The sequence below is a fragment of the Taudactylus pleione genome, unplaced genomic scaffold (genome assembly GCF_031769625.1).
Source record: "Taudactylus pleione unplaced genomic scaffold, aTauple2 ptg000537l, whole genome shotgun sequence".
Classification (NCBI taxonomy): Eukaryota; Metazoa; Chordata; class Amphibia; order Anura; family Myobatrachidae; genus Taudactylus; species Taudactylus pleione.
This window is the reverse complement of record NW_028284939.1, coordinates 4624163-4768341: the sequence shown is the minus strand read 5'-3', so window position 1 is coordinate 4768341 and position 144179 is coordinate 4624163.

Genomic DNA, 144179 nt, shown 5'->3' with positions numbered 1-144179 from the left:
ACTTCTTTTCGGATAACCTCATAATAGGCCAGGCTCCACCTGCCAAACTTTTCTGTCTATTCTGGTTACTCATCCACCCCAGATGTAGATGCGCATACAACAGAGCCTGCTTCCCACCTTAGAAAGTTATGGAGGACACATCAGGCCAATACCACCCAGTCGAGGTTGCCTTTCATGAACCTATCTTGGAAGTCCATCTGCTCCAAAGCCCCACCATATATACATATTGAGGCTTTACACCAGGGGTGTCAAACATGCGGCCCTCGAGCTGCTGTGGGACTACATATCCCAGCATGCCCTGACACAGTTTTAGCATGCCCTCATAGCAAAACTGTGATACTTTTTTTCCTTCAAAAATGGACTGGTCACTAACATCATTTGGCCAATCTGTCAGGTGTGTACCTAGCTATAGACCCGAAGATTATATTTAGATAGTAAATTTAGGACTACTTTCTTCCTGTTTCAGTAATATAACAAATGTCTGGTACTTAATTCCCACTGCATAATATGTTAGTCCTTTATTTATGGGATAATATACTCCATACTGTATACAGGGCCGTTGAGACTTCAGGCAGCCCTAGGTCATGGGGAGTCACAGCCACCGGAGAGGTGTAGCCACTTCCACTCAGTATCTAGGTATTATGGTTGATTACAGCATAGTAGGCAGTGAGGTTGCGGCATTACTGGGGGAGGGACGGGAGATACCTCACCTACACTCCCAGGCCACTACGGAGGCCCAGGCCCAGCAAATCCGTACCCATTTCCCTCTCTTGGTGCCCCTGAGTGTATATTATATGGATATTTCAAGTCTACAAGGAGTGCTGTAAACATAGAAATTTACGGTGACTTCTGATATTTATGCTCATTTATAGTAATTGATACTGTACATTATTCCTTATAATGTTTCTAACAGAATATAATGTGATGACATCAGAACTAATTTTGTTTGCAGACATAATTTACAAAGAAATTAATTTTTACAATGAATAGTAGTAATAATAATAATAATAATAATAATAATAATTAATAATAATAATAAAAATAATAATAATAATTATAATAATAATAATAATAATAATTAATAATAATAATAATAATAAAAATAATAATAATAATTATAATAATAATAATTTAAGTAGAATAAAAAGACCATTACCTCCTGAGCAGATCTGCACCAACCTGATACTGATGCCATAATATATCATAATATAATAATTTATTTAGACAGAAGAATCCACTTATGAATGGATGGGAAATACATTTAGTTTTTTTAAATAGAGCAAAACTATTTCTCAAACTGCCGTGTTAAATTTTAATTTACCTGCATTTTTATATTTTGACTAAAATATAAACATGTGTAAGAGTGATGCCTAGGCTTGCTTTTGATAAAATTATTTTGGGTAGAGCACTGATCCCAGCGAGAATAATAAGAGGCGACTTTGCCTCTAGAAAGTGGATGTCTCCATTTTCACAGGGGCGTTCTAAGAATAGTTCCGGTGCTCTGAAAGGGTTAGGCATGGGCACGAGAGCTGCCACCAGCTGGCAAATGTCAGCACAGAAGATAGAACGCTGCTTTGATATAGGAGAAAGCTAACACACATTAAAGATATAGGATTGTGGATAAAACCCTTCTCAGGCTTACATTCTACCACAAATGGGTTATATGACATTCATCTGACATTAAACACAGAGTTTTCATGAACTTGATGACAATGGTCAACCTCTCAACAGCCGTAAGAGCTGGGGAGAAAGAGGCTGATTGCTGAGATGTAAGGTTAGATGGTGCTAATGCACTAGACGGTATATCTCTCTGTATTGTATCCCGAAGACACAAGAAGAATAGAATTTCAGTGTAATGAATTCTAAGGGCTTTATTTAGAGTAAGGAGGAAATTTGTGCCTTGACTAAACTGTGTTGCCTTGCAGGAGAGGGGACGGGCAAATGTAAAACGTGAGTAGGGGTATTCTAGCTCAACTCTAAATTGCTCTGTATATTACAAAAGCAGTCACTTTTTTCCCTGTATGCATATTAAAATCTAAGCATGTACTTTTACCAAGATGCAGTCAGGATACCGGTGAGTGCTAATCCGCCCACCGATTTCCCGACACTGACAGCCCGACAGGGGACTAAAGATAGGCGTCGAAATCCTGATGCCTATCATTAGCCCCACTACAAAATATTGACACCCGGCATACCGAACGAACGTAAACCTTACCCCCCCCATGGCATCAAGCCATGGGAGGGGGGGGGTAAGGTTTAGGGATTCCCGGGGAGACTTAAGCACCCCCAGGAGGGTTAGGGTAGGGAAAGGGGTGGTTAGGGTTAGACACCACTAAGGGGGGTTAGGGTTAGGCACCCCCCCGGGAGGGTTAGGTTTAGTGTGCGGGGAGGGAGGGTTTGGTTTAGGCACTAACAGAGATAGGTTAGAGTTAGGCACTAGCAGGGGGGATAGGGTTAGGAACCACTAAGGGAAAGTTAGGGGGGGGAGGGTTAGGTTACTTACCAGCCCCAGTGGGGAATAAGGTCCGTCGGGGTTCCACTGTCTGTATTTGATCCGGTGGCTATTCGGCCAACAGCAATAAATACCGATTCAATATTACCTCTTACATTGGAACATGGTTTGCCCAGGAGCAAATTTGCACCATTTTTTTTGCTACATACTATTTTATATTATTTGGATCTTTTTTTACACCTCAAGCTCCGTGTTGAGGATTAAGCAAAAAGTCAGTTTGATTAGTGTGATTTATTTTATAACGTACAGACTTACAGACGTCACTGTGGTACTGTTGTCCCAGCTGAGATTTGATTGGAAGTCGCCCATATAAAGTAAACCAATATTTAACCAGCCAATTTTCTCATTTTAGACTACACTGGCCCAAAATTGCTGTATGTGTGTCTAACAAAGATGATTTTCAACCTCAATAAACATCTGTTCAATATCGGTTATGATTTGAACTGGACTGGCGTTCAATCCAGCTTGCCAGAGGACTAGAGGATCGACAATGTCTGGTCTTGGTTGAAGGCACTAATTGGATCCCACATGTTCTGGTCACCAGGCATAAACACACGAGCAATCACATCAGTCATTCGTTCTTGTATGGGCAACTTAAAACATCCTTATGATTAATAACGTACAGTACATGTTTTGCATTGTATTGATTACAATGAAATATATATATATATATATATATACTGTATATAGATATATATATAGATATATATATATATATATATATATATATATATATATATATAGCGAGAGAGAGAGTGCGAGAGATGCGGTTTTCCTGAAATACGAACACACCCGAACTTAGGAGTTTCGAGACGAATCGAGTCCCAATTCAGAATCACTTTGGGGCTCTGAGTCGAACAGAGGGCCTGATTCAGACCTGCTTGCTAGCGCATAGCGCTTGCAAGCGGGGTCGATGGTCCCCCACTGCGAATGCGCCGCCTCCGACATGCGCATGCGTGATCCCCAGCAAGCGACTGAAGTTCAGTCGCTCCGGGGCTCGCTACAAGATGGGGCGGCTGTCGATGGTGAGTGACAGCTCGCCCCGTTTTGTAGGCGGGCATTCCCTTAGGAACGCTTGGCGTTTGTGGGCGGCCCTACTGACATCACTAGTGAAGTCAGTAGTGGACTTCCTGCTCTGTTAGAGCAGGGAGTCCACTCGGGCTTTCGGGAGCCCAGACCCTACCACAGGGTCTCGTCGCAAGCTCGATGGTCGCGATAATCGCGACCATCTCCAGGTTGCTTGCACAAGCTGTGGGTGGTCACCCACAGCTTTGCGAGCAGGCTGGAGGGAAAAAAAATAAAACACGCCCTGATTCAGAGCGAGCTCTCGCCAGCAGTGAGCGGCTCTGTATCAGGCCCAGAGTCCCAGTTTGGGTCAGCAGTCAGTTTGGAACTCAGATTTAATAAACAAACTCGGGTTTTGGATTGCATGTCAAGAGGTCCAAATTACATGATTTTAGCTGTTTTATCAATTTTTTTTATAGATTTTTAAGGAATCCAAAACCGAACCAAAACACTTCAGGGTGATTTTGCCAAAACACGCACTACCCAATCACACACACTCTTTATTGAAGCTCCGCCCCCTTTAGCGCAAGCTCTACCTTTTTCGAATGCCGTGAGTCTGCACTTCTCCACTGCAAACTAGACAGTTGGGAATTTTGGGAAGAACTAATATGCAAAGGGAGGCTGCTAGTAAGACCCAATGCAGATAGTTGTAAAACTTGATTTATTTGAGAGTACTTTTTATAAAAAATACAATGGTGAATAAATAAATAAAACCCCAACTGATAACAGGTCATATTGCAAAAGTCTATCAAATGTATTGTTCGAAGTAAATCTGCGTAAAGAATGTTCAGCTATCATGCAGCCGTTAAATATCCTCAACAATTTGCATATTTAATTTATTTTTACTTTGTTCTGTAGTTCATACAAGTTCTTCAGTTTTTGAGGCTTATTGTGCAATGTCAAAACAGTTTAATGCTGTCATGTTATGTAGATTGTCAGTGCGCTGATATAGTTAAATTACAATATAATGCTAAAACAGGATAAAAAGTAAATCACTTCCTGAAAAATCCTCATTTTCAAAATAGCAACAATTTGACATCTGTTTGCGGATGCAATTATCAGCCCGAGTCTTACGGCACCTCTTTTTAATGAAGGTGGAAGAAAGGTTCAGAGAACAGAATGTTAAGTTAATTATCAAATATGCAAAGATCCATGTTTTTATTCCATCCGGTTTGCAAGTGCAGATCATTTCAGCTCGTCCTTTAAATTATCTTGGAAATGAAATTGGTGGCAAAGTATCCTCTGGGCAGTTTTCTGCTGACAAAGAGAATTACTTTTCTACCGTAAATCTGTGAATTATTGACAACATAAGAGCTGTATTATTATTAGGAGATGTTGTTAAAGGCATTTTGTCTTCAGTGTTTTTATCATTGAAGGCAGGATTGGGATGAGAGGGCGGCTTTTGTTTTTCGGGTTATGGCAAAGCACCAGCTGTCCATTGTTAGGGCTTGCAGAATATCTTGCACGGTGGGCCTGATTTAAAGATGCACGCTAATGCTGACACAACTGCGAGTTTGCATGCAGCGTCTGTGCGAATTAAGATGCAAAGTTGCAGTCACCGGGATTAGTATTGAGACGCCCACTACCGGCTCCGCAAATTAAAGAGACCGTCTTCAAAGATGCAGCTCGGCCGCAGGTCAGTCGATTATCAGACTACTGAGTAACGCTATGGTCGCGCAGAATGGGCTCCGTAACTAAGACACCGGAGCCATTTTGACCGTGTATGGGATTGTAGTCACAGGCTAGACAAGCGCAATGAAAATGTTCCCAACATTCTGCATTTGGGTCACCACCTCTCTGTTGCCCCCACAAACGATCCCTGCCTGTCAATCAATTTACGAATAAATCGTCACTGCATCTGTCACTGTATCAGGCCTAGTGTCGGGAATTGTTCTATCTTTAAGGGGGAGATGTACTAAGCTCTGGAAAGTGATACATTGGAAAGTGATACACTACCAACCACTCAGCCCCTAACTGTTATGTTACAGGCTGTGTTTGAAAAATGACAGTTAGGAGCTGATTGGTTGGGTAGTTTATCAACTTTCCAATTTATCACTTTCCAGACCTTAGAACATCTGCCCCGAGTAATTGTGGTCATGTTTGGCAGTGAAACACTTACAATAAAGTTTTGTTCAAAGTGGCAGTTAGAACAGCTTAAAAGTGTTGGTTCCCAAAGAATTGAAAAAAATTAAAGAGAAACTAATCACGAAACCATTTTTGCCAACTTCAAAATATTCCCATTTGCCGGGCCACCCCTAGGACTCTTCACAGATGGGAGATACAGCTGATTGCTTTGGGTGGTAAGGGGAATATGGGGGGGGGCACTTCTGTGGGTCCGGAAACAGGGACCAAGGTCAAGATGGAGCAATAATCTGAGAATAGCATTACAACTTCCTGTCCTGCCCATTTTATTAGTAGATGGGCTAATCTTCCAAGAGTCCATGTGACTCCCCAAACATTCAGGAGAGTAAGCCAGTATGCACAAAACCTACTAGCAAGTCCCTGATTTTTGCTATCCAAAGTTTGCTGATGGCCTTTTGAGCATATTTATTAACAAAATGGAGAACCCTATTCCTAGCAAGAACACGGATTCATTATCGCACGGCCCAATATATGAGAAAGAGTTCCATTGGCCATCGGAGCCAGCTCTGTGGGTGCTACGGTTGAGCAAGCTTCCCGATACTTGTACAGCTCGCGGTCATGTCTTCTCATAGCATTTTTGCACCATAAGGTGAATGTAATGCGACTACCCCTAATAATTTTTAAAAGTTGGCTCCCATGCCACTGATGACAGCATTGTTTTCCATGATGATTAATTCAAAGGCTGCGGGTGGCTCTGCTCTCTGGATGGCAATATAACTATTGTATTAACAACTGCGGCAGCAGGAACCTGGAGCAAAAACAAACAGAAAACAAGAAATGGAACTCTGAGATTTCTATGAACCTGGACTTTCTCTGTTATTGTAGGCTGTACTTGAAATCCCTCTGTTTCTCTGGACCCGAAAGTTTATTCACTGGCAATAGACTCTTCTCTGGGATCAGCAGTGAACTTCTGTTAGTTTGGCAGTTGTATCTTATAATCTGACAGCTTTCTGGTAAAGACTGACAGTTCTCCTTGTAAGTTTGGCAGCTGTCTTTGTCGAATGTGCTACTTTCTTTTCTTAGGAGGCTTGCAGCTCTGCATGAGGGATGTGGCCTTTATAGTCTCTTACAGTCTCTCTATACAGCTAATACCATCTCTTCCTCACTATTTTCCCTAGTGTATTCACTTTCCAAGTGGCAAGAATATTTTCTGGAAGGCTTAATAGATGTGGTTGCACTGTATTCTATGCTTCTGTAGCTCCTCATGGCATGAGTCCCAGCAGGGGCTGGCTGGCAACTTTCAGTCTGGGGGGCAAACACAAGCAAGTGGCCCTGGTGCATTGTAATTCCAAAAATGGGTGTGACAAAAACCATGTAGGCGTGGTTTATCTAATGTGGGTGTGGCTTAAATAGGCAATGACATATTGTTCTGTCAAAAAGTTATAAACAAATTTACTACCTACGATTCTCATCTGACAAAGCAGAAAGGATTCTAGTTACTGATATAGAGCACAGCGAGCAGCGAAAACACCCAAATAAAATACGGGCACCATTCGAGTGACCAACATACATATGATTGGATTGGATTGGATTGGAGAGGATTGGGAAGTTAGAGTGTCCCCGTAAAATATTCTGAAAGCACCTGTGTACACCTCCACATTATGGCACATATGTATCAAAACATATTTGCAGGATATCTTTTTCGGGGGCTACCTGCAAATATTAAGTACCATCCGGATGTATGTATGGGGGGGCCGGCAGCATCTGAGATATGTGCTGAGATCCCTCATTTTCGAATGCAAAACTAGCTCCCATAGGGGTCTATGGGGGCTGATAAAATGCTGACGTTACCAAGCTCCAAAATGCAAAGCGTTCCTGAGATTGACACTGGTAGCTAATGCCACTTCAGCTGTCATAAGCCTAAGGGCTACACTTTGAAAAACTTACCTGGAGAGAGAATGACAGGATCCCTCAATGGTAATGGGCACACATACATGCACAGTCTGATGTAGCACCACCGGGTCCCAAACCCAGAAGTGAAGTGATCGCATTAGTAGTCACTTTACTTTTATATTTCACAGGGATGAGATCCTTTCAGAACCCCCGTCCTTGCACGTGTATATTGGTACATCCCGGCAGAACTTAGGGCCTGATTCAGACCCGAACGCAATTTGCGGTCGCTCGCTTGCTAAAAGGGGCCGGCTATTTAAATCATGCGCTCGCACTGCGTCACATAAAGCCGCCCACTAAGTAATAGCGGGCGGGCGCACTATGTGCTCGCACCTGTATAAAGACGCCCCTTTGCCACTCGCAACACACGTCATCTCCGGCAGTTGTAGGATTAATCGGGAACATCGATAGCCATCGGAGCTGCTCGCAGCGCTTGTGGTAGCCTTTTCCACCACAACATTGCGAGCAGTTCTGGCTAAAATACAACCTAGTCACGTGTATAATGACGCTACTTTGCTATTTATGCAAACTCATTAAACGCCTGCGTTTGCACGACCACACCCCGTTTTCAAACACCTTCTCCTGTTACCACCCACAAACGGCACTATCTGTCACTCAAAATAACGGCCGGGCTACGGGCGAGCACTTTCCCATCGCAATGGCTTGTTCGCGCACGAGCATTGCTACTCATACGCACGCGCAGATTGCGAAAAATTGCTCAATGCGAGCAAGCGCAGCATAGCTTCCGGGTCTGAATCGGGCCCTTAATTTCTTATTGCCGCGAATAGCAGTAAGAAATTATAGTTATCAGATCTTATCTGGCACATTGCATCTGCTGGCATTGGAGGTTTCTCCTTGCCCCCCATAGAGGTGTGAGAGAAAACTTGCCATGTCGGTACTACCATAACTAGCTAATGTGCCCAGCTGGGCACGGTATACTGCGCAGAATTTAATTCCCTCTCTGACTTTTGCTTGAGAGTAAGCAAACTCTAACAACTACAAAAGGGAGACCTTTACAAGCACATACAACATCAATAATATCTGCCGCACTGAAATACACAACATACTTGCCTACATTGTAGTACTCTTTTGCGGGAGACTTGGAGAGAGGAGAAAGATCGGGTCGTGATGGGGGCGGGGCCTGACATCTTGCATCATTAGACCCCGCCCCCTTTGCTGCAAATTGCCGCGATTGGCGTAGATTTGCATAAGGGGCGGGGCTAAATGACACGATTCCCGCAGAATCGCGTCATTAAGCCCCGCCCCCTACACAGAGACCCGCGAGTGCTGCGGAAGTTCTCGGCATTCTGCCCACTTCACTAGGAAGTGGGCAGAAAGCGGGAGAAATGCCTACCCTTCCGGGGGTGCGGGGGGTTACCCGAAAAATCGGGAGCCTCCCGCGAAAACCGGGAGGGTAGGCATGTATGACACACACACACACACACACACAATTCTTCTTAGAGCCGCATATGTTTTTCTGATCAGATAACCAATATAACAAATCCAGATAATCCCCAATCTCCTAAAAAAAAAGTGCCCATGGCAATGGCCACAGACAGCCCTTCTCCCCTCATACGGTCAGCCTGTGATCTCAATACTATTTGCAGCTTTGCCAGCAGCCAGGGTCTCCGTCCCACCCTCCCAGCACCCATTACAAGTGTAAGTAGCTGCACTACACAAGCAGAATGAATGGAAAACTAACCTCGGTGCCCCAGCCTCCCTTCACCTGCTGGTTGCATGCTGTCAGAACCTTGCTGGGTAGTGTCCCCCTACCTCCAGGCCACTCTCTTGCTCTGGAATGAGACCTACGGCTCGGAGTGGGAGCCAACACTGAAATATTTCCCCATAGCCGGCGGAGACACGTGACATGCTTCAATGCTTACTGTAATGGCTGCCCCCGGCCGGCACTAGCCATGTGGTGGTGCGTGGAGGCAGTGTTAGTGTGTGCACTTTAAACAATGACTGCATGGTTGGGAGGCAGGCTGACGATTCTTCCTGCATACTGGGTGTGCCAGCGGTCCCACAGTAGTAGAATTGTACAGGCAAGGGGCACAGGGGGCACCCTGCCCCTGAGTCCCAGAAATGGCCACACCAACCTCCTCTCTTGCTGTAGTTGCGCATTACCCATGCTTCCTCTCTCTCTCACTCTCTTTGACACAAATATCCTGTCATTTTTTTAGTGGCGGATTTTACCAAGGGGCAGCCGCTGGTTCCTGCTCATCGTGCATGCTGGGAAATATATTTTTTGATATCTGATCCAGCTCCGGGCAGCCCACTGCTGCCGATTGCTTCTCTTCCCCTGACACTCACCCTTGTGACCCAGCCTTCCTACACACTTGGGGGGAGATGTACTAAGCTCTGGGAAGTGATAAAGAGGAGCGTGATAAACTGCCAGCCACTCAGCTCCTAACTGTCATGTTACAGGCTGTGTTTGAAAAATGGCAGTTAGGAGCAGATTAGTTGGTAGTTTATCACTGTCCAGAGCTTAGTACATCTGCCCCTTAAGCTTTTGTTCATTTCACTCCCCATCATGAGTTTGGCAAGAAGGAAGGCCTGTGCGCGTATTGCTGCTCTAAATGTTATTCTGTTCTTCTCTTCCCATGTAGATGTCATAGAAATTTCAGATGAAAGTATGGAAAGGAAACACAAAGGGAGCAGACATATATACCATACTTGCCGACAGTCAGCTCCAGGCTTCCGAGAGAGAGCTGATTGCCGGCTAACAGGGGGGGTGGGGGCAGTAGCATGGATGAGAAAATGGAACTGTTATATGTCACCATTAAAGAAATATGGTAACAAATTATAATAGTTTCCCAAAAAATTATTCAAATTGAAAAGCACATTACACAAGCGTATGACTGTATCATTATATATACCCAGATAATGCATGGTCAATATCTGAAAAGATCCTATGTTTTTTATATGTTACAGGTCGGGGCGTGTTGTTATGCATGTACTGCGAGGCGGTGCAGTTTTCTGTAGCTGCAAACATATAGTGCTACAGTATATGTCATTCATACAGTCCCTTGCCGACAATGCATCACCTGGAAACAGGCCAGATGTTGGCATGTGATGCATTGCCGACAAGGGACTGTATGACATATGCCAAAATATGTTTGCACGAATATTTATTATTGTTGTATTGAGCCATGTAGGCTGGAAAATCTACTAAGATTTTTATTATTTAACCAAAAAGTTGTAAAGTATGCATATTCCTCAAAATTAAACTTTTTTGAACATAAAAAATAGATAAACTTTTATAGCAAATGGTTGATATTTAAATATCAGCCATTTACCATAAATATATATATATATATATATATATATATATATAAAGAGAGAGAGAGAGAGAGAGAGAAAAGAGAGAGAAAGAGAGAGAGTATAGATGAATAGTAATTATGTACTTGACCATGTTTTCAGACATTACACACTGTATATTGGTACTGACAGAAGGTGTACAGTGCAGGGTGTCTGCATTTGGCCACTTGCAATACATTAGGGCAGAGTTTCCTAAACTGGGTCCTCAAGGCACCCTAACAGTCCATGTTTTAAGAATATCCATGCTTGACCACAGGTGAATTAATTATTGCCTCAGCCAATTTGATTTAACCATCTGTGCTCAACCATGGATATCTCTAAAACCTGAACAGTTGGGGTGCCTTGAGCACTGCATTTGTGAACCTCAGTATTAGTACATTCCCTGCTGTATAGCAGTGGACATTTTAGCAAGTGAAAAACATGCAATAGACTGCGCTATCACAATATTGGCCAAATACAGTGGTGACAAATGAAAAAAAGTGAATATTTACATCAACAAGGAGGACAGTTTACACGAGAGCATGTAGCAAGCTATCAGACTTGGTTTAATTATGCACGCCCACAGAGACGGCATGCCGCTATTGTAGAACCGCAAGAATGGCCAGAAGAATGGTTGAAGGTGCGCACATAGGGCCTGATTCAGACCCGGACGTAAGTGGCCGATCGCTCGTCCGCCGTACGAGCGGAAATATTTAATATTAATCAATATATTAATTACCTTAATTGCTAACATGTTTTATTTATTTTCAATCCTTTTTTTTTTTTCATTGTCAATAAACTTTATTCTTGTCAGTGTGTGTCATTTGTACCGCAGAATACGTACGGTTTCACCAATGGTATTGTTTTTCTAAATTAAATGTTTTTAGGAATGATGCTATTGTTTTCCGTTGTTTTTTATAGGCATATTTTAGTACTTTAATTTGTTTATTTAAATTAGCTTACGCATATCACTGCATCAAGCCTATCATAACTCACATTATATTTGTGAGGCTTTAATACATGACTCATACAATAACCAATACAATGCGTTCTGTTAATTTTCCAAGTACATTAGCCAATCAAATTTTTTCTTGGGCCTTTATTAAAACTGTTTTGTGTAAAAAAAAATCATTGCCATCATGAGAGCCTCCGCGTTTTGTAGGCGTGAGCTCTTGGTCCTCACAGAGGTCATGGACCACAGGATCACGCCTCACCATCCCCCCATCACAAACCTCCGCAAGCGTATGGCGTACGTGGAGGTGCGCCTGCCGCCTGCGCTCCTTCGGCTATCGCCGAAATATCGTCCAACTGGAGCGTAGGTGGTCGGATTTGTGCTGCCGAACCCCACGCCTGCTTGCATGTTTGCGGCTCCAGATTGAGGAAAGTAAGTGTTTCTGTGTTTGTTTTTTTTATTTTTTTGCGGCCCGACCTGCGTGTGCATGTTTCCAGTATAGCCCTGTTTGTGTATTTCGGACATACCTGCGTGTGCATGTTTCCAGTATAGCCCTGTTTGTGTTTTTTGCCCCTACCTGCGTGTGCATGTTTTCCGTATTACCCTGTTTGTTTATTTAGGACATACCTGCGTGTGCATGTTTTCCGTATTGCCCTGTTTGTTTATTTAGGACATACCTGCGTGTGCATGTTTTCCGTTTTTTTTTGGTTTATAACATTTTTGGTGGTTTAATTTTTTATCAAATTCAAAAATAAAAAAATAAGCTTTACATTTTGAATCCATCATTTAGGGGCTGAACGCAGACTACTACGACTAAGACGTGCACGACATCGGCCTCGTCCCCTATCCCCGACTCCCACCCCAACCTCCTCTCCCCAACCTTCCCAAAATTCCCCCTCCACTCCAGACCAGCCAGTCCGTGAGGACCCTCCCTCTCCTAATCTTACCATCCCTCAAAATTCACCCCCCCTCCCCCCCTCTCTTTTCATCACCCTCCCCTCCACCCACCCCTCTCTTTTCCTCCCCCTCCACACAAAGTGAAATAACCCCTCCTCCATCGGACCAGCACTGGCCCACCTCAGAGGAGCACGATGTCGGGGCTCCATGACCAGGCATCAATATGACCGGTATGTTTCCCTTTTAAACTATGGTTGCTTTTGTATTTTTTAGGTTTTGGGTGATGTTGTCCTTTTGCCTGTGCATTTCCGATTTGTTAAGTATTTCTAATGTTTTGGATATATATCTTGGCAAAAAAATGTCTAGGATGTTTCCCCCTTACACATATCACACATGTCCAATCACTCATACTAGTGTCTTTCTAGTTTACGGTACCAACAAATGTAGTGTTTTTGCGTACTTCGCCCTTTTTTCGGTTGTATTTTTATGTGTTATTTGTTTCGTTTGTATTTATACAATCTTTGCGTTTACCATTATTTTGTATGTTTTTTACATTTTATCTCTTTTTTTTAAAGTATAGTCTGAGTTTTAAGTTGTTTGGTAACATATAATTTAAGGTGTCATTTTAGTAATCCACACATTTTTTTACCCACAGAGGACCAGAGGCAGCTGCAAGCAATGCAGGCGGGCTTGCACACATTGAGGGGCCATGTCATAGGGATGCTTGTGGTCCTTGATCACATGTTGGCGGTCCTGCGCCACTAATTTTTATTTGATTTACCCCTAAAAATTGTGTTACAAATAAAATATATTTTGATTTATTAAAGTCTCATTGCTTGTCTGTAAATATTAGATTGTTTAACCTTCCATAAGTCGACTATTGGAGCATGTTTTTTAAAGTAAGGAAAATTAGATTGTAGAAAGCTCAAGTAAGTATGTAAGCTGGCACATTAAACACCTAACAATACCAATAGGTTTGTAGAATTACCATTTTTTAAATTTGTTTGGGTGGGTAATGTAAATATTAATTCAAACCTGCTTAGGCCTAGATTAGAAAACATACTGATTCACCATAATACCTTTGGTGTTTGTTTTTAGCCACAAAGCATGTTAAAATACTTTACAATTTAAAACATTACAGGAATAGCCATTAAGAAAGTTTGCCTTTTTTGGACCAGGTTACACTTGCTTGTAATTTACCAAGGAAAAGTCTTTTTAACGTCAAGCAAAAATTTAATACACACAAATAATAAACAGAAAGTGAATTGTGACAATCAATTCACACAGTGAAAACACACTCCAAAAAACAACCAACACCCAAAAAAAAACACAAAAAAAACAATCAGGAACTGTTTGAAGAAGTAGCAGGCCAACATGAATCCACAAATGAGGCGAAGAAATAATTGTTCCCGAAGTTATATCCAATGTGGCCACATGAAGACAATTTTTTGGATCAGGTAGAAGGCATCGTTTTTTCGGGTAATTTTAGGGAATAAAAGACAAAAAAAAAAAACAAATATTAAAATTGGCCATTAAAATCTTAAATGTCTACATTGTGTCAATTAACTAAATGTTTTACAATAATTACCTAAAAAATCTGGCCACCACATCATCTCGTATGGCCCCCCCCACATACTGACCTCTGACCAACCTCGGGGGGGGGGCATCCTCAGGCAAGGCATCATCTGGCTGCATTGGGACACCACTCCTTATTGCGATGTTGTGAAATATCCCACACAGGACCACAATTTTCGAAACCATATCCGGCAAGTACATGAGTTCGCCACCAGAGCGGTGGAGGCATCTGAATCGGCCTTTTAAAAGGCTGATACAGCACTCCACCACCTGCCTGGTGGCTGTAAGTGCGGAATTATACTCACTTTGTGGCCCTGGTGTGGGAGCCAAATAAGGAGTGAGCAGCCAGGGCGTGCAAGGGTAACCACTGTCTCCTGTGAAAAGACAAAAACAAACATCAGGACCATTGTGTTACAAGCTTTGCAGTGGTTGCAACGGAAGGTGTCAACTTACCCAGAAGCCACGCATCACCAGCTTGTAGGTTATCTAATTTCTGCCAAATCCCAGATTGCCGGATGATGAAGGAATCATGTGCACTGCCGGGGAATTTGGCATTCATGGACAGGATCTGGAGGGAGGCATCACATACCACCATTACATTCAGTGAATGAAAGTGTTTGCAGTTCCTAAAAATAGCCTCCAGCCTTGCTGGAGGCTGAAGTGGTTTGTGAGTGCCATCCACAACCCCTATGATGTGTGGGAAGCCAGCTATTTGGTAAAAATTGGCCTTCACCACACTAAGGGAACCCATATCCACTGGCATTTTAATAAAATGATGGAGGTGTTTAAAAATGGCCTCCATCACTGCCCTCAGGATCCTTGAAAAGGAGGATTGGGAGATTCCGGCAACTATTCCCACCGTGGTTTGAAAGGATCCTGAGGCACAGAAATGTAACACCGACATTAATTGCGTAAGTGGTGGTATTGCTGTAGGACTGTCAATTTTCCGTTCAAGATCACTCTCTATTAATGAGAGAGTGTCTAGGATGATTTGTGGAGGAAGACGGTATCGTCTTAATACCTCATCATCTGACATTCCAAAAAGGGTGACACGTGTTCTATATATCTGGGGCCTTGCATGCCTACGAGACCTACGCCTGGGACGAAGTTGAGGTTGGTCGGGTTCTGGAACCATGGCCAAGATAATACGACCAACATCAACCTGAAATGGTAAGCCAGGTAGTTATTGTTTTAGACAAATGTGTAAAGAAAAATATACTTATCTTTTTAAAGAAATCCAAAGATGCTTACAGGCCGGGGTCTTGTCATGAGTAGAACAACCTACATTTCAAAAGAAGAAAATATATTTATTTATTATTGGGAAAACTTGGATTGTAAACACATTTTTTAGGGTTAAAAACAAGAGAAGGGAGCACACATTAGTTCGGAAAATCGCACGCTACATTTAGTGGTAAAACATGATTTTACACTGAAATAATAAAAACACATTAGTGCGCTAAATAGTACGCATTTTTTACAGTTAAAACAAGACAAATGAGTTTGCTAAATACTACGCTACTTTTACAGTTCAATAAGGAGACATTAGTGTGCTAAATAGTATGCATTTTTTACAGTTAAAACAAGACAAATGAGTTCGCTAAATATTACACTACTTTTACAGTTCAATAAGGAGACATTAGTGCGCTAAATAGTACGTTCATTTTAAATTAAAAACAACTCAAACATTATTTCGCAAAAGAATACGCTATATTTAGTGGTAAGACATGATTGGTCCTAGAAAAAAAAAAAGATTACTTAGCGAAACATATGCGAAGACCAACACATCGAAATTGTAACTTCATGAAACTAAAAACACTTACCAAAAACAGACAAATAACCCAAAGTCCAAAAACGTCAATGGGGCAAGGCCAAAATAACTGTAAAAATAAAAAAATAACACATAAGTACTAACATTTTTTAACTATTTACTGTTATTGTTTATGGTGGTTTTTAAAAAGACTTACTCAAAAACTCCAAAAAAAAGCTAAACAATAAAAAAAAAGCGAACGGAAAAAAAATAAGTAAGAAAACAAAACAAACGGTCACACTAGAAAACTCCAAACTCCAAAAACCGCCAACAAACAACTCCTACGTCAAACCTCCAACATTCATCACCCGCCACCTTGACTTGAGTCACACCAAGCCATAAATAGTCTTTATTTTCCCGCTCAAATTACGGACGGACAATAGGAGCGCACAATCAATAATGCTGACGCGGCCGAATAATGCTGATGCATGTATAAAAACGTCACTGAAAACCCCAATCGGTCTGCTGTAGTGAGACCTGAAAGTCAAAAATGGCTACAGAGCAGCAAAGCACTGGCCAAGAGGCGCCAGGAAAGTATTTGTCTTTTTGGGGCTAAAGGATTATGTGGAACCAACATTTTATGTACATTTTACATTATAAATTTTATTTCCAATTTACAAAAAGGTGTTGAGGATGTAATGGAAGAGGCTGCTGGTCCTAGTAGGCCCACTAAACAAAATAAAAAAAAAAGGCAGCCACAATTCACAAGAAAGGAGATGGAGGTTTTGGTTCAAATGTGTGTTGACAACCTGCCGCAGGCAGCAAGGAATATGGGTGCAAGCCAGAAATGGAAAATGTGGGATGACATAGCCAGTGCTGTCAATAGGGTGGGTGAGTTTGAACGTTCAACCCGGGAGGTCAAACGCCAGTACGTACAAACTACATTTTATTAAAAAGTGTTTACAGGTCCAAATACTGCAGGAATAATGCCAACTTTTTAACCCACAGATGGAGCGACTTCAAATATCGGCTGAAGCAAAAACTGGCTGATAGGGCTAGGCATGCAGGGAGGACAGGTGGGGGTCCCACCCCTGTGTCACTGGAGCTGAACGATTTGGAGGAGCAGGCCCAGGGGTGCATGCAGGATGAGGAGGTGTTTGGCGTGTCGAACATGGATACCGACATGCCAGACTTTGCGGCGCCTCATGTTGCCTCAGGTAAATATAGTAATGTTAATAACTCAGAAATGTGTTTGGGACAATATCTAGATTATAATGTTACTCTTTTCTCTTTTTTTTCACAGAGACACAGGCGGATGAGTCTGCTCCAGAGGGGAGCTTTGGCCGCAGAACTTCTGCTGCCTCTGCCAGGGAGGAACCAGTAGATCCGACTGGGGACCCTGTGGCAGACAGTCCAGGGCAATCCCCCTCGCAGGCAGTGGCCCTCTTCACTGAGCTCAATCTTAAAACGGATCAGCACACTGAGATTCTGGTGAGGCTGGACGCCACTCTGCTACGGGTGGCGGAGGCCCTGGAGCAAAGTGCTGCGGCCAACGTGACCATTGCTCAGGCCCTAGCGGAAAATACTGGGGCCAACGTCCGTATTGCAAATGCCCTGAAGCAGCTCGTTCGCCAGCAGATGTTGGAGCCGGCCTCCCTTCCTGCCGGAACATCAGGATCCTCCACCTCTGGCACAACAACAGCCATCCCTCCAAATGTGCCTAGCCCTATGCCTAGTCCAGAGGCCACAACATCTGCCTCTGGCCAGGCCAGCCGAAGGACCTCCCGGACCCATTCAGGCTCCCTCCCTACCCCGGCCAAACGGGCCAAAAGACGATGACAGCACTGGCTAATTTTTCCACATTCCTTATCTGTGTTTGCCCCATATTCCTTAATGCCCAAAACCTCCCTCTCCTTTCTTGTTAATTGTTTTTACATTTTGTTTGTTTGATAGTGGTTTAAAAAAGCCACTTTTTTTGTTTCCGCATTTCTCAAAACATTTCTTGTTTTATTTAAGTTATCCATATTTTAATTTGGAAAAAACACCCCCAAAAAAATTGTGTAAAAAAAATAAATAATGTTGAAAATCTGAACAATTGCATTGTTAATTTATTCAAAAACTGGTTAAAAGGTAATCACACACACAAAATTGCAAACAATTAGGGGTGAGCGGGTTCGGATTTCTGAAATTCAAACCCCCCCGAGCCCCCCCGATCCGAGGCCGATCCGAGTCAGGCTCGACTTTTCCCGCCTGACTCGGATCTGAAATCGAGGCAAAACGTCATCATCCCGCCTTCCGAGTCTCGCGGGTATTGGATCCTATATAAGGTACCCGCGTCGGCGCCATTTTCTCACTCGGCTGTTGACAGTGAAGAGGGAGGGTGGGAGTTAGGGCTGGCTGGGCTGTGTAGTGTAGTGTAGTGCAGAGTAGTGTTGTGCTGCGCTGTGCTGCGCTGTGCTGCTGTTGTCCACTACTTCAAAGTCCATAGGGGCTGGCTGTGTTGTGCTGTGCTGCTGTTGTTAATAGGGGCTGTGTCCACTACTTCAAAGTCCATAGGGGCTGGCTGGACTGTGTTGTGCAGTCAGTTCTCCATAGGGACTGTGTCCACTCCAAAGTCCTGTGCAGTGTCCCAGTCCTAAAGGGGTGCTGTAGTGTTGTCCAGGGGGTGCTCTGTCCATCAGGGGTGCTCCCCCCAAGTGCTAAAAAAATAATATTTTTTTGTGTGTTTGTGAATTGTGTGCGCAGTAGCCGCACGTGCATCAACAAAGCAGTGCCAAGCGTGCGCCTGTGTCATAAGTAAAGGGCCGGCTGGCTTGACCGTTAAAGGGTGCTGTAACCCCCAAAGTACACTCCAAACGAAAAAAAATATATTTTCTGTGTTTGTGAATTGTGTGCGCAGTAGCCGCACGTGCATCAACAAAGTAGTGCCAAGCGTTCGCCTGTGTCATAAGTAAAGGGCCGGCTGGCTTGACCGTTAAAGGGTGCTGTAACCCCCAAAGTACACTCCAGTCCAAACCAAAAAAAAAATAATTTTCTGTGTTTGTGAATTGTGTGCGCAGTAGCCGCACGTGCATCAACAAAGTAGTGCCAAGCGTGCGCCTGTGTCATAAGTAAAGGGCCAGCTGGCTTGACCGTTAAAAGGGTGCTGTAACCCCCAAAGTACACTCCAGTCCAAACCAAAAAAAAAAATATTTTCTGTGTTTGTGAATTGTGTGCGCAGTAGCCGCATGTGCGTCAACAAAGTTGTGCCAAGCGTGCGCCTGTGTCATAAGTAAAGGGCCAGCTGGCTTGACCGTTAAAGGGTGCTGTAACCCCCAAAGTACACTCCAGTCCAAACCCAAAAAAAAATTATTTTCTGTGTTTGTGAATTGTGTGCGCAGTAGCCGCACGTGCATCAACAAAGTAGTGCCAAGCGTGCGCCTGTGTCATAAGTAAAGGGCCAGCTGGCTTGACCGTTAAAGGGTGCTGTTACCCCCAAAGTACACTCCAAACCAAAAAATATATATTTTCTGTGTTTGTGAATTGTGTGCGCAGTAGCCGCACGTGCATCAACAAAGTAGTGCCAAGCGTGCGCCTGTGTCATAAGTAAAGGGCCGGCTGGCTTGACCGTTAAAGGGTGCTGTAACCCCCAAAGTACACTCCAGTCCAAACCAAAAAAAAAATTATTTTCTGTGTTTGTGAATTGTGTGCGCAGTAGCCGCACGAGCATCAACAAAGTAGTGCCAAGCGTGCGCCTGTGTCATAAGTAAAGGGCCAGCTGGCTTGACCATTAAAGGGTGCTGTAACCCCCAAAGTACACTCCAGTCCAAACCAAAATAAAAATTATTTTCTGTGTTTGTGAATTGTGTGCGCAGTAGCCGCATGTGCGTCAACAAAGTAGTGCGAAGCGTGCGCCTGTGTCATAAGTAAAGGGCCGGCTGGCTTGACCGTTAAAGGGTGCTGTAACCCCAAAAGTACACTCCAGTCCAAACCAAAACAAAAATTATTTTCTGTGTTTGTGAATTGTGTGTGCAGTAGCCGCACGTGCATCAACAAAGTAGTGCCAAGCGTGCGCCTGTGTCATAAGTAAAGGGCCAGCTGGTTTGACCGTTAAAGGGTGCTGTAACCCCCAAAGTACACTCCAGTCCAAACCAAAAAAAAAATTATTTTCTGTGTTTGTGAATTGTGTGCGCAGTAGCTGCACGTGCATCAACAAAGTAGTGCCAAGCGTGCGCCTGTGTCATAAGTAAAGGGCCGTCAGGCTTGACCGTTAAAGGGTGCTGTAACCCCCAAAGTACAATCCAAACCAAAAAAATATATATTTTCTGTGTTTGTGACTTGTTTGCACTGTGGCTGCACGTGCATCAACAAAGGAGCAGTGCCAAGCGTGCGCCTGTGTCCCATAAGTAAAGAGCCGGCTGGCTCATTTCTTAAAGGGTGGTGTAACCCACAAAGTGCACTACTCTCCAGCAAAAATAAAAAAATATTTTCTGTGTTTGTGTGCGCTTTAGCCGCACGTATATATCAATATAACATAAATGGAGGACCAAACTTTCTCTGATAAAAATAAAATAGGGAAAGATCCAGAACCACTTCCTCCTAGTGCTATTGCTGCTGCTGGGAGTTGTTCATCATCCCAGAGAGGAAGTAGGAACATCACTACTTTTAATAAACAATTGACCCTCCAACAGTCCCTAGCGATGAGGATGAAGTACGACAGCAGTCATCCTGAAGCAAAACGTATAACTGAGGCCTTGACTGCTATGTTGGTGTTAGACGTGCGTCCGGTATCCGCCATTAGTGCAGTGGGATTTAGATTAAATCCCGTCTAGATTCCACCTGCATCCTCAAAGCAGCAGTGACAAGCGTGCGGTGTCTGTAAAAGGGTGGTGACACCCTCAAAGTGTGCTACACAAACAATTAAAATATTGTTCTTTGTTTTTCGGTCTTTGTGAAATGTGTGGGCTGTAGCCGCACCTGCATCCTTAAAGCAGCAGCGACAAGCGTGCGTCTGTCTGTTAAAGGGTGGTGACACCCTCAAAGTGTGCTACACAAACAATAAAAACATTCTTCTTTTTTTTCTGTCTTTGTGAATTGTGTGGGCTGTAGCCACACTTGCATCCTCAAAGCAGCAGCGAAAAGCATGCGTCTGTCTGTTAAAGGGTGGTGTAACTCTCAAAGTGCTCCAAAAAATAAAAAACTATTTTTTTAATGTGTTTGTGACTTGTGTGCGATGTAGCCGCACTTGCATCCTCAAAGCAGCAGCGACAAGCATGCGTCTGTCTGTTAAAGGGTGGTGACACCCTCAAAGTGTGCTACACAAACAATAAAAATATTCTTCTTCTTTTTTCTGTCTTTGTGAATTGTGTTGGCTGTAGCCGCACCTGCATCCTTAAAGCAGCAGCGACAAGCGTGCGTCTGTCTGTTAAAGGGTGGTGACACCCTCAAAGTGTGCTACACAAACAATTAAAATATTGTTCTTTTTTTTTCGGTCTTTGTGAAATGTGTGGGCTGTAGCCGCACCTGCATCCTTAAAGCAGCAGCGACAAGCATGCGTCTGTCTCTTAAAGGGTGGTGACACCCTCAAAGTGTGCTACACAACAATAAAAATATTCTTCTTCTTTTTTCTGTCTTTGTGAATTGTGTGGGCTGTAGCCGCACTTGCATCCTCAAAGCAGCAGCGACAAGCATGCATCTGTCTGTTAAAGGGTGGTGTAACCCTCAAAGTGCGCTCCACAAACAATAAAAATATTCTTTTTTTTTTTCTGTCTTTGTGAATTGTGTGGGCTGTAGCCGCACTTGCATCCTCAAAGCAGCAGCGACAAGCGTGCGTCTGTCTGTTAAAGGATTACATCGGTGACAGCATCCAAGTAGGCAAGTCAGTCAGTCCGTACCTGTACTGGCAGGAAAAAGAAGCAATTTGGAGGTCCCTGTACAAACTGGCTCTATTTTACCTGAGTTGCCCCCCCCTCCAGTGTGTACTCCGAAAGAGTGTTTAGTGCAGCCGGGAACCTTGTTAGCAAAAGGCGTAGGAGGTTGCTTCCACAAAATGTGGAGAAGATGATGTTCATAAAATGAATTATCAACTCTTCCAGGGAGACCAGCCTCCAGAACGTACAGAGGGACCTGTGGTTCCAGCGGGGACGAATTAATACTCTGTGAGGATGAGGATGTACACACTGAAGAGGGTGAGGAATCGGTGGATGAGGATGACATCTTGCCTCCGTAGAGCCAGTTTGTGCAGGAACAGATTAATTGCCAGCTTGTTTTGTGGGGGCCCAAACGAACCAATCATTTCAGCCACAGTTGTGTGGCAGACCCTGGCGCTGAAATGATTGGTTTGTTAAAGTGTGCATGTCCTGTTTATACAACATAAGGGTGGGTGGGAGGGCCCAAGGACAATTCCATCTTGCACCTCTTTTTTTTCTTTGCATTATGTACAGTTTGGGGCCTAGTTTTTCAAACTGCCATCCTGTCTGTCACTGCAGTTTCACGCCTAGATGGGTCACGTGTTTGTGCCGCCCACTCGTGTCGCTTAGCATAGTCATCCAGCTACCTCGGTGCAACCTTTTGGACATAAAAACACTATTGTGAGGTGTGAGGTGTTCAGACTAGACTGGAAATGAGTGGAAATTAAGGTTATTGAGGTTAATAATAGCATAGGAGCAGAAAAACCTACAAATTCTGTGATTTTAGCTGTTTTTATGCTTTTTTTCAAAAAAATACAGATCCAAAACACAAAACCCAGAACCCAAAACACGGAAGGGTGGTTTTGGCAAAACCAATCCAGATCCAAAACACGAAGAAAGATCCAGATCCAAAACCAAAACACAAAACACGAAAAGTGGCCGGTGCACACCCCTACAAACAATTCAACGGAAATGTAAACATTATTTTTTTTTTTAAAAACCAAGGGTTAAAAACCATTTAAGAGTTTAAATTAACACTTAGCAAAAAACAAAAGGACGATTGTTTTCTTGGCCCCCCAAAAAAGCAGAAAAATAACAAACATGACTACAATATTGTTGGCCGAAAAAAAGTAATAAACTAATTTTGGAAAAACACGCAAATTTAAAATAAATTTTTAAGCTAATTGATTGTCTAACCCAGAAATTAGCAGCTGAGTAGTTCACCTGCGTACGTTTTTTTGCTACTAAAAAATGGCTATTTGCTTAACACCTTACAAGCATTTTTGCAATTCAAAACTGATTGTTTTTGAGCCCTCAATTGATAAATCGGGAAATCATCGATGAGCCACGGGAGGAACGAAGAGACCATCGTCATTGTGGTAGAGAATACCAGACCACAAGCTGAGAGAGCAGTTTGAATGGAAAGTTGATCAGACAGTGACGTAACACTTTTTCTGTTCACATTGGCCGTTCGCATCAGATAATTTATGTACGCCCAAAAAACGCTTCGCCACGTCTGCGTTTTTCCAACTCCACCCCCGTCACAAAACGGACAGTTCTGTCAATCACATTTGACATGTCACTTCCTGTTCGCTATTCGACGAACGACTGAAAAAATGATCGCAATCAGCCGTACGCACATGCGCACTGTTACACCAACACATGCGTGGTTGGACAACATCGGACCGCTACGAGCGTACGACCGCTTACGAGCGGCTCTGAATGAGGGCCATACTACACGTTTAGTCCGATCTGACCCGGTCGGATGAATATTAAACTGCACATAAGATGCGATCCTTTGATTCCACCAGTTTTATTTTGACAAAACATGACCGAAGGTGCGTACACACTCTTGTGATATTTGCATTAACCTGTAGAAACCTAGAGAACGGCCCAATGATTGTATAGGTGTGTGCCCAGATTTACAATCTAAGGGCCTGATTCAGAGCCGGACGCAATTAGCGCTCGTTCGTCTAGAAAATAGGGGTGGCTATTTAAATGAACCGTTCGCTCTTTGCAGTCTGTTCACGCCTCTAGGTCTGAACGAGCGAACAAAACTTGCTGTCGTTTTTTGGAAACTACGCCCCCTGGCCGCTCGCATCCTACGTCATGTCCACTATTTATTAGATTAATCGAGTACATTGACCAGCGTATGAACTGCTCGCTATTCTTGTGGTTGGTTTTTCCTACCACAATCTTGCGAGCAGTTCTGGCTATAAAATAACCCAGTGACGTGGTCAGTGACGCTGCTGTTTTAATTATGCACACCCATAAAACACCCGTTTTGACCTTTAAGCACGCCTGCGTTCTGATCTCCACTCCCCGTTTTCAAGCACCTTCCCCTGTTACCCCCCACATACGCCTCCTCCTGTCACTCAAATTATCAGGCATTCGCTATTTTGCGAGCACATGAATTTCGACCGCACTGACTGGTTCGCGCATGCGTATAATGATCCGTACGCAAGTGCAGTTGGGCAAACATCGCTCGGAGCGAACGAGAGGCCGCTTACGAGTGGCTCTGAATCAGGCCCTAAGTTCCAATTTTCCCCACCACTCCACATAAATTTTACCTCTTGCATGACCACTGTATGGGGTTGATGTATCAAGCACTGAAAAGAGTCGAAATATAGGCCAGTGGAGAAGTTACTCATTCAACCAATCAGCTTCTACGTATCATTTTATAGAATGTACTTGATAGATGCTACCTCGAAGCTGATTGGTTGCTATGGGCAACGGGTGGTTTGCTTGAACAATGGCACTGTGGGACGTGCGATGCAAAATTGTAGACCAGTGACTGCACACAGATGTTCATATGGTCCTGGCTGATCCAGCTTACATACATGATTTCCACCTGATTTTGTTTTGTTTTTTTTGCAACTTTGTTTTGGCCCCAAATACTGTACAGTGCTTTGGGGTTTGTTTGGTCTGAGGTAGAGATCTGCGTGGACCCCCGTGTTGGGTCTGGATTAATCTTTGTATTTTGGTTTTGGTTTGCAAAGTGTTTTGGTTTTGGATTTGGAAAAACATCGATAGAAAACGATGAAAAATCGATAAAAATCAATAAAAATCAATAAAAACAGCTAGAATGTCCGAATCCAAAACCCGAGTTTGGTTTTTAAATCCGAGTTCCGAACCGGCAACTTGACCCGAAACTTGACCCGGTTCTACTTGGAATCCCTAAATTCGGGTGTGTTCGGATTTCAGAAATCCGGACCAGCAAATCTCTAGTCTAAGGCAACCAAAGCGACTGCTATAATTGCTGTATATGTAACCAGCATTCCATATAGGTTGTTGGAAAAAATAAACTTAATCCTCTGTAGGCTAAGACCTTTGTGCTATCAGATATAGCCCTACCTTTTAGCATTCATTGTAAATATGTAACACAACCTATATCTCCTAAACACGACCACTAATTATACTTCTGCTACCTGTACATTAAGATCAATATCTCTGAAACCCTTCATTAGATGATAAGCCATCTACTTATCCTGCACAGGAGATAATGAATTGTCTGGACAGCTTTATCACCTCCATTCAGCCATTAAATGGTGTTTCTGCTTCATTTTGTAGCTTAGATAAAGAGAATAAACAGTGAGGTTCTCTAGCCCGGCTACTGCCATGGTCTATCTTACATCAAACGCTCGGCCCGCTGTAAATGCTGTTCAATAACAGCTCTCGTCCACACATAGCCAAACTCATTACTTCAGGGCAAATTGCTTCATATTGTATAATACGCCGTGTTCCAATCCAATGGGATACAGACATCCCCTAACAGTATTTAACGTGATCCCTGTAACTCTCAGGGTCTTAAGTAACTGCAACGTACTGTAACATACAACTTCCAGTACCCTCCTGCTGAAGAGATATACTCATCAGCTGGTAATGAGAGTGATTTAACAGGGTATTGGTTATAAGATATTTACTCAGTTATAATCAATTAGCAGCAGTGAATTAAAATATAAATTACTCTGTCTCGTTAAAAAAAAAAAAAAAAAAAAAAACAACCGAAAATAAATCAATTGTTTCTAAGAAAAAATAAAATAACTGCAGGCATAGTGACGAGAAGCAACACTCACAGTGAGCCAGACAGTAAAGCTGGGTACACACCTATACAATCGTCAGGACGTTCTTTCGATTTTGATCTGTTCGTTAGATATCGGAAGAGTGTGTATGCGCGTTCGATCCTGTTTTGACGGATGAAAACTGGTCGAATTGGAGGATCGCATTTCCTGTGCAGTTTAATTTTCATCCGATTCATCAGGGCGTGGTCGTACCGAAAGTGCTGTGTGTATGCGCCTTCGACCGTTCGTGCAACCGTTCGTGTGATTATACACCAAACCTGTCACTGCCTGTCTGGGCATGCATAATTACACTCAGGAAGTTCAGGAAGCATTCTGGGGGTCATTCAGACCCGCTCGCAAGCAAAGGACGCTCGCAAGTGGGTCGATGTTGTGCGAATGCGCATGCACACGACGGAGGGAGCTCCGTCATGCGCATGCGTGAGACCCGGCGAGCGACGAGGAATATGTCGCTCGGGGTCTCGCACAAAAGGGGGCGTGCTGTCGATGGTGAGTGACAGCACGCCCCCTTTGGTGGGCGTGCTGGGGCGTGGCTGCCAGACGGAGGCGTTCCCATGGGAACGCCTACCGTCTGAAGCCGGCCCCACTGACATCAGTAATGATGTCAGTGGGAGTGATTTTGGCTCTGATAGCCAAAAGCACTCCTGGGCTTGCGGCAGCGAGACCCTACCGCAGGGTCTCGTCGCAAGCCCGATGGTCGCGATGGTCTTGACTATCGCGACCATCTTTTTGGCCACTCGCATATGCTGTGGGTGGTCACCCACAGCTATGCGAGCGGCCAGGAGGCCGCTCCATTTTCAGGGAGGAGGGCACTGATTCATAGCGAGTGCTCTGGTCACAGCGTTCGGCTCTGAATCAGGCCCTCTGTGTACTACGTTCCTCTTCATATACATATTCTCCATTTTTTCCCTTTACCCCACGCCTACTTGTAAGTGGACACAAGCATATGTCCTTCCTTTCCCTTAAAACCTTTACCCCACCCCCTATAATGCAAGGCTTGGCTTGCTGGACAGTGTAGTTCCACAACTTGCTGGGCTGTGTAGTACTCCAATTGATAGTGGACACAAGCATACGTCCTTCCTTTACCTTAAAATCTATCTGAAAATGTTCCCGTAGGTTTGTTTTGGTCTCATAATCACAGCCCCTTCCTGCCCATTATGTTAACTTTAGGTACACCCACTGCGAGCGCAGCCTGAAATCGGGAAAATGCGTACATTGGTACAATGATTTGCTTGCGATATTTCGGCAGTGCGGGATCGAAGGTTGCACCTTGGATTGCATATGTGTGTACGCGCTTATCGGGACTGTGATCGGCACTTCCGTAACGGGAGCATTGTCGATGGAACCGTGGCATCGAATGTGTGATTGTATAGGTGTGTACCCAGCTTTACTGGTGTAACCCCTTCATGGCTAGAGGTATGTTTACACTTTTATGGCCTGAGTGATTGGATTTGGTTTGGGCATTTTCCAGTTTTTTTATGGCCAGATGGGGCTACTTTTATTATAATATTAGAATATTGATTTTATGGGCACGATTTAGGGAAAAACAAATGTAATTTTTTTTTACCAGATAATGCCCATGTATACTTCAGTATACTGGTAGAAGATCCAGATTATAAGCAGAGCAAATGGGGAGCTATAGTAACCCAGGGCCACAGACAAATAGGGAACCCCTAAAACAATTTGCCCTTCCCTCCCCTGGCACATGGCAGTTACCCCCCTCCTCATGTGTTGTTTGTGCAGAGCTGTACACAATCCCCAGTGATCTAAAAAGGCTGGGCTACATTAACGGGATGCAGTCAGGAAGCCGACGGTCGAAATGCCGACCGCCGGCTTCCCGACTGTCTAATCCTGGAAGGGGTCTAATGACAGGCGTCGAAATCCCGACGCCTGTCATTTTACCTATGCCGGGAACCCGACGCCTGGCATACCGGATGAAGGTAAGCCAGTCGGCAGGCGTGGACAACCGTGGTAGGGAGGGAAGGGGCTGCTGGGGGGGACTTAGGGTTAGGCACCCCACCTGGAGGGATAGGGTTAGGCTAGGGGAAAGGAGGGTTAGGGTTTGGCACCCCCGGGGGGAGGTTAGGGTTAGGCACCCCTGGGGGGAGGTTAGGGTTAGGCACCCCTAAGGGAGGGTTAGGGGGGTAAGGTTAGTTATAGTTAAAACAATTACCTGTTGGGATCTTCAGTTGCCGGTCTTCCGGCGTTGGGATTTGAACCACGTCCGGCGGTATTTCATACCGATCCCGGATTAACTGTACATTATAAACCAGGGCTGTCCATGAATTTGCTTAATGGGGCACAGATGCCACGCATATGCAATTTGGGCAATTAATGTATCGTGACAAGGATCATACCAGTTACTATCTTAAGACTCATGCATAAATTTTTATAGGACATTCTCATACTGTTAGATACCCAGGATGTTGCCCAAAATACCATCACCTTGGTTCAAAGTCGATTAAGATCAGATATTCCTTCCCCTGAGAAGTGGACTACATGTGCCACACTTTCTGGGATGCCTCTTAGAAGTAACTGCAGTACAACCTTTATAACCCAATTTGAAGTGTATGATGTGCAGTATGCTATAATGATCTTCTAGTATGTTTTAATGAAACTTCAAACCAAAAATTGGTCTGGAGCAGGTAAATGTGAAAGATGAACTCCATGCATGGTCAGCTGGTGTAGAAGATTATCCAGAGTATGATTTCTGATCAGGTCCAAAGTATTAACAGTTAGGGGGTAAATATACTAAAGTGAGAGTTTTTAGAAGTGAGTTATATTCTTGAAGGTGCTAGATAAATGTTAAGTAGAATCTGATTGGTTGCTATGGGCAACATCTCTTCTAAAACTGACTTCTAAAACTCTCACTTTAGTAAATTTAACTTTGAAATGCTACAAACATAAATAAAACAAAAAACTATTGACATTGTATTCCTTTATATAATTTTGATGAATGATTCCTTTAAAGCTTCTCAATGTACTGTAAGTGGAACAGTAAGTGAGAAAATTCAGTTTTGGGTGGAATATCCTAAGTACAACCGAGTTCCAAAATGTTACTAACAAGTGATCAGGTGGGGCCTTGATACGTGCCCATTGCGGCTCCGCTTGTTCCTGCGTGCTCTGTTAGTGTACAACGCAATGCATGCATAACAAATACAGCCTCTCCTTTCTTGCTGCATTTGAAGATTCTCAAGTTCATAAGCAGCACTTTTCTCATAGATATCGATGACAGTGCCGATATATTTCTTCCGTATACCATGCACATAATAAGATGCAGTGCAGGCGATGACAACCTCCCCAGTGTGCCCGGTATGTGTAAATGTTGGTTTGTCGCCATGTACCAGGGCAGCAGGAAAATAATCTGTGTTGTTGTGACCATTCTGATTATCTGATTGACTGAAGCTGGTTCTAGCTCCGTCCACTTCAAATATGAATGGAAGAGTAAAGGCCCCCATACACGGTGAGATTCAAAGTTGGTAAGATCATTTGTACAATTTCCCTTGAAATTCTTCATAAGATGTGGTCAAATGGTGTACGATTGATCATTAAGATCATAGGATAAGATGCATAGAAGTGTATCACATCTTACACAATCAGTTGAGATCTCTCTGCAAAACTATCTGATCTGCGATCCAACTAGACAATGGCGGGGACACGCATTGGGGTCCCAGAAGACTCAAAATACAACTATTTTCAAATGATTGGTCTGTCCAACCTGTACAAACTGCCAAAATCGTGTTAAAAATCGTCCCGTGTATGGCCACCTTAAGACAGATACACACAATAAGAAAGGGATGTATGGGTCCTTTAATTCCTAAAATTTCCATATGCAATTTGCATTCTGTCTGCTTATATTATTGAATCCCAAAACACACCTTCTTTAGCAACTTGTGGTCTTTAAAAGTGGCCATTTTCGGGGGGCTTTGCCTCCTTTTTTAAAGGCAATTTGCAGCTTATATTGTGTTGAAGCCGGATGATTGTCTGCGACCAGATCTTAAGTCAATATCGGGCGACCCCATCTTGTGTTGCCCCTGACGACGCCATCTTGCGTTGCCAGCATGAAACCATTGAGTACGATGCTTTATCATATTATTAGTGTCGTGTGTCTGCATTGCTACCACATACTGTTGAAAGTCCTACCATACCCAATACGCACATTAAATAAAACATAAAATATATAAGACGCACAGCGCACTGTTGCGCTGTTTATCAAAACACTCGACACATAAACGCACCACGCATATTAGCGACTTTACGCAATATTCTCACACTTACCAAAACTTATAAAAAGGTTCCTCCACATTAAAAGCTTAATATTAGAGGTTTTACTAGCGAATACTTATGTTGTGAAATTTAATGTATACTATATTTAAGGTACATAAGCTAGTATATAGCCTGCTTGCTGATCCCAACATACAGCCATTCTTCTTGGATGACCACAGGCTTCTGGACTGATGACTATATGCTGGGACCAGTGCGCACGCGTATGTATTGGGCTGTATCTTATTTTCTGCATTTAATTGCCTTTGCGCTAATTGTGCTAGATGAAAGCATGTACCTTTCTTTTTGATTTGCAATACGAATTTTTGTGCTTTGGAACCACAATTATTGTCTGGGCAGCGATTATTTCTCTCTAGCAATTTAAGGGTATTCATAATTGCCTTTACAAAGACTGCCACCTTAAATCCCCCAGCAAAAGCCCAGGTAGGTCAACAAACAAACCGTCAAGATTCTGCCCCCAGCTCTGCTTCGCATCCTTCCATTTTATTCAAAGTACCCTCCGATCTAGTACATCATTTGTCTTTAACGACCTCATGCTATTGTTTACACAATGATCCCAACACTACGACATGCATTCTGTTTTAAAGACAATAATGATACAGTAACAACAATTTTGTAGCGCTTTTAAGTATCCATTTTCACTGGGTTATCAGTTCAAGATGGTGGGAGATGGCAGACCAATGGCCCATGTCTCCATATTATTTGATGGCTCCTCTAATTCAAATGCGGGGATCCCGTTCCCATCTAAATGACAGCTGTGAGTGTTTGAGACCAGTTTCCTGCCATAGAGAGAGTCGGTTATGACTGCCCTTTTATTTTTCCCGGGCAATTACATGTTGGCTTCTGTTCTAATAAGACTATGTAAACAACACTCAAACAAACAATGTACCTCTTGACAGAAATGGTTAGTAAATGCTCAGCCAAGTATCTCTTGCAGAAGTTTTACTCCCACACAAACAGCTATAAAACATAAACAGCGGAATAAATTGCCCATCTGCTGCGATAAATCACAAATACAACTTTAGCCTACTGTAACACATGGCAAATACAATCATTTTAAAATCTATAGCTGAGGACATGATGAAGTATCTCAGACAGGTGCCCTCTATGCTGTGGCCTGGAAACTGCACATGATCTACCATTGAACTGTAACTGGGGATATAAATCAATAGCCTTCTATTTTTAACTTCTAACGGCTTGGATTGTTTTTCTGTTGTTGTTGTTTTTGTTTTGTTTTTCAACCAGTGATTTTATTTTATATTTTTCTCTCGATGCAAATTACAGAATCTTCTCACTCAGCGGAAAATAAATAGATTGAAATGAGCTTACTGTATATAATTAGGTGCTAAAACGTGCATGACATGTAGAGTTGTAGAGGGTGAACTACACCATTATAAAAAAATAAAATAATAAGGTTTGGGTTGCTCATTGTCTGCTACTATAGCCTGATTGTGTCTTGCGCACAAAGGACCGGAATCAGAGCCGCTCGCAAAAAGCGAGCGCTCGCTCTGAATCAGGGCGGCCGCTTTGTTTTTTAAAACCCGGCCTCCTGGCCAGTCGCTAAGCTGTGAGTGACCACCCACAGCTTTATCGAGCGGCCAAGTGATGGTCACGACCATCGCGACCATCGGGTTTGCGACGAGACCCTTGTGGTAAGGACTCGTCTACCACAAGCCCCAATGAGCTTCCAGCTCTAATAGAGCCGGAAGCTCACTACTGACATCACTCGTGATGTCAGTAGGGTTGCCCACAAACGGCAGGTGATCCTTCAGGAATGTCCAGCCACCCCCCCACCCCACCTACAAAATGGGGCGAGCTGTCGATCGACAGCCGCCCCATTTGTAGCGATCCCCGGAGCATGGGAATTTCTTACTGCCCCATCATCGACCCGCTTGCGAGCGCAAAGTACTTGCGAGCGGGTCTGAATCAAGCCCAAAGTGAGAGGAGGTCTGGACGGCCGTGGAAATCATATTTAGAACCATGTGCTAATGCAGCTATCCGCAAGGCTTCAGGTGTAGGGCCGCACCGCCCACTGTTTTTATTTTTTTGTGCAACTGTCATACTGAATGAAAGAGAACAGTCTGCAATGGGCTATATGCACGGAACTCCGGCTACACAACATGATGCTCCCACAAAACGGTTCTCGTGTGTAAGTCCACAAGGTAGCCACCAAGTTTCCACCCAGAAATGCAGGAGAGCATTGTAGCTTCTATCAAGGAGTTATTCAATTAGGTGTGAGAACAGCAAAATCGCAGCAGCAGTGAGGTTTTTCCAGCAGGTGCGGGATTTTTGTTGTTCAATTAGGTTCGGGAGTTTTTCAGTTTTTGAGCGGCAGGAGACTTTTTTTTTTGCACCTCCAGGGTGCGACCAATTGTTCCTAAAAATTCATATTTTTGGGATAAATGGTCAGAAATTCCTCTGGGACCTCTGTCCCCCCCCCCCCCCTAATGACTAATTAAGCAATTGGAAGTTTCCAATTAGCTTAATGAGTCAGAAATTACTTATCTTCCGAAGCTGTGTTTTCTTCCTCCAGGCTATCGGGACCCGGTCTTCTGCTGCAGCTTGTGTGGTAAGTGTGTGTGAGTATGTATGAGTGCGTGTGATTGTGTGTGAGTCTGTGTGAGTCCGTGTGAGTGTGTGTGAGTCTGTAAGAGTGTGTGTGAATCTGTATGAGTGTGTGTGGATGTGTATGAGTGTGAGTGTGTATGAGTGTGTGCGTGTGGTAAGTGACACTCAATGAAAGTACATAAATCCTAGTTTTACTATATTACATAAGTCCCAACAACCGTGTCTTACAATCAGTGGCGTAACTAAGGGGGGTCAAGCAGGGCCTTTGCCCTGGGTGCTGTAGGACTGGCAGCATGGAGAGCCGCCCAAGTTAGGCAGTGTAGCGCCGACCGTAGTGTGTGCGGTCAGGGCTACACATTTACACAGGACCAGCGCTAGGCTTCCCAGCGCTGGTCCTGTGCTTCACAGCTGAGCCCTTTCCCTCCCCCTGAGCGCTTACCCAATAGCGCCAGGAGGAGGGTGGGAGGTGGACTCAGGCTGTACTAACACACACATCGCCACCAGCGCGGCAGCAATATGTGTGTTAACCAGCAGCCAACGGGAGTCAGACGACTCTCATTGGCTGCTGCTGCTACTGCAAACACATCACCGCCGAGCTGCAGCGATGTGTGTGAATCAGTAGCCAATGAGAGTCAGACAGACTCTCAGTGACTGCTGCAGCACCCACTGCAAGAGCCGGGCTGGAGCTCACTCATGAGATCTGCCTTTCGGCTCATGCAGTGGGTAATGGGAGAGACGTCATGATGTTTCTCCCATAATGCTGAGCGCGCCAGCCCAGGAGGACTGACGTGTGGTGGGAGCAGTGACTGGAGCCAGAACCGGGATTCAGGTAAGTGTATTTTTTAAACAATTTTTTGTAACTTGTGTGTCTGCAGTACAGGGGGGGGGCGGGGTGGGGGCTACTACTACTGGGGACACCATTACTGGGGGGGGAGCTACTACTACTGGGGACACCATTACTGGGGGGGAGCTAATACTACTGGGGACACCATTACTGGGGGGGAGCTACTGCTACTGGGGACACCATTACTGGGTGGGGCTACTACTGGGGGCACTGTATCGGGAGGGGGAACTACTACTGGGGTCACTATATAAGGGGCTTACTACTAGGGGACCACTACTGGGGGCACTAAATAGGGAGGACCACTACAGGGGACCCTGTATAGGTGGCACTGGATAGAGGAGATTACTGTTGGAGGCCTGCATAAGGGGGACCACTACAGAGGGCCCTGTATAGGGGGCACTGGTTAGGGAGGATCACTGCTGGGGGCACTGAATAAGGGGAACTAATGAGGGGCTGCATAAGGGGGACCACTACTGGGGGCACTGAATAAGGGGAACTAATGAGGAGCTGCATAAGGGGGATCACTACTGGGGGCATTGCATACTAGGGGTACTGTATAAGGGGAACTAATGGAGGGCTGCTGAAGGGGGACCACTACTGGGAGTACTGTATAAGGGGCACTACTATGGGCCTGCATAAGAGGGACCACAACTGGGGACATTGCATACTGGGGGTATTGTATAAGGGGCACTACTGGGGTCAAGGTGCATATGGAACAGAATGTTCAGAGTGACGATAAAGGGGTGTGTCATGTTGACATGCACCATTTTTAAGTGACCACGCACATTTTTCAGTGCACGCACATAGTAGAGGAGGGGCGTTCCATTGTTACATTTGCCCTGGGCTCCAAATACCCTAGTTATGCCACTGCTTACAATGCATTTTCATTATCAGATGTGCATTAGACATAATGGGGTAATGTTTAGCCACACGCATCGTCTACAATGTGCATTTTTTGTTTTACTTTACTGAATTTAAAGTTTCTCCCTGATGTGCCTTATCACCCCTAGCTGAGAGGAGCCGAGGTGCAGTACTAAACAGAGGTGATAAAAGCTGCCGATAATCCCTTTAACAAAAGAAAAAAATATATATTTTCCTGGTTGAATTCTTTTGAGAGACTTTTCAGGTTGCCGGGTTGCTCAGTAAAGCAAATTAAAAATTATTACAGGTACTTGTTTGTCCTTACACTACTGTTGCTGTGGAGGTGATCTGAATCCGGTGCGTGAACTGTAAAGAGTGATTTAGAATGATTGAAGTGATTCCGCCACTGTACAGGGATGCATTCTTCCACGTATGAGGTCTAATTTGAGAAGTTGAAATGCTGCTAAAAAAATGGAATCACTTCAGCAAATTCCAATCACAGGCACTAAGCTTCACAGGCCAGGGCCTTAAACAGTGTCATAGTAAAGTGTTCTCAGAATAAAAAGCCTCAGTGGTTTAATACATTTTAATCAGCTTTCTCTATGAACAGGCCCCTAAAAGTCCTCTTCAGAAGGGTGAGTATTTATATAGCTTCCCCTGGCAGGTGTGACATAAAGTGCCTCGTGTTACACAGTTACTTATATCTCTCTACAGTGCACTGCGTTTTCATGAACCAAGAGTTGCACCATTTAACAATGGATTTAAATAGACAAAAAAGCAAAAATGAATAAAAATTGTGGTGTTAATAATAGCGTAATAGTAAAGATGAGTGCACACTCCTGATTGGTTGTTATGGGCAATCCTATCTATCCTTAACCCCGCCACCTGTGAAGCAGCTTCCATAAATCCCCCATGGTTTTTTTATTGCATTTTATTCCGGAAAAATAAAGAAAAGAAACTAAGAATAGGACGGCGCCCTGACACTACAGTAAAACAAATAAAAGTATCACACCAATTATTTTAAGATTGATATTATAGTTGAGCTATAAAAATGGCAATACCTCGGCTGCTTCTATTCTGCAGATACTTGTACTAGGTGTACAGCAATGTGTGATATACATGGAGGGGTGCGTGTATGACAGGACGCTGTTTGGTCCAGATAGGTTTAACCAGTTATTAACGCTATTCGCAATGATAACATGTATTTTCTGGATAATTTATCAATATTCTCCAGCAGGGATAGTGAACAGTACATTCAGCTTTTGAGTATAGTATGGTTTTAAGCTTAATATATAGGCCCATAATTATCTATATATCTGAATAACTCAATTTATCTCTCCCTCTCTCTCTCTCTCTCTCCCTCTCTCTCTCTCTCTCTCTCTCTCACCCTCTCTCCCCCCTTCTCTCTCTATACAGTATATATCTTTCATCTATCACTCTTTCTATCTGTTTAAATATATCTATTTAATAACTATCAATTTCATTATCTGGTATCTCTTTATATATCCTCATCCCTTTATATGCTGTGGGATATCTGTATATCATTAAGGTAAAGTTTTAGTCTAAGTAACTCCCAGTAACAATTCCAGTGCTGTCTACAATGCATAATATCAGAGGCTGCTGTCCATGGTGCTGAATGATAATACAGGTTGAGTCTCCCATATCCAAATATTCCGAAATACGGAATATTTTCAGCATGACTGAGATAATGAAACCTTTGATTTTTGATGGTTTAATGTACATAAACTTTGTCTAAAGGGGGGTATCCACTAGACGATAAAGTTGAACGATTGAACGATAATGTTAAAATCGTTTGATAATCGTTCAAACATCGTTTGAACATCGTTTGAACATCGTTTGAACATCGTGCAGTAATTGTTTCTAACGATGTACGATGCACGCTCCCGCTGGTCGTTTGATCGTCTCCTCCATCGACTGAACATGCAGGTCAATTTCACTTGATTGCTTACAAATCGTTTACACATCGTTTACACATTGTTCACGCTGAACGATCAAACGATGAACCACTGTCTGCCCACTATAGCTGAAAGCTCTCAATCACAGATTAAAACAACATAGTTTATTGTTAGATCTTTTGCAAATCGTTTGCAAATCTTTTTCAAATCTTTTGCAAATTGTTCAGAGTGGAAGATCATATTTCAAGGGAAACTTCAAGGGAAAATCGTTAAGAGGTTGGACAGGGATAAAATCGTCTAGTGGATGCCCCCCATAAAAGGCACAAATTATTAAAAATATTGTATAAAATAACCTTCAGGCTGTGTGTATAAGGTGTATATGAAACATAAATGAATTTCATGTATGTACACAAACTTTTTTTGATGCACAAAATTATAAAAAATATTGCATAAAATGACCTGCAGGCTGTGTGTATAAGGTGTATATAACACATAAATGCATTCTGTGTGTATATTTGGGTCCCATTCCCAAGTCATTTCATTATAATTTGCAGATATTCCAAAATACGGAATATTCCGATATCCAAAATACCCCTGGTCCCAAGCATTTTGGATATGGGAGACTCAACCTGTACTGTATGTATAGTACAGTATCTATCTATCTATCTATCTATCTATCTATCTATCTATCTATCTCATATCTATCTATCTATCTATCTATCTATTTATCTCATATCTATCTATCTATCTATTTATCTCATATCTATCTATCTATCTATCTATCTATCTATCTATCTATCTATCTATCTATCTATCTATCTATCCCATATCTATCTATCTATCTATCTCATATCTATCTATCTATCTATCTATCTATCTATCTATCTATCTATCTATCTATCTATCCCATATCCATCTATCTATCTATCTATCTCATATCTATCTATCTCATATCTATCTATCTATCTATCTATCTATCTCATATCTATCTATCTATCTATCTATCTATCTATCTATCTTTCATCTATCAGTCTGTCTATCTTGTATCTATATCAATATCATACATCTGTTTAATATCTATCTATTTAGTTATTTGATATCTCTTTACCTGTCATTATCCCTTGCTGGGCTGTAGGATAACTGTGTTATTACATCATTAAGTCAAAGTTTTAGTCTAGTCTAGATATACACATGTCACATATGAAATTATTCAGCACAGTCTGCTGGTGCATCCTAGCGACTTAGATGATATTTCATAAAAAAAACATCCGGCTCTAGCAGAGTAGCACAGAACCTGGCAGCTCACTTACACCAGGCAAGTCGCGCTGCGTGGCGTATTGAGGCTAGATGTATGAGGACACATCTGTACCTCACAATGATGCTTAAGAATATGCCACTGGTATTTAACAGATCTATCTATCATGGGTCTCATGCATGCTCAGCAATAGCCCCTCTTTGCTTATATGTTCCTGGGAGGGTGCAGCAGCATTGCCAAACCCTCCTTCCAAATTTTGCTATAGGATGCAGTGATTGATACAGGGTTCCTGTCCTGACTAAAGACCACATGCACAGAATTGCTCTGTATCGACATCTGCTGGCGAAAATTAGTTACTACACGACATTTAAATAAAATTAATTAATAAAATCTGTGAAGAAATTAATTAATCCAGGTGACATTTCTTATCTAGCAGGGATTCCAAATGCATTTATCTCCTGTATGGGTAAATTAACCTCTTGCACATTATTAATTATGTTAACATTGAATATTATGATGATAAAAACATTTATTTGTTAGTGTTCATCATAGCATAAAAACAAATGATTTGGAGACCTGTAACCTGATGCATCATGACAAATACAATTGACCAATTTATGAGAGCTGTGCTTGCTATGAACAATTAATAAGAGACAATGCATGAGAGTCGGTAAGATGCCAGTACGAGTGTGTCACATCACGTAACAAGCCAGCAATGAACCGTCTGACCTTACAGATGCTGCCGTTAAGGTTGCATAGTGCATTGTATAGGAAAAACAAGTATAAATCCTTTTCCAGGTCAATTTAATCTTGTTTTGAGTTAACAAAATTCAATTTGATCTGAGATATTTCTATATAATTGGCAGAATAGTTTATTTTTTCCTTTTCTTTTTCTTAATAGACTTTGGTCTGAGACTCATTAATTTCTGTATTTTCTTCCCAACATATTAGCCAGAATATATGCTAATCGGCAGACTTATCATCTCTAATAAGTAGATGTTCTTGGGAAAATAATACGGCTAATGAAACAAGCACAACTTCCTGCATGCCTCATCGATTAAAATACATTCAGACTTAAATTTAAACATATTAATAAGGGTCAGTGTTATGTATTTATATTCCGCTCATTACATTCCAAGAATGTATTTCATTAAAAAAATAAACTAACCATAATTTAATTAAAAATAATGGTACCTTTAAACTGAACAAATTCAAAATAAAAGTGCTTTGTAAGAAGTTTTGTAAATGGAGTGGGTTTCTATATATAAACTAATGTGAGAACTGATTTCCTCTGGGTGCGCTGGTTTCCCAGCATAGTCCAAAAGGAGCACTTCAGAGGGGAGATCCCCCTATAATTCCAACATTACTGGTACCGAGCTACTGTACTCATAATGATAGACTAACAGCATAGAAAGTTCAATTGATTAATTAACATTCTCAGGAGTTGTGGGTGTGCAGTGTATGTGGCACATTATTGGACAGCTGCCAAGGCCAATCAAATCATGCGGTGTATACAGTGCACACTCCTGTCGTAACTGCAGGAATATTTAGGACAGGATAAGCCTGCTAGCGCTGATAGCTGCTCCAATTGTGTCATGTTTCATAGCCGGGACTCACCCAACCCCTACAATTGTATCTTGCAGCCCAGATTTTGGTTGAGGCTGAAGCCACAGATGTGGCAAGGCTGTGTGAGCTTAATATTAGCCTTAAGACCTACTTAGAGGCGTACCTTCCATTTGTTATGCTTTGGAGGTGCTGGGAACACAAAAGTTTTATGTCCCAGTGTCCAGCAAGTCCAACAGCCTTGGTGAGATCTCCTGCAGCCACAACCCAATGACGTAGCTGTAATGGGTGCTGGGTGTGCAGACCAAATTGGTCCCCTGAACCTATTGACTATACTGTACCTTTTGGGCTGCGCTGTGGAAATCACAGGGAAAAAGCACTGGCTCCATTTTCCCAGAGATGTGCACATGCGTAGTATAGAAATCACCAGGAAACTGGCGTTGGCTCCATTTTCCTGGGGATATAGACATGTATAGTATACACTGGCACAGAATCAGAGTATTCTCAGTGCAAGTGCCTCCACGAGGAGGAAAGGGGGGGCATGTGGAGACTGCACGCTGCCTTTCCTGAGATAAAATGCCCCCCTGCCCCAAACCATTCACTTGTGTTACAGACAGCGCTATGTGGGGATGGGAAATGATGGGACATAGGGTCTCATTCAGACCCGTCGCAAGCGCTGAGCGCTCACAACCGGGTCGATGTTAAGGCCCTCTCTCACTCCGGAGCTCACTACAAAAGGGGCGGCTGTCGATGTTGATCGACAGCTCGCCCCGTTTCGTAGACGGGGCGGGGGAGTGGCTACACAAATGGAGGCGTTCCTGTCGGAACGCTTGCCATTTTGTTGGCGGCCGCTCTGACATCAGCAGTGATGTCAGTGGGGAGCTTCCAGCTCGATCAGAGCAGGAAGCTCCTTGGGGCTTGCGGTTGCCGAAACCCAACCTTAGGGTCTCGTCGCAAGCCCCAATGGTCGAGATGGTCTTGACCATCGCGACCATCACCCTGGTCGGTCACTAAGCTGTGGGTGGTAACCCACAGCTTAGCTAGCGACCAGGAGGCTGCACTTAAACAAACAAGCGGCCGCCCTCATTCAGAGAGAGCAATCGCTTCTTGCGACCGCCTCTGAATGAGGGCCATAGTCAGACACTTCTTAGTTCTTTTGCAACAATTTGAGGAACCAAAAAAACAATAGTTTTCCAAAATGGTAAGTAAAGTTCAGTGTAATGTTCCAGAATGCTGATACATGTAGTGGCTTATCACATCTGCCAGCCGCACTGTCCAGACACAGTAGGATCTGGCTGCGAGGTTTGAATGCTGTCTGTATATGCGTATCTGTCTTTATATGCGTATCTGTCCAATGGGAAACTGATTATGGCCCTGAGTCAGGTTGGATCGCAATGCTGCGTTCGCACGCAGCCGGCCATTGTTTGCACTCTGCGCATGCGTACAAGACGTAAAGCGCGTGTGTGAACCAGGCAGTGCGATCAGGAATGCGATCGCAGCCAGTACGCAGACCCATCACTCAGTGATTGACAGGAAGTGCCGTTTATGGGTGGTGACGGGGGGGAGTCGTGCAAACGCAGGCGTGTCAGTGCGTTTGAACGCCGTTACAGGGGCGTGCATAAATTATTCACAGCGAACCCATACGCAGCCTGAGCACTCACTGCGTGCAGGAAGTTAGCAACTTCTGCGGCAGGGTCATGTCAACCACAAGTGTGCGTGCAGCTCCGATGTTACCGATGATTTTGCATACTTGCACATTAGTACGGATGTGAGAAGAGGGTGAGGGGGCGGCATTACGTAGTGTTGGGCGTCTGCATCTTGTGTTGCGACGGCAGTGCAAATGGATTCATTAGCATATTCTCGCAGCGGCCGGTTGCGTGTCAACACAGCATTGCGATCCAACCTGAATAAGGCCCTCTGTCCCTTGACGCTCATTTCGGCGCAGAAATAACCGCTAGAATTGACAAATGAAATGGTAAATGCATTTGAACTGCACTGGTGCAATTTTCTGCATTTGCAAAAGACCTTTAATGTTTCAATGCCTTTAGGTTTAGAGGGTTTTTTGGTGGCATTGAGCAGCTTATCCGTAGTAACTGTATATCTGTGAGTCAGCCCGGGCTCAGGACAAATCATTATATCACATTACCGGTTAGGACCGCATGAATCTGTCAGCAGGAATATGAGCAAGGTCATTACATCACTCTGGCGTAATAAAATACGTTAGCAATTGTCTGTGATTCTAATAGGCAAATGCAATTATTCATTCCTTCTTTTTTTTTTCTTACATTTTGGCCTGATTATTTTTCTTTGCATTCCTATTTATTATTGAATTATGCAATCAATAGATCATTTTTCAGCAAGTGTATCTAAAAAAATAAATACAGTACATTGCCGCAAGTGACAGTTGTATAGCACATTGTGAGTTTCAGGGTTCCGCCGATGTTATTTATTGACAGGATAAAAAGATGCGAGTTGAACTTGTAGATTATCTGGATATGTTAATTAATAATGTACGACTGACAGGAATCAAATTCTTCTCTGCACCATGCTGAGAGTGTAATCACTACAGAGAGATAAATATACAGGAGAAAAGTCCCAGGAGCCTTCCATGGCATAAAAATTCTAGTTTTTCCTGCTTTTATCACATACATTTGAGCATCAGATATCAAATACTTTCTGTGTTCTGCTGGTGACATGGCAGATAAATCTTTATGCATTTTTCTTCCCTCCTTTGAGTGAAATTTTCAAAACTCCAGAGTGGAGATGTGCGGTTCGGTTCTCCAGAAATCCGAATCCACCCGAATTTTGTGAATCCAGACAGATCCCAATCTCGCTTCTGATCTCTTGAGGAGATCCGGACAGATCTGAGTATCAGTTCTGATCTCCCGATGAGATCCGGACAGATCCGAGTATCGGTTCTGATCTTCCCACGATTCCGCATTCGGATATTAAATACGAATTTTGGGTTTTGGATTGGAAAAATTACATGATTTTAGCTCTTTTTGAAAACTTTTTATCAATTTGAAAAAAAAAAAAACACTTGAAGGTGGTTTTGCAAAGTATGCCAAAGCACAGGGCTTAGCGCACATCTCTACTCCAGGGGAACATTAAACGCTATGTTAAACTTTTGGCCACAAAATTTTGCATCTTTCCGCCAGGGGAATGTTATCATTAAGTGCTCTGTGTGGGATTTCTCCAGTCAATGTTGTTTCGATGGGACATTCCCCTTATTGAACCACAAACACCCCAAGATGATTTGACTGTCAATCCAGCTTTATTGATACAACATGGACAGGCCAGTTAGCCAGAAAGTTGAGGCAAAAACCCAAATAACTTGTTCTTCCAAAGAAAATTTTGATCCACGCAAATATTACGTACACAGCAGATCTCATTTGCATATTACTTTCTAACATAGTAAAGAATTTTGTCACTTAATGCTTGTGGATTTATTAGTTTCATTATATTATCGGAATTGCACAGTATTAGGATGATAAAATGACACATCACCTTCCTGCATACCGGATCCTCTCATCTCTACCTGTCCCCCCTTCAGTGTTTACACACTTCCTATCTCTATCCCCAACCTCTTTACCTGTCACCAATCACTAACTGCCAACTTGTGAAAACACAAATCTGGTGAAAATGGATGTTTTTGCCATTGATATAAAAAAGGCCTTGCCCTATGAATCAACTGACACTAACTATACAGTAGCACCAGCCAGCGTTGAGGTTCATTGGGTCTTGCCGACAAAAACTTTCATCTTGATAGCAATAGCAGAGGGAAATCAACACAAGGTGCTTTATTATTTAAATTAAGCATTTTTCCACAGTTATTTTAATTGTGAATTATTTTTAATTTAATGTAATCACTGCGCAGTTGGGTTATGCATTCACACTTCCATCATCCTGACCTAGTGGACACTGACCGGCACCATTTTTACTGATTGGCAAGATTTTATTAATCAATTGCAGTAATAAGGATTTAATTGTGGCAATAGATAATCAACGCTATCACATATATTGATAAGTATACATGATAATACCGACAGGAAAAAGAAAAAAAGAAGTTCACATCATTGTACCTTTCTACCGGCATTTATTATATGATTTGCTTGGTGACTGGAAGAGAGACCAACAGTGATATAGGAGATAGGGTAAATATCTCACTCCATCTGCATATGGTGATGTGTTTCCGTATAGGCCAGAGAAAGGCTACTCATTGTACATAGCAGGCCTTCTATGGGGTCCTGTCCCCAGGTACACTTGGTCCTACATCATACATTCCCTATCTCCACCAGAACCTATGTACCACTATAACACTGCACTCACCCACCTAGTAATTGAAAGCCCTATTGTCTCCTTGTCATACATTTTTATCACCCCATCCCCACCTAGTCATACCATTTCATTATACAATTGCCCCATTTTCTCATAGTCATACCATTCCCTCCTAGTAATATCATTTCATTTCTCTATTCCCTCCTAATCATACTATTTAATCTCTCCTTTACCTCCTAGTCATACCATTTCATCTCTCCTTTCCCTCCTAGTCATAACATTTCATCTCTCCTTTCTCTCCTCGTCATACCATTTCATCGCTCCTTTCCCTCCTAGTCATACCATTTCATATCCCCTTTCTTTCCTAGTCATACCATTTTGTCTCTCCTTTCCCTCCTAGTCATAATATTTCATCTCTCCTTTCCATCCTAATCATACTATTTCATCTCTCCTTTCCCTCCTAGTCATACCATTTCAGCTCTCCTTTCCCTCCTAGTCATACCATTTAATCTCTCCTTTCCCTCTTAGTTATACCATTTCATCTCTCCTTTCCCTCCTAGTCATACCATTTTGTCTCTCCTTTCCCTCCTAGTCATAATATTTAATCTCTCCTTTCCATCCTAATCATACCATTTCATCTCTCCTTTCCCTCCTAGTCATACCATTTAATCTCTCCTTTCCCTCTTAGCAATACCATTTCATCTCTCCTTTCCCTCCTAGTCATACCATTTTGTCTCTCCTTTCCATCCTAATCATACTATTTCATCTCTCCTTTCCCTCCTAGTCATACCAATTCATCTCTCCTTTCCCTCCTAGTCATACCATTTCATCTCTCCTTTCTCTCCTCGTCATACCAATTCATCGCTCCTTTCCCTCCTAGTAATACCATTTCATCTCTCCTTTCCCTCCTAGTCATACCATTTTGTCTCTCCTTTCCCTCCTAGTCATAATATTTAATCTCTCCTTTCCATCCTAATCATACTATTTCATCTCTCCTTTCCCTCCTAGTCATACCATTTCATCTCTCCTTTCCCTCCTAGTCATATCATTTCATCTCCCCTTTCCCTCCTAGTATTACCATTTCATCTCTCCTTTCCCTCCTAGTCATACTATTTCATCTCTCCTTTCCTACCTAGTCATACCATTTCAGCTCTCCTTTCCCTCCTAGTCATACCATTTAATCTCTCCTTTCCCTCTTAGTTATACCATTTCATCTCTCCTTTCCCTCCTAGTCATACCATTTTGTCTCTCCTTTTCCTCCTAGTCATAATATTTCATCTCTCCTTTCCATCCTAATCATACCATTTCATCTCTCCTTTCCCTCCTAGTCATACCATTTAATCTCTCCTTTCCCTCTTAGCAATACCATTTCATCTCTCCTTTCCCTCCTAGTCATACCATTTTGTCTCTCCTTTCCATCCTAATCATACTATTTCATCTCTCCTTTCCCTCCTAGTCATACCAATTCATCTCTCCTTTCCCTCCTAGTCATACCATTTCATCTCTCCTTTCTCTCCTCGTCATACCAATTCATCGCTCCTTTCCCTCCTAGTAATACCATTTCATCTCTCCTTTCCCTCCTAGTCATACCATTTTGTCTCTCCTTTCCCTCCTAGTCATAATATTTCATCTCTCCTTTCCATCCTAATCATACTATTTCATCTCTCCTTTCCCTCCTAGTCATACCATTTCATCTCTCCTTTCCCTCCTAGTCATATCATTTCATCTCCCCTTTCCCTCCTAGTATTACCATTTCATCTCTCCTTTCCCTCCTAGTCATACTATTTCATCTCTCCTTTCCTACCTAGTCATACCATTTCATCTCTCCTTTCCCTCCTAGTCATACTATTTCATCACCCCATAACACCCCTCCTTCCCCAGTAATACCATCTTACCACTCCTTTCCCTCCTAGTCATACCATTCACCTCTCCTTTCTCTCCTAGTCATACTATTTCATCACCCCATAACTCATCCCTAGTAATATCATCTTGCCACTCCTTTCCCTCCTAGTCATATCATTTCATCTCCCCTTTCCCTCCTAGTATTACCATTTCATCTCTCCTTTCCCTCCTAGTCATACTATTTCATCTCTCCTTTCCTACCTAGTCATACCATTTCATCTCTCCTTTCCCTCCTAGTCATACTATTTCATCACCCCATAACACCCCTCCTTCCCCAGTAATACCATCTTACCACTCCTTTCCCTCCTAGTCATACCATTCACCTCTCCTTTCTCTCCTAGTCATACTATTTCATCACCCCATAACTCATCCCTAGTAATATCATCTCGCCACTCCTTTCCCTCCTAGTCTTACCATTTCATCACTAATTTCCCTCCTAGTCATTCCATTTTATCACTCCTTTCATCCCAGTAATACCATTTAATTTTACCCTATCTTCCCTAGCCATACAACTCAATTACCCTAAACCCTCCCCTTAGTTCATCCCCCCCAAGTTATACTTTTGCAATTCCATCCCAGTCATAACATTTTATCCATATAGGAACTCTGTGTTGTTGCTTTCAACATAATATAAAATACCTTATTGAAAAGCTCAAAAAGGAAGTGGCAGGATAAGGAAAGATTGTGACAATCACGATCAGCAGCTCCGCCTCCTACGCCACTTTTTTGTCGGGCCTGCCTGCACACCAGCGAGCATTACATTTGAGTGTACTTGAAAAGTGTGATCTCACCAGGTAAGGACGTGGAGTGACAGATCTGTATGAATGCTTGTTTCAAACTTCTAATCAAGAATGTTGGTAGTTTATGTTAATACACAAAATCAGACATACTGTACGAATTATGCTGATATAACACAATCAGCATAGCTTGATTTATTCATCCTCTGGCACAAGATATCACTACTCTGGCGACCAATGTAATATTGCTCAGTAAAACATGGCCATGTCAATAGACCGCACTGTGGGTACTGGAAGAACTAGATGGCAACAGAAGAATTATTGGTTGCACCACCCTTCCCCCATATCCTGAGGTCATAAGTAGAGATGTGCGACGGACCATTTTTGCTGGATTTGAATTTGGCTCTGATTCGACGTCCGGTTTTGGATTTGGTTTTGCATTTTTTTTAGAAAATTTACAAAAAATAGCTAAAATCACATAATTTGGGCCTTTTTTTGTTCCTAGAGTATTATTAACCTCAAACTGCATGGATCACAGGGCTTATAGAAGCACGTGAAGAAAGCGCACTGGGGTAAAGCGCACCAAACAGTACAAACAACAGAACTACAGTATATTTTATTTTTCTGTTTTTGAACTTGCAGCTTGGGTCAAACTGTGTAGATCACAGGGCTTATAGTGGCACGTGAAGAGAGTGCACTAGGGTAAAGCGCACCAAACAGTACAATTTATAGCACAGTACATCGCAGCATAAAGCAGCTTGCTATGTTCCCCCTATACACAGTCACTTTAGAGTATAGCCACTCATGGACACAGCACAGCCTGAGCTAATACAGCAGAGTACAGCACAGCAAATAGCAGCGTGCATCACAGTGAAATTGCGCCGAATCCCAGACGTGGCACCTTATATAGAATCCAAGTCCCGCGATAATCCGACATTGGGAGGATGGTGTTCGGCCTCAAAAGGGTATCTGAGTCTAGAGGGAACACCCGAGCCGCGGCTCGCGTAGACTCAAATCCCAAGTGTTTCTTGGAATCCGGACCGCTCATCTCTAGTCATAATAAAGATAACCTTATAGCTACCACTTGGAAAGATTGCCAGGTCTTCCATGACATTTTTGGTCTCCTTGAAAGCATTCACTATCTATTCCCCAGGGCCGGATTAGAGTGTGTGGGGGCCGCAGGGGAACTATCTTCTGGGGGCCACTACCATGAAAACTGTCAATAAGATTTGCTGATAATGTAATAAAAAAAATATATAAATACTCCCAGCAACACAACTGTGTTAAACACACTGTAGTGCCCCAGTTCACATTATGCCACATTGGTGTTTTTGATCTGTGGGGAGGCCACTGGTCGTTTGCCTCGCTTGCCATGTTGTAAATCCGGCTCTGCTATTCCCCACAGTACGTTCCTCAATCCTTTCTTAGAAGTCATTCTATTTCTGTCTGCATTGCTTACTGTTCATTTCACTCAGCGCTCAGCATTATAGAAGTGTGCACGTGGAGCCCATTATTGCTCTACTTTAGATACTTAGATACCTTTGCAGTCATTACTTTGCTTTTAAGCTTTACGCCATGACGCATTTTCACAAAGACTTTCAGATATTCTTATTTTAAGAAGCTAGAGGACAATTATTTTTTACCTGCTTAAGTTATATCAACGGTTTACTAATAGAGCATAATGTACAGCAGAAGGGGAAGGGGGGTGTTACATGCTGTATATAGATTAAAGTAAAAATGCAGCATTTATAAATGGGTAATTAATTTCTAGGAATAGTCAATAAAAAATGTAGGGGCCTCTTCATTAAAATTGTACTTATTACGGCGATAAAGGTATAATTTTATTCACCGTGTTCTCTCTCTATATATATATATATATAATATATAAAATTCAAATAAAGAATTAAGAAAATACACACATGCACAAACAGCTTTATACATAACCTATGTCTGATATATTATATATACTAAGTTATAGTATTAGTCGTCAGTGGTTTTATGCCAGGTAGAATGGCACCTCCCCAAGGGTATGCAGTCGGCAATCCGATGGACCTAATCCTGACAGCCGGCTTCCCGACTGCTTAATCCCTGTGAGGGTTAAATGACAGGCGTCTAAATCTAGACTCCTGTCATTTTACCGATGACGGGCACCGAGCGCGGATAGCAACGGGGGGAAGGTTAGTTTTAGGGTTCCCGGGGGGACTTAGGGTTAGGAACCCCCACGGGAGGTTAGGATTAGGTTAGGGGGAGGAAGCGTTAGGGTTAGGCACCCCGGGGGGACTTAGGGTTTGGCACCCCCCTTAGAGGGGGGATTAAGGTTAGGGACTGGGGGGGAAGGTTAGGGTTAGGCACCCCTAAGGGAGGGTTAGGGGTAGAATAGGTTAGTGAATACTTACCTGGGGACGATCAGGATTTTCATCCTTGTCGGGCTGACGCTGTCGGGATTTGAACCGCCGTTCATGGGTCCGGCGGTAAATCATTCCGATTCCCTCCCCAAGCCATAATGTTGTTCAGGCAACATCTGGTAAGGCACCACACTTCTATGCAGGTGGCACAGATGTCTTGGGCGATTAACTGGACTTTGAACCTGGTGTGCTGAAAACAGTTGGCGATCCCCCCCATCTGCAGTATTAGGGTCTGATTCAAGAGAGGACGCTAACGCAACTGCGAAAATATACTCATAGTTGAAAAGCTTACCCAGGCCTAGGTACGCCCACTGCTGCCTTCTCATCTGTGTCCGACATCGCATACCTGTATAAACATCGGTAACGTTGATGCAGATCGGGCAGCCATGTGGCCCTTGATCTGTCTCAAATACCGCAGCTCTCCTCGCACGCCGAGAGGTCTCATGCTGCAAAAGCAATCGCAATGGCTAATTTATGCACGACCACGGAATGGAGTTTAAGCGGACAGGCACGCCTGCGTTCGCCTAAAACAACCCCCGGTTACCTCCCCCAAACGCTGACCACATGACATTCACTTTGCGAATGATTCTTATGTGCGTACGTAATCGCAAAGTGATCACAGCACGTGCGCAGTGTGACTTACACACATGCGCAATGGCAAATAATCGCACGATCTGCGTAAATCGCAGAATTGCTTCCACTGCTGAATCAGGCCCAAGGGGCCAACTGTAATAGGGTGAGAGTTTAGAAAATGTGAGAGTTTAGCAGTAACCTCTGACACTTTTTAAACTCACCCCATGTAATAGAGTCTGAGAACATACAAACTCGCCTGTTTTTAGACTCAAAAACTCTCACGATTTAAACCCTCATCCAGATGTTTTCCCATTTTGAAGATAAAACTCGACCAATGTGAGAGATTACTGCTAAACCCTCACATTTTCCAAACTCTCACCCTGTTACATTTGGCCCTTAGTCTTTTCTAATTAAATAGACCCTTTTTGTACATATACTGTATGTAGATAAATGCATTGCATGCATATGAATCTATATGCATGGCCGCCATCAGGGGGACACTGCCGGGTCTGGAGTCCCAGGCCCGGACATTCTGGGGGCCCGCCCGCTCCGCCTGTCCACTACCGCCCGTCTGCCAAACTTACATTCACTGACAGGCTCGACTGGGGGTCCGCAGCCACCCGCGCCCACTGCTATGTCCTCCAACTATCTTTCCAATCACCCGCCGCTGCTGCCGTACATATGGCTGGCTGTGGGAGGCTGGCAGAGTGGATGGTCCCAGCCTGCTCTGTGCTGCTAGCCTATAACACAATCGAGCAGCCAGAAGCATTTTCTCTGCCTGCATCCCACAGGCAGCCATAATTACGGCAGCAGCGGCGGGTGGTTGGAATGGTAAGGAGGGGATAGAGTAGTGTGCGCGGGTGGCTGTGGCTGCCCGCTGGTAGGAGCGGACCCCCGGGGCCAAGCCTGTCAGTGATTGTAAATTTGGCAGGGGGGAAGTAGTAGGCTGGGGGGCCCCTCATTGGGAGTGGGGGGGGGGTTTCTGTGAGGATCTGTATGATGGGGGCTGGGTGGCCCTGCCTATTTGGTTCGTCCCGGGCCCCAAAATTTCTGCTGGCGGCCCTATCTATATGCATAGTAGTGTAGGCTTTAATAGAAAGGCTCCATGCCACTCTCATAGCAGCACGCAGACTCAGGTGACAATAAGTCACTGTGCACATGTTTCCGTTATGCATGCAATTAATTGAATGGTACGCACATCCAATGCTTTTAAATGGGCAGAGACTTTGACCGTGAAACCAACCAAATAGGAGGGAAGCATAATCTTTACTTTTTTACATGAGAGAACCTTTTAACCACATACAAAAGGACGAGTGAATAAGCCTCTATAAGCAGGGCACTAGGGGGAGGGTTAGAGATAAGGGAGAGATACTTACCTAAATGCTGGAGCATCACAGGTCTGCACTGGAAGTGGCATGGACGCCAGTACCCAGAGGAAGACGCTGGAGCAGCTACTAGACAGTAAGTGACCACTGGGTTCCCGGGGAAGGTCTGTCGACAGTTCATCATGTCGTCATGTAACTGTCGAAAAATTAAACCACCGTGCAGCCAATGCCACATGGTTGTTTTGAGGCATATCTGTCTCCGCTCACCTCTTGCCAACTCATTTGAAATCCATTGCTGCTGGATTGAGATCTCAACACCCAGAGCTGGATAGCGGTGAGTAAAGTTTACAGCTGTCTGGTTGGAATATAAAATGCGAAGATATTAATATAATGAACTTTACAGTAAAAGCTTTTTTTTTATACTGATGCCATCAGAGGTATCATCTATCTATATAATAAGCGAGAAGTGTCTGTGTGTGTGTGTGTGTGTGTGTCTGTCTTTTATGCACAGCAAGAGTTTTGTACCTAGCTCCACCAAATTTGGCATGGTGGTGTAGTTTGACTAGGATTAGGTTTTTGCCTAGGTTTGAACTTCGTCAGGGCCACACACTGTCACACAATCCCTTAAAACCAGGACACCATTAAATTACACAGGATCTGGGGCTGAAGGGCTGGCTACATACACACACTGTCACACTCTCATCTCTTCCAAAGTGCTGGGTTAAATTGCTTTTCCAACAGCCGCATACATGGAGTTAGACAGTCCTCTGTGTTTGCATGATAAACTTTGACATTAAACAGTGGGCATTATTACCATTTCACTCACTGTCTTACAGCAGCCTATCCGGGAATATTAGCAGAGTGCCTGGCAGGCTCATTAAAAGCTCAGCACTTGATACATTAAGACTGTGGCACACAGCATAATAAATCCATAATCTTTTATCCTGGCAAAGGTTAACATGCAGAGATTACAAACAGCAGTGGTGATTGATCACAACCACACAGTGCCACTGTGGGCGTGCCCCCTTCTGTCCGGCAACTGGACTCCAATTGTGGCATTCTGCCCTGATGGTAGCCCTGCTAGACATGGTCTTCATTGTTGGTCTGCTGTGGACACAGTGACAGGAGTAACGCAGATTCCCTATTATCCCCGTATTGTGCATGTGCGGGCGGGTAGGGAGCGGTGACGAACTCTGTTTCCCAAAAAGGACGCATGTCGCCACCATTGGGGGGGCAAGTGGAGAGGACAGGATCTCCGCCAGCTGCTGGAGATTTCTTGGATTCTTTTACTCATCTGCGATGGCCAGCTTGTGTGAACCCATGGTCATTGAGTGGACCGAAGGAATTGCAGATGATCTGATGCTGCATCCTTGGATGCAGCTCAAATCAGTAATGCATGCAGGAGGCATGGTGCCTCCTGCTGAATTACAATGTGTGATACCCCCGAATTCGGGGAGAGTTCAGATGTAATATGTTTAGAGTATGATATCTATATATAGTTGTATAAAAGAACATAGTATGTTTTGCTATTTTAAGGCTGTATTGTGCATGTATGTTGGGCCAAGTGGGGGTATCGTTATGCCATATTTCCATGAGGAAAACTGCCTCGTATTCCCCAAGACTATGGATTATCCCACTGCAGTGGACTCCTGCTCCTGGCAGGGTGCTGAACGGGGGTTCCCCTAGAGAGGGGAAGCTCCACTTGTCCACAAGCCTGGAGCAGCAATCAGGCACGCGGGACCGGCGGGAGGAGAGCCGCCGCAAGTGAGAGACCCGCCGCGAGCTAGAGACCCGGACGAATGGTATATAAGGAGGTGCCAAGTAACGTTTGGGGGTCCTGAGCTGTTGGTGGTGCAGTGCGGGGAAGATTATGAGTGCACTTACCTGACTGCAGGCATCCATTGCAGGTCTGGAGAGAGCGGTCATCAGGAGGAAGCCCGAGTGGCTGAGACGGACTGCCTTGACGGATGGAGGGAGGCGGAGTGGCCAGGAGAGGAGGAGGTTTGGGGCGGTGTCTGTGGCTGAGTCCCGTGTTGAGGGGGCCGACCCGGACGAAAGGAGGCGGAGATCTCCAGACTGAATGACAGCCTTCTCATCCTAAGGGACTGCAGAAAGTCTGTAATGATACGCAATATAGACTCACATTAACACTTACCAACTCAGTGGAGGAAAATACCAACTACAGTCTAGTAGTATAGTATGCTAAACAGTTTCCCCATTATCGTCACCATACCGTATGTAGCCAGCACAGCTAGACTATTATGGACCTCATAAAGAGACTAACACCTGTTGGCATCTAACGTTACTCCGCCGCTAGGGAGTGCTAGCAGACATAATACCCCCTCTGCCTCCCATTAACCCCTCTGAGTACTGTAACCACAAACTGCTCCGCCCTGACGGTCGGGTCCCCTGCTGATAAACACAATTTAATTACCACGCCACTGATGAGGATGAATTAGAGTGAGTCAGGATCTCCGTGATTAAACTTAAATTGCTACAAAGACTATAACCCTGCAGTGCGAGAGTAAGCCAATAAACCAGCTGTACAGTGCCAATTCCATAAAAAAACAGTTCTACTGCTAGCAGGCATTGCGTAGGACCAGTACATAAAGGTGAAAACTGAGACTTAATTGCCATTACCAAACTACTTTCTTGTGAGCTTGAGAAAGTGTAATATAGGATTGTCGCTGCATTGCACAGTGGAGCTTTGAGGAGAGGACAGTATATAACAAGGGATAAAAACTGCATCAGGACAAGCGTGCACCACCTGTAAAGAGATATCTGGCCAGCAACCTGTGATCTATTTTAGTTAAGGTAGATTATAGTACTGAGATAGATGGTAGGGTAATTAGTTAGGAATTAATTCATTGTGTTAAATTGTTTTGAGTGCCATAAGTTAACTTCTTTAAGCCCACAGACGCACAGTCCAGAGGCAGAGTTGTTCCTGCATAATAAAATCTGTAGTTATTCGGTGTCTGTTATATGCAATGAAATGTTATAATATGTGTTTATTTATACGCTAAATGTTTACTAAAGTATAAGTACCTTTGTTCCAGTCTTATGCTCTTGCAAAATAATTGTTAAATAAAGAGCCACGTTAATGACCAATTGACTGATTACATTGCATATAATCACAAGAAATCATATCCCTTCCATCAGAGGGACCAACAGTAACTAGTGACTTTCTGTGTAGCCTTAAAAGAATTATTAGTCCTAATCATTGAGGGTGTTACACATGTTACAGCTACAGTATGGCAGCTGCTAACATGTTAGCAGCTGCGTTAGCATATGCATCCCCAGCTGAATCACCCCCTCTGTTGTGATTTCTGAGTTCTATTAGCCCGTCTGCTCCTGATATGGTATGAGATTACGCCTCTCTGCACTGTCATATATACTGTACACTCTTAGGCCCTGATTCAGAGCCGAACGCTCTGACAGAGCGCTCGCTCTGAATCAGGGCCGTCCCTCTGAATTTAAGAGCAGCCTCCTGGCCGCTCGCATAGCTGTGGGTGACCATCGGGCTTGCAACGAGACCCTTGTGGTAGGGTCTCGTCTGCCGTAAGCCCTGGAGTGCTTTTGGCTCTATCAGAGCCAAAAGCACTCCCACTGACATCACTAGTGATGTCAGTGGGGCCGGCCCCAGATGATAGGTGTTCCCATGGGAACGCCTCCGTCTGGGCAGCCACGCCCCCGGCACGCCCACCAAAGGGGGCGTGCTGTCAATCACCATCGACAGCACGCCCCCTTTGGTGTGAGACCCATAATGATGGCTTGGCCGTCGTTATTCGGGTCTCGCGCATGCGCACGACAGAGCCACCTCTGTCGTGTGCATGCGCACTTGGACAACATCGACCCGCTTGCGAGCGAGCAGGTCTGAATCAGGCCCTTAGTTCACATTGTTATCCAGGTTACAGGCCAGGACAAAGTAAAAAAATTAAGGCTGCTGTTATACTCCCAGCCTTTATATATATATATATATATATATATATATATATATACATACATATATTCTAGAGGAACTTCTTTGTTAATGTGCCTCTTGGCAGTGCCCTTTGCCCATTGCCCAAACTTATGGGTTCGACCATGGACAAGAAAATCAATGTATTATGTCTGTGGGCAGAGGAATACAGGGCCCAATTCGGTCCCGCTCACTTGGATGCATTCTTACGCAGCCAGCCGATTTTTGCAATCTGCGCATGCGTACGCATCGCATTGCGCGTGCGCGAACAAGTCCATGCGACCGGGAAGCATTCTCTCACTGCGCCCAGACAGCTTGCTAGCTAGAGTGACATGACAAGCTGTTTGTGGGTGGTGACAGGGGATGGTCTATGAAAACGGGGGAGTGGTGGTGCGAACGCAGGCGTGCCTGAGTGTCTTGATGCCATTTCAGAGGCGTGCATAATTAAGGCGCAGCGTCATAGTACACGTCACTTGGTTGTTTTACACACAGAAGCGGTCGCAGTGCTTGCGGAAGGGTATGGTCAACCACAAGTGCTGCGATCGCATCCGATGGTTATCGATGTTACCGATGGTTGCATATCTTTTCTGGAGATGACGTGGGGACAGTGGGAGTTTTAAGACAGGCTGGTGGGTGTCTGCATACACAAAGCGATCGCGCGGTAACACATAGTGGCCATGCCTATGCCTTGCCGTGCGATCGCGGATTTGCATACTTTCACTGCGTGCGAACCCATCTAGCGAGCGGGTCTGAATTGAGCCCACAGATCACTGCGATGATGGCTTTTATAATTCTGTAACCTCATATTTAGTACATTGCAGTGTGACAATAACTCAGAGAGAGCAGAAAGTTATTTCAAAACTCCGTCCATCATCACTGAATACCAAATGAAATGCTTTGATTGCAAAATGACATAGATTGTGTCTGTTTTATAAGCAGATACTGAAGATGACACTGTTTGATTTTGACTTATAAATGTGGTAAGTTGTCAGAGGAACCAGGGGCTCTTAATTTTCATCTTTCATAATTTTACTAGTGACTGGATAATGAAAAGAAAAAAAAATGTAATCACAGATAATATTAGGTTTGCATGAAAAAATCTTTAAAAATTGTATCTTTCTCTCAAAATTTCATGATAGTATGAGAAATTGGTCCCATAAAGAGCTCGTCCACCCTTGAACCACTCATGCTATTTATTGATGGCCTGTATCTACTGACTTCATAGTGGTTGTCCCTACTGTTGGAATATGGGGCCTGATTCAGAGCTGAACGCTCTGACCAGAGCGCTCGCTCTGAATCAGGGCCCTCCTCTCTGAAAATGGAGCGTCCTCTTGGACGCTCAAATAGCTGTGGGTGACCACCCACAGCATATGCGAGTGTCCATGAGGATGGTCGCGATGGTCTTGACCATCGCGACCATCGGGCTTGCGACAGAGACCCTGCGGTAGGGTCTCGCTGCCGCAAGCCCTGGAGTGATTTTGGCTCTATCAGAGCCAAAATCACTCCCACTGACATCACTAGTGATGTCAGTGGGTCCGGCTCCAGACGGTAGGCGTTCCCATGGGAATGCCTCCGTCTGGCAGGCACGCCCTCGGCACACCCACCAAAGGGGGCGTGCTGTCAATCAACATTGACAGCACACCCCCTTTGGTGCGAGACTCGGAGCGACAGCTTGGCTGTCACAGTCCGGGTCTCGCGCATGCGCACGACGGAGCTCCCTCCGTCGTGCGCATGCGCAGTGGGGGAACATCGACCCGTTTGCGAGCGTCCTTTGCTCGCGAATGGGTCTGAATGACCCCCATGGAGTGCACTACTGTAATTCCCTTCATGATGCTCCATAACTGAAGCATCTTCCTTTACCAAGATGGCCCCCGATAGTTAGTCTGCGCATGCGTGGCCCCATCTTGTCACTGTGCTTGAGTGCCGTAGTGGTACCTGGATGTGTGCCACTTAGCTCCAGTGGGGATCCTACAAATCCTGCTGCCAGTGCCTACATACATGACTGGCTGGTCAGCTGTATGCTCAGCTTCATTTCCGCTATCTATCTGAGTATGTGTGAGTATGGCTGTACTATGTCTGTGCACTAAAAATAAACCAAAGCTCCTGGTTAAGTCTATCCGGCTAGTGTGTACCAACAGTTCTTTGCGCTGGTGGTGTCTACAATTCATCACTTGTGTACACCACAGAATACAACACACATGTCAACACCTACACTGCACATTATGATCCCTTACATTAATGGACTGTGACTATATTTTACAAGCATTGACTGACTTTACAACAGTGCACCAGGATGGATGCCCTTCACACTTCCAACTACACAACTACCCTAAGCTCTCCAGAAACACCTCCACAATCGTTAGGAAAACCAAGGCACATCCACAGGGCAACAATGACTAAGGGATGCTGAAAACATAGTACATGCATCACTCATCCATGGTATTAGTGTTGTGCTTGGGCTGTGGTTCTTGGCTGTGATGTCACAAGCAAGCACCATGCTCCTTGTTTAAGAAGCAAAGGACGCCAACCGCACCTCTGCCTGCCAATGCATGAAAGGGCTGCTTGTTGACCCTACAAGTCTCCCATACCGTATGCCCAATGCTGTGTTAGTGAATTATGAGACTGCATAGACTGCACACAGAAAACCTATGGGTGCATAAAATCCTAACCCAGATTGTTCAATAGGGATTCAGGGTTTACATGTCTCCCAACCCAACACTGACTACAGTGCATGGTCTGTGAACTACACTGTAGGGAAGTGGACTCTTGACTTTCCCAGTTCCCCAGTGGTTCATTGTACTCTGTTGTCTGTCTCACTATGCTAAAGCATTTGAGAGCTTTTCACACATTTAGGAACTTTAACCACTTGCCTGGAGCAGTCGCATGTGACCACACCAGGCTGAGCTTTCCTTGACATGGTCGCATCTGATGCAACCAATCAGCAATACCTAGTGGGTGGCTGTTGAAAGATAATTTTCCAGCAGCCGCAAATCTCAGCGAGACCTCCCCAACCTATCTGCATCCTTGTGTCCTCCCCCAGTGTCTTCCACAACGCTGATCACTGATGATAGGACAGCCTGGCAGCTACAGAGAGGAACAGCCATCAGTAAAATGTAAAGTTGTGATGTCCTGTATGTTTTAAAGAATCGATATTAATGTGATGTGTTTAAAAAAAAAAAAATTGTGTTGGACAAGGTTTAAACACCCAATTGATCTAAAGGCGCGTATCCACTAGACGATAAATTGGCCGATTTGAACGATAACGATATTGTTATTGTTCATCGTCCGCAATATTGTCCAGTGGGTATGCATTCAAAGACCATGCACGCTCTCGCTGGTCGTTGATGACATCTTTCATCGCCTGAACTTGCAGGGCAACCTGACGAAATCCTCAGGTTCTGCAAGTACGGGGATGAGGAAGGGTGATGTCACTGAGCGATATCGTAAACAATATCATTCCGTGTGGGTGCTCAATGTTGTTAATGACAATGAGCCCGGCACTGAAGGGCAAACACTAGACAATATCGCTCATGGAGCATATCGTCTAGTGGATACCCGCCTTAATTTAGTCTTAAAAAATAAAAATTTCTCAGCGGTTTTTGGAAAAAATATTATCCAGCTAAGTTGTTAAACCAAAAAAGTTGTCAGTAGGAATGTCTGATCATTAAGCTGAGGATGTTGTAAAGATCGGTCTAATGGCAGTCCAGGAGTAGCTATTCTGATGTTTTTTGTTATGGAATAACCCAGAAGTACAGCAGATGATATTGTGGATTATCCCACAATGAAACGCATCAGAATCGCCGCTTCGGGACTACCACTGCACCTCAGCGTAATGATCAGACATCCCTACTGACAACTTTTTGGCTTAAACACTTAACTGGCTAATTTAATGATGCCACTGCAATAAACTAATCACACACTTGCCTGGAGTTAGCTAATGTAGTTAAAAATATATAAACTTAGGTTGTTCATTTATTATGATTTGAAAAGTGTAAATGAAAGCAGAGGTGAAGTACAGACCGCTGACATGAATGTCCGTAAGACGATTACACTGCAGTTACGATGCCAACAGAAAGATACAGTATCGGCGCTGAACTGTACATATCTCGAGTCGGCTGTCAATCAACATGAAACACAGTCCATTTTCCTAGACTGTATCAGATGGATCTGTGCCTTCCCCAGTGTAGCCTATCAAACCGTATTCTTGTACTTTATAATCAAGACAATGGAAAATTGAGAGGAATCAGTGTCATCCTTTTCCATCAGGTGCTAATGTTAGATATTTCTTCTTACATTCAAAATGTTGAATTTAAATGAGATTCTGTTTTCCCCACATCTGACAGAAGGAGAGAGATGAATTAGGGTTAAAGAGAAGTAGAGTAACTTAAAAGCAAAATACAGGCTTAAAATAAACGTGCTTCTAAAAGAAATGTTAGAGAGGGGGTGTCTTATTCCCTTTGAATAAAAAAACATTGACAGAATGCAGAATAATGGAACGTGCAGCAAAATGAGGTTTCATGAAGGGCTCGGAGTCCAGGAACGAATAATTCTGCTATAAAGGGAGTTTGTTATTCCCTTATTTTCAGTGCATGCAGTTATCGGAGTATGTTTAGTACCAGCACGTATGTTTACCTTGAGAGAATCTTAATATAAAAAGAAAGATAATTCAATATTCTCAGGGAGATTGTGTCAAGTATTGACGCCCGCCTCTCCAACAGCACTTATGTCATGCGGAAAATACAAAATCCATATGATATTTATCTAAATAGTAAAGATCTCAGTTTTTCATTTTCAAAACCCTGACAAAAAAGGAATTTGTGTAATGAGGTTCTGAAGTGAAGACTGGATAAGAGAAAAGTAATTTTGTATATTTCACTATGTACTAAAATTAGCATTTTATCAATTCTAAAAAATAAATGACAAATTCAGGACAGCACGCAGAAGTAACCCGCTGGAAACTCAAGTTGATGGGGTATATATTTACTAAAGTGCAGGTTTTTAGAAGTACAATTGCTTCCCATAGCAACCAATCAGATTCTAGCTATTATCTTCTAGAACAGGGGTGGGCAACCTTTTTTCTGCTGATGGCCATTTTGATATATATAACTTTATTCGTGGGCCCGGGGCAGGCCAAGCCCCCTCTCCATGACATCACCTTCCCTGAGGATGCTCCGGGGAGCTGTAAGGACCCTAAGGACGCTCCAGGTGACACTGCTGACCAAATAATTCCGAGGGCATTATACATCCCCCGGGCAGGAGGTTCCCCATCCCTGTTCCATAAAGTGCTAGATAAATGATATGTAGAATCTGTTTGTTTCCGTTTCTAAAAACCCGCACTTTAGTAAATATAGCCCGTACTGTTCACAAATTTGTATGCAGTTTCCTAAACTTTGACCACGGTTGGCCCTAAATCATTTGCCAACTGAGTCACCTACCATGTGACCTCACCAGCCGTCCAATTGTTTGGCTTTCAGCCACCCTTCTCGAAACTGCATTGGCAAGCCGCGCCATTCATTGGCAACAAAACATGTCAACCCAAGATCATTCAGTCCACTATTTTCTTATGTCCTCTTCTTTACCAAATTTACGGCAGAGGCGGCAAGGCAGATTTGTCTGGTGGTTTTCTCCAGATCCGTACCACTTACTGTGCGGAAGAGCCCTTCGTTTTCCTGATTACAGTATAATAAAGCTAGGTAAGAGAGGTAATGAATAGATGTCCTCAATACATGCTTCAAAAGATACAGGGTCTCATTCAGACCCGGTCGCAAGCGCTGAGCGCTCGCAACCGGGTTGATGTTGACCCACTGGGCATGCGCACGTCGGAGCCGGCTCCGATGTGAGCATTCGCGAGATCCGGCTAGCGACGGGCGCTCCGTCGCTACGGGTCTCGCACCAAAGCTGGCGAACTGTCGATGTTGAATGACAGCTCGCCCCATTTGGGAGGTGGGCAGGGGGGGTGGCCGGCCAAACGGAGACGTTCCCGATGGAACGCTAGCCGTTTGGGGGCGGCCCCACTGACATCAGCAATGATGTCAGTGGGGAGCTTCCTGCTCGATCAGAGCAGGGAGCTCCCTGGGGCTTGCGCTTGCCGAGACGTTAGGGTCTCGTCGCAAGCCCCGATGGTCGCGATGGTCTTGAACATCGCGACCATCACCCTGGTCGGTCGCTAAGCTGTGGGTGGTAACCCACAGCTTAGCTAGCGATCAGGAGGCCACACTTCAAGATGCAAGCGGCCGTCCTCATTCAGAGCGACCGCTTGCATCTTAAGACCGACTCTGAATGACAGTTACAAATGTTCTCTCTAAAGATGTTAGTTTATCTAGAAACAGCTGAATCTAATCAAAACCTAACATATGGTTCCAAACATAATTATCTCATATAGCCTGGCAATATGATGCTTTACTGGTAAAGAAAAAAAACACTCATAAAAAAAAAAGAATATCTAAGCTCAAAGTCATAAAAGCATTATCATCATCGTCAACTACTGTAGTGGAGAAAAGATATCCTATCATTTGCCCGGGATTATGGAGCATTTGGTACATTTCCAGTGTGATTTCATTGTGTTGAAACCCCAATTGTTAAGTTCTTTTATTTCAATTTACGCCATCAGTGATAGGGAGCTGATATTAATGACATTGCTCCGGTGAGGTCCCTAAAGGATATGTTGGTATTCCATGTTGGAGTGTAATAAATAACACAACTATGTAACCTTTGGCATGAATTAATGATTTTCCTCTGTGTGATTAATGTGGCACCATATGGAAAGTTGCCTTGTGCAGGAAAAGCTCAGCAGACTGACCAAAAGACACCTAGCTGCTATGCGTTAAGTGGCTTTATTTCCAGATCTGTACATTTAGTTTACACAAAGCAAATCGATGGATTCATGCCTTGTGAACCATGTAATGTGAATGGGGGAGTGTGCTTTATTGAAGGTGACAGTTTTATGTGTTGTTTGTGTTATTACAGTATGGGAAGAGTTCCTGGAATTTGCGCCCAAGATGTGACACATACAGGAACAGAGTCCCATTAAAATTATAGGACAAGACCCAATCTTTGCCAGCTTTATACTGGAAATGTCTTTGCCCCTGTATATGTACACTAGGGGTGTGCACCGGCCACTTTTCGTGTTTTGGTTTTGGATCTGGATCTTTCTTCGTGTTTTGGATCTGGATTGGTTTTGCCAAAACCACCCTTCGGTGTTTTGGGTTCTGGGTTTTGTGTTTTGGATCTGTATTTTTTTTTTAAAAAGCATAAAAACAGCTAAAATCACAGAATTTGTGGGTTTTTCTGCTCCTATGCTATTATTAACCTCAATAACCTTCATTTCTACTCATTTCCAGTTTATTCTGAACACCTCACACCTCACAATAGTGTTTTTATATCCAAAAGGTTGCACCGAGGTAGATGGATGACTATGCTAAGCGACACGAGTGGGCGGCACAAACACGTGGCCCATCTAGGAGTGACACTGCAGTGGCAGACAGGATGGCAGTTTGAAAAACTAGGCCCCAAACAGTACATAATTCAAAGAAAAAAAAGAGGTGCAAGATGGAATTGTCCTTGGGTCCTCCCACCCACCCTTATGTTGTATAAACAGGACATGCACACTTTAACAAACCAATCATTTCAGCACCAGGGTCTGCCACACGACTGTGGCTGAAATGATTGGTTCGTTTGGGCCCCCACAAAACAAACTGGCAATTAATCTGTCCCTGCACAAACTCGCTATACGGAGGCAAGATGTCGTCCTCAACCTCCTCATACACCGATTCCTCACCCTCTTCAGTGTTGTGTACATCCTCATCCTCACAGAGAATTAATTCGTCCCCGCTGGAATCCACCACCACAGGTCCCTCTGTACGTTCTGGAGGCTGGTCTCCCTGGAAAATTTGATAATTAATTTTTATGAACATCATCTTCTCCACATTTTCTGGAAGCAACCTCCTACGCCTTTCGCTGACAAGGTTCCCGGCTGCACTAAACACTCTTTCGGAGTGCACACTGGAGGGGGGGGCAACTCAGGTAAAATAGAGCCAGTTTGTACAGGGGCCTCCAAATTGCCTCTTTTTCCTGCCAGTACATGTACGGACTGTCTGACATGCCTACTTGGATGCTGTCACCGATGTAATCCTTTAACAGACAGATGCACGCTTGTCGCTGCTGATTTGAGGATGCAGGTGCGGCTACAGCCCACACGTTTCACAAAGACAGAAAAAAAAGAAGAATTTTTTTATTGTTTGTGGAGCACACTTTGAGGGTTACACCACCCTTTAACAGACAGATGCACGCTTGTCGCTGCTGCTTTAAGGATGCAGATGCGGCTACAGCCCACACATTTCACAAAGACAAAAAAAAAAGAATTTTTTTATTGTTTGTGGAGCACACTTTGAGGGTGTCACCACCCTTTAACAGATAGACACATGCTTGTCGCAGCTGCTTTAAGGATGCAAGTGCGGCTACAGCCAACACATTTCACAAAGAGAAAAAAAAAGAAGAATTTTTTTATTGTTTGTGGAGCGCACTTTGAGGGTTACATCACCCTTTAACAGACAGACGCACACTTGTTGCTGCTGCTTTAAGGATGCAGGTACGGCTACAGCCCACACAATTCACAAAGACAGGAAAAAAAAGAATAATTTTTTTATTGTTTGTGGAGCGCACTTTGAGGGTTACACCACCCTTTAACAGACAGATGCACGCTTGTCGCTGCTGCTTTAAGGATGGAGGTGCGGCTACAGCCCACACATTTCACAAAGACAGAAAAAAAAGAAGAATTTTTTTATTGTTTGTGGAGCCCACTTTGAGGGTTACACCACCCTTTAACAGACAGATGCACGCTTGTCGCTGCTGCTTTAAGGATGCAGGTGCGGCTACAGCCCACACATTTCACAAAGAGAAAAAAAAATAAGAATTTTTTTATTGTTTGTGGAGCGCACTTTGAGGGTTACATCACCCTTTAACAGACAGACGCATGCTTGTCGCTGCTGCTTTAAGGATGCAGGTGCGGCTACAGCCCACACATTTCACAAAGACAGAAAAAAAAAGAAGAATTTTTTTATTGTTTGTTGAGCCCACTTTGAGGGTTACACCACCCTTTAACAGACAGATGCACGCTTGTCGCTGCTGCTTTAAGGATGCAGGTGCGGCTACAGCCCACACATTTCACAAAGAGAAAAAAAAAGAAGAATTTTTTTATTGTTTGTGGAGCGCACTTTGAGGGTTACATCACCCTTTAACAGACAGACGCACGCTTGTCGCTGCTGCTTTAAGGATGCAGGTGCAGCTGCAGCCTACACATTTCACAAAGACAGAAAAAAAAAGGATAATATTTTTATTGTTTGTGGAGCACACTTTGAGGGTGTCACCATCCTTTAACAGACAGACGCATGCTTGTCGCTGCTGCTTTAAGGATGCAGGTGTGGCTACAGCCAACACATTTCACAAAGAGAAAAAAATAGAAGAATTTTTTTATTGTTTGTGGAGCGCACTTTGAGGGTTACATCACCCTTTAACAGACAGATGCACGCTTGTCGTTGCTGCTTTAAGGATGCAGGTGCGGCTACAGCCAACACATTTCACAAAGACAGAAAAAAAAGAAGAATTTTTTTATTGTTTGTGGAGCGCACTTTGAGGGTGTCACCACCCTTTAACAGACAGACGCACGCTTGTCGCTGCTGCTTTAAGGATGCAGGTGTGGCTACTGCCCACACATTTCACAAAGACAGAAAAAAGAAGAAGATTTTTTTATTGTTTGTGGAGCGCACTTTGAGGGTTACACCACCCTTTAACAGACAGATGCACGCTTGTCGCTGCTGCTTTAAGGATGCAGGAGCGGCTACAGCCCACACATTTCACAAAGAAAAAAAAGAAGAATTTTTTTATTGTTTGTGGAGCACACTTTGAGGGTTACATCACCCTTTAACAGACAGATGCACACTTGTCGCTGCTGCTTTGAGGATGCAGGTGGAATCTAGATGGGATTTGGAACCGGGGACACACTACCTCCATCAATTGTCTAAATCCCACTGCACTAATGGCGGATACCGGATGCACGTCTAACACCAACAGAGCAGTCAAGGCCTCAGTTATACGTTTTGCTTCTGGATGACTGCTGTCGTACTTCCTCCTCGCTAGGGACTGTTGGAGGGTCACTTGTTTAGTAAAAGTAGTGGTGTTCCTACTTCCTCTCTGGGATGATGAACAACTCCCAGCAGCAGCAACAGCACTAGGAGGAAGTGGTTCTTGATCTTTCCCTATTTTATTTTTATCGGAGAAAGTTTGGTCCTCCATTTATGTTATATTGATATACACGTGTGGCTAAGGCGCACACAAACACAGAAAATATTTTTTTATTTTTGTTGGAGAGTAGTGCACTTTGTGGGTTACACCACCCTTTAAGAAATGAGCCAGCCGGCTCTTTACTTATGGGACACAGGCGCACGCTTGGCGCTGCTCCTTTGTTGATACACGTGCAGCCACAGTGCACACAATTCACAAACACAGAAAATATTTTTTTTGTTTTGTTTGGAGTTTACTTTGGGGGTTACAGCACCCTTTAACGGTCAAGCCAGCCGGCCCTTTACTTATGACACAGGCGCACGCTTGGCACTACTTTGTTGATGCACGTGCGGCTACTGCGCACACAATTCACAAACACAGAAAATATTTTTTTATTTGGTTTGCAGTGTACTTTGAGGTTTACTGCATCTTTTAACGGTCAAGCCAGCCGGCCCTTTACTTATGACACAGTCGCACGTTTGGCACTACTTTGTTGATGCACATGCGGCTACTGCGCACACAATTCACAAACACAGAAAATATTTATTTTTTTGGTTTGGAGTGTATTTTGGGGGTTACAGCACCCTTTAACGGTCAAGCCAGCCGGCCCTTTACTTATGACACAGGCGCACTCTTGGCACTACTTTGTTGATGCACGTGCGGCTACTGCGCACACAATTCACAACACAGAAAAAATTGTTTTATTTGGTTTGGACTGTACTTTGGGCATTACAGAACCCTTTAATGGTCAAGCCAGCCGGCCCTTTACTTATGACACAGGCGCACGTTTGGCACTACTTTGTTGATGCACGTGCGGCTACTGCGCACACAATTCACAAACACAGAAAATAATTCTTTTTTTGGTTTGGACTGGAGTGTACTTTGGGGGTTACAGCACCCTTTAACGGTCAAGCCAGCCGGCCCTTTACTTATGACACAGGCGCATGTTTGGCACTACTTTGTTGATGCACGTGCGGCTACTGCGCACACAATTCACAAACACAGAAAAAATATTTTGTTATTTGGTTTGGAGTGTACTTTGGGGGTTACAGCACCCTTTAACGGTCAAGCCAGCCGGCCCTTTACTTATGACACAGGCGCATGTTTGGCACTACTTTGTTGATGCACGTGCGGCTACTGCGCACACAATTCACAAACACAAGAAATATATATTTTTTTTGTTTGGACTGGACTGTACTTTGGGGGTTACAGCACCCTTTAACGGACAAGCCAGCCGGCCCTTTACTAATGGGACACACGCGCATGCTTGGCGCTGCTCCTTTGTCGATGCACGTGCAGCCACAGTGCACACAATTCACAAACACAGAAAAAATATATTTTTTTTAGCACTTGGGGGGAGCACCCCTGACGGACAGAGCACCCCCTGGACAACACTACAGCACCCCTTTAGGACTGGGACACTGCACAGGACTTTGGAGTGGACACAGCCCCTATGGACAACTGACTGCACAACACAGTCCAGCCAGCCCCTATGGACTTTGAAGTAGTGGACACAGCCCCTATGGACAACAGCAGCACAGCACAGCACAGCACAGCACAACACTACACTGCACTGCACTACACTACACTACGCAGCCCAGCCAGCCCTAACTCCCACCCTCCCTCTTCACTGTCCACAGCCGAGTGACAAAATGGCGCCGACGCGGGTACCTTATATAGGATCCAAAACCCGCGAGACCCGGAAGGTGGGATAATGACGTTTTGCCTCGATTTCAGATCCGAGTCAGGCGGGAAAAGTCGAGCCTGACTCGGATCGGCCTCGGTTCGGGGGGGCTCGGGGGGGTTTGGATTTCAGAAATCCAAACCCGCTCACCCCTAATGTACACACTCTCCAACTTGAAATCTTGTTTATGCACTTCTCCCAAAATAAAGGGACTGATGCCCGGTACTGCTAGGAAGACATTCTCTATTCCCAATGACTACCAGCGGGTGCAGTAGATATTACCGACAGCCGCATGGCCGGTGGTTCAAATCCCTACAGCGACAGCCTGACAAGGGTGAAGATCCTGATCGTCCCTAAGGTAAGTATCGCTAACCAAATTCCCCCCCTAACCCTAACCCTCCCTTATGGGTGCCTAACCCTAACCTCTCCCCCCCATGCCTAACCCTAATCCCCCCTCTAAGTGCCTAAACTTAAAACCCCCTTCCCCGCAGCCTAAACCTAAGTCCCCCGGGGGGGTGCCTAATCCTAACCTCCCCCCGGGGGTGCCTAACCCTAACCCCCCTTCCCCTAGCCTAAACCTATCCCTCCTGGGGGGTGTCTAACCCTAAATCCCCCTGGGAGCCCTAAACGTGACCCTTCCCCCGCGGCTGTCCGTGCCCGGCTTACCTTCGTTCGGTATGCCGGGCGTCGGTCTTCTGGCGTATGGTTAATGACAGGCGTCGAGTTTTCGACGCCTGTCATTAGTACCACGCCGGGATTAAAAAGTCTGGAAGCCGGCGGTCGGCATTTAGACCGTCGGCTTCCAGACTACATCCCCTACCAGCTGCCTGTTCAAACTGCTGTTTTTCTGCCAATGCGTCCATATTGCGTCACAAAACTAGGTACCAGCATGTCCAAAGACACTGTATATTTGCACTGCAGAGTTGCAGCTTTGGACTTGTTAAATAACGTCTAGTGAGAGCCTCCTGGGGTATCTGTGCTGGCTTTAGTTTCTAGCGATTAGCGTGTCAGGGCCATAGGGAGGGGTGTGTGTCCAGTGATGCTTCCCAGGGGGCAAAATGTAGGGAGCGGCACCATCCCTGTCCCAGTGTCACCCTACTCTGACTTTTGGGGAGGCTAGAAAGCCACCCTTCAGTCTGGAGGGGCGCGCTGCGGTGTGTCCTTGGAACCTGCATGACCCAGCACCCTAATCATGATGTTATATCCTCTGGGTGGGGGCAGGTGGAGGCAAACACTTTTACGACCTTGGGTGAATTTATTATCACCTGAGTTTTGGGGAGTGGGCTATAAAGTGAAGTCAATACATTTTAACATTTACGATATTCTTGAGGTAAAAAACTAAACTAACGTTATGTTTTCACACTGACTAACTCTTAAAGACACCAACATTTATCTTCTATAGTAAATACAACTGATACCCAAAGGTTTATGGTTGTAGATTTATTGACACCACTGGATAGGGTGAACTTTGGCTGTACAGATGCGCCCTGTTACATCGCTGCTGATCGTGCTACAAACGTCGCGCCATGCGATGACCCGTGGCTGCATATCCTACAGTACACTACGGAGCGCACTTCAATTGCACCATGCAATCCTACAGGGTCGCGGGTGCGAACGCAGTGCACCCAACCATTCGCTGGCACGCGACTCGCGCCATGCGTTGAGCGATTTACCGCACAAGCGGCAAAGATGTAAACTGGGCACATCTGTAGGTGACGGCTCCGCTCTAAGTGCAAACCAATTAGACCTGTACTCTGGTCCAGTCCATTTCAATTTATTGTCGATTAGATTGATGCATTTTAGACAAGTGCTTTTCATGTCCAGTCTCCAGTATATCCCGTTTATGAGCTGCAGTAGACGGCAATCTCGTCTTGCCTGCGTGCCTGTAATACAATTTCACTAGTCCCTTTTTTTTTATAACAAAGCAGATCTGAGCTCAGTAAGGTAATCTAGCAAAGGGATAGAGAGTTAATCTCTGTTGGAAAAGGAGCGAAACACCCGACCTGATCTCATGATGACAGAGTTAGGACATCTCCTGTATGCGGCCTTTCGGAATTATCTGTGGGAATAGAGTTTCCCTCTCTGAAATGCACGTTGACTGCCTCCTATTATCTATGGCCTCACGGAGTTCAGCCGAGGTCTCTCGCCTGTCACCTCAGCTAAAATGCCCTTTCTTACTGAAAGGAGAAACTAAATTACTCCTGACTCCTCATAATTTGGCCTAGAATTTATTTATTGCCTTTGTTTTCCAAGGCAAGCGAGCAGTGATAGCGCCGGATAGCTGAGACAAAAACCTTTCTGTTTAGGGTTCTCAAAGGGATCACTAGGAATGAGACTAAATAGAAACAGCGACATACAAAGGATTAAGGGCTTGATTCAGGGTTCTACGCTAATGCCGCCATTGCTGCGCCTGTGTATACAGCTAGCTGTGCGAAAATATGCAGATGCTGCAGACGCCAAGGAATGTATTGAGACGCCCAATGGCAACTTCGGAAAGCATCTGCGAACAAAGACTGGTCACAGATCATTTGATAATTGGCTTCCTGAGTATTCCTATGTTCGCTCAGAATGGGCGCATGTACTGAGAGACTGGAACCATGTTTACTGCATACGGAATCGCAGTCGCAGGGTGAAACACTCCCCTGAAATGGTTGCGGAATGCCAGTGTTCTTTGCCGTCCGTCCCAGTTACCTCTCACTAAATGGTGCCTGACTGTCAATCCTACTTATGTCAAGTAAAAAGTCACTGCGGGTGACGACAGTAATGTACCTTGACGCATGCTCAGATTGCCGATTATCGCTCAACTGAGAATACATTGGCACAGCATACAACTCTAAGGGGTCTATTTACTAAGCAGTGTTTGGAGACAGAGTGAAAAGTGATAAGAAAGTGATAAGGTGCCAGCCAATCAGCTCCCAACTGTCATCTCATAGGTTGTGTTAGAAAAATGACAGTTGGAAGCTGATTGGCTGGCACCTTTTCACTTTCTTATCACTTTTCACTCTGTCTCCTAACACTGCTTAGTAACTAGACCTCTAAATCAGGCCTGTAACATGTTCCCTAGGTTACAGATCCCGGCACCGGCATCCCAAAGGTTTGTAGCAGGGTTAGAGTTGGGCACTAGGGGGGAGGATTAGGCTTAGGGTGCATGGAGGGGGAGGTTAGGTTTAGGCACCAGGGAGGGAGGGGTAGGGATAGGAGAAGGTTTAGGATACCTAACAACAGGTATTGGTATCCTAACCCTGTTGGGATGCCAGCATTGGGATTTTAACCGTCGGCATCCCAAGTACCGGCATCCCGGCCCCAATCTGTTACCGATATTATTGGATACAAAAGGTTTAAGAGACCACAGTTACTGTAAGCATCTGGAAATATATATGGTATCGCACATGGATTTATTTTCTAAATACAAAGTACTTCTAACAGAGACTATTTTTGAGACTTGAGGAAACAAATAGGTATTATTCCTTGTTTGTCCGGTCCAAGCCCGCTCATTGGTAGAACAGGTAGTTAAATTCCCCCGGCAAAAAACAGAAGCTTAATGTATAAATTCATCAAATTCAAAGAGCATCGAGGAACTTGCTCCAAGGATCTTGTTGAAGCCTCATTATCGGCTCCTTGTAAGCATGGACATGAGGTTACCCCGAGTTTCTCCCATGGGAAAGTCAGAGCAGTGTAATATTGCCAGTGGCAGAAATAGACCACCTGGCATGGTCATAGAGATTGGTAATTAGGGATGTATGCCGACCCCCATGTTTTGGTTTTGGATCCGGATTAATCTTTTTGTTTTGGTTTTGGATCTGTATTTAAAAAAAAATAAAGATAAATAGAAAAAACAGCTAAAATGACGCCATTGTGACCTGTTACCACTTAATCCAAAACCCGAGTTATAAAATACTAGTTCCGAACCGCAGGAAGATCCGAACCAGGACTCGGTTCAATTCGGTACCCCAAATTGATTCCGAACTTGGGCTCAATTCAACATGGAACCCCTATATTCTGTTGTTGTCAGTTCCCTGGGAACCGGACCCGCACATCTCTATTGGTAATTACCTCAAACACTTTCATACATGAAGCCAAACAACATGAAACTCATAATGGGGCTGAATCAGAAGTGGACGCACTGTGATGTTGGCCGTAGTAGAGTGAGTTTTTGCTACTGCGCATCCATACAGGTCGCACCTCGCATATATCCCAATCGTGTCCATACCGAGCTGGAGATACAATTGCAGGCGCATGTATGGAGAAGTGTACTGAAAATGTACTCAGCGTTCCTGGGACCTGAGAGGTGGCTTAGAGCACACACAGAGACTGTTAACGTGGTTGCCTACACAGACACAGAGCTGCTCGCATAAGAGTCCGTACTCACATGGGGAAACTCCACCTGACATAGGGCTCGTGCAACTTTCCATGGTGCCACCAATGGAGCAACTGAGGATGCACCGATCAGTATTATAGTGTGTACGGAGGCTGAAAGTGGGCATCTCTGGCCTAGCACATCCGGCAACACGGATGTACACCGGGGAGGGGCTGTGTATCGGCATTTGCATAAAGTCGCAGACAGGTGACCGCCAATAAACACAGCTGCGGGCTCTTCTGCATTCACCTCTGTATCAGCTCCAGTGTATCAAGGAGCCCTTGAAGTGAAACCGTCACCAAAGACCATGAGATGATCCCTAATTTCCAGGGATAGTCCCAAGAATTTCTCTGGTAATATCCTTTGTTTTCTAATGTGAAAAAAAAATCCTCTTTTTCTGCCTGTTACCTGAAATTCTTACCAATTATTCTAATTCTCTTTTAGGGGGAGATGTACCGAGCCTTGGAGATAGATAAAGTACCAACCAATCAGCTCCTGTCACTTTACAGGCTGTGTTTGAAAAATGACAGTTACAGTAGGAGTTGATCTCTCTTCAGGGTTTAGTACATCTAGCCCTTAATATTTAAATGCATATATAGGGGCATATTCAATTGGCTGTGAGGTTTAGCGAGGAAAAAATATTACGCCACTCGCGCCCAATTTTGGATTACCATGGGTATGCACGCTCCCGATACCCGTGGCATCCAATTTAAAAAAAGTGGTCGCAGGGTTTTCATAGCTGAAAACCCTGCGCGGCGTAAAAAAAAAAAGGGAAAGGAAAAATTACACTTACCTGCCCAGGAGTCTCTGGTGGTCTCTGTGGCTCTTACTGGGGAGCGGGCTGCTGGTGGTCCCGGGGGCTGCTGGGAGGCTCCAGAGAGGCACAAGGGCTGCTGGGAGATGTAGTTCTCTCATCGCCCATTACAGGGGGGCATACTCACACTGGGAGTGGGGGGGGCACGCACTGGGGGTCGCACACACTCACTCATACACACATACATACACTCACACACACTGACATACTCACCGCTGCTGCAGGAGACCGGGTCCCGATGCTGGATGCAGAAGACAGCACTTCGGAAGGTGAGTATTACTGACTAACTGGAAATTTCCAATTGTTAGTCATTAGGAGGGGTGCCGCCGGGGTCCCAGAGTATTTTCTGACCTTTTTTCCTAAAATTGTGGATTATAGAAAAAATTGGTCGTGCTCTGGAGGTGCGCAAAAAAATACCTCCTGGCGCACCAAATAGGAAAAAACGCGCACCTAATTGAATAGCAACAACCCCGCCCCTGCAGGAAAAACCTTGATTTTTGTTATTCTCGCCCCCAATTGAATATGCCCCTTAGAATGAAAATAAAATACTTTATAAACAGAGTCAGTATACAGTACATGCTATATGAAGTTTCTAGGGCCAGAGAGACCAACGTATACTCCAAGTCTGCAGAAAATCCCTACAAAGATGGCCGCGATTGAAGCCCAGCATTCATTCCCTAGCAACTCTTTGAGCGGCAATAGAGAGAGCCATGATCGCGCTATGGAACACATATTCCGTTTTTCCAGGAAATTGCATTAGATGGAACGCAACCAACTTCTGGTGAAGACCAGAAGTGATGTCATCGCAACGTTTGCCACGAAAAAAGCAGGAATTGGAGCGCCAATAAGGAACCACTGCAGGGGAAAAATAGGGTCTGGCCTTCAATCACAAACTACCTTTGCCTGAGGAAGGATCTTGAGAGGTCCGAAACGCATTGCAGGAGGTGCAAGTTTGTGAACCAGGAGGAACGTATTTTGGGATCCTGCCACCATTTGGACTACTAAAGCTTTCTGCAGTGGTACCGAGCTAATTTTAGCCCAGGACCCTTTGCTAACCTTTAGCATTAACCCACCGCAGCACCCCCATTTGGTGAGACTTTGTTATCTAGAATCCCGATTCCTCTTTTATGTTATTGTCCGTGATATTCTTCTTGTTTTTAACCAATCTGTCTGAATAAATGATATCATTTTATTTGTATTGGATGTTATGCATATTCCCTTCCTAATTCAAAGCTTTACATACAATTAGCGCTATCCAAGACACTGATTTCTGTTTTGTTGCATTCTGTTGAAGTTGGCATTACTTAATTTTTTGTGTATTTTGGGAGCTGCAGAATGGTATTTCTTGCGCAAATTAAGGGTTACTCACCTTTTAAACCTACTAATGCTTGGTACATACCAACTCAGCAGCAACGCCTTCTTGGAAATTCGTTTGAAATTTTTGGAAACCATGTACATACTCTGCAATCATCATCATTGTCATAATCAGTCTACACAACAATGGGCCTGATTCTGAGTGACACGTAAATCTAAATGTGATCGGATCACAAGTCGTGCCAACATACACATCATAAAGTAATTGCGAGTCATATGCATCTTGGTCACTATTCACTGGTGGCTGGATGGTTGTTACTGGGAGGCAGTGCCGTAACTAGACATCATGGTGCCCTGTGCAAAAAAGAATATGGCCCCCCCCATCATATTTATATGTTCACCAATTAATATTCACATTAAACAAATACAAAGGAAAATAGGGAAATAGTGATAGAGTTTATTTACAAAGAAAAAAACCTCCAATGCTGTTAGTATTTCATATTACTATATCCCCCCCTCCTCCCCTCCCGGGACTTTCCAGATGCAGGTGCACAGCACCCACCTGGCCAATTGGACCACACTGACACTGGCAATGTCTCTGCCGATATAGTTTCAATTTATTTAACTATGGCACCACCAAGTAGCCCCCCCCCATTCCCGGGACTCCTGTGTCTCACACAGATAAATGCTGATGATAGTCTGTCAGTGTGAAGTTAACAGGCAGAGAATTTTGGAAAGGCCGCAAATAGGGACGGTTAGTGTAATAGTGTAGGGGTCCCGTGTCCAGTCTCCATGTGGACCCCGTCCTCTCTCGTGGGCAGCGCCAGTGGGTAGACACTGGCGCTGTGCCTTAGTCTAATGAGCATGTGCAGGTCTCCAGGAACATGGTGACTTCTCTACTGCACATGTGCAGGTCTCCAGGAACATGGTGATTTCTCTACTGCGCATGTGCAGGTCTCCAGGAACATGGTGATTTCTCTACTGCGCATGTGCAAGTCTCCAGGAACATGGTGATTTCTCTACGGCACATGTGCAGGTCTCCAGGAACATGGTGATTTCTCTACTGCACATGTGCAGGTCTCCAGGAACATGGTGATTTCTATACTGTGCATGTGCAGGTCTCCAGGAACATGGTGATTTCTCTACTGAGCATGTGCAGGTCTACAGGAACATGGTGATTAATCTACTGAGCATGTGCAGGTCTCCATGAACATGGTGATTTCTCTACGGCACATGTGCAGGTCTCCAGGAACATGGTGATTTCTTTACTGCGCATGTGCAGGTCTCCAGGAACATGGTGATTTCTCTACTGCGCTTGTGCAGGTATCCAGGAACATGGTGATTTCTCTACTGCACATGTACAGGTCTCCAGGAACATGGTGATATCTCTACGGCACATGTGCAGGTCTCCAGGAACATGGTGATTTCTCTACGGCACATGTGCAGGTCTCCAGAAACATGGTGATTTTTCTACTGCGCATGCGAAGGTCTCCAGGAACATGGTGAATTCTCTACTGCGCATGTGCAGGTCTCCAGGAAAATGGTGATTTCTCTACTGCGCATGTGCAGGTCTCCAGGAACATGGTGATTTCTCTACTGCAAATGCGCAGGTCTCCAGTAACAAGGTGATTTCTCTACTGCAAATGTGCAGGTCTCCAGGAACATGGTGATTTCTCTACTGCGCATGTACAGGTCTCCAGGAACATGGTTATTTCTCTACTGCGCATGTGCAGGTCTCCAGGAACATGGTGATTTCTTTACTGCGCATGTGCAGGTCTCCTGGAACATGGTGATTTCTCTACTGCGCTTGTGCAGGTATCCAGGAACATGGTGATTTCTCTACTGCGCATGTGCAGGTCTCCAGGAACATGGTGAATTCTCTACTGCGCATGTGCAGGTCTCCAGGAATATTGTGAATTCTCTACTGCGCATGTGCAGGTCTCTAGGAACATGATGATTTCTCTACGGCGCATGTGCAGGTCTCCAGGAACATGGTGATTTCTCTACTGCGCATGTGCAGGTCTCCAGGAACATGGTGATTTCTCTACTGCACATGTGCAGGTCTCCAGGAACAAGGTGATTTCTCTACTGTACATGTGCAGGTCTCCAGGAACATGGTGATTTCTCCACCGTGCATGTGCAGGTCTCCAGAAAAATGGTGATTTCTCTACTGAGCATGTGCAGGTCTCCAGGAACATGGTGATTTCTCTACGGCATTTTTGCAGGTCTCCAGGAATATGGTGATTTCTCTACGGCATATTTGCAGGTCTCAAGGAACATGGTGATTTCTCTACTGCGCATGTGCAGGTCTCCAGGAACATGGTGATTTCTCTACTGCACATGTGCAGGTCTCCAGGAACATGGTGATTTTTCTATTGCGCATGTGCAGGTCTCCAGGAACATGGTTATTTCTCTACTGCACATGTGCAGTTCTCCAGGAACATGGTGATTTCTTTACTGCGCATGTGCAGGTCTCCAGGAACATGGTGATTTCTCTCCTGCACTTTTGCAGGTCTCCAGAACATGGTGATTTCTCTACTGCGCATGTGAAGGTCTCCAGGAACATGGTGATTTCTCTACGGCACATGTGCAGGTCTCCAGGAACATGGTGATTTCTCTACTGCGCATGTGCAGGTCTCCAGGAACATGGTGAATTCTCTACTGCGCATGTGCAGGTCTCCAGGAACATTGTGAATTCTCTACTACGCATGTGCAGGTCTCTAGGAACATGATGATTTCTCTACTGCGCATGTGCAGGTCTCCAGGAACATGGTGATTGGTGATTTCTCTATGGCACATGTGCAGGTCTCCAGGAACATGGTGAATTCTCTACTGTGCATGTGCAGGTCTCCAGGAACATGGTGAATTCTCTACTGCGCATGTGCAGGTCTCCAGGAACATGGCTAATTCTCTACTGTGCATGTGCAGGTCTCTAGGAACATGATGATTTCTCTGTGGCACATGTGCAGGTCTCCAGGAACAAGGTGATTTCTCTACTGCTCATGTGCTGGTCTCCAGGAACATGGTGATTACTCTACTGCACATGTGCAGGTCTCCAGGAACATGGTGATTTCTCTACAGAACATGTACAGGTCTCCAGGAACATGGTGATTTCTCTACTGCCCTTGTGTAGGTCTCCAGGAACATGGTGATTTCTCTACTGCACATGTGCAGGTCTCCAGGAACATGGTGATTTCTCTACTGTGCATGTGCAGGTCTCCAGGAAAATGGTGATTTCTCTACTGAGCATGTGCAGGTCTCCAGGAACATGGTGATTTCTCTACGGCACATGTGCAGGTCTCCAGGAACATGGTGATTTCTCTACGGAGCATGTGTAGGTTTCCAGGTACACGGTGATTTTTCTACTGCGTATGTGCAGGTCTCCAGGAACATGGTGATTTCTCTACTGTGCATGTGCAGGTCTCCAGGAAAATGGTGATTTCTCTACTGAGCATGTGCAGGTCTCCAGGAACATGGTGATTTCTCTGCGGCACATGTGCAGGTCTCCAGGAACATGGTGATTTCTCTACTGAGCATGTGTAGGTTTCCAAGTACATGGTGATTTTTCTACTGCACATGTGCAGGTCTCCAGGAACATGGTGATTTCTCTACTGAGCATGTACAGGTCTCCAGGAACATGGTGATTTCTCTACTGTGCATGTGTAGGTTTCCAGGAACATGGTGATTTCTCTACTGTACATGTGCAGGTCTCCAGGAACATGGTGATTTCTCTACTGCACATGTGCAAATCTCTGGGAAAATGGCCACAGCACCATATTCCCAGTGATTTTTTGCAGTGCCAATGCGGGACTCTGGAGGTGAGTATAATGTATGGGTGTAGGGTGTGCAGTTTGGGCCCCCCTGGACCCATGGACCTGTGTGCATTGCACACCCTGCACCCATTATAGATACACCACTTGGGGAGAGATGTTTCAAGACTTGGAGAGAGATAAAGTGGATTCGTTTCCCAAAGCAACTAATCAGCTTCTGTCATTAGAAGCTGATTGGTTGCTGTGCTTAACTTCTCCACATTATCACTCTCCACAGCTTGATACATTTCCCCCTAGCACATGCTTGCTGACTTATAAATTCTCCTTCCCAGGAGAAGCCTGGGGAGGAGAAGCAGGTGGGCGGAGCTGGGGGCGGTACCAGCCAGGTTGTGACATTAAACCTCGCCCCCTCGTGGGAAATTGGCACAAACACCTGATTTTTAAAATAGGGGGCGGAGCTAAATGACACAATTTTCATAGAATCGTGTCATTAGGCCCGTCCCCCAATGCTCGGACCTGCCGATCCCCGATAATATTCTCCCCATTCTGCCCACTTGACTAGAAAGTAGGCAGAATGTGGGAGAAGTGCCTACCCTTACGTGGATGTGGGGGGTTACCCGAAATATCGTGAGCCTCCCGCGACGTCTGTGAGGGTAGGCAAGTGTGTCCTAGCACAGTCTTTGAAATGACAGCTAACCGGTAATTGGTTGCTCTGGGCAACGGTCCATTTTATCTCTCTCTGTGGCTTGATACATCTCCCACTGGATCTTAATTGGGGGTCTATTTGCTAAGCAGTGTTTGGAGACAGAGTGAAACGTGATAAGACAGTGATAAGGTGCCAGCCAATCAGCTCCCAACTGTCATTTTTCAAACACAGGCTGTGAGGTGACAGTTAGGAGCTGATTGGCTGGCACCTCATCACTTTCTTATCACTTTTCACTCTGTCTCCTAACACCGCTTAGTAAATAGACCCCTTGGTCTCTTCTTGCCCACACATGTATTGATAGAGGAAAGACAACCATTGGGGATGTCAGATTTGAGGAGGTGTACAGCAGATAGCTCCAGCGTGGAGTACAGGACGAGAAAACCAAAAACCTAACACCTTCTACAGCTCCCTCACTTATAGACACATCCCTAGCACAGCATATAAACTTAATCTCCAATTGATATTACTAGAATGAATATACAGTATGAGACCAGCTTTCTGCAGCTGTGGATGACACAAAAATGATTTCATACACTTGACTCTTCATTACGTACGGTACAAATTAAAACAATTCCTTTGTCATAAATTTCATACATTGCTAAGAAAAATTAGATAAAATGTGTTTTATTCCATGCGGGCGAAGTTCCGGGAAACAAGTATATTTTGTTTACAAATTGGGCATAATTTGCTGATTCCGTCTTACAGTACAATACTTTGTTTTGCCGAGAAATAAATTATTTGTCATGTTATCTGATCTCTTATTAGACGCAGGATGGTGAAATGTATTTGGGCTATCCACAGAGTATGCGTTTTCTAGTGAGCGACATGCCTGTTCCGCTTCTATAGGAACAATGAGCTTTTCTGTTATGTTATTATAATAAGAACCAATTTGAGGGACATTCCCACTGATAATCCGAAAGGTGGCGCCACCCCATAGGGGGCACTGCACGGTTGCTGCTGAGGTCCTGACTGGCGGCTACCACAGCGACAACCACCAATGGCACTGTCAGTACTATTTTTTGGCCCGGGCAGCGGGCTCTTCCAGGTGGCTCATACGCGTCCCAGGTCATGACCTATAGTGACGCAGTAGCATGACATCATAGGTCATGCAGATGCATGCCTTCCCTTCCTGCATGCAGAGACTTAGGGCCTGATTCAGCTTGGATCGCAGCTGCTTATACGCACGCAATAGGCCGGGTTATTGCTTTCTGCGCATGCGTACGCATTGCAGTCCTCGAGCTGGCCACTGTGATCGGGACTGCGATCGCAGAGACTACACAGACCCATCGCAGACTGATTGACAGGAAGTGCCGTTTCTGGGTGGTGACGGGGGTGGTCGGCCGAACACAGGTGTGCCACAGCGTTCACACGTCGTATCAGAGGGTGCGTAAATTAGCTACTGTGAAGCCATAGCAAGTGTGAGATCTCATAGCGTGCGTGGCTGTTAGCAATTTCTGAGTAAGGTCAGGGCTTGTGCAAGTGGGCGCTTGGGTCCGATGGTACTCGATTGTACCGATGGTTTCGCTATTCTGCTATCCGTAATGGATGTGCGTATAATAAACTGGGCGTCCTTATGTGGTGCTGAGTTTGCATTGCAATCGCAGTGGTTTGGCTGGCTATCGCAGTTGAACTGCGTCTGCGTGCGTACGCAATATTGCAATCCGTAGTTACTCAGGCCCTTAGTCACTGGGGCTGAACTGATGCAGCAGCTGCTGGTGACGGTGCGGCCCCGCGGCTGAGGGCGAGGGAGGGACTGGAAGATCTTCTTCTCTGCAGTGCTACTGACAGGTCTTTAAAATCTCAACAAGGAACGTGCAACATAAAAATACACAGTTAGGCCATAGCTTTGCTGCCATAATTTTACTCCTAAATCCAGAATGCAAAATTATGGCCTACTGTAAGTTGGCCCAAAGACTAGAATTAGTGCAGGAAAGATAAGGTAGAAGGGTTGAGTGGATGTTTTGTGGGGTTAGAGTGTTTATAGTGTTGGGTTTGGGATGTTGTTCATTTTAGTAACTAATCAGTTAATTTCATTTATTTGTTATGTAAATAAAATAGCTAACAATTTCTGCCAAAAATACATGTATCCGTGTCTTTATTTCAACAAGGTATACAGTATGATATTATTGCTGACTCACACACTGGTCAATCCTCAGCCGTTAGGAGGTTTATATGATAGAAACATTAAAATCTGACAAACATTGCTAAATGAATTCAAAAAGGCAGCATATAAAAAAAACAAAAAAACAAGAGTTTACCAAGAACTAAGGGACATAGGACCTCATTCAGAGCCGGTCGCACAGAGCGTGCGGTCGGTCTGAATGAGGGGAGGATGTCTTGAATTTTCAAGACGTCCTCCTTTGTGGTGGTAACACCCACAGCCTTACGACCGCCTAAGGTGATGGTCGCGATGGTCAAGACCATCGCGACCATCGGGGCTTACGACCAGGGTAGGGTCTCCCTTGTCGTAAGCCCCGGAGAGCTTTTGGCTCTGTCTGAGCCGGAAGCTCTCCCAGTGGGGCCGCCCCCAAACGGTAGGCGTTCCCATGGAACGCCTCCGTTTGGGCTGCCACCCCCGGCCCGCCTGCCAAACGGGGCGAGCTGTCAATCAACATCGACAGCTCGCCCCCTTTTGATCGAGACCCGCTACGACCGGCGCTGTCGGTCGTAGCGGGTCTCATGCATGCGCGCGACGGCGCCGTCGTGCGCATGCTCTGTGGGGGGCCATCGATCCGGTCCGAGCTCATCGGCGCTAACGACCGGGTCCGAATGACCCCCATAGGGCCTGATTCAGAGGCGCTCGCAAAAAGCAAGCGCTCGCTCTGAATCAGGGCTGGCGCTTGTTTTTTTAGTTGCGACCTCTTGGCCGCTCGCATATCTGTGGGTTACCACCCACAGCTTATGCGAGTGGCCAGGATGATGGTCACGATGGTCAAGACCATCGCGACCATCGGGCTTGCGACGAGACCCTTGTGGTAGGGTCTCATGGCCACAAGCCCCTGAGAGCTTCTGGCTCTAATAGAGCCGGAAGCTCCCCCACTGACATGACTGGTGATGTCAGTGGGGCCGCCCACAAACGGCAGGCGTTTGCATGGGAACGCCTCAGTTTGTGAAGCCACCCCCCCGCCACGCCTACAAAATGGGGCGAGCTGTCGATCAACATCGACAGCCGCCCCTTTTGTAGTGAGCCACGGAGTGAGTGCTTTTTGCGCTCGCTCCGGGGCTCGCACACGCCGCGTGTGCGCACTGGGCCACCATCGACCCGCTTGCGAGCGCAATGCGGTGCAAGCAGGTCTGAGTCAGGCCCATAATTTGAAAGAACCTTTTTAGTGCACACATCCAGCATGATTAAGTTACTTGGCAGGCACAGTATTTATGATGTTATACTCTCTTGCACCATTTTCTTGCCCGTCACTCAGTTTACGGTCTTAGAACATAGGGCCCGATTCAGACCCGGTCGCTAAGCAGCGTTCGCTCATAGCAGCTAATTGGTTTACATTGTGCGCATGTGTATGCATCGCAGTGTGCCAAGGTCGGCTCCAGGGGTCGGAGCACCCTGTGCCGGCCCTCTTCACTGCGCCCTATCTTCGTGCATGGCACCATAATGGGGGCGTGGCCTAATTACCATTGGCCACGCTCCCCTACGTGACGTTACTAGGAGACGTGCCTGCCTCCAAATAACGTCAGGCTGGGGAGAGCCTCACTAGCTGGGCTTCCCCCAGCCCCTCTCCCGTCACTGAATGGATGTCGCGCGCATGCGTGCAGCATCCATTCAGAGGCTCCGGGGTCCGGCAGCGCCGCACAGCTGCAGCGGTGGAGGTCCCCAACCTCCTGATTTCACCACCCGCGGGCCACTTCAGCCCACGGGTGGAACAGCGGGACAGTACTTTCTATGGGTGGTGTCCCTGTGCGACCGCACAGGTCGAACACCCGTAGAGCCGGCCCTGCAGTGCAGTGCGCCGAGCATAGACAGCCCAGTAGAGTGAGTGACAGGAGAGGCTGTTTGTGGGTGGTTACAGGGGCAGGGCACTAGAAACAGGGGAGTGGCAGTACGAACGCAGGCATGCTTGAGCGTCTTAGCTGCGTTTGCTTCCGATGGTACCCAATGTACCGATGGTTGCATACACTTTCTGGAGATGATGTGCGCAATTGGGCATCTTAAGACAGGCTGGTGGGCGTCTACATACACAAAGCGATCGCACGCCAAGACATAGTGGGCGTGCTTATGCCTTGCCGTGCGATCGCCTGCCATGCCGTCACTTAGCCAAAGTTGCATACGCTGAGAACGAGCGTACCCATCTAGCGAGCGAGTCTGAATCAAGCCCATATTGTTTCTCACCAGATTCTATATGGGGCATGGGATGTACTAACAGAGTCAGTCAGTGGGAGGATTGGATGTGGGGCAGTGCTGACCTCACCATCAGCACAAAGGCAGCACAGGCTCATGATAGTATAGTATTAGGGCTTTGAGAGAGTTAAAGTAGAGAAGTTGCTAAAAGCAACCAATCAGTGTCTTTCATGTTCTATGATGACTAACGCTCATTGGTTGTTTAGGACACTTCTCCATTTACATATCTCTCGCCAAGGCTTGGTACATGTCCTCCACCTGCATCCGGACACACATGACAGGGGGAGACTTCCAGTAAACAGTGGAACGTGACATAAAATATGCAGCAAACTTAACCACACGGAGTATAAAATGTAACATATAGTAAGAGAATAGAAATATGCTAAAATAAATGAACAAATAAATTGCAATGATTAACATAAAAAAATATTATTATATTATACTATTGGTCCCAATCTTGTTCATATAGTTTGTGAACAAGCAACACTTTGTGGCGGACACTCAATTTGAATACAAAAGTCTGTTCCATGCTTACTGCGGGTTGGGTATGAAATACCGACGGCTTAAAAACCGCCGGTTCAAATCCCGACACTGGAAGCCCGACAGCAGAAAATCCTGATGCCGGCTGGTAAGTATAGTTAACCCTCCCCTCTTCCTCCTAACCCTCCCTTGGGCTGCCTAACCCTAAATCTCCAGGGGTGGTGCCTAACCCTAAGTCCCCCCTGTGATGGCTAAACCTAACCCCCCCTTCCCACACCCTAAACCTAACCCTCCCATGGGGGGGTGCCTAACCCCTCCCGGTGGTGCCTAACCGTAACCCCCCTTCCCCTAGCCTAACTGTAACGCACCCGGGGGGGGGGGTTCCTAACCTTAAGTCCCTCCTGGGGTGCCTAAACCTAACCCCCTCCCCCATGCGGCTAACAGCTTTCGATGCCCGGCTTACCTACGTTCGGTATGCCATGCATCGGGATTTCGGCATGGGGCTATTTAAACACCTATCTTTAGTCCCATACTGGGCTTTCAGTGTCGGGATTCTGGCAGTCAGCATTCCGGCCGCCGACATCCTGACTACATCCCGCTTACTGCGACAAGTTACAGCATACTCCGCTTTCTTTCAGAAATCACATATTTGGAATCCCTCTCACTAGAAACCCTGCGATTGCCCCCTGCCTTTTTTACGAATTGGAGAACAATGTATCAACTGGTAATTTTTTTTGTGTCTTAATACTGTAGCTAGTAAGCGCTAATATGAAGAATACAATTATAAACCCGATCATCAGGAGGGCAACACTAGGTGACAGAGCTAAGCTCCGATAGCTGCCTGGCAATGTTACTGTTGCAGCCGGTAACCCGCTCCGTACAAGAATGTGAGGTGGCTTGTGGGGGCCTCAGGGGACTTCTGCAGGTTCTCGGGTGGTGGGGGAAGTGATGACCTTTTAGATTGGTGAAAACCAGGATTTCCAGCAGTGTTGCTGAGACATCGAGTGAGACCAGGGACTGGTTGGCAGGGTGTAGCCATTGGGTGGGGTGTATATATCTATGGTGTGAGCCGCAGGAGTGTGGTCATTTGTTTGTGCCTTCCCTGCACTCTCAGGTCCTTACAGAGACCTGCTCCCCCTCATCTCGGCACCCTTGATTGCCAGACCCCCACCACCTCCGGGACCCTTAGCATCTACACCCTCAATAACCACACAGGAGCATATCTAGGTATTTGAAGGCCCCATAGCAAAAGTTTGTAAGGACCCCTATGTAGCACCCAATTGTGAAAAATGTTTATAACACATTTAACTTTGACAGGGAAGATGGGCTCCCCCTCAGCTCTGGGCCCCATAGCAGCTATGCACCTATGGTAGCTATGCCCATGCGCCCACATTAGGTTTAGCACTGATGATCACCAAAGTTTGATAACTTTCTTCTTAAATCCTATGTTAAGATAATTAGCCCTGAAAGCAGCTATTTAATAGAGATATTCATTGGCTCCTTTAAACTAGGTTTGGAAGATCTCAGCAGCACTTAAGGCTTGGATACTTCTCTTGATCATTATGTTTATTGTGAGCACTGCAACAAAACGCTGTATTATTGGACATTATTGATCGCAGACCGCTGTTGCTGTGCATTATATTTGATCCTGGAAATACCAAGCCAGTCCTTTTAAAGATTTTGCTGCTGGCAACTCAGATTCCTCTTATACTTATGGATGCTTATGCTGAGACAGAACAAGCCTTTCATTTACAAAAAAAAACAAAAACAGAGAGAAGACATTTAGAATAGAGTTGAGGCAACACATGATAAACAATCTTAGAGCATTGGGTTTAATTACAGATTTGCACCTATATATTTGTGTGTTGTCTCCAATAGTAAAACATTTTTAAAGCAGCCTATTTGGAGCTTAAACTGGTCCCGCCTACAAAAGTAGGTGGCATTGGCACAACCATTATCTCTAGCCTTGTTGGTGGTAGACGAGGCCAATATAACAATGGTAGACAAAGTCACAACAACAGCATGCATTTTAGAGCTCTATATACAATACGTAGAGCATCCGAGTAACGATCATACATTACAGAGAGCATCCCAGAAATCACCGTACAATAAAGAGAGCATGCCAGTGACCAACTGACAATACAGAGAGCATCCGAGTGCCCACCATAAAATACAGAAAGCTTCACAATAACCATCATACAATACAGATAGTATCCCACTTACTGCAATACAATACAGAGAGCAACATACTGTAGTTTCTGCCATACATTACAGAGAAAATCCTAGTAACCGACATACGCTACAGAGAGAACTCTAGGGACAGCCATACGTGAGAAAAGTCCAGGTAAGGTCTACCCATTACTATGTATCAATGCTCTGGCGATTAAACAATGTTCTTTTTAGGCAGTATTTTAATAATTCAATTGGCATTATATTTAGGGTAGAGTGGGCTAAAAAGAGCCAAAGAGTCCTCCATTGTAAATAAAAGTTATTCCTCTGCTTTAATATAACTTTGCCTCAGGAAACCAAGCACATTAGCAATTTAGTCCTAACATAAAAGGACCATTAAACTTTTTTATCCACCCCATTACAGATAAGTGCAGCTCCTACTATATTAGTATCTTAAGGGCATCTGAAATACTGCAGGTAAAAAAGCAGAGACTGCAGTCATTTATGCTGCTGTGACATGACTGGACCCACCGTTGAGTTTGGATGCATCAATCCAGACAATGCTTTATGCACAGCGAGTCCGCCGACCTGTCACTCACACACTGCTGCTTATTTTTTAGACTCCTGGAGCACCTTTAGCAATAAAGAATACGCTCCTATAGTGCAGTTCAGATCCTAGGAATAGATTGAGTGGAATTTATAAATGAACAAATCAGTGTCTCTGGATTGTCTTTGAGAAGCCCCAGGCTAGGCCTACTGGCACGCAGGTACAATGTTCTGTTGCATTTGTTCTATTGTATGGTATCATTTGTAATGCTTACACATAGACTAATAACACATAGACTAATAACACATAGACTAATAACACATAGACTAATAACACATAGACTAATAACACATAGACTAATAACACAAAGACTAATAACACATAGACTAATAACACATAGACTAATAACACATAGACTAATAACACAAAGACAAAAAAGTAATTAATGTCGCAACAGAAGTCAAATATGTTTCATTTTCACTAGGACATCAGACTTTGTAAAGTACAATTTTTGCCCTTTAGCAATTGTCAGATCTTTACTGGACCGTCAAGAAATTACTTTAAAGTAAAGAAAAAAAAATTGTAGACATTTTTTTCCCCCCAAGATTGGGGAAAAGGCAAAATATCTGCTGATGGTTGAATTCATTAGGATGCTAAGGAAGTATTTAGTAAAGTATACTGCTTATAAAACAGAGGAAAGTACAGATAAAGGCCCTGATTCAGAGCCGGACGCTCTGACCAGAGCGCACTCTCTGAATCAGGGCCCTCCTCCATTAATATGGAGCGTCCTCCTGGATGCTCGTATAGCTGTGGGTCACCACCCACAGCATATACGAGCGTGCAAAAAGATGGACTTGCAAGGGAAACCCTGCGGTCGGGTTTCCCAGCCGCAAGGCCAGGAGTGATTTTGGCTCTATCAGAGCCAAAATCACTCCCACTGACATCACTAGTGATGTCAGTGGGGCCGGCTTCAGACGGTAGGAACGCCTCCGTCTGGCAGGCACGCCCCCAGCGCGCCCACCAAAGGGGGCGTGCTGTCAATCAACATCGACAGCACGCCCCCTTTGGTGCAAGACCCGGAGCGATGGAAAGTCCTTCGCTCGCCGGGTCTCGCGCATGCGCACGACGGAGCTCCCTCCATCATGCGCATGCGCAGTGGGGACCATCGACCCACTTGCGAGCGTACTGCCGCTCGCGAGTGGGTCTGAATGACCCCCAAAGACAAGAGATGAATGAACATCTTGCAATGGTTTCGAGGACATATTAATTGTTTAGTCCTGTATGAGATAGAAAGACACTGACAGGTGATTATTTATTATTTATTACCAGTTATTTATATAGCGCACACATATTCCGCAGCGCTTTTTATAGAGATTATTTTGGCCATTCACATCAGCCCCTGCCCCAGTGGAGCTTACAATCTATGGGCCTGATTCAGCTTGGATCGCAGTTGCAAAGACGCACGAAATTGGTCGATTGCTGCGTACTGTGCATGCGTCTGCATCGCAGTGCGCAAAATAGCAATTGCAATCAGAATTGGTTTGCAGAGGCTACGCAGACTCAGAGCAGAGAGATTGACGGGACGTGCCATAAGCAGCCATAGCACTGATAGCGTGCGTGGATGTGAGCAATTTCTGAGAAAGGTCAGGGGGCCTGATTCAGCTTGGATCGCAGTTGCTAACTTGTGTGCAGTTCTGTAGGCAGGTCTTAGGCAAGCTTGCCTACCCTCCCGATATGGACGGGAGCCTCCCGAATATCGGGCCCCCGGAAAGGCAGGCAAACCTCCCGGTGGCTGCCGTCCCTCCCGGAAGAAAGGAGCTGAATGTCGGCAAGTATGGTCTTAGGCGATTATATGCAAATGCTGCCATCACACGGCTACCATACACATGCCCTCTGCCTATGCTCACATTCATAACACCGCCCAAACCAGGACAAACATCGGACACATTGATGGACATCGAACTCTCACCCAGCATTGCGGCAGCTCAGGCTAATTTATGCACGCCCATGCAACTGCGTTAAAACGCACAGGCACGTCTGCGTTTCCCTGACACCCCTCTCATCACTTCCAAACGCTTTCTGCCTGTCAATCAATCTGCTAAAGCACTGCCTTGAGTCCATGGTGTCTGTGCATTCGCAATGGCGTGTTCGAGCATGTGCACTGCGATGCATATGCAACAATCGACCAATTGCATACACATTACCACATACACACTAGGATTATTTTTTTTGTTGGGAGCCAATTAACCTACCAGCATATTTTTTGAGTGTGGGATGACACAGGGAGAATATACAAACTCCACACAGTTAGGGGCCATAGTGGCAATGTTAGCCAGCACTTGGTATAAAACACTGAGAATCGATGGTAGTCAGCACTTGGAATGAGACACTGAGAATTGATGGCAATCGATTGTTAGTATGAGACGCTGTATAATGCTTACAGCAGCACCGATGATTTAAGACACTGCATAGCGATTGTAAAGAGCACAAATGGTATGAGACGCTGTATCATACTTGCCGACAAACTGGCTGCCTCTTCCGGGAGAAGGCAGCCAGCTCGACACTGCAGTGGGGGGGAAAGGGGGCGTGACCCGTTTTAGGGCGGAACAGGGGGCGTGGCCGCTTCATCGTGTCACTGCGGCCCCGTCCTCGCTTCACAACACATATTATCGGCGTTGTGTAGCCGGGGGCGGGGCCACGATGACACAATTCAGCGTGAATTGCGTTATCAGCTCCCCCGACCCAGCCACTTTCACCAGGTATGTGGTGATGCCGGCGGGGGGGAGCGGACGCAAGCGAGGGATGCAGGTGAGCTGCGCCGGCCATGAGACTTACCCCCTCTTCCGAGGGGTCGGGAGCGTCACCCGATTTACGGGAGGCTCCCAATCATTTTGGGAGGGTAGGCAGCTATGCGCTGTATAATGCTTCCAGCAGCAGGCAGGAAGGGGTCTAGAAGTCATAGACTGAGAACCCATTGAAAGGAACACAGCGGAGCCTGGGACGCTGTCACAGTAGAAAAACCAGTAAAGAGCGAAGTTGTATAGGCAACTTCCTGCTGCAGGAAGAGCCCTAACATACCCCTTGGTAGTTGGTCATTTCCCAGAGACATCAGGAGACCGACCGCAGAACTACCATAGGAGGATACTGATCAGATGACATGAACCAACATGGCCGCACCCAAGACTGCACCTGCAGCAACCATGCACGCATGAAGGCTCCAGCAGTTCCTGGGCAGAATACTCAGCCACTACCATGGCTGACGTCCGGATGCTTAGGAGCCCCGAAGACGTCATGGCAGACGTGAGTAACGGCCGATTCCAGGCTGCATCCTGACAATAACTGGAGTGCGGAAAATTTTTGACTCACCCTCATATATAGAAACGATGAAAGAAAAGGTACATTGAGGCTTTCATTTCGTGAGTTATTGATCAGTTTGATGCTTTTGTTATGCTGGTTTGCAATCCGAAACCCGAAATTCGGATTTAAAATCCCAATTCCGAAACGCGGGAAGATCAGAGCCACAACTCGGATTTATCCGGATCTCCTCAGGAGATTAGAACTGCGATCTGTCCGGATTCACGAAATTTGGGTGGATTTGGATTTCTGTGAAACTGAACCGGACATCTCTACTATAAACTAACATAAATGTGTCTGACGGCAGAAAAAGATGAGAGCATTTGCAATGCGCCTTCGCGATTTTCCCTGTCAAAACTATTCTTTCTCTGTGTATTGTTTTAGAGTTAATGCAGTTACCACCGATGATTTCCATTTATCCGATACAGCATATACTATATATAACATACAGTGCTGCACATACTAATGTAGAAAAACTTAGTAACATTCCATCTCACATACATTTCTTGTTGGTATGAAGATATTGCATTTAATTATTTTTGTTTATGAAATAGGGAGATTGACTGTAACCTGTGCCTTCCATTTGAATCCAAGTCCTTTTTACAATGTGTGAATATTGTAATGTGTTACAGTAACCTCTCATCACTATTATTGCAGTTATAAAATATATCTCTTCTTATTGCGCTAGAATGATATATTAGACAGAACCATGTCAACTGGGTAAAACTTTGCAAATTATCTTTATTACTAGAATATAAACCAGGTGCGTATTAAAGCCCAGGGGACCATGTGAAGGGTACGCGGCCACCGCTCACAACCCCGATGGCAAAATTCCGGGTAGGGATTCATGATAGGCGTCGAGATACCGACACCTATCATAATCCCGACGCCGGAATCCAGGATGACGTGGACCTGAACATTGTAAGTCTGGGGCTCCCATCCTCTTAGCCGCGGGGGGAGAGTTAGGTTTAGGGCGCCCTGGTGGGACTTAGGGTTAGACACACCCCTCACCGGGGAGGGTTAAGCTAGGGGAAGGGAGGTGTTTAGAACCCGCCGCTTAGTAAATTTTACCCAACCTATGAATTGAGATTATTTTGTGTAGTGATAGATATAATTTAGTCTGAGCAAGAAAGTCAACCAGTAATATAGGAAAAATAAAAAAGTTATAGTGATTGAACTTTTGAAGAAAAATATGAAGATCCACTTATATCTTCAGTCAGGACATCTACAGTATCAGCATTCCTTATGTGCAGTTGCCCTACATGGTTTGACCAACCCCAATACTTGAATTAAAACTATGGAAAGAGATATAAAAAAAGAATGATAAATAAATGTTGATTAAAGCTTCTCTTCTTCTACAATTTTCAACTAGCTTCAGACCTGTGAACTTTCTGAGGTACCCAGGGTTGGACTGGCCCACAGGGGTACAGGGGAAATCCCTGGTGGGTCTCACTGCCAGTGAGCCCACCTCCACTTCTAGGTGTCAAGTTCCAGACTTCAGATTATAGATTTTTACTCTATTAGATGTCAATTACCTGGTGGAGCAGGAGCACTGATCAACATTGAGGCTTGGTTCCATTCTATAGAAACTACACCAAGATTGATTAGCCAAGTGTCTGTGGTGGCTTGCCACGCCCCCTCTGGTGGATGGCCTCACCGCGTAAGCATGGGCCCCGTTAATTCCCCCTGTGGGCCCTTCATGCTCCAGTGCGACACTAGATGTACCTCCTGGAAAGCATGAAATCAATTCATGCTAGGAGTGGGGGCACTTTTTGTTTCTAAGCATTAGTATCTACCCAGTTATTTACTACTAGTTACAGTAGCTATATAGTGAACACATATTACGCAGCACTTTACACAACCTGTGCTGTCCAGTTGTACAATTCCCTGCCATTTACAAGAAGTAGGGTAGTTATGTGTGTGGGGGTTGGGTATAGGATCTGGCAGTCAGGATACTGAAGTGTTATAACCCTTACCCACCATTCCCGCAGCCTAACCCTCCCCCCACAGCCCAACCCACCCCTCCTGTAGCCTAACTCTAACCCTCCCCCCACAGCCCAACCCTAACCCTCCTCTCCTGCAGGCTAATTCTAACCCTACCCCTAGTGCCTAACCCTATCCCCTAACCCTAAAACTGACCGACAGTGGTCTGGTGCCAGGATTCTGACCACCGACACCCTGACCATTGGGATGCCGACTGCATCCCGTGTGTGGGTGGCAGTTCCTATCATTAATAAACTTAAAAGAAAAAAAAAACCACTACATTGTGAGAACTTGGACATCATTAAATAATAACACTGAATTCCATAGAAGGAAATGAACCCAGTATAAGCCTTACCTGGGGTGTTTCATCCCATACGGTCTGATGTAGGGATGTGCGCCGACCCCCGTGTTTTGGTTTTGGATCTGTATCTCCTTCAAGGTTTTGGATCTGGATTTGGTTTAGCAAAACCACCCTCAAGTGTTGTGGTTTTGGTTTTGGATCTGGATTTAAAAAAAATAAATAAATAGATAAATAGTTTAAAAACAGCTAAAATCTTGTAATTTATGCAATCCAAAACCCGAAACTCGGATTTAAAATTCAAATTCCGAACCTCAAAAAGAACCGTGACCCGGATTTACCTGGATCTCCTCAGGAGATCAGAACCTGGATTACCTGGATTCATGAAATTTGGGTGGATTCGGATATCTGGAGAACCAAACCGCACATCTCTAGTCTGATGGGCACCTCCATATCTGCTATGGATCAGGCTCTTACCACTCATGCTGGCAGCTTGTTGACTACCCTGGCAAGAGTGAAGAGAACTTATAACTGACTGAATGTCCAGGTTTTCTTTGTTCTGTGTGTAATAAATACAAAATGTCTACATATTTACAGCATTTATTTATTATCAGTTATTTATATAGCGCACACATATCCTGCAGCGCTTTACAGAGAATATTTGGCCCTGCCCCAGTGGAGCTTACACTCTATGTCATACTTACTGACTTTTAGGCTGCTCCGTCTTGGAGGGGGCAGCCAGGTCGGTTCTCTCCTCACAGAATTTGGGTGGTACCGGGGGCGTGGTGGCTCAATTGCGTCATCATGGCTGCGATGATGACATTCAGCAAGTGGGCGGCCACGGAGGGTGCGGGCAGCCATTGTGGGGGTGCGGGCCGGCGAGACTTGTGTAGTCTTCCGGGTGGTCAGGAGGCTACCGGCCATTTTGGGAGAGTAGGTAAGTATGTTGTATGTTCACTACCACATGCTCACACACATACACACTAGGGTTAATTTGTTTTGTCAGAAGTCAATTAAATTACCAGTGTATTTTTGGATTGTGGGAGGAAACCGAAGTACCTGGAGGAAACCCACGCAAGTACAGGGAGAATATACAAACTCCACACAGTTAGGACTATGCTGGCAATTGAACCAATGACTTCACTGCCGTGAGACAGTAACGCTAACCATTACACCATCCGTGCCACCCAGGTTTATCAGGTTCTTAGGGTACTCCAGCTCACCCGTACACCAGGCCTCTTTGTCCTCTTGCCATTCCCATGGTTTCTGTAGATACCTGCACATGAAGACTTTGTATATGGTGATACAGTATGTCAGTTTACCCATGGATTACGCTAGTTGAGGGAGGAGGTAAATAAGGGTGCTCATTAACAGAGGGGAAGTGATGGATGGACATTATGTATGTATTGCTTAATAAAAATATCACCCTTTGCCGTTTAGTATAAGCTATAGGGCGATTAAATAATTCAAACATTTCTGCTCCAATCAAGCCCATCTCACAGCCACACCTCTACCACCATATGTGAGATCAATATTTCTGCCCTGAAAATCTGATATTTAATTTACAAGCTGACTTCAAAGGCAGAAGCCCATTAGACAAACTAGACTCATACATTAAATTATGGATAATTTCTGCTCTGATCTGACTGTATATCATTATATAGCCATCGGGATGTTCTTCTCATGGCCACATAGAGACTACTTAGTCATAATAATATCTGGTATTTGGAAAGCACTTGATATTATTGATTGTTTTTGTTTGGTGTTTGTACAGATTCCAAATAAATGTAAAGATCAAACATAAATTTTGCATTTGAAGACTTAAACTTGCAACTAGAAATGTGGAGAATTGATTCGTCTGAATCTAATATTCGGTCACATTTCACAGCCAGAAACTAGTGAATGGGATTTGAACAGGCATGCAGGAGATGATGTGGGTGTGGCTTGAACATCCATCAGCCAATCAGTGCATTAGAACATTAACAGCAGCACAGATCATTTCAGCTCAGCCATAACTTGTATGTGTAGTCTGAATAGGGAGGGGCTAAGCATCCATTCCTAGCACAGAATAATAGTGAGTGAGGCTTGTGTCCAGCTGGTGCACGAAGGTTATGGTGTAAAAAACAAAAACATACTTTTATTATATTTTGAATATTTACATTTGTAACCTGAAAGTAATGATCTCCTGCCATACATAAGGTATAAAACCCACAGAGGGATTAGTGTGCATGTATTTATATATGTGTGTATTTTGTTTTATTTATTTACATATAAACCATTTGTTTTTCATAACATTTATTTAATAATCTCAACTAATTGGGATAGGTACAATATGTCTTGCAAATTTGCACAGCTCAGCTCACCAAATATTTATAAGCAATATTTAATAACGGACTTATGGAGAGATACTGTCAAGTACCAACCAATCAGCTCCTAGCTGTGATTTTTTTTACATACAGCCTGTAAAGTGACAGTTAGGAGCTGATTGGTTGGTACTTTATCTACGTCCACTTTATCTATCTCCAAGGCTTAGTACATATCCCCCTCGGCAAGAGTTGAAATTAATCCATTTTAAATCCGTATTTCGGGTTTTGGATTGCATAAATTACATGAATTTAGCTGTTTTTAAAACTTTGTATCTATTTTTTATTTAAAATATCCAGATCCAAAACCAAAACCAAAACACTTGAGGGTGGTTTGCAAAACCAAATCCAGATCCAAAACCTTGAAGGAGATACAGATCGAAAACCAAAACACGGGGGTGGGCGCACATCCCTAATTCAGACGTCTACAAGCTCGGCACATATGTGAAATAGGCTGTTTTTCCAACCACCATTTTTTTTAATTTTTTTTTATTGAGAAATATACGTGGTTTTTCTTAGAAATCTGAATCGGCCTCATAATATTTTATTTCTTAGTTATGTTTATATGCTTGCAGTAAATCCATAATGAGGCGTTGAAAATTGGACCTGACACCTAGTTGGATTTATTCATTATCGAATGAATGTCGCCCCTCTTCTGAAATTATAATTAACATATTGGTATGGATCACTCCAAAGGTACCTACGGGCTGTAATGCTTTGTAATTTTCAATTAGAGTAATCAATCATTACATGTTAAACACTGCAAGCACACACTGCTGCTAAAATATGTTTCCACTGTAAAGTAAGTTATTTTTTTTTAATTACAATAGAAATGACTTTGACCTTCTATTGCGGAGTTGTATCTTTGCATTGTTTAATTTTAATTGTTTTTCTGCCTCAAGCTGCTTGGTGAAGCGTAAACAATGAAATGAAGTCATTGGAGGAGTGTCATCTACATATCCATGTGTTTACGGTGCAAGCCTCTCTCATCCAGTGGCAGAAACGCTAACAGAGGGAGCTAGAAAAGTAACTGTTTTCTATTAAAAATAAATAAATAAATGTTTTTACAAAATATGACCAGAATTTATTATTATTTTTTTTTTTTTAACTTAAATTCAGTTTTATGAGCTGGAGATTTTTTTTCAGGAGGATCTGTTACCTTTGGGGCGGATGATATTTGATTGGTTTGCAGTCGTAATGTTAACAGTTAGGGTTATAGTTACTAAACTGCGGGTTTTTAGAAGTGGAGATGTTGCCCATAGCAACCAATCAGTTTCTAGCAATTATCTTCTAGAAGGTGCTAGATAAATGATAAGTAGAATCTGATTGGTTGCTATGGGTAACACTTCCACTTCTATAAACCCACAGTTTAGTAATTATACCCCTTAACAATGTCAACATACTGGTGTTAAATCGTTGTGCATGTCGACAACATTTTTCGCAATGCCGACAAGTTTATAAGGTCGGCATGCAGCATGTGGGCATGTCGCGGGAGTGTCATTGAAAACTGCTACATTCAAAGACGAACAGCCACTCAAGTAGGAGGCCATACACCAGTGGTGTCAAACTCGGGCCCTCCAGCTGCTGTGGGACTACATATCCTAGCATGCCCTGCCACAGTTTTAGCATGCCCTAATAACAAAATTCTAGCAGTGCATGTTGGGATGAGTAGTTCCACTGCAGCTGAAGGGCCTGAGTTTGACACCACTACCATACACAGATGGACAGACTGCACCTGCCACAGGACTGGTGTAGGTTTCGATGATACGACCAATGGTGAGGTGCATAGTGACGGAAATTCAGTGCCCTGAGGCATACATGCCTACTCTCCTGGGAATCTCCCGGAATAGTAGTCGTATCTCCCGCATCCCGCCCACTTCCTAGTGAAGTGGGCAGGATGGGGAGATTTTACCTGGAATTTTTGGGTCCATAGGGGTTAAATGGAGCAAATTGCATAATTCAGCCACGCCCCCTCCTCACGGACCTGCAAATCACGAGGGTTTTCTGCAAAGGGGGCGGAGCCTAATGTCATCTATCTTCTGGCCCCACCCCACGAAGAGGAGAGCAGCAGGTCCCCTCCTGCTGCTCCCGGAAAGTTGCCCAGGAATGTCGGCAAGTATGCCCTGAGGTACTGCTGCGAGTGAGCGTCTCATATCTTCCGAGCATAGGGACTCAGGGCCTGATTCACTATGAAACTCTATTCTGCTTATACGCAGGCAACGCAGTTGCTAATATCAGCGGGGATATGTAACTGTTTGCATTCGCATTGTGATGGCAGCCTGACATAATGACAACCACTTCCCCTTACTTATATCCATATACTTTGTCAACATAGCGAAACCAGCAGTACAATTGAGTAACATCGAACCCATACGCACACTTGCACAAGCCCTGACCTTCCTCAGGAACTGCTAACATCTACGCACTCTATCAGGGCCGCAACTAGGGGGGGGCTAGAGGTGCACGTGCACCGGGTGCCGAATTGCAGGGGGTGAAAAAAAGCGGACTCACGGTGGCTCGGGGGCTGTAGATTCAGAAAACGGTCATCCTAAAATGGACCTCTAGTGTTTGTCTCCTCCTTGGCGGCGGCCATTTTTGGATGGCCATTTTCAGCATATTCCATGTGGACTAGCCATCCGCATGGCCTCTGCTGAAAACAGCCATCCAAAAATGGGCGCCGCCGAGGAGGAGACAGATGCTATAGGTCCTACTGGACTTCTAGTGTCTGTTAGGCCAGCGCAATGCACACAGCGTTCCCGGCACCGGGAACGCTGGCGCTGCCGGAAGAAGATGGTGAAAGCTGCATCTTCTCCCGTGAATCTCCCTGGCAGCGAGCATAAACACCCCTGGCAACGAAGGTGTAACCCCTGGCAATGAACGTGTAACCCCTGGCAACGAGCATAAGCCCCCTGGCAATGAGCATGAAACCCCTGGCAACGAGCATGGAACCCCTGGTAATGAGCATAAATACCCTGACAACGAGCATAAACCCCCTGGCAACGAGCATAAACCCCCTGGCAACGAGCATGTAACTCCTGGCAACAGGCATAAACCCCCTGGCAACGAGCATAAACCCCCTGGCAACGAGCATGGAAATGGTAATGAGCATAAAACCCCTGACAACGAGCAGGTCATTTTAAAGTAATTAGAAGCCTTACTGTGGGGTATAAAATGGTGTCGGGCAAATATGTAAGTGGCACTTGTGTAATAGGCATTACAGTGTGTGGCATAATGTGTAATGGGCATTATGGTGTGTGGAATAATGTAAGTCACTATACCAGGGACGTCTGAGTAGTGCACTGCCTTATGGAGGAGCAAGGACAAACTTGAGGTACGGGAAGGGAGGAGGCGCAAAATTGCTGCCTTGCACCGGGTGACAGATATCCTAGTTTCGGCCCTGACTCTATGAGGCCTCAGGCTGCATATGGAATCGCAGTGGATAATTTATGAACGCACTGGCACGCCATAGTTCGGCCGCCCCCATTACCACCCCAAACGGTACTTCCTGTCAATCACTCTAAGATGGGTCTGCGTAGCCTCTGCGATTGCAGTTCCGATCTCAATAGTCCTGATCGCACTGCGATGCATACGCATGCGCATAATGTAACAATCGGCCGACTGCGTGCGTATTAGCAACTGCGATCCAAGCTGAATCAGGCCCTCTCCCTGCTGCCTTCTCATACCCCTCCTATGACATACAACAGCGTAAACATCGGCAACATCGATGCAGATCTGAGTGAAGTCTGACCTATGTCAAACACAGCGTCTCTCTCCTGACATGCAGAGAGCTCTCATGCTGCGCAGGGGATTGCAGTGGCTAATTCATGCACGATCTTGAAATGGTATTTAAACAATCCCGTCACGCCTGTGTTTCCTTAGCCACCCCATTACCTTCCCCAAACACCCACTACCTGTCACTCACTTTTCGAGTGCAACTTCTGTGCGAGCGTAATCGTACACCAATGCTGTGCAGTGTGGCTTTAAAATCGCTCAATCTACGTAAATATCAACATTGCGTAAATCTCTAAATCAGGTCCTTAGGGGTCTATTTACTAAGCAGTGTTAGCCTGTCATCTCACAGGCTGTGTTTGAAAAATGATAGTTGGGAGCTGATTGGCTGGCACCTTATCACTTTCTTATCACTTTTCACTCTGTCTCTTAACTGCTTAGTAAATAGACCCCTCAATCTTTTATAAATAACACTTTTCATCACTGTATAATTGTAATTTGGGTATGTATTAGGACACTATGGGGCATATTCAATTAGCCGCAGGGTTTACCCGCACTGGCCAGACCCACACATCACTGTATAATGGTAATTTGGGGATGTATTTGGACACTATGGGGCATATTCACTTACCCGCACTGGCCAGACCCACACATCACTGGACACACCCACATGGCACTGGCCACACCCACACAGCACTGGTCACACCCACACTGCACACTGGTTTCAAAAATGTATTCACAAGCTGTGGCCACCATGTGTTCTGTACATGTTCCTCAATATTGTACACATTTGGCCATAGTACAGTATCAAAGGACAAGGCCTGGGTTATACTGATTCTCTGGTATTAAAATCAGCCAGCATTTATGTTCATACACAAAAATCACAATATCCCATTCATTCCAATGATCCCATCCAATAACCTATTGTCCAGTTCATAACTGTATTGAAATGTGTATCGAGCAGGTCAGTTTTTATGCCATACAATATGAATTATGTCCTCTCCTCTATACCGCTTCCATACCACCAGGTTTCCTCGCTGAGATGGGGTGACCCTACAAAACCAAGACCCGATGGGAACCCCACACAGCAAGCAGAATTATGAGGGGAGTGTATCATACCTACACTAGAGTGGAGGAGAGGACAAATGGGTAAGTTGCCCATAGCAACCAATCAGATCCTAGCTAACATTTATTAAGTACATTCTATAAAATGATAGGTAGAAGCTCATTGGTTGCTATGGTGTGGACGACTACTCCAATTGTCCACTTTTTAGAAGGTTTGATACATCTCCCCCAAGCTCCTTAAATGTAGCAGGATATCCATTACAGCGGGGATGGGGGAACGTCATGCCCGGGGGCCGTATAAGTCCCCCAGAATCGTTTGGTCTGACTCACTGAGCTTTTTTCTGCTAGCCTCATCTGGCTAGCAGGGTGCCTAGAATGGCACCCTGCAGCTAGAATCTATGCAGTAGTGCGGCCTGGAGCATCCTTAGGACGTTTCAGATGGTCACACTGCTGCCGTTACAGCATTGCTGTAATCATCGGCGATTGTGGCTCCGCCCCCATGTGGCATCACATGGAGGAGGCGTGGCCTGCACCAGGCCCGCGGATAATGTTTTATATATATCAAAATGGCCCTCAGCAGAAAAAAGGTTCCCCACCCCTGCATTAGGGGAACCGCAAATATGTTAAGTATGCCAACCTGTCACTCACAACAAGGGCCTGGTTCAGAGATGAATTCGCAGCTGCGATCCTGCACTTCGCAGATCCATACAAATAGTCAGCCGCCGCCGTCGCAGATCATACACTAATCGGCCATCTGAGTAACCTATAGTAATGCAGAATGGGTGCCTGAACTGAAACGTCGGAACCGCTTTACCTGTGAACAGGATCGCAGATGCAGGCTATGATACACCGCAAAAACGTCTGGGACATGCCTGCCTTTCTTGCCGCCAATCCCCGTAATCTCTCCCGAACGGCCCCTGACTGTCAATCACTTTGCAACGTAAATCTCCCTGCGGGCAGCATCTAAAAGGCACCTTGGCACATGCGCAGTACGACCGTGATGTCTGCGCAGTTGTCCAATTATCGCTGATCTGCGTAAATATTGGAATAGCGTATATATCTCATCCTCATCTTTCATCCTTATACAGTATAGCAGCCTATTGCAAATGAGTTAAAGAGATTATGATGATTATATTTTTGTAAAAGAAAAATACAAACTCTGTTAATATTCATTCCAAATTGTCCGGGGCGGTTTTAAGAGAGGAGGGGGCCAGTGTGCAGACTCAGTGCGCGCCCCCTCCTCAGTCCGCACTCCTCAGTGCGATACCCTCCTCTCTCTGGTGGTGCACCGGGTTCAGGAGATTGTGGCTCAGTGCCAAAATCTACTGAGCATGCCTGGGTCTCCGGGAAAATGGTACCCGCGCCGTTTTCCAGGGGACAGCAGTCCTGCGCATGCGTGAGTAACCAGAAAATGGCCACTGCCGTTTTCCCAGTGATCTTTGCTGCTCTGCAGTGCCAGTTTAGCTCTGCAGAGCATCACTATGGACAGGTAGGTATAAGTCTAATGGGTGCAGGGTGTGCGGTGTAGGACCCCCTGGAACCAGGGGTCTGTGTGCACTCATTATAAGTACACCCTGGGTACACCTCGGGGACACCCTGCACCCATTATAGGTACGCCCCTGTAAATTGTGGTTTGAATTGCTTTTTAAAAAATGTTTAAGCAAAAAAGAGCAAAGTACATGCAACAGTTTTTAAATATAGGAATTTAATTTGTTTGCTCATTACTAGTTTGTGCAGCTTATGTTTTGTATTTAACTTGTTATTTTTGTGGATTATCTGCAATAAGATATACCTTTTAGAATCCTTAAAGAAGGTTTCAGAAATCTTTTTTTCTGAACAAACAACTTAGTTTTCCCTCTATAAATAGTGGAGGGGATTTTTTTTAATACTTTGATTTTGAGAAATAAATTAAAAGTACATTATATGACTAGAACAAAATGGTAGGACATATGACTCATGATAGCGCTAAATGCTGGTATAGTAATAAAAGTGATACATTGATTTATGCTACTTCGGGATGAATTGTGTTCAGATGGCATTATATGGCAAATGTCTGCTGAGGTCAAAGGAACCATTAATTATTAATAATAGAAAAATATAAAGATGTGCTGAGTGTAAACGGGAAAAAATATATAAACAGAGAACTAATTACTAAATAACAGACATTTTATTAAGAAATATTAGACTATTTACTACAAGCCGCATTTTGAATGCAGATTGTAGTGTGATATTACCGCAATGCGAATTCAGGTAATATCACAGGGATTTACTTTCAGGGACAGAGCTTGTGGTAAATCTCTGTCCCTGCGAATCCTCTCCGCAGCCTTATCACCGTTTTTTCGCAAAATATACAGTGACAAGTGTCGACGCATACGCCGACCGCCCATTGCTAAACCCGCCCCAGTTGCTAAGCCCTGCCCCTGCGATCGTGACCCCTCCCGCAACCCACTCCCCCCCCCGTGGGAGCAGAGCTGGAGCAGAGCAGGAGTCTGGTAACCGGGGAAGACCCTGGATAACCCCACCTCCAGGTGGTGTTATTATCACTGGGCTTTCCGCAGTATTTTTTAACAATTTATTTGTAGTAACTTTGGCCAGATCACATTCCCCATTACAATGATGGGAAATGCGATCTGATTACTAAATATAAGTGATAATTAGGGCTTGGAGTAGAATTTTATGAATTCTACTCCAATTGCCCTGTAGTAACTTTATGTGATACCAAAATAATGTGAAAAGGGTGTGAAAACACCCTTTTCACTTTATTTTATTTAAAATAATGTTATTAAATAGAGCCCAAGATACTCATAAATACATCATATAAAAGTGAAAAGTAAAGGGCCTATTTATCAATTAATATTTGCAGGTCGCCCATCGAGTTGCATAAAGAGATAATTAGGTATTCAATTCACTGCGAGTAGGAGCAATGGATACAAAGCCACTGGAACAATTCAACATTCTACTTACTGCCCAGAGCCAAGAACTAGCACAGTGCCTGTAATCACTTACTGCCCAGAGCCAGGAACTAGCACAGTGCCTGTAATCACCAATAGCCCAGAGCCGGGAACTAGCACAGTGCCTGTAATCACTTACTGCCCAGAGCCAGCAACTAGCACAGTGCCTGTAATCACTTACTGCCCAGAGCCAGGAACTAGCATAGTGCCTGTAATCACTTATTGCCCAGAGCCAGGAACTAGCACAGTTCCTGTAATCACTTACTGCCCAGAGCCAGGAACTAGCACAGTGCCTGTAATCACTTACTGCCCAGAGCCAGGAACTAGAACAGTGCCTGTAATCACCAGCAGCCCAGAGCCAGGAACTAGCACAGTGCCTGTAATCACTGACTTCCCAGAGCCAGGAACTGGCACAGTGCCTGTAATCACTTACTGCCCAGAGCCAGGAACTAGCACAGTGCCTGTAATCACTTACTGCCCAGAGCCAGGAACTAGCACAGTGCCTGTAATCACTTACTGCCCAGAGCCAGGAACTAGCACAGTGCCTGTAATCACTTACTGCCCAGAGCCAGGAACTAGCACAGTGCCTATAATCACTTCCTGCCCAGAGCTAGGAACTAGCACAGTGCCTGTAATCACTTACTGCCCAGAGCCAGGAACTAGCACAGTGCTTGAAATCACTTACTGTCCAGAGCCAGGAACTAGCACATAGCCTGTAATCACTTACTGCCCACAGCCAGGAACTAGCACAGTACCTGCAATCACTTACTGCCCAGAGCCAGAAACTAGCACAGTGCCCGTAATCACTTACTGCCCAGAGCCAGAAACTAGCACAGTGCCTGTAACCACCAACAGCCCTGAGCCAGGAACTATCACAGTGCCTGTAATCACTTACTGTCCAGAGCCAGGAACTAGCACAGTGCCTGTAATCACTTGCTGCACAGAGCCAGGAACTAGCACAGTGCCTGTAATCACCAACAGCCCTGAGCCAGGAACTAGCACAGTGCCTGTAATCACTTACTGTCCAGAGCCAGGAACTAGCACAGTGCCTGTAATCACTTACTGCCCAGAGCCGGGAACTAGCACAGTGCCTGTAATCACTTACTGCCCAGAGCCAGGAACTAGCACAGTGCCTGTAATCACTTACTGCCCAGAGCCAGGAACTAGCACAGTGCCTGTAATCACTTACTGCCCAGAACCGGGAACTAGCACAGTGCCTGTAATCACTTACTGCCCTGAGCCAGGAACTAGCACAGTGCTTGTAATCACTTACTGTCCAGAGCCAGGAACTAGCACATAGCCTGTAATCACTTACTGCCCACAGCCAGGAACTAGCACAGTACCTGCAATCACTTACTGCCCAGAGCCAGAAACTAGCACAGTGCCTGTAACCACCAACAGCCCTGAGCCAGGAACTATCACAGTGCCTGTAATCACTTACTGTCCAGAGCCGGGAACTAGCACAGTGCCTGTAATCACTTACTGCACAGAGCCAGGAACTAGCACAGTGCCTGTAATCACCAACAGCCCTGAGCCAGGAACTAGCACAGTGCCTGTAATCACTTACATCCCATATTCAGCAATGTAGAATATGCAAATCCCATATACAGTAAATTAAAGGATAATGATAATACAATTTATTTACTGCAAAATGCTAATCATTTATTGTTAAGTGGAAGTTTAAGATGAACAAACCAGCTATGATTCAGTTTTTGATTTTTTTATTGGATTCTTTCATGAATCAGTGAAGCAGACCAGGAGCTTTATCATTATTGTCATCTCCAGTATGCTGGACAGTGAGGAAAACAGAACATACATAAAACATGAACATAAATTGCAGACATAATAAATTCAGATGGGAAAACAAAGTGTAGAGAGAGCCCAGTTTGTGGGAGAGTTGCAGAATCTAATGAGGTGTGTCCCTATATCTATAATAAACTTATAAGAAACCGTACAGTACTGTAGCTTGCATTGTAGAACTGTTCTTCAGCAAACCAGGATTACTTACATGACAACAAACTCAGATAATTTATCCCTATTACCCTCTTAGGGGCTAATTCTGCGCTGAATGCAGCCCCATCCATGTGTGCACCTTTTGTCGCTGTAACATCTGCGACTTTATGCAGAAAATGCTACGAGCCCTTCCTTGGTGTATAGTTGTGAGCTCGAATGTACAAAGAGTGAGACGCCAACTTTGCGTGTCTTTAGACACTACCATCGGTCGCACCATGGAAACTTTCTCCAGTCCTATGCTAGGTGCAGTTTCTCCGAGTATGGCCTCCAATGTAAGCGATGAAGCATCTGCGTGCGTAACCAGTTTCAGCAACACATCCGCGACACTTTCATAACACTCCCTTAAAATGCAGCATTTTTGTGCATCTAAATAGCCATCTCCTGACTTCGCCCACGAGCACCTAATACATTTCAGTTTGCTTGCATGATGCGACTAAGCTGCACGCATAGTAGTAAAACGTAGCTCCCTTTTGTCCAAAGTCAGCAGTGCATGCAACTCAAAACCAGGCCCTTAGTCTTCAGTTGTCTTGTGCAACCTGTAAGTTGAACACATTGAAGCAGATGTCCTCTTACAGTCATGACCACCTTAAGAAGTACCCTCTAGGAAGAAGAATGGCTATGGTCCCTCCCTTATGCATCTACCACCACAGTATTGGAACATGGAAATTCAAAAAATAGAATGCAACACTTCAGGTATCAAATGCAACCATAACTGACCTATGACATTTAAAAGACTATAAAGAAGTAATATCTTGGTAGGTAACACCAGTTAGAATATTTATAGCATATCTTCTTCAGGTACTATCTACACTGGCATTGCTTCTTTGACACCATTTGAAGTATATTACATTGTTGTGGTTTCTTAACGAGTTTCAGTAATGATTGTGAGTTAACAAATGGCAGTACCCCCTTGTTCTGCTATATTTTAATTTCAGCCCTCTCTGCCACAAATCACAACTGCCCCATTCACTCTACTCCACAGATCTTAATAGGGTGAAAGCCAGGTGATTTTTTTCCCCAATTTTAATGTCATACTCTTAAAGCAAATATGGGTGGGTTTCTGTCTTCATTTATGGTTCTTTAAAAATACACTACATATGTATGCCAATCATTTTTTTTTGTTTTGTCTTTATTGCATCGAATAAGTGATTCTGGCTATGGCTGTTTCTTCTGGCTACTGACTCTATTATCACAGCTGCAGACACAAGTATGAGGCCCACACATTAGCTAAAGTGCACTTTTGGCCTTTTGAAAACTAGGTTCAGGTGTCTTGTAAATTCTGGTGGTGTATTATTATATAGTCAATTTAAGGTCTCAGACATTGTGCTCTACTGCTGTCTATTGAATGTTCTGGATTTAAACCAATCCTCCCCAAACACAAACCCTACTTTTATTAAAACTTGGAGCCAAGCCCTTAAACCCCTCTTTAATGCACTCCAGCATTTTATAAACCAAGACACAACATAAAACACCCCAACAAATGCTAGACAAGGGGATGGCCTGAACAAGTCCTCTGAACAAGACAAGAAAGAGTCCAAGGGCCCAAGCAAACATCCTGACTCCCAGTGGATGTATTCCCTTCCCTGAGTGCATTATGACATCACTCAAACCAGACTATTTAAAATAAAACTCTAATATGAATAAATGACACTACTAGAATACCCTTCTGTCATCCATAATATAGATGAGCACAAAAAACCCTTCCCTGATGACTGGTCCAGGAATCCCAGATGCTGAAAATGTGAAAGTGACTTTGCACCATTGTCAACAATTTGGCGTTTCCCAAAACATGTATTTAACTGCAAACAATACAAGAACGGATGACACAGAAGCTCAAAATCAGGAAACAAATAGGAAATAAAAATATTATTGGCAAAAATAACAAAAAACCCTGCAACGCTGTGCACATCAGCCTTGAGTTCCAATGTACAAGCATTCATAAAAAAATAAAATCTGCATTAAACATGTTTGCAAATTGACCTCATGCACTGTAGGGTAGCAAAACGTTGTCGTACACTTCCAAACCCTCAAAGAACTGTCTATATAGTCATATAAAATCTGATGTCTTCATAGTCTAGGGATAGATGTCTGCAGAATATCCTACCCATGGGCATAACCATACAAGTGACAACGAAAAAGGCATAATATGTACTGTAACTGCTTTAATACTATTTCCCTGACTGCAACAAATTCATCAATCACTGTAACTGGAGAGCACAGATTGTCAGTGGGTAAACAGAAAACCATATGAACTGTGTCAATCTCGATACCCAAGTAAGAAAGAGACATAACCAGGTCCTGCATCTTATCATAGACAGGGGGACAACAAACATAGCTGTAAAGAAACAAGCGGAGTCTAACAGGAGTTGACACCAATTGCTACCAGCATTGCTCACAAACAGAAAATCATCCAAATAATGGGTCATTTAATTAAAACCTGTCTGATGATGAACAACCCGCTGTAAAAATGACCTGAAAACTTCCAAATAGTAGCAAGATATAGAAAAGCCCATCGGCAAGCACACATCATGGTAGGGACGCCTATCCAATTGACAGTTCCAGAAATGAGTTACTCTTCATGCGTTGGCAAAAAAGCAGGAGGGTGATTCGATCTTTGTCTTTGCCATTAAAGCTCCAGGACCAGCTCCTCTCACTGACACAACTGGTTTATTAAATGGAACAAATGAAACTGCAGCATCCAATTACCCATGGGGCAATTGTGAATAAAACAAAATCTGTTCAAGATAAGAAAAGGAAGATACTCGATGGACCCTGCTCTCTATCCCAGCCCATGCTCATTACCTCTTTAATAGCAGAGAATGTAAAGGGAGGAGTGGGGTGCTATGGCAACAACATGTGGCTTTATTTGGCCAACCCACCTCAAGGTAACCAGAATTCCCCATTGTACCACAATTGTACCACTAGAGATGTAAAGTGAAGCCAAGGCACCAGGAGCATACATATGCAAAAGCGTCCCCAACCTCCTGTACTTAATAGGGCGTGACTAGCTTGTTAGACTAATTTGAAGTGAAAGAATAAGGGGTAGATGTACTAAGACCTGGAGAGAGTTAAAATGGAGCAAGAAAAAGTACCAGCCAATCAGATTCTGCTATTTTTTAAACACAGTCTGTAAAATGACAGGAGCTGATTGGTTGGTACATTATCTCTCTCCACTTTATCTCTCCAATGCTTCTACCCCTTAGTAAATCATAAATGGTCTACAGAGACCATCTTCTCTTGTATAGTACATTTACAAATTGTTTAATCTGCTGGCGATTATCTAATAATGTAATCAACCATCCCTGTCAGTGTCCAGAGTCCACGCTACACCTCTGTGTACCACCATATACTTTGTAGGCACCAATAATTCTATCTAAATTCATGATTAGCTTTGGACATTATTCACAAAAGGCATGCTGGTGCTAAAAACATCTGCACTCTAAATGGAATGAGATTGAATTACCGGTGGCTGTTTAGCTTCCGGTTCAAATCCTGACTGCACAAGCCCGACAAGAGTATATCCCCACTGAGGCTGGTAAGTATTCTAACCCTCCTCTCTCCCCCACCAATAAACCTAACCCACCTTTGTTGGTGCCTAAGCCTAAAACTCCCGGGGTGGTGCCTAACCCTAACCCCCACTTCCAGCAGCCTAAATCTAACCCTCCTGGGGGGGTGCCTAACCCTAACCTCCCGCCAGTGGTGCCTAACCCTAACCTCCCCTTCCCCTAGCCTAACCCGAACCCTCCCTGGGGGGTGCCTAACCCTAAGTCCCCCCAGTGGTGCCTAAATATAACCCTCCCCCCCCACCCGCGGCTAACAGTTAAGATGAGACAGACTTACCTCGATTGGTCCGGCATCTGTCTGTCTTCCAGAGTCAGGATTAAGATAGGCGTTGGTATTCCGACGCATATCTAATGTCACGATCCGGTGCAAGTGTTCTTCTGTGGAGGATGGTGAGCCGGGGGGTTCGGGTGACTAGGGAAGTGACTGTAGCTTGGTCTCCTAGTTGCGGCCGAACCCAGGTTTGGCTAAACCTGCTCAGAGGCGCAGAGTCTAACTCACTTGGTGGTTTTCTCCAGTGACCCCTCCAATTGGGATTTGGTTTTCCGCTGCACCAAGTGAGCAGGTTGCGGCCTTCTGGACAGGTACCTGGGAATGGCAGGAGACCAGAAACTATATTAAACAAAGCAAATGCTAGAGCACAGGAGATAAACTGGATGCTTGAATATTAGAACGGAACAGAATGCTGGAACACAATTAGAAATCCTGATCACAGACTTGCATGAGATTACTTTGAAATGTACTGAGAATTGCTGAGAAATCCAGGTGCTGATAGCACAGTAGCTCAGGGAGATGTGGACACTGGCAGGTACTGGAGTTTGCTAAATATGCAGGTGCTGGCTGCACAGACAAACACAGAACAGAGTGGACAAAGGCTTATTCTGGGAAAGCTAGAAATGCTGGTGCTGATTTGCACAGCAACACAGGAAGACACGGACACTGGCAAGTACTGGAGATTGCTAAATGTGCAGGTGCTGGCTTAAGGCCCCCATACATCAGAGATGGATTGCAGCAATCGTGCAATTTGCAATCGATTGTGTATAAAAATCTGCAATGTATGGGCTTCACAGTTCGCAGATTGCAACCAAAAAGTGATTGGAATTGTTTAATCAGATTGTCCAACATGTTGGATTTCACAGATCGATTGGGGCTGTAGATTGCTAGTGTATGGACATGATCAGCAGATTTGCTGACCATTTCTAGCAAAATGATGGGCCTTTCAAGATTGCCAGATCTATGTTTGCTGCAATCGATCTGCAAATCACTGAAAAAGATCTGTAGTGTATGGGCGCAGATTGCTCGATTGGGAAATCCTAAGATCGGGCAATAAATCTTCAAATTGTTCAATTGTGGTTTTCAGATTTCTGATGTATGGGGGCCTTTACACAGACAAACATAGAGCAGACTGGACACATGCATATACTGGGAATAGTTACATATGCAGGTGCAGATGGGAGCTAATAGTGATAGCAGGTAATCTGACACCTCAGTGAGACAGGGTAATTGCCACAGAACTAGCAGAACATTACAAAACACACAAACATAGAAAACATGAAAGACAGGATACTGGGAGAGAACTAACTCTCAGGTTGAGAATAGCAAGGAAGCTAATGCTGGAAACTTTAGAGAACTGAGAGCAGGCTTAGCAACACTCTGAAGGAAATAGCACAGAGCAACACTGGTGAGTATCACAGGCACTGGAACAACGAAGTTGAACAGCAGTTACTTGTTCCTGGAGTCAGACTTAAATACCCCTGGGTGGCTGATCATTGGATCAGAGGATCAGCTGAGTGACCACAGGACTATCATTGGGAGAGACTAGTCAGGTGATATGAGCCAACATGGCTGCGCCCATGCCCTGCACCTCGGAAACCAGGGCGCATGCACGGAAGCCCTAGCGGATCCCAGGGAGAATACTCAGTCACCACCCACCTCCACTCTCAGTGTCTGGACACCTAAGGTCAAGGACACCAGCGCAGAGGTGAGTAGCGGCCGATCCCAGGCCGCAAACTGACATCTAAAGTCCCATGTCGGTATTTAGGCTGGCGGCATTCAGTCTGCTAGTCTAATAACTGCCTCCCTCTTAATGCCTTAGAAGCCACTGGTATTTCTGTCATCAGATATGTTTTCCAATGGCTGCATCCCCTAAGATGTGAGTACCTAAGGGGTTGGAGCCACAGAGGTACCCCTAGGAGCCCATTCCTGACATAACTGAGACTATGAGACCTGATGGTCTCCCTTGGAGAAGGAGACACAGAAAGAAGGGCAGTCAAAATAATTTGTACCAGGAGGAACATAAAGAACAAAAAGTTTTATTTTTATATTTTTACATGTGCAGTAAATTCACACATTTTCTATAGTGATACCATTGGAAAATGCTGTTTGAGTCTTGCAAATTTGTGATGGCACACTAAGGGCAGGGGCTTCGAGAGGGACGGGGCGGGTTCTGATTACCCAGGCCCGGGCTTCTTGGAGGAATCCAGTGAAGGTCTGGGTCAGCTGCAGAGGGGGACAAATGCCCTCATTTCAGTGCATAGTATTTTTCGAATTTTTATTTAATTTAGAGGGGCCTTTACCATGCCTCTCGGATGTGGCCACATTCCCCCAGTACCTGGGCCCCATTCAGCTCTCAGTGACCATGACTAAGAGAATCTTGCGTCGCTGATGCTGACCTTTCTAGCTTCTAAAACCAGAGCATGCCAGTGGGACCTTAGTGATGCAGGAATATCATTATGGTGTCCTACAGCTGTATAATCATAGCCATATGCTTTACAGTGCTCTACATCTCTTTCATGAGCTAGAAGTAACTTGTAGGCCATTCAGTTTCTTTTAGACTTAGAAAAAAGAAAATGTTTTTATCACACTACTTAATGTATTAATTCCAGCTCCATATATCTTACAGTTAGATTCAATGGTTTTTAAGACATGAACTGAGTCTGAAATATCTTTTGAGCGTTCTTCTGTGTAATGAGAACAATTATTCTTATCTGCCTGCTCTAAAATCTATTGTATCGCTGCTTTATGTTCATTATAAGGTATATTCAGTGCAGCCGCTGCAGACAAGCTTCTGTTCCGCCTTTGTAGGAGGCCTCTTCCCAAGTTATCTTTGCCTTCTCCTTACCTTCAAATGAAAGTGATCAAAGGACCTGTGGTCCCGTCTTTATAGTCATATTAAGCAGATAACATGCTAGAAAGCAGGGGTATTGATCTCATTGCTCGGAGTCTATAACAAAGAGTTTTAAAAAAATATAATATTATATTTCTATATACTGTATACCTAAAGAAGTTGTCAAATTTTGGTCAGTGTGCTCTCTTTATGGGTTGGGTATAGGATGCTGATGCACACATGACTGGAGATCAGAATCCTGACGCCAAAATCCCGACTGGTTTGCTATACCAACACCTGGAGGTAAGTTGTCTAACCCTTCCCCTAACACTCCCCTCTCACAGCTTAACACTCCGGTTCAAATGCCGGTTCAGCATAACCCTCCCTCCCGCAGTCTAACCCTAACCCTCCCCCTGCAGTCTAATCCTAACCTCCCCCCCAGCAGCCTAACCCTAACCCTCCCTCCTGCAGCCTAACACTTACCCTCCCCCTCAATCTAATCGGAACCTTCCCCCCTGACACAGCCTAACCCTTACCCTCCTCCTAGTGACTAACCCTAATCTCTAACCCTAAACCTAACTCTGCCCATAACCCTAACACTTACCGTTGGGACATCAGCTATCCAGTGCTGGGATTCTTTCCCCTGTCAGGATTCCGGCACTGGCATTTTGAGGGCCGGCATCTTGCCAACCACATCCCCTCTGGACTTTCCCTGTCATACGCTTGGTGGTACTTACTCAGGGCTTCATTAATCAACGAGTTTTATCACTCACAAGTGATAAAACTCGTTGCATATAATAATAGTGCTCAAGCCAATCAGCTCTCAACTGTCATCTGCTTGAAAAATGACAGTTGGGAGCTGGTTGGCCGGAGCACCATTTATCATACGCAACGAGTTTTATCACTCGTTGTGAGTGATAAAACTCATTGATAAATGAGGCCCTCACTTCTTAATGCTCCTCCTGGGAGATCCCAGAGGGTGAAATCAAGTGGACGGTTTGGTTAGCATGGTTCAAAAAATTGCATTATTTATAATGCCCCTCCCCACCTTCCCCCATTGTATAGTGTTGTGATTTGCTGGAAGTCAGAGGGAGAGAGAGAAAAAGTGAGGTAAGTGGTCACTATGAGAGGACCATTTTACAGTTACCAATAGAATGGAGATTTTGAAAGAGAAGTGGATGTCAATGAAGCAGATATATCCTGAAGGATTACAATAGACATCCACGATGTTCCAAAAAAATGTAAACTGCAGTATTCTTTTCAGTGAGACAGGTGTTGGGCTGCAACAAGACATTTTTGTCCTTAGTGGGACACAATAATTTTCCTCCTGGAAAATACTGTAGGACACTTCCAATCACAGGTTAAATGGCTCTATTCATCATCGCTTAATTTATACAAAAGCATGTGAAAATTAACACTTTCACATACTTCTGTACAAATTAAGTGCAAGGGCCATTCATCAAGTTCCAAAAAAGCATTTTTATGGAAAATAATGGGGGTACTGAACGCCATCCTGAGATGGCGTTCAGTCCCCGATAATCTTAACAGGCTGCTGTTTACATGGCAGCCTGTGAAGATTTACATGGCAGCCAATGCAGTCAGCAGAGGGATCTATTCAGATCCCTCCTTACTGTGTCTGCACTGCAGTGCCCCGGCAGCTGAGAGCTCCAGGGTATGGCAGGGTGTGTGGCTGCTTTACTGGCTGCTTTTGATCCTCCTTCCCTCCACTGCGCCACTCCGAAGACCAGCTTAGGCAGGTGAGTGGAAGGGAGGGCTAAAGGGGAACGTGGGGAGGGGAAGAAGAGGGGAGTGAGGGGGGTCAAGGACAGAGCCGACATCGGTAGGGGGAGGCAAGGGACAATGCAGGGGGGTACAAGGAGCAGGGGTGAGGCCAAAGCCGATATGGGAAGCTAAGGGACACAGGAGCAGGGGGAGAAGAGAGGACACAGGGGGCGGCTGACAAAGAGTGGCACATGGCCAGTGCCAGATTTAGACTTCATGGGGCCCTAGGCAAGATTCCTTTTTGCGGTCCACCCTCCCTCAAACAATTCATGTAATTATTAGGCTATGCAGTAACTTTGTGGTACCATATAAATGAAGGATAATATATATATATATATATATATTTCACAGTATGCCCCACGGTGCATTACAAGGGGAGGCAGAGGGTGACAGGGGGAGGCAGAGAGTGACAGGGGAAGCAGAGGGTGACAGGGAGAGGCAGGGGGTGATGGGGAGATATTAATGGAGAGGCAGAGGGGGACAGGGGAGGCAGAGGGTGATGGGGAGAGATTAATGGAGAGGCAGATGGGGACAGGGGGAGGCAGAGGGTGACAGGGAGAGGCAGAGGGTGATGGAAGAGGGTAATGGAGAGGCAGAGGGGGACAGGGAGAGGGTAATGGAGAGGCAGAGGGGGACAGGGAGAGCCAGAGGGCTATGGGGAAAGTATGACAAGCAGATGGTGATAGGGAGAGGGTAACAGAGAGGAAGAGGGTGACGGACAGTAGGTGAAAGAAAGAGGGCGACAGGGAGAGGCATTTGGAGACAGGGAGGAGATTATGGAGGGTGGGTGATGGAGAGAGTGTGACAGGAAGAGGGTTATTAGGAGAAGCAGTGAGTGACAAGCAAAGGGTAAAGTGAAGAGGCAAAGGGTATGTTAGGTTTCTGAAGGAGGGCGGGATGGGGGTAAATCTCTGAAAGTCTTGTTGTCCTTAACAACGATATGAACGATATCCAATTAACATGACGGACCAAATGTAATAGGTCGCGTTTTAAAGTAAAATTCATACTCACACCTTTTCGCATTTTTTGAAGGTGTGAGTTGGTGCCGGGACTCGCAAATGTAACAGCCTGCAAACGTTTCAGCTCGAGACTGCTACACTATGCAAATCTGTGTGAGTATTTCCCTATGTAAACTTACACCTTTTATTGCGACTGCAATGACTGGGCACACGTGTGCCCCAGTCTGCGCGGAGGAAAGGTATGTGTAACACAGACCTTTCCTCCTGTCCGGCATGGTTTCGGGTTTTTGCATTTTGTTTTTTTAAACCCCTGGATGCCTACATGGACCGAAGAGGACATGAACATCGCATAGAAGAGTGAGTATAGATTTTTTTAATTATAGGTATGCCTATGGATTCCTACTGGACAAGGGGACATGATGGCCATCAGGGATACTAGGTGAGTATTTATGTGTGTCAGAGAGTGTGAATGTATGTTATAATAAACTTTTACTGACACTGTGGAGCTCATTCAGACCCGCTCGCAAGATGCGATCGCTCGCTGGCAAAAAGGGGCTGGATATTTAAATGAAGCGTTCACACTGCGTCGCATAAGGACACCCACTATGTTTTAGCGAGCTACGGAAAAGTGCGCTCGCAAATGTCTGAAGACGCCCTCTTGCCTCTTGCAACACACGTCATCTTCGGGAAATGAAGGATTAATCGCGACCATTGTGAGCCATCGGAGCTGCTCGCAGCCCTTGGGGTTGCCTTAGCCTGCCGCAAGCACAGCAATCAGCGCTGGCTGAAATACATGCAGGTGACGTGTACAATGACGCTACTTTGCTAATTATGCACGCCCTTTATATGCCGTTTTGGTGGCCAGACACGCCTGCGTTCGCACATCCACTCCCCCGTTTACAAGCACCTTCCCCTGTTACCACCCACAAATGGCGCTATCTGTCACTCAAAGTAGTGACCTGATAGTGGCTTAAGAGCTACCAAAATCAGATCGCAACGAATGGCTTACGCACGTGCACTGTGAATTATACGCATGCGCAGATGGGAGAAAATCGCTCAGAGCGAGCGACCGCACCCTAGCGAGCGGGTCTGAATCAGGTCCCGTGTGTGTTTTTTTTAAGTATTTCTTTGGCACTACAGGTACCAGTGGGCCTGCAATGCCCCGCATGCTGGTACTTGTGAATCTCCAAGTACCAGCATGCGGGGGAGGCTTGCTGGGACATGTAGTACCACAGCTAAAGACAATATTTTAACTTCTAAACTGTACACAACACTACACTATCAACCAGTCACCCACTGGCCAGGGGTGCCGGGGATAGCCCCGGGCTATCAGCCTAGACCTGGGGTGCCCTGGAGAGGGGGACCCCTTTATTGAGGGGGTCTCCACCTCCCCAGGGGAATGCTGTGGCCAGGGAAACCGGTGGAGGGGGTTTCCCTGGCTGTGGCATTACCCCCCCCCCTCCGCTAGAAAGAGTCCGGTGCTGGTTATGGAAATTGCAGGGAACCCCTACTAATTTTTTCCCCTGTTTTTCCACAACCAGGACCAGCTCAGAGAAGCCCTGTGCTGGTACTTAATATACAGGGACCCACTACGCATTTTGGCCCTGTATTATTAGAACCAGGACAGGCTTTATATAGCCCTAGGGCTGGTTATGCTTCTAGGGAGGGGGTGTACATCTTTTTTTTTTTTATTGTTTTTATATGTACACATAGGAACATACACGTATCTCATGGATATGTGCATGTCTCTGTGTTACTCTGACCTGCTCAGGATAAACTCGCTATCGTGAAGCTGGTCTATTGTTTTTGCGAGTTCTCAGGCAGTAATATGTGCGAGTGAAGTACATGCACTCTATTACATTGTCCGAGTTCTATCTAGAGGATGGGGAAACATTCTGGATGCGAGATGTTTTTTACGAGTTATAGTAAAGCCAGAAAAATGCGAGTTTTACTATAGTCGCACCCTATTACATTTGCGAATGAGTAAAAAATGCGAGTTCAGTGCTAAACTCGCATTTTTAACAAAATTGCAACCTATTACATTTGGCCCGACGACTTTTACTGCTCCTCTAGGTTGGTCCATAACACAGTCCAGTTTGGGTAAACCCAACTATTGTTTTTTTTCCTCCCCACACCTTCGAAGGGGGGTGTAAGATAACTGTTTATGGGCTCTATTTACTACAATCCGCATATTGAAGGCAGATTGTAGTGTAATATTAACGACTGAATTTGCATTGCGAATTCAGGCAATATCACAGGGATTTACTACAAATCCCTTGCAGGGACAGAGCTTGCGATAAAGCTCTGTCCCTGCGATTCCCCTTCGGAGCCTTATCACGGTATTTTCGTAAAAAATACAGTGACAAAGTGCCCGTGCATGCGCCGACCTGCCGCCGCTGCTACCCCCTCGGCGCTAAGCCCTGCCCCTGGCGCTAAGCCCCACCCCCCATGATCGCAGACCCCCCCATGACCTCCCCTCCTCCCCCGTGACCTCCCCTCCCTTAATTATACTTACCTGTATGATCCGGGCCTCCGGTGATGTTCTCCATGCCTCCTGTCAGGTGATCTCCCATACTGCACTGGGCCCCGATGACCTGATGACCGGGCAGCAGTGCACTATGTGAGACCAGCTGACTGGAGGGAGTCATCACCAGAGGCTCGATCACTGGTTCCTGGAGTCAGGTAAGTAATTTTTTTTTTTCCTATATATTTTTTTTTTACTGTAATCAGCCTGCGGTCTGTTTAGACCATACAGCTGATCACTGGGACCGGCTCCGGGGTCTGCTCGCCCCGTTAGAGCAGGGCAGGAGTCCGGTAACTGGGGGAGACTCTGGATAATGCCACCTCCAGACGGCGTTATTATCACAGGGCTTTCCCCGATATTTTTTTACAATTTATTTTTAGTAACTTTGGCCAGATCACATTTCCCATTACAATTATGGGAAATGTGATCTGATTACTAAAAATAAGTGATACTTAGGGGTTGGAGCAGAATTTTAAAAATTCTACTCCAATTGCCCTGTAGTAACTGTAGGTGATACTAAAATAATGTGAAAAACGTGTGACAACACAAAACACCCTTTTTCACTTTATTTTAGTCAAAATAATGTTAATAAATAGAGCCCTATATGATGCTCAAACAAGTGTAATTTCTGAGCTAGGAGTGGTTACTTCTCAAAGGGTCTATATTATTGCTTAATCTTAATCGTTTATAAGCAGGCTTTTCCTATAATGATCTTATAGATCACAGCTCCAATCACTCTTTATATAACGTTATCAAAATCAACTTCTATTAAAAAAAAACAATATTTAGAACAAACAAACAAAAATGGCAGCTGCTCAATCAATCTGGCAGTACTAATCAGGTGCATGAAAGCGAGGGGTCACACTAAGTAGAAAAAGGAGGGGGATTTAACCCCCTATTGTACCTCAGCACACTGAATAATACCTGCAACAATATATGAAGACTATATGGTCATAGAAATTCAGAGATATTAGTTGCATGCATTTGCAAATACATGGGAGGCTGCTGGGCCACGTCACGGCTTCTCTGTTACCAGCAGTCCCTAACACTAAGGGGTTCACGTCCGGGGCGCAGTGCACCCCAAAAAACGTCCAGCTCAGGGCCCCCACAGGGTATCACACGAAAATGGAAAAAGAGTGACAGTGCAGTGTAAAGTATAGCTGTGTGTGAGTAATCATTAAGTGTGGAATGAGAGGTTAAAATATATGTGAAAAAATACATGAATAATAAACAAACATAATAGGTGATGTGAAAAGCAACTATGTGTATTAAGTGGTGATGCCCTGAGGAGGCCCAGCAAGACCAGTCCCGGGGGCCCTACGCCCAAACGCTCACCCCAAATGTAAAATATACCAATTATAAGGCCTCATGATAAAGGCACATATATAATTTGGTCAAATGTAAGGCCTCAAGATAAAGGCACATACATAAATGCATCCAAATTGAGAGCCAGCTTACCTGGGAGTCACCCCTCGGAACTCCAACTAGCACTACTAGAACCAGCATGCCCTACTAATGCTGGCTCCTTCATGCAACTCATAACAAACAAACAAAAATGGCAGCTGCTCAATCAATCCAGCAGTACTAATCAGGTGCATGAAAGGGAGGGGTCACACTAAGTAGAAAAAGGAGGGGGATTTAACCCCCTATTGTACCTCAGCACACTGAATAATACCTGCAACAATATATGAAGACTATATGGTCATAGAAATTCAGAGATATTAGTTGCATGTATTTGCAAATACATGGGAGGCTGCTGGGCCACGTCACGGCTTCTCTGTTACCAGCAGTCCCTAACACTAAGGGGTTCACGTCCGGGGGGGAAGTGCACCCCAAAAAACGTCCAGCCCAGGACCCCCCCAGGGCATCACACGAAAATGGAAAAAGAGTGACAGTGCAGTGTAAAATATAGCTGTGTGTGAGTAATCATTAAGTGTGGAATGAGAGGTTAAAATATATGTGAAAAAATACATGAATAATAAACAAACATAATAGGTGATGTGAAAAGCAACTATGTGTATTAAGTGGTGATGTCCTGAGGAGGCCCAGCCAGACCAGTCCCAGGGGCCCTACGCCCAAACGTTCACCCCAAATGTAAAATATACCAATTATAAGGCCTCATGATAAAGGCACATATATAATTTTGTCAAATGTAAGGCCCTGGGCTGGACGTTTTTTGGGGTGCACTGCGCCCCGGACGTGAACCCCTTAGTGTTAGGGACTGCTGGTAACAGAGAAGCCGTGACGTGGCCCAGCAGCCTCCCATGTATTTGCAAATGCATGCAACTAATATCTCTGAATTTCTATGACCATATAGTCTTCATATATTGTTGCAGGTATTATTCAGTGTGCTGAGGTACAATAGGGGGTTAAATCCCCCTCCTTTTTCTACTTAGTGTGACCCCTCCCTTTCATGCACCTGATTAGTACTGCTGGATTGATTGAGCAGCTGCCATTTTTGTTTGTTTGTTATGAGTTGCATGAAGGAGCCATCATTAGTTGAGCATGCTGGTTCTAGTAGTGCTAGTTGGAGTTCCCAGGGGTGACTCCCAGGTAAGCTGGCTCTCAATTTGGATGCATTTATGTATGTGCCTTTATCATGAGGCCTTACATTTGACAAAATTATATATGTGCCTTTACCATGAGGCCTTATAATTGGTATATTTTACATTTGGGGTGAGCGTTTGGGCGTAGGGCCCTCGGGACTGGTCTGGCTGGGCCTCCTCAGGGCATCACCACTTAATACACATAGTTGCTTTTCACATCACCTATTATGTTTGTTTATTATTCATGTATTTTTTCACATATATTTTAACCTCTCATTCCACACTTAATGATTACTCACACACAGCTATACTTTACACTGCACTGTCACTCTTTTTCCATTTTCTGTGATGCCCTGGGGGGGCCCTGGGCTGGACGTTTTTTGGGGTGCACTGCGCCCCGGACGTGAACCCCTTAGTGTTAGGGACTGCTGGTAACAGAGAAGCCGTGACGTGGCCCAGCAGCCTCCCATGTATTTGCAAATGCATGCAACTAATATCTCTGAATTTCTAAGACCATATAGTCTTCATATATTGTTGCAGGTATTATTCAGTGTGCTGAGGTACAATAGGGGGTTAAATTCCCCTCCTTTTTCTACTTAGTGTGACCCCTCCCTTCCATGCACCTGATTAGTACTGTTGGATTGATTGAGCAGCTGCCATTTTTGTTTGTTTGTTATGAGTTGCATGAAGGAGCCATCATTAGTAGGGCATGCTGGTTCTAGTAGTGCTAGTTGGAGTTCCCAGGGGTGACTCCCAGGTAAGCTGGCTCTCAATTTGGATGCATTTATGTATGTGCCTTTATCATGAGGCCTTACATTTGACCAAATTATATTTGTGCCATTATCATGAGGCCTTATAATTGGTATATTTTACATTTGGGGTGAGCGTTTGGGCGTAGGGCCCCCGGGACTGGTCTGGCTGGGCCTCCTCAGGGCATCACCACTTAATACACATAGTTGCTTTTCACATCACCTATTATGTTTGTTTATTATTCATGTATTTTTTCACATATATTTTAACCTCTCATTCCACACTTAATGATTACTCACACACAGCTATACTTTACACTGCACTGTCACTCTTTTTCCATTTTCGTGTGATGCCCCGGGGGGGCCCTGGGCTGGACGTTTTTTGGGGTGCACTGTGCCCCGGACGTGAACCCCTTAGTGTTAGGGACTGCTGGTAACAGAGAAGCCGTGACGTGGCCCAGCAGCCTCCCATGTATTTGCAAATGCATGCAACTAATATCTCTGAATTTCTATGACCATATAGTCTTCATATATTGTTGCAGGTATTATTCAGTGTGCTGAGGTACAATAGGGGGTTAAATCCCCCTCCTTTTTCTACTTAATATTTAGAACAATAATGCAATGATATTCATAAAGATATGCATAGAGAGAAAGTAAAATGACAATCAACCGTTGATATTTGTTCTCTGGTTCTGGATAGTTATAGTCAGATTAATTGCAAGCAAACAAGTTTTAGTCCATCTTACTTAGCTAAACGGTTAAGATTAAACAATTACCTACCTTATAGCTGTTCCAATTAGATTTTAGTATGGTGCAATAATTTTTACCATATTTAAGTTTTTATCTTCTTAACTTTTTTGAGTATTATTATATATGAATAAGTATATTGATATTATGACCAAACTGTGCTGAATCAACTGGTTTTTGATTTGTGTTTGAAAAGTGACAGAAAATGAGTGGTTGGTACATTATCTCTCTCCAAGGCTTTATACATCTCTCCCCTGTCTCTGTCTCAACATTTCTGAAGGAAGATTTGATGATCCTACCAGTCCTTCCACAGTAGCACCCTTTATTTGTGAGTTCACCGGAAGCATAAACCCCTTACCAGTCTTGACCAATCTACAGATTTATTCTAGTCACGAATCTAGTGGACATTCTCATCATCTCCACAGGTGACTCAGCAGCCCGTAAAATGGTACGACTCCATCATCATCTTTTGTACCCCCCAAGTTTGGTGCAACCATGTCCTCTTTTTGAGTATTGTTTCAATTCAAAAAATGGAAAATGATGTTAGTATTAGAGATGAGGGGATGGGTTTTGGCTCGGATCTTCCCTCCAAGTTTGAATCTCATAAAAAGGTAAAACGTCATCTTTCATGGACATCTGTGCGGAGAATGATGTCCGTGAAAGATTCCGTTTTGCTTCATTGAGAGATCCAAACTTGGCAGGAAGATCCAAGCCAAAACTCTACCGCTCATCTCCAGTAGGTATAAACTGGGGTCAGAGCAAAATGTCTCTTCAATAGCGCATGAATGATTTTCTCTTGGTTTGCTATGATCCCAGGATGTACATTATTCCTAGGGGGGTATTCAATTTGGAGCGAAAAGTCAGAACTTTTCACATGCCGGACTTTTCGCCCCTCATTGGAGGTTTGGCAGGGGATAAAGTATCGGGCGCGTGCCCGCTTATCCACGTATTCAGTTCCAGAAGTTGCGGAATCGGGACCCGGCGGAAAGGTAAGTATTGAAAAAATCAGGGAATTTTCGGGAAATGTTCCTGGCACCCCCCTAAAGACATCCAGACATGGGTGATCACTATGGGTACCCCCATTTTTGCCTGCTGAAGGGAGTCAGGGTTTTTAAATAGCCACTGCAGGTGCATAAATGCGGCTTTCAAGAAGGGGTGAAGAACAGCACTTAATGGATAATTTATGCACGCCTGCGTTCACCCGATCCCCCCGTCACCACCCACAAAAAGCACTTCCTGTCAATCACTTTGCTCTAGGTCTGCGTAGCCTCTGCAATTGCAGTTCCGAACACAATTACTAGTTCGTGCACGCGCACTGCGATGCATACGCATGCTCAGTACGCAACAATCGTCCGATTGCGTGCGTCTTTGCAACTGCGTTCATTGATGAATCAGGCCCTAAGTTTGGTAACTTCTGATCTAGACCCTCAGTGTTCACTGATCCCTATATGGGAGCCTAGGGGGTACAAAAGGTCTGGCTATGAGCCGAAGAGAGGTGCAAGCAACGGCAGCAACGATCCATATGCCTCCCGAAAATCGGGTGTCACTCCCGACCTTCCGGGAAGGCAGGCAAGCCTCCCGGCTGCCGCTAACCCCTCCTATCCCCCCCGCAATTACATGTAAAAGTCCCGGAATTGGTGGGCGGTGACGCGATTCACGCCCCCGTAATGCTGATCTGGATGCTCCCTCCCGGAAGGGGCAGTCAGATAGTCTGCAAGTATGCTATAGTGTCCTTACAGTATTTGTATCCTACAGCAGAGGTTCCCAAAGTCCGCCATTACAGTCCACTTTTAGGGATATCCATGCTTGAGCACAGGTGACTTAATTAGTACCTCAATCCATTTGATTTAACCATCTGGACAGGGGCGTCTTAAGAGAGGAGGGGGCCTGTGTGCACTTCCTGTGCGAGGCCCCCTACTCTGTCTCCGGTGGCTGGCAGCCGACTGACGAAGCTAGCCAGCCACCGCAGCCTTATGGCCGTGGCAGGCATTTTGTGCATGCGCAGTAGACTCCTGGCACACTCTAGTGCCCGGAGTCTACTGCTCATTCGCAGAACAGCGGAAAAATGGCCATGGCGGCCATTTTCCGGTGTTCCGAGCAGCACAGACACCCAACGTGGGACCACGGACAGGTAAGTCTAAAATAATATGGGTGCAGTGTGCACGATGCGGGGCCCCCCTGGACACACTGCACCCATTATAGATCATACATGCCTACCCTCCCGGTTTTCGCGGGAGGCTCCCGATTTTTCGGGTAACCCCCCGCACCACCGGAGGGGTAGGCATTTATCCCGCATTCTTCCCACTTCCTAGTGAAGTGGGCAGAATGAGGAGAATACCCACGGCGATCGTGGGTCTCCGTGAAGGGGGTGGGGCTTAAGACGTGATTCTGCTTGAATCACAGCATTTGGCCCTGCCCCCTATGTAAATTGTACCCAATCGCGGCAATTTTACCGCGAGGGGGCGGGACTTAATGACACAAATCATCAAGCCCCACCCCCATCGGCCCCCTGCTGCTTCTCTTACCCGGGCTTCTCCCAGGAAGAGAGTATTAAAGGTAGGCAAGTATGTTATAGATACGCCCCTGCATCTGGACTCAAGCTTGGATGTCCCTAAAACGTGGACTGTAATGGCGGACTTTGGGAACCTCTGTCCTACAGTATTACATTTAATTTGTAAAATAACAAATATTATCACGCGCCCTGTGGTGTATCCGTGTATGCACCTCTCAAAATAGAATTTTCTGCTGTTTTGAAGAAAGATATGAAGTCCAAGTATAATACTTTGCTCCAGCGACTTGATTTTTTTATTTTTATTTATTGGGGTGTGGGGGGAGGTTAAGAAGCACCATAGGCCTTGTTTGTGCAATTTGGATGAACATGTTTGGATTTGTAGATCCACAAACGCTGGGATGTTGGCTACACCTGCCCCTTTTCACGGGTCCTCCAAGTATACTGTACCATTAGGTAAAACATCTGAATGGAATCCTCGCACTGAAGTCTTCCAATATTTTGTTCTGTCACTGTGATAACTGGATTATTTGAGCAAATCTGAAAGGGAAAAAACTAAGAGCAGTGACACAGTGTAAATATGTGTAAACCAAGAAACGCTTTGTGCAAAGAGCATTTGCAGCTGTGGCCTTTGTGCACGGTAAAATCAGAGAGGCAGGATGTGCATTTTATTGCCTAGAGATTAACAATAAACATCCCGTTCTAGAAGAGCATTTGAACCCCTGCAGCAAATTAAATCCCCAGTTACTTGTTATTTTTCTTCAGACTGAGAGGAAGAGATGAAGCTTCAGCTAAGCAGCAAAGTGTGAGTCTGTACAGAGGCGGAACATGACAGGAATGCTTAGTGACCTAGGTTTAGAAGAATGGAGAGAAAATGTTTGTCTCTCGGTGTAAATGAAAGTATAGAGATATAAGCTGGGAGGTAGGAAAAAATCAGCTTAAAAATGTATATGCTGAGTTGTAGATTTACTTAGTAGACGTTGAACAACAAAACAAAAATACTTTACAGTGAAAACATTTCTAACAGTCAATGATGTACTACTGTAGGATTCTTGTAAGTTGAAGAGAACCAGCAATAAGCAAATATCCTGAAATATTACAGGGAAAGGTCATTTGCAGTGTCTGTGATTCTACTGTAGAACGTGTCTCCCTGATCCACAGGGATCCACCCAACAGAGACCCGTTGACATTCTGTACTGCGATGCCGGGTCATGGACTACACCACCACCCCTTCCTCCGGGACATACACTTCTCACCTGGACTCACCTGGCCATCCAGGTGAGTAGTCTATGTCCCATTGAGAGGTGTGGATGGGGTTGTCCATGACCCGGCGGAGGGAGAAGTGCCGAAGGTGCACCCCCTGTGTCGGCGTCTGTGCATGCCTATGACTATGATCAAGCCATCAGCACCTGTACCCTTCAATTCAAGATACAACCACACTGATTTATGCAGAAATAGAAAGCAAGAGGCACATTCAAGGTACTTAGCTGGCCTAGGGAATCTGCTGCCTACCCCACATGCTGGTACCTTGAGGAAGTTCTGGCATGGTTGGTAGACAAAGGTCTACAAGCATTGAAGAGTCCCACACTAAAAACCTACTAACCAGAGTTGAGGGCATCACTAAGGAAAAGAGTAATATGGAACAAGGCTAATGAGCCTAGATTATGTAAACCCCTATATATGATTACATGTGAGGCCATGAGGCGTCCTGGCTGTCGGTATTTTAACTACATCCCAATCCGGGCATTGTATGAATGGGTTTGTAATGTCAGATGTCAGGATGCCTACTGTCAAAATACTGACAGCGGTATCCCGATGGTTTGTATCCTGACAGGGTTCGGGTAAGTATACTTACCCTCCCCCCTAACCCTCCCCGTTAGTGCCTAACCCTAACCCTCCCCATTAGTGCCTAAACCTGAGTCTCCCCCCTTAGTGCCTAAACCTAACCCTCCCCCCTTAGTGCCTAACCCTAACCCTCCCCCCTTAGTGCCTAACCCTAACCCTCCCCCCTTAGTGCCTAGCCCTAACCCTCCCAATTAGTGCCTAAACCTGAGTCTCCCCCATTTGTGCCTAAACCTATCCCTTCGCCCATTGTGCATAACCCTAACCCTCCCCCTAGGGGTGCCTAAGCCCCCCCCCAAAACCTAATGCTAACCCTGCTGTGCTACCTAAACCTAACCCCCCCCCCCCACACGCGTGTGGCTAACACTAAGGGCGCCCCAAACTTACCTCGTTTGGCAGGCGTCCTTCCAGATTCCGGCTTCGGGATTAAGATAGCTGTCGGCATTTCAACGCCTATTTTAAGTCACCTTGTCGGGCTTCCCCCACCGGTCTCATAACTACATCTCGTTGTATATATATTTATATATGAATATATATTGTACCTACTGTGATAGGTGCAGACGGTGGAAGCTGTATCCTAAGCTTGTCCAGCACATGATAACAAGGAAGCCAGGATGTGAGACAAGAGTGCAGGAGATTGGTAGAACTAGCCTGCAGCTAATTTATTGGGTACTCAAGTTACTGAGCAAACACCTGTAACATCAAAATAAATCCTAAACTTCTCTCTCGCTATAACTAACACACAAACTTTTACTCAATTTATAAGGGGGCCTAGTGTCAAGCCGACACTCCAAACAGAAATATTATCTAACTTACAAGAATAAAAGACAAAAAAAACAAAACAAGATGTTCTCTGCTTGTCTCCCCAGGTAGTGTGACTGTCACGGCCTTGTATTGATGACTCTCAGATGCAGCCTGCTAATCATCTTGTTATCTGGCTGGGAGGCCTGGAGAGCTCCACTGGTCCAAAGGAACGGAGGACTGTCCACTCTGCTCCATTCACTCCAGGGACTATTAAACCAGCTCTTACATGAGCCAGATATATTGGAAAAACAACTACTGTACTAATGATCCTTGGAGTTTTAATATAGGACAGAAACTTGGGGCACTATTATACACCATCTACTATTACCATGCCTAAACTTTTTAAGGGGTTAATCTATGAGCAAAATTAATATATTGATATTATAAAGGACAGATTCAGGGCCTGTTTCGGCAAGGAACACAGCCGCGAATTCGCACGCATCCGGCTGAGTTTTGCATCCTGCGCATGCCTATGCATCGCAGCGTGCGTGCGTGAACCGGCCACTGCGATCGCAGGAAGCACGCAGTCTCAGCAAACATTGATTGACAGGAAGTGACCATTTGGGGGCTGGTGACAGGGGGGTGGTCAATGAAACGCAGGAGTGCCAATGCATTTGAACGCCATTACAGGGGCGTGCATACGTAAGCCCCTGCGACGGAAGACGCAGCCAGAGCTCTAGATGCACACAGAAAGCGGCTAAATCCTGAGTGAGGTCAGGTCAACCACTATTATGCTAATGGGTTCAATGGTTCTCGATGTTACTGATGTTTTCGCTGTATAGCGAGGTAGAGGGAGGCTTCATTAAAAACCGTGAGCCTCCCGCTAAAATCGGGAGGGTAGGCAACTCTGAGATCCTTATATATAATATTAGACGCAGACTATAAGGCCTTTGTTGGCCATACGCCCTATTTATTTACATATCCATCCGGGAATCCTCTAACAAAAAAAAAAATTGGGGGAACTGCGGAGTCACAGAGACTGGGATGAAGACAACACAAACAAGACTCAGCGCTCAGTGTTATGGCAGAGAATGGAAATAAATGAAAGATCAATAGAGCATAGATCAAACCTTTATCACAGCAGGAGAAATTAAATCCACTCCAGTTATCCATGTCTGCAGCTCCCCATTTCATTAAAATGCTGTAATACCCTGGAATGAAGGAAAGTATTTAAGTCTTGTCAGCATCTCTGGAATAAGGGAGGCGCTCGGCGAAGCAGACGTGGCTCATCTCAGGTTTAATATATAGGCATCCGCTGTATATCGCTATTATTACGGCTATTCAAATGTCAGGCTAATTGCCTTGTTTGTGTTTGTTATTAGTCACAAAGGACTTTAGTAATGGGCTTTACCTTGTTGGTAGGACTTAAATGCAGACACAGGGCAGGAAAATGGTGAATTATTTACAAGTATGGGATGAGGCGCTGGGTATTAACAGCAGGAATCGCCCTGTCTGATCTTTTTACTACCTGCTATAAACCTCAGACATAGAACTATGGCCGGCACTACCTTATAAGCAGGAGAGGAATGGTTACTTTCCAAATTCAGCTGACGTTCTTTTTTATGCATTTATTCATTGATGTCAACATTTTTAAATTATATAACTTCACATTTTAAAGTCTAAGCAGGAGCTGCTATGTATGTCACATGTGGTACAGTCTATATCGGTGATCAGACCGTCACCGTCAGAGCCGTAGCTAAACTTTTTGGTGCCCTGTGCTAGAGAGAGCATTGGCGCCCCCTCCCTCCCCATTTTGTAAATAGGGACATAAGAAGGGGAAGGGCCAGGGAAGAGATAGGGGAGGCCAAGAGATGCTGGGGATAAAAGAAGAGGAAGCTACAAGTGAGTATGATAATAAACAGGAAAATTGACAGGCCCAAACAGCGCCCCCTGCCCTGTGCCATGGCACTGGTTGCACCAGCCTAGTTATGGCCCTGTCCGCAGTACAGTCTAGACAGATCATCGGCCCTACATGGTACTGTCTAGATGGACCATCGCACCTTCACGGTAAAGTCTAGATGGACCATCGCACCTTCATGGTAAAGTCTAGATGGACCATCGCACCTTCATGGTAAAGTCTAGATGGGCCATCACACCTTTGCGGTACAGTCTAGACAGGCCGTCGCAACTTTGTTGTATAGTCTAGATCAGTGGTGGGCAATAAGTGTCCAGCTGCTGATGAACTACACATCCCAGTATGCCATGCAACAGTTTTAGCATGGCCCAATAGCAAAACTATGGCAGGGCATTATTTTTTTATTTATTTATTAACAGTTTCTTACATAGCGCAATATATTCTGTTGCGCTTTACAATTGGAAACAACATTAATAGAACAAAACGGGGTTGTAACAGACAGACATAATGGTAAGAGGGACCTGCTCACAAGCTTTAAATCTATAGAGAAATAGGTGTTGATACACAAGGATAGGTGCTACATATTGCAAATTGGTTTCAGAGGTTCTTGGTGAGCCAGTCACACAGGAATGTTGGTCTAGGGTTAGAAGGATGTGAAAGTGAAGAAAGAGAAAATGTGTGAGGTTATGTGTGGATGTGAGAGGGGATGTAATTAGGTAGGGAAGCTATGAAGGTTATGTGGATGGTTAAGCTTATCTGAAGAGGTGAGTTTTCAGGGAACGCTTGAGGGTTTGGAGACTAGAGGAAAGTCTCATTGTGTGTGAGAGGGCATTCCACAGAGTGAGTACAGCTCGAAAAAAGTCTTGTAAGTGCATGGCAATGAGTAATGCGAGACACAGATCTTGTGCAGAGTGGAGATGTCAGGTTTGGAGATATTTTTAGATAATTGAAGAGACGTATGCTGGTGTAGTTTGGTTAATAGCTTTATGTGTGAGTGTAAGTATTTTATTTTGAATACGGGAGAAAACCGGTAACCAATGGAGTGACTGACAGAGTGGATCAGAAGACAATGAATGTTTGGTGAGGAAGATCAGCCTTGCAGCTGCATTCAAAATGGATTGTAATGGCAAGAGTCTATTTTTGGGAAGACCAGCGAGGAGACTACTGCAATAGTCAATGCGGGAAGTAATGAGTGCACGTATTAGAGTTTTTGCAGTGTCTTGTGTAAGATATGGTCGAATTTTGGATTTTTTTTTAGATGTATGATACATGATTTTGAGACAGATTGAATGTGAGGAACAAAGGACAGTTCAGAGCAAAGGATGACACCTAGGCAGCGGGCTTGTGGGGTAGGGTTGATTGTCGAGTTGTCAACAGTGATAGAGAGATCAGGTTGGTAACTACTATTGGCTGGTGGAAATATAATTAATTCTGTTTTGGAAATATTAAGCTTTAGGTGGCTAGATGTCATCCAAGATGAAATGGCAGAGAGACATTCAGTGACATTGGACGAGCACAGATGGTGGCAAATCTGGGGAGGATAGGTAGATTTGAGTATCATCCGCATACAGATGATACTGAAAACCAAAACAGCTGATTAGTTTGTCAAGAGAGGTGGTATCCTGTAGATTTAGAAAAGCAGAGGACGTACGACTGAGCCTTATGGTACTCCAACTGAGAGAGGTAGTGAAGAGGAGGCAGAATCAGAAAAGCGAACAGTGAAAGAGTGATTAGTTAGGTAGGATGAGAACCAAGAAAGGGCTGTGGACCTCATTCAGAGGCGGTCAGAGGATATAAGCGGTCGCTCAGAAACTGGGCAGCCACTTGCATCCTGACTAACCGCCTCTGTTGCGGTCGTTAGGCTGTGGGTTTACACCCACAGCTCTAACGACCGCTCGGGTGATGGTCGCGATGGTCAGAGACCATCGCGACCATCGGGGCTTACGACGAGACCCTAGGGTAGGGTCTCACTTGTCGTAAGCCACGGAGAGCTTCTGGCTCTGTCAGAGCTGGAAGCTCTCCACTGACATCACTAGTGATGTCAACGGGGCCTCCCCCAAACGGTAGGCGTTCCCATGGGAACGCCTCCGTTTGGGCTGCCACCTCCCCGGCCCGCCTTCCAAACGGGGCGAGCTGTCAATCAACATTGACAGCTCGCCCCCTTTGGAAAGAGACCCGCTACGACCAGCGCTGTCGGTCGTAGCGGGTCTCACACATGCACACGAGGGAGCCGGCTCCCTCGTGCGCATGCACACTGGCCAAACATCGAGGCGGCCGTGCGGTCGTAGCTGAATAAGGTCCTGTGTCCTTAAGACCTGGGGATTGTAGTGTTTGTATGGGCCATGTTGGTATGTGTACTTCTACAACAGCTGGGAGGCCCACCCCTGGTCTAGATGGACCATCGGACCTTCGTGGTACAGACTAGACAGTCCATCACAACTTTGTCGTACAATCTAGGCATGCCATCAGATCTTTGTGATACAATATATGGAGACCATTGGACCTACAGTAGTTTGTACAGTCTAGATGGTCCTTTGCATTCTACAACCCATATCATAATATTTTCATTGTCATTATTTGTATTTTAAGGGGCAGTTTAAATTTAGATGCCACCGGAACCCACAGCACGTTAACTACAGAAGGCATTTTCTGCTGGCAGCCTAAGGAGGTGAGAGGTAGGGCAATAATACTATATACTTTTTTGTATATAAGACCATATTAATTAAATTGTATATAAAACCCAATTATTTAAGTTGTATTGGAAATGTGTACATAAGAACTGATGCATTACATGTATGTCTCTAATACCCCTTTTACACCAGAGCAAGAACCTGGGTTTTTGCTGGGTCTACCAGGGGTGCAGCTCAGTGTAAAAGGGTCCCTGAAAAATAACCCGGGGTCAAGTGACCTGGCAATCCGACCCAGGTAACTACCAGAGTCGGTCCCAGGATGGACCTGGGTAGTGGTGCAGTGTAAACGGCGCAACCCCGGTTATCCTGGGTCTTGCCTAAAATGAGCTGATTGGTGGCTGTGGAGCAGTCACCTCCCACTTTTTATGACCTCACAAGTTTAGCAGGGCAGACCCGGGTTCAGTGTGAACGGGGCTGACCTGGGAATAACCCAGATCGATGGTGCTGTGTAAACGTTGTCTGTCCTGGGTCTGACCTGGGTTGGAACCATGTCTGAAAACCCAGGTCAGACCTGGGTTTTTGGTGGAAAAGAGGTATTACTCCTTATTATCCCTCAACCATAGTGTCTGCTGAACAAAGCCAATTGCTAACACAGGACTACTTTGTAACCAAATATAGTGTATATATATCTAAACAATTATTGGTGTGCTTTTATACCAGTATACTCCACATTTAGATCATGGAACTACAAGCAATGAAACAATGGATATTAGGCCTGCGTCTTTCCCCTTTTACCCGAATCCACTCAACAGTGTTGAAATCAAAATAATCAAAAGAATAGAGGAGGCACCAAGTGCATTATCCAAAAACATGTGATAAAATCTTGATGACGAAACGTGTAGGGATGTGACCTGGGAACTCCTAGAAGTTCTAACATGGACGGATCATTGGTTCCTGTGCAATACCTCACCAGGTCTATCATTGATTAATATGCTGATGCTTATCTACTCTGTGATATGCATATAACGGATGTTTTTTATTGCTTTCTAAATAAATATTTATGGGATAATGCATTATGTGGCACCCCCTCTATTCTTTTGAATGTTAGACATATATATACTCTAAATATACTGTATATCATTTGTAATGCATACTTCAATAAAGAGGCATAGAAAAGACCAGAACACCAATTCTTGGTTTAGAGTAGAGATGTACGCTGACCCCCGTTTTTGTTTTGGGTCTGGAATCATCTTCATGTTTTGACTTTGGTTTTGCAAAACCACCCTCAAGTGTTTTTTTTTTTAATTGATAAAAAAGTTTTCAAAAACAGCTAAAATCATGCAATTTTTGTGATCCAAAAACCCGACAATAGGATTTAAATTCCGAATTCTGAACCGCAGGATGAACAGAAATGCGTTACGCGACTCAGATCTGTCCGGATCTCCTCAGGAGTTCAGAACTGCGACTCGGGTTTTTCCAGATTCACTAAATTCAGGTGGATTCGGATTTTTGGAGAACCAAACTGCAACTGCACATCCCTAGTTTAAAGTCTGAACAAGGTTTATTGTAAAGCAAGCAACCTTCCCACCGGGGTATGAAAAAATGTACTTAATGCAGCATCATGGGGTAAGTCGGAGGGTTTATTTATTTTGTGTTTTTTCGATGGCTAATTAACGTTCATTTACTAGAAATAACTAAGGGGTCTATTTACTAAGCAGTGTTAGGAGACAGAGTGAAAAGTGATAAGGTGCCAGCCAATCAGCTCCCAACTGTCATTTTTCAAACACAGCCTGTGAGATGACAGTTGGGAGCTGATTGGCTGGCACCTTATCACAGACTTATCACTTTTCACTCTGTCTCCTAACACTGCTTAGTAAATAGACCCCTCAATATCTTGTGTGCACCTTTGTGCTACAGATAAGGCACAGTAAACGGCAGCGATAATATATTATTATTTATAGCAATTCTGTATTGCTATAGGAAAAAACATTTTTGTCTCAAATATAGATCATGCGATTTCTGTGCTCATGTTTTTTTTTTTTTCGTGTTAACTGCTATGTACCATTTTTAATGAAAATGTCAGTACATTGACCATTAATCCAGGTTTCCGCAGTTATGTCACAGCAGCTCCAGGACTCAAACACTACAAAACTGATTTGTCTGATGCGACATCTCTCACCGATGTGACCTTTTCTCAAAAAAATAAATAAAACAAACAATAAAATAAAACCTCTTGATCAAATGCCAGCACACTCCAGCGATTCCACTAATAGACATTAAAATATGTTCTTAGACATCAACGTATGGCAACCTTCACAAAATGATTTTTATTTCCAGTGTCCTTTCACACCGAAGCATAATAATGTGGTCATAAAAAGTTTAATTAGCAAATACCCCAAACAGTCATAAGGTGTAAGTTATTTTATGGCACTCAATTATCTTTTTTTTCCACATTATCGCACGTACACGTACTGAAAAAGGAAAAACAATCAGCTAATATGCATTCAAGATGTGGTGCTCCTGTCTCTCATCTGGTATCGTAATTATTCCTTCCTAATCTGACACATCTGCTGGTCTTAAAACAGATGGATAGCACCATTTATTTGCTATATCTCCATCCGGGTGCTAAATATCTGGGCATCGCTGATACTGTATCTCGTACATCAGCAAAAAGATTCTCTGGGGGTAAAAAAAAAAATAGTAGGTTTGAAGAACTCAAAAACTTGAGTTTTCTGGTACAAAAGGAGATCAAATGTCAGCCAGTATGACACATCTTCCTTTTGTACAGTAGTTTGGTGTCTCCGCATGAAAGGGTCTATAGAAGTATAACAACACAAGGCTGGACAGGTGAGGCAGGTGCATTAGTCAACTTGCCTCCCAGCACACAACCTCATTGGAACAATCCTAAAGATCTCCTGGCTTTTCTATTCTCTGTCAGAGTGTCCTTGACAGTTGTACGCTGGAAGCAGGTGCGCTGTTATGCTATGTGGTGGTAACGCAGCTCTCCTTGGCAGTGTTTGAAAGTAAAAAAAAAAATAGAGGAAGAACAAAGATATATATTTTTTTAGCAGTGTTTAGAAGTAGATCAAAGTGTTGGAGATGAAATAAGTTTTAGAATAGAGTCACACGATAATATAAACACGCACAAGGTATCACTAGTTGTTTCATTTAGTCCCTTTGTTACATATTCATTCCAACCTTTTAGGCACTTAGGGTAATATCAATCGTACTTCTGAAATAGTCATTTAAAGAAAAGTGCTGTATCAATTGCAAGCTGCTACACCTGACGTTTGTTGCTGATCTGCTTTTCAGGGTTAGGAAACCGCCGTTTGTGTTCTAAGTGAGTTAAAAAGAACAGTACGGCTTACAGTATTTCAGCATCAAACGCATCTTGGTTTTACCCAACGCGATTCACTTAGGAATTGGTTTTATATTTTTATTTATTTAGTTCTGCTAGTGGCATGCCCTCTCCCAGAATACATATGATGGGCCCGCATTCACGGTTGACAATCACTGTGTCGGCAGTGTAATGTCAAGCACAGTTTGCTGACGTGGTACTAATATTAGTTATTGTAACCGTGTCTGCAGTATAAGTTGAGACATAATGGTATAGCATCATGTTTAGACTTATACTGCCAAAACAGCTACAATACTTTAACTAACATTAGTACCGTGTCGGCAAACTGTGCTCGACATTACATTGCCGGCAGAGAGATTGTCAATAGTGTAAATATTGCTTAAATACCTACCTACCAAATGTGTAAGTTCAGGCTACAAATACTGATATATGACCCAATTCTTAATGAAGATCCTACTAACTGTTTGCTTATTGTTTTCTAAACCAATATCAGTGTTTAATGCAATAATCCCATATACGGTAGACGTTTTATTTTCCTGATACTGTAAGTACAAATACATTTTAAACAGGCATTTAAGTTTTCTCAGCCATCCTCCTATAAATCATTATCTCATTTTCAAATCTCTCTGGAGAAAAAGCAAGTATGGACATCAAGGGGCTGTTTCTCAGTTGCTTGCATGAACGAATGTGGTTGCATCTAACGATTATTCAGGTACTGCGCATTCGTCCCAGGCTGCATACAGTATGCAAAAATAGCCCATTCCCCTCTCCACCGTCAAAGGGAGGTAGTTAGCTAGGTAGTCCTTTGTCTTCTCCAGGTGCTGGTCAATTTGAAAGGTGGATAGTTCCATAGGCAATGAACACGATCCGCTCTGGGAGCCACCTGTTAACATGAAGGAGCAGGGCGCAGGCCTTGGTACCAATATTAAAATCAATTTAATTAATAATTTCACAAATAAAATAAAGTTTTTATTGCTTTTTTTGTTTCTTACATTTTAAAATAATTACCTTTATATATTTGTATCAAACTGGTAGTAACTCGTATTAAACAAATCAGTACAGAGAGTATTGTGACTTACATCTAATACTAACAATTCCAAGGCTCAACTGTACATTATTGTTAAGAGCATGTAGCCAAATTTGTGTATGGAGAGATACTGTAGAGCGGTTTTATGCGTATGTTGGGATTGCAAAACGCGTCAAAATCTAAATGAGGCCCTAAATCAATTCTGTTTAAGAGCAGGTAAAACAAATCCATAGTGAATAAGCCCTAAACTACAGTATGTACAATGGTAACTAAAAGAGCACAGTGGTAGGTAGAAATTGGTTTATTGATTTATCTAAGTTTGAAATGCAACCGCATTGGACAGATATACTTTTGGTGAATTATTCAATTAATTTACAAGTCGGTCATTATTCAACATCTGCAGAATAAATGAAATTCACTGAAGATTATGGCCAATCACAGTGCATTGAACAAGAAAGGCTCATCAGCAAGGATCATCAAATATCACTACAACAATACAAAATAGTGGTTGCTCATATCATCCTAATGGTTTTTCACAAGTTCTTGTAGAGGGAGGGGGTTTACTCTGGAATACAGAATAAATAAAAAAAAAATTCCCTCTGGTCCACTGGAAAAAAACTATCAAAAAGGATGGAATATTGCGTTAATAGATATCCAGAGGTCTTTGTTGCATATACATGGTTAAGCGCTGGGCCACGTCAAGGCTCCTCTCTACCGGCATCCCCAATGCTACATATAAACAGCACCCACTCTGGGTCATAATTGCATATTGTTGTGACACATGATAACAGCACATACATAAATATTAGGAATGTGCGCCGACCCCCGTGTTTTGGTTTTGGTTTTGGATCTGTATCTCCTTCAAGGTTTTGGATCTGGATTTGGTTTTGCAAACCACCCTCAAGGGTTTTGGTTTTGGATCTGGATTTTTTAAATAAAAAATAGCTAACAAGATTTAAAAACAAGTAAAATCATGTAATTTATGCAATCCAAAACCCGAAATTCGGATTTAAAATCCGAATTCCGAACCGCAAAAAGATCAGAACCGCGACCCGGATTTACCTGGTTCTCTGCAGGAATTTAGAACTGCGACTCAGATTTACCCAGATTCACGAATTTTGGGTGGATTCGGATTTCTGGCGAACCGAACCGCACATCTCTAATAAATATATTTAAGTTGAGAGCCAACTCACCTAGGAGGTACCCCAGAAACCTCCAAATAGCACTACAGGAACCAGCATACCCTCTCAATGCTGGTCTCATCCATGCCTTTCAGGACAGCAATTCATAAATTGTGGTTGCTTATATTAACCTAATAGTTTTTCACAAGTGCTTGTAGAGGCAGGGGTTTTACTCTGGACTGCAGAAAAAAAATTCCCTCCAGCACACTGCAAAAAAAAACTAAACAAAACAGCAAAAAGGCTTAAATACTACATGATAATAGATATCCAGAGGTCTTTGTTGCATATATTTGCAAATATATGGTTAAGCACTGGGCCGCGTCAAGGCTCCTCTGTACCGACGTCCCCAACGCTACATAATAATACCACCCACTTTTTTGTCATAATTGCATACTGTTGTGCCACATGATAACAGCACATACATAAATATATTTAAGTTGAGAGCCAACTCACCTAAGAGGTACCCCATAAACCTCCTAATAGCACTACAAATAACAGCACACCCTCCCAATGCTGTTCCCGTCCATGCAATACAAAATAATGGTTGCTCATATCAACCTAATGGGTTTTCACAGGTGTTTGTCATAACAGTATCTTAAGGCCCCTCATTCTACCTAAATTGTTATTTGGGGGGAGATGTATCAAACCTTGGAGCAAGATGAAGTGGAGAGAGATAAAGGGGTCTATTTACTAAGCAGTGTTAGGAGACAGAGTGAAAAGTGATAAGAAAGTGATAAGGTGCCAGCCAATCAGCTCCCAGCTGTCATCACACATCTGACAGTTGGGAGCGAATTGGCTGGCACCTTATCACTTTCTTATCACTTTTCACTCTGTCTCCTAATACTGCTTAGTAAATAGACCCCAAAGTACCAACCAGTCAGCTTCTAACTGTCATTTTTCAAGCACAAAGGGCCAAATGTAATAGGGTGAGAGTTTAGAAAAGTGAGAGTTTCTGACACTTTTTAAACTTTGCTAATGTAATAGAGTCCAAAAACAAAGTAACAGAGCGAAATTGCATGTTTTTTAGATTTAAAAAACACTCACGATTTAAAATCTCATTCAGATGTTTTCCCATTTTGAAGATAAAACTCAACCAATGTGAGAGTTTACTGCTAAACTCTCACATTTTCTAAACTCTCACCCTATTACATTTGGCCCAAAGAGTGGTATCCAATTAGCCCTGAACATTGTTCGAGCGCTAATTGAACAGGGATTTTTCGCCGATTATCCCTAATTTTCGCTGATGTTTTTTTTCACCCTATTCTATTATTTTGTTCGAAATAATAGGATAGTTCTCCCGAAAACACATAGGTTCCGCGATAAGCTCACGGACCTATGTGTTTTCGCCTTTTTTCAGGTGGAAAAATGGCAGTTATCGTGGATTATTTTTCGGGACACATCAGGTACCGAAAAACCCCCCAGCTAAGTGCCGGCGTCAGGCTGACTTCGGGGCTAATTGGATACCCCTTATCAAGCTAATTAGCCGGGGTAATTTAAAAATGGGAACATTGGAGAAATGAACTAAATAAAGAACGTAGAATTATTGCATAAAATCATCTCTGCTAAAAGTATGAACAAACCATATGTTAAAAGGGGTTTCTATGGAAATGTATCCAAAACATTTTTCCACATTTACATAGTTCATTTAAATACTCTTAACAAAGCCACAGCCACAGTTAAGATAAATGTCTCCTTCCATCTACAGGGAGCAGGCAGACAGCACAGGACCGCATGCTCCCCCATAACAAAGCAGCAACACATGTTAACAGAGCAGTTTCTCTTACTTTGCCGAGGTCCCACTGTGAATGCGATGAGCATCTGTTCCATTATGAGACAGGCACAGCAAACAGGACTCGCTGGTCTTCGCTCACTAATCCAGACGTGAATAAGCATACTCTAGTACTCTAGTAGTGCCAGGCAGAGCTACTTGTCCTTACTTCTCGTAATCTGCGCGTGTGGGTTTCAGCCAAGAAAATTTGAAAAGGTAATTGATCATCAGATATAAATGTAGACATATTCTAATGATATTCGTTCACAACACTCCTGCATAAACATTGTCAGGAAGTTATTTTGTGGAATTATTCAAGATATTTTATCCGCCGATCTCTGTGCAGGATATTTTTTGCAGCCCCATGTCATTTTATTGCAGCTTAGACCCTACAGGTCCGGCTATGGGGGAGCTGTACCAAGCCGTGGAGAGAGATAAATCACCGACCAATCAGCTCTGTCACGTTACAGGCTGTGTTTGAAAAATGACAGTTAGGAGCTGATTGGTTGTAACTTTATCTCTCTCCAAGGCTTGATACATAGGCCTTTATGTGAGGCTTTGATGTAATGTTGTTGACTGGAATAGACACCAATCTTAGAGGTCTGTGTATCATTTATTGTGGTATACCCACAATTTGTTCAATCTCTATGGACACGTTTATCAGAATGTTTCCCATAATGTTAGGTTCCATGGGGTCTATGAACTAAGCCTTGGAGAGAGATAAAGTGCCAACACATCAGCTCCTAACTGTTATATTTCAAACACAGCCTGTAAAGTGACAGTTAGGAGCTGATTGGTTGGTACTTTATCGCCATCCACTTTTCTCTTTCCAAGGCTTAGTACATAGACCCCTATATATGAAAGTTTTATTGCCGGAACAGCCATTAGGATAAGCGACTGTCCCGGCGAAGATGATTTTTATAACACTGCACCTGTACGGTATGTACGGTAAATGTAATGTCACTTTGAGGAAGGCTGAAGGAGAGGTATTGCAAGCTCACCCTCCTGTGAAAGTGCCTCCAAATGCACCAAAGGGGTGATTCTGAGTTTAGTGTATTTTGCCGTGGTCGTGTCTGCGATTTTATTCTCATGTAAAGTGACAGTTAGGAGCTGATTGGTTGGTACTTTTTCTCCACTTTTTTCTCTCTTTCCACGGCTTAGTACATAGACCCCTATACATCAGCCCTTTCTTTGGTGTATAGCCATGCATCTGACTGTGCAAGGACTGAGATGCCCACTTTGGACGCCGTTAGATACAACATACCCACTTGGTGCATCCGCGACACTCCCATAATGCACACTGTTGGATGCATGCACTGTGCGACCTTTTAGCTACTTTGACGCAGACACCGTTGAAAAACATTGGTCATTTGTGTGAATATCGGCACTGCATGCGACTTAAAGTCTGACCCATAAGCTCAGAAAAACAATATATTTTGGAGCTTGGCACAGTACGTTGGGCCATGCCGCAGTACTCATTGGGAATAACGGGGACTGCGCTATGCAGCGCTAATCACTCTTTTGAAGCTGATTACTTTTTTTTAATGTAAATGTCGCTTTAAACTAAGACACAATTGTGTAGCGAGTAAAAAAGGAGTCTTAGAGAAAAAACTGATTTCTTTTATAACAAGCTAGATTGCAATGCTATTTATTACCCGTGCAAGGTAATAAGGCACTACAAAAAGCTTTCATGCCTGCATTTGTATAATAAGCAGGGAAGAAGATGGGTTAGTGCAGCAAGATGGCATCTGCTGCCGGGGGGGCGAAAAGTTTGCACCTTCTGATGGGTGACAGCTGCAGTGCAGGAATATTACCAAGTACACGGAATGATCTCACACGTTGATGTACACCGATTTGTGCCGCAGTTTACTGACGCTTAATTAACTTGAGGTGAAAAGTCCAGACCTTTAGTTTGCTGGACTTTTCGCCTCCTTCGCCTGTTTTCCAGGCGGAAAAGTATCGCGCGCGTGCCCGATATTCCCCGCATTCAATTCCAAAGGATGCGAAAACGGGACCTGGCAAAACAGGAAGCGGCGAAAAAAAATGGGAATTTTCGGGAATCATCCTGGCACCCCCCTAAAGATGTCCTGACATGGGGGATCACTATGGGTACCCCTGTTTTTGCCTGCTGAAGGAAGTCGGGTTTTTAAATAGCCGCGGCAAGTGCATAAATGTGTCTGTGAAGAAGGAGATGCAGAAGAGCATTTAGCAATTTTTGGGGGGAAAATAAACTATGCCCATCAAATTTGGGGTACTTGAAAATGGGTGTAAGGATATTTTTAAGTCCCTAAACTGTTTTTCTTTTAATTCTGCAAAAATGCACCTGCCGCTATCACCTGCATTGAAGAAAACACCTGCCGCATACAAGGGAACCCCACTGGATTACATTTAGCTATTTTAGAAGTCTTTTCCCTATTTTTTTTTTGTTTGTAACCCCAAACGTAAAAAATTTTTTGGGAGTGTCCCAATTTTTTTGTTACTTTTTTTGACATACATGAATTTTTGGGACCATTCCCAGGGGTGCAGGCTATTTTTTTTTAAGCCTGCACCCCTAAACCCCAATTTTTCTCTTTTTATCCCCGGTTTTTTGCATTGTCTTTTCACACCGGCGAAAAGTCTTTGGAATTGAATACGGGGATAATGACAATAGGCGAAAATGACATCATCGGTGATAAATTATCGCCGATAACAGGTTTTCGCCTCAATTGAATATGGCCCAAAAAGTGACGTTTTGGAGAAAAGTTTCCGCGGATTCGGACTTTCCGCCGGTTTTCAAAGTTTCTCCATATTCACTTCCAGGTCGAATTCGCCTAAGTGGAAATTCAATGCACTGTAATAGGCGTAAAAGTATCTCTTATGAATAGCAGGTGAAAAAAGTGCAAAATTGTTATATTGGGGTGCAAACGTGAGGAACCGACTCAGAACCCTTGGGACAGCCCCCAATGAACAAATCAACCATAAAAAAAAAATACCTCAGAACACGTGGGGACAACTATAAAACTAACAGCATAGACTTCTTGGGGTGCTGTAAGGAGGGGCCAAGTGGTTTTGGGATTGCAGGTGCATGTATGAGGGTGGTTTTTCAAATTTTTTAAAAGTTGACTTTACAGACATAAAAATATACTAGCACCCGTTTTCAAGTACTGTACCCCAAATTCGACTGGACTACTTATTTTCACCAAAATTACTGCTTTACGCCATTCTTCACCACTTTTGCAAATACGCTAACAAGAAGCAATTTAAACTACCCCAAACACTGTTATTAGTGCTATTAGTACACATCTACATTGATTCCCTATGTCAGTGCATCTTTTTTTGGGGTACAGACTGATTTCCCCTCTTCTGACAGTACTTTCCGCCTGTTCCGCATTCGCCGCTTTCCGTTTTTGCCTGTTTGGGAATTGAATATGGAGAAAAGCACGCGGACACGCGGGTAAAGATTCCGCCCCTTAAGCGAAGGAGGCGGAAAGTCGGACAGGCAAAACTTTTTCGACTTTTCACCTGTAATTGAATACGGGCCTAGGGCGACAAGAAACATGTTGATAGTCACAAATCACAGTTAAAATGTCAACATGTTCATCATTTTTAAATTGAACAAGGTTTTTTTGTATATTTAGGTTAGGGTTAGACCGCGGGAGGGGAGGGTTAGGGTTAGACCGCGGGAGGGGAGGGTTAGGGCTAGACTGTGGGAGGGGAGGGTTAGGGTTAGAATGCGGGAGGGGAGGGTTAGGGCTAGACTGCGGGAGGGGAGGGTTAGGGCTAGACTGCGGGAGGGGAGGGTTAGGGTTAGACTGCGGGAGGGGAGGGTTAGGGTTAGACTGCGGGAGGGGAGGGTTAGGGATAGACTGCGGGAGGGGAGGGTTAGGGCTAGACTGCGGGAGGGGAGGGTTAGGGCTAGACTGCGGGAGGGGAGGGTTAGGGTTAGACTGCGGGAGGGGAGGGTTAGGGCTAGACTGCGGGAGGGGAGGGTTAGGGTTAGGCTAATGGAGGGGAGGGTTAGGGTTTGGCTGTAGAAGGGGAGTTTAGGGTTAGGCACTAGAGGGAGGGTTAGACTGCGGGAGGAGAGGGTTAAGGTTAGGCACCAGGGGGAGTGTTAGCGTTAGGATGCGTGAGAGGAGGGTTAGGTACAGACAGGGCTGTCTCTTCCATTGGGCTTGTTGGGCAGTTGCCCAAGGGCCAGAAGCTTGTAGGGGCCCGCCAACCCGCCCCCTGCAGTCGCGGCCAGTTAGTTAATTTGTGATATATTTACAAGCCAGCCGCCGGTGCACTGTATTACGATCTAACCAGGGTGACGCGTACTCACCTCATTCCCAGGTTCACTTCATCAGCCGGCTTCAGACCAGTCAGAGTCTCTCTGCATGTGTGGGAGGTCATATGGGCATGCAGGAGGGTTTCATTTTATTGACCATTTTTCCCCGTGAATGGGTGGGTAGGGGCCCCAGTGCATTGCTTGGCCCAGGGCCCACACTGATGTTAAGACAGCCCTGGGTACAGAGGCGATCACACGAAGGAAAAGTGACAGTGAAGTGTTATAAAGTATCACCTGATACTTTATAACACTTCACTGAAACTTTTCCTTCGTATGATGCCCTTGGCTAGGCTGGTTTTGGGGTGCCCTGCACCCCAGATGTGAGCCCCAGAGTGTTAGGGACCTGCTCGACGAGGTGACATGGACGCTGGTGGGCAGGCCCGTATCATTGGCCACTGATATGCTAACTACATCTGAAAGTATATTTAATTACAAAATGCATTTCAATTTGAACAGTATTGATGGCATAGTGCATCAGCAATTCCATATCTGTGCACAGTACATCATCAGTGTCAGCATAACGAATGTCAACATGGCAAATGTAAACATGCCAATCATGACCATTCTTATGTCGACATGATGAATGCCGATAAAATATATTTCACCCCATTTTAACTTGAGCAGATAAACCAATTTCAAAAATGCACACAGTAATTTAACAAAGGCTTAAAAGTTGTGCAATGGTTTCCCCAATATCTCTCTAAGGGCTCTATTTACTACAATCCGCATATTGAATGCAGATTGTAGTGTGATATTACCGAGTGAATTCGCATTGCGAATTCAGGCAATACCACAGGGATTTACTACAAATCCCTTACAGGGACAGAGCTTGCGATAAAGCTCTGTCCCTGCAAATCCCCTTCGGAGCCTTATCACGGTATTTTCTCAAAAAATACCGTGATAAAGTGCCTGTGCATGCGCCGACCGGTCGTTGCTGCTACCCCCCCGGTGCTAAGCCCCGCCCCTCGATCACGGACCCCCCCGCGACCCCCCCTCTCCCTTAATTACACTTAACTGCATGTTCCAGGCCTCCGGTGATGTTCTCCATTCCTCTGGTCAGGTGAACTCCCATACTGCACTGGGGCCCGATCACCTGATGACCGGGCAGCAGTGCACTATGGGAGACCAGCTGACCGGAGGGGAGACATCTCTGGAGGCCCAATCACCGCTCCCTGGAGTCAGGTAAGTAAATTTTGTTTTTTACTATTTTTTTTTCTTTTTTTTACAGTAGTCAGCTTGCGGTCTGTTTAGACCACACAGCTGATTACAGGGACCGACTCCCGGCTCTGCTCTCCCCGTTAGAGCAGGGCAGGAGGCCGGTAACCGGGGGAGACCCTGGATAACGCCACCTCCAGGTGGCGTTATTATCACAGGGCTTCCCCCGATATTTTTTTACAATTTATTTTTAGTAACTCTGGTCGGATCACATTTCCCATTACAGTTAAGGGAAATGCGATCTGCTTTACTTAAAATCAGTGATACTTAGGGGTTGAAGTTGAATTTTACGAATTCTACTCCAATTGCCCTGTAATAACTACAGGTGATACTAAAATAATGTGAAAAGGGTGTGAAAACACTAAACAGCCCTTTTCACTTTATTTTAGTCAAAATAATGTTAATAAATAGAGCCCTACATGGTGATATGTAAAATACATTTCCCCAGTAATTCACTCATCGCAGTTTTACAGTATCTAGGACGCAGTAAAAGTGAAGCTCAGCTGTGGAACACTGGTAATATTTACTTATTATCTGGCTATTTATATAGTGCCCATTTAATCTGCACCAGGCTTGCCTACCCTCCCGATTTGGTCGGGAGCCTCCCGAATATCGTGTGCCGCTCTCGACCCCCCGGAACGGCAGGCAAGCCTCCCGGCTGCCACCTGCCCCCCCCCCTCCTGACTACCTACTACTACGGGGAGGCCTGATGACGCGATTTGCGCTGAATCTCATCATTGTGGCTCCGCCCCCTGCTTTACAATGCCTTTATTTTCGGCATTGTGAGTCCCAACACGGACCCATAGCCCGGCCACGCCCCCCACTGTTTGCAGGCATTCAGCTCCCTCCCGGAAGGAGGGAACTGAATGTCGGCAAGTACGATCTGCAGAACTTTGCAGAGAATATTTCAATCATTCACATCAGTCCCTGTCCCCATGGAGATTGCTATCTATATTTCTCTGTCACAGGCAGGCCTGTAGAGAGCCTGGCCGGGCCTTGGTACTGGGGGCGTGGCCTAATGTAAGGAGGTGTGGCTACATTGAGCCCCTCAGCCACGGGCAGATCCTCCCTGTATGTGCTGGGTGCTGCTACTGCTGATTGGACAGAGTGAGGTGGCTGTGGACCAGGCCCCTCCAGCAAGCCCTTGCTCAGGTAATCAGTACCCCACCTCCCCCTCAATGCCCCTGATCACAGGAGTATTCAATGCGTGGCACTCCAGCTGCTATGGGACTATGCTTCCCAGCATACCCTTGGACAGTTTTGCTGCTGACATTGCCTACCCTTGCAGTATAACATGGGAACACAATACACACTACAGCTGACTTATATTAGAATGTGGGATGAAACTGGAACACCTGGGGGAAATCCATGCAAACATGGGGAGAAGATACAAACTCCACACAGACAGTGCCTAAGATCCTGATTCACTACCTTTCACAACTGCGATTACGCACTTAATCGGATGATTGTTGCGATCTGCGCATGCGTATGCATCGCAAACCGGCAACTGCGATCGAAACTGTGATCGCATTGACTACGCAAATCCATCGCATAGTGATTGACAGGAAGTGCCGTTTGTGGGAGGTGACGGGGGAGTGGTCGTGTCAGTGTGTTTGAACGCTGTTGCATAAATTATCCACTGCGATGCCCTTCGCAGCCTGAGGCCTCAAAGCATGCGATGAAGTTAGCAATTCCTGAGTAAGGTCAGAGCTTGTGCAAGTGTGAGTGAGGCTGCGATGGTACTCGATGGTACCGATGGTTTTCGCAGTCTTTCTAAACATTTCGGATGTGTGCTCATAAAGTAGGCACCCTTGTGCAGTGCTGCGAGGGGATTGCGATTGCAATGGATTAGCATAATATTGCAGTTCAACTGCGTAATCGCTATTGCATTCGCAGTTGCGTACAGTACTGAATCAGTCCTTAAGTCAGGAAGTGAACTCATGACTTGAGGGATGTGGGGCAGCAATGCTAACCACTATGAAAACCGTGCTGGGGCTTATGTGTGAATATATGTCAGGGTTATTTGTATTTATTAAAAAAATATTCTTGTTTGTCTAGTATATAATTTATATTTGCCTTAATTTGTTTTGTTTTCATGATTGCAGCTATGGAACGTTGTAATGTATTTTAGCACACAACAAAGCAGGAGACTCTGCCAAACAGTCCATTAGTTGCAGTCCTCTGTGGAAGGACTGCTCGTCACAAAATAACATCTCACGTGTGGCGATAAACGGACAATCTCTTTTACATACACAAATGGCACCCGGTTCAAGAGAATACAAACACTAGGCTGAGCTTTTGTCATTACGACTGACAAGGGAAATTGATTTTACAGGACATTTAATTGATACTGTGTGGTAAAAAAAATGCATAAAAACAAAATAACTGGTTTATGAAATATTAAGGTACTGACATAAAATGGCCCATAGCCCATAATGTGAAAGTAGATACTGGCAGAATGTTTTTAAATGGCTTTTTGTGCGCACATAAATACCGTGCTTATAACAGGCAGCCGCGCTGAAAAGAAAAGCACAGGTACATGGTTGCCAAATATCCCCGATTTCCACAAACTCTGTCAATTAAAGTGCACCACCACCTGCTTACGGATAATGGAGGCAGCCATATTGGGATACAAAACTGGCCCAATGTACTGTATACTATGAGACCTAGGGTCAATTCATCATCACTTAATGGCCCATTACACATGTGGAAATGCTATCTTCCACATATTTTAGGTAATGGGACATTCTTCATCAGGGGTCTAATAGGACCACCTTATATTCAGCAAACTCTGACAACTTAAAGTTTTCGGAGTTTGCCTGCGAGAACAAACTCCATCTTCAAATGGCGCTTGTTCATGGAACCCCGCTCTTTCCTATGGGATGGAGTTCTGGGAATGCGAACAGGGATCCCAGCGGATCCCTCCGCCGCTTCCACACTGTGTGACCAACGGCTCTACACGTGGGGCCTC